This window comes from Cavia porcellus, unplaced genomic scaffold (genome assembly GCF_034190915.1).
Source record: "Cavia porcellus strain 051 isolate PalLab524CR breed Dunkin Hartley unplaced genomic scaffold, mCavPor4.1 scaffold_28, whole genome shotgun sequence".
In the NCBI taxonomy this organism is placed as follows: domain Eukaryota; kingdom Metazoa; phylum Chordata; class Mammalia; order Rodentia; family Caviidae; genus Cavia; species Cavia porcellus.
In genome coordinates this window covers 39,716,970-39,858,515 of record NW_026947511.1, presented here as the reverse complement: position 1 = coordinate 39,858,515, position 141,546 = coordinate 39,716,970, and the positions used below count along the sequence as shown (strand labels likewise).

At 54.0% G+C, this 141,546-nt stretch overlaps 1 protein-coding gene and 1 long non-coding RNA gene across 9 annotated transcripts; one reads left to right on the top strand and one right to left on the bottom strand.

Annotated features, from left to right (window-relative positions):
- Nucleotides 1-42,473: 42,473 nt before the first annotated feature.
- Nucleotides 42,474-124,148, bottom strand: LOC106028541 (uncharacterized). Of its 8 annotated transcripts, XR_010044054.1 has the most exons (7): nt 123,710-124,148; nt 123,266-123,392; nt 76,320-76,484; nt 71,649-71,733; nt 47,171-47,293; nt 44,485-44,625; nt 42,474-44,352 (listed from the first exon to the last, which is right to left on the bottom strand). XR_010044054.1 is itself a non-coding variant. In XM_063238803.1 (3 exons), exons 1-3 carry the CDS (start codon nt 123,767-123,769, stop codon nt 95,531-95,533), a joined length of 624 nt encoding a protein of 207 aa, XP_063094873.1. In that variant the 5' UTR covers nt 123,770-124,118; the 3' UTR covers nt 95,227-95,530. The 8 variants fall into 8 exon arrangements, 1 of the variants encoding a protein (XP_063094873.1); XR_001202172.3 differs by lacking the exon at nt 47,171-47,293 and having other exon boundaries at nt 123,710-124,139; XR_010044056.1 differs by lacking the exons at nt 47,171-47,293; nt 76,320-76,484 and having other exon boundaries at nt 123,710-124,130.
- Nucleotides 87,004-90,091, top strand: LOC134473828 (uncharacterized). The gene is made up of 2 exons (XR_010044290.1): nt 87,004-88,654; nt 89,793-90,091. It is a non-coding gene; the product is annotated as an uncharacterized LOC134473828 (long non-coding RNA).
- Nucleotides 124,149-141,546: the final 17,398 nt, after the last annotated feature.

Here is a 141,546-nt window from a genome sequence, read left to right as displayed (position 1 = left end):
GTCTCACTTTTCACATAGTGAATTTATTTGAAACAGAGCCTGCGTCTGAATTCCCGGGAGGCCTTCTCTAAAGGATGAGTGTTCCAGAGCCTAAGGGCAGGGGAACCCGCAGGGAGAGGTCCCTGAAACCTGCTCCACCATAAGAAGGCTACAGCAGCTGTCTTCAAGCCCAGGAAGGTGTCCTGGGAGCAGGGGTGGGCCATGTCCATCCACAGAGTTAGCACAACAGGGAACAACTAGGATATGGCAAAGCCGCAAGTTGCAAAGTTGTAGCAGGAGGTGGTTGCTCTGGGAAGGAAGTGAGCTCCCTGGCAGCGAATGAAAGAAATGCAGTAGGGACCGTGAGGCCACGATGCTGTCGAAAGGATTCAATGTCCCAAGTGGCTGCTGATAAACATGGTGAGTCAAAAACACACTGACTGTTGCCGTCCAGGCTATATGACAGGGAGGAAGGGGTCCTCAGTACGAGAAGTGAGGCGTGGAGCCTTGGTAACAGTGTATGAAGTTTCAACTCTTTCCGTGCAGCTGGTCTATTGTGAGTGACAGTCAGTAGTATGCATGTTTGAAAGTGCTTCAAAGTGTGCAGTAAATCACAAGGATGCACAACACCTCAGTGTGAGATTATGTCCGTGTCATTGGAGTTCCTGTCACTTCAGATCCCAGCTTCTTATCCAGTGTCATCTTAATAAATGACACTTGGGCCTATGGCTATGATCCTGAACAGGGTCAGAGCTCTCAGTGGAAATCATCCATTCCTTCCCCACCTCCAGGGCATGGTGGGACCTTTGCCCTGGGAATGATGGGAATTTTGCCCCAGGAATGATGGGAACTTTGCTCCAGGGCATGATGGGGATTTTGTCCTTGGACAAAATTTGTCCATAGGTCCAGGTATTTATTCTTGGGTATTGTGGGATGTTTGCCCTGCAGACTGGCCAGGATATTAGTATGCAGCTATGCATTCTTCCCTCTGTCTCCATGCCTCCCAGGATGTTTTCTGACTTCCTTTCTGATTCTTGGGCTCTTTGTTCTCCCTAAGTTGAGGAGAGGGTCCCAGGGATCAGCCCAGCTATCTGGCTCCTGTCACCACCTTCACCTCCAGGTCATCCTGCGGCCCTCATGTCTTGGAGTCCTTCCCTCTTCTAGTTGTCACCCTGGGTCCCCACCAGACCTGCTCCTCTAAGCCAGCCCAGCCACACCCCAGCATCAGGTCCAGGCAGTGCCGCCCTCCATGCCCTCCCTGTGCAGCTGCTTCTGCTGTGAGGTGCCCAGTGGGTGTTCTGCTTCTTACCCAGCCCAGTCCTCCTGTGGGCAGTGAGGAGCTGTCTACAGTGCACCCGCGGCTCCAGCACACTGAGGCCCCTCTCCGTCTCCCAGCTTCCCAGGCCTGTGCCCCCTCTTCACAGCCTACAACTTGGCACATTGCAGAAGTGTTCCCTCTGCCCGGAGCACCCTTTCTCTGCCCTGCTCCCCAAGAAGCACAGCCTGGGCCTCTGAATCCTCAGATTCTTTCTCATCTTAAAACTGCCCAGTGCTACTTAGGGATCAGGGCAAGATCTCACAGGTCAAGGCTCCTGCGGCCTCTGATGCTCTTAAGGGTGATGGAGGAGGGCTGAGAGCAGGGCTGTTTACAAGGGTGCAGGGGAGTTGAGGGGATCAGTATGGATGGAGGGGAGCAGACTCGAGCAATGGCAGCCTCCAGGGAGACAGCTGGCACTGTCACAACAAGACAGGGTCCCCTCCTCAGTGACTGCCCTGAGTCCACATGGCCGCAGCTAGGTTTTGTGGCGCTCTCCTGGGCAGGAAAAGCCTCTTCCCACCTCCTGTCCGGGGGGGACCCTCCATCGCCTGTCCTGAGTCTGTGTCCCCGAAGTCCCAGGCCACCTCCAACAGGCACTTAGACGATGCCCTCGCCCTGGTCTCTTCTCTCATCCTGAAGGTCCGCACATAGCAAGGGCTCATGGGAGAGATCTGGGATATGGTCCTCATGCCAGGCCCCTTGGAAGGGCCATTTACTGAGTCACTCTATCCCCAGTTTGGGCAGGAATCTTCAACACCCCCACCTGTGACATGTTGTAGCCCTCTAAGCCACGGTGACCCAGACAGGGAAACCACTAGTTGGCTGAGTAGGGTGGCCAGCCACAGCGCCAGCCTGGGTGACCGCCCTCTCCCTCCCTCTTAAGGGATGTCCCCGGTGGACTGGCTGGTGGCCCATGTCTCTGAGAGGAACATGCTTTATGCAGTCTGTGGCAGAGAAAGGATGGGCCAGCTGTCCTGCCAGCTCTGTGTGGGGAGAAGGGAAGTATCCCCAGTCAGCCAGCACCCTGGGGGCGCAAGCCTCAGGCAGACTGACCCAAGCCCTGCCCACAGCCCGTTCCACCACTGCTCATTTCCTCCTGGTCCATGGTTGGCAAGTCAGAGGTTCCCGGACTGCAATCCCCCAGCTCCCCTCCCGGGCTAAGAGGGCAAGGCGCCCAGGCTGGGTGCTCAGCCCCACTCCTGTGACGGTGACGCTGAGAGTGGCCTCCTCTGAGAGGTGCCAGGCATAGGATTAGTGGCTGGGTGCACCGGCCTGGGGGTACATGCTGCAAGCAGGCTGGAGTCCAGCAGAGGGTTTGAATGCACAAACAGCTCCTTGTCCCTCCTCAAGTGCCTTTGTGGGGGTCCCCTCTCTGTCACTGTCACTCCCAGCCAGGCTCGGTCCCTGCAAATTTCCTTGCTCTCTCTCCTCCTCCACCAGTGCCTATCTCATTTATTTCTTCTCTATTCATTCATTCAACAAACCTTCTAAACACTGATAGATGTTTGGCCTATCTGTGAGCTTTCGGGTAATTAAAGGTGGCAGATGAGGGTTCTTTACTTTTTGGGGGAGACAGAAACCTTCTTGATAAATGATGAATACTTTGTACCCCTATCCCAGGAAACTGGTTATGTCACCAACCTGTGTTAAAAATTCCAAGATGCAGTCAGGCTGGTGAGGGAGGCAGCCCTGAAACCCAGAGCCAGAGACACAGTGACAGATGCTAAGTGGGTTTGTCTTCTGCCTAGACTATTTCTTTACCGTTAGAAAGTGGCATAATTAGCCAGGCATAGTGGTGCACACCTGTAATCTTGTAATCTACTTGGGAGGCTGAGACAGGAGGATTGCTAGACTTAATCCAACTTTGGAAATTGAGCAAGACCTTGTCTTTAAGTTAAATAAATAAAATAAATAAATACAAAGGTCTAGGGAACAGCTTAATAATAGAGCACTTGCCTAACACGCTCACAGCTCTAGGTTCCATCCGCCGTACCTTAAATGGAAATGAATGAATGGGGCAGGGAGGGAGGGAGGGGATAATTGTATCACTTCCCAGTATTACAGCAGAAAATAAGAAAGATAAACACTAGAAAGCGCCTGGCAGGGGCACTTCGGTGTACATCATCTGTGTGAATTCTCTTTCCTTTCCCTACGGAACATACTTGAGGCATACGAACTCCTGTGAGAGTCACAGCATTACCTATGGGCTTGGAGGAGGAGGGCATGTCTGAATGGGTTCTGAAGGATGAGTAGGATTTTCCAGTAATCTCTGACTTCTAACTTAAATGTTTGGGGTCCATATCCCTAGGGGACAGATGTGGTGCTGGTTATTCTGCTTACTGATAATGTCCCCAGCTGTCCAGAGCCCTGTCCACGCCCCACGTCCCTCTAGGTATCTTGCTTTTATCAGCTCAAATGCTAGGGATGGGTATTATTATTACTCCACTTTGCAGAAGAGGAAACTGAGGCACAGAGGTAAGAAGATGGCACAAAGCTGGTGTTGGAAGCAAGGATCAAAGCCAGGTGGTGTCCTTGCCTTAACCTCTGTCCTGTGACATTGCTGTTTGAGAAGCTCCACTTTTCCCCTGGAGTCTGAACCCCTGGCTCCTGCTCAATTCTGTATGGGTCACTTCGGGGGGAATGAAAGCCCCAAGGAAGAACTGGAGTCCTGGAGAACAAGGCATCTCCTAGAACTTTGAGTTCAGACATAACACAGGGTGGGGAGGGACATCTGGGAGGTCCCAGCTCCAGGGTGCCAGGATGGCCAGGCTGGGGCTCTGTTCTGAGTCTAGAATCCATTTCTGGGCCTCAGTTTACCCATTTGCAGAATGGGTACATCCATTCCCAGGGCACAGCATGGCAGTAGGTCTGAAAAGCCCTGTATGACCCCATACCTTGACCTGGCCAGCATATCTTCCACCAAGGGTAGATATGTGGCCCAAGAGGGGCCGACAAAGAATGCTCTGAATGAAGCTCTTCTGCTGAGCCGTCAGTCCCGTCCCACACGTCCCCAGGGCCTGGCTGTCAGAGCAGGATGGTGTGGCTGGTGCTCATCAGAGTTTCCTTTCATGAACTGCATCCCACACCCCAAGCCAACACCACGGCTCTTTCAAGAGGTCTGTGACAAATCCTTTTGTGAAGCTGAGAGTCCCCAAGGGGAGCAGTTCCTGCAAATCCAGTGCTGTTGCAAGAGAAGGTAAACTTGCTCTGAGCGGAAACCAAGGTACTGAGGCCCCGAGCCTGGCACAGGCCACACTCAGAGGAGCTGGCAGTGCCCTCTGCCAGGACATGTGGCAAGGAAACAGCAGCCCTGGCCCTGGGGACAGCCGGCCATGCTGTAGTTCAGGTCGGACAGTGGCTCTCAGGTCTTGAACAGAGCAGTACAGCTCTGGGGATCCCCTCACCCCCAGAAGCCAGCCAGCGTCCCATGTAGAGCAAGCTCAGTGAGTTCAGCCAGTCACTGCAGCCATCTGGCTTCCCCTGCATGTGGCCATGACCTCTGGGTGGCACTGAGTGTGGCCTGCTTGATTGGCCACACACATGGCACAACACTTGGTATCACTAGGGAGGAGGTCAGGGCAGGTGGAGTAGGGGGTGCAGAGAGGATCAAAACTCACCCGGAGCCCTCTACCCATAGGAGACCAAGGCGGGCAGCCCAGTCGGACACCAGAAGCTTAGAGCTCAGCTTTGAAGCCACCCTCCCCTAAGTCATCTGTTCGATGACATTTATTAGAAGGAGAGTTGAGGATGGGCGGGCAATGGTGGCCATGGCCATCCTGGGAGCAAGTGCTGGTTCTGGGGGTATCTGGGGACATCTGCCTTGTATGGGGCCAAGCCTGAGTAACTGCTGAGCTGGGGTAGGGGAGGAGTGCCCCTCCCACAGCAGTGATGGTTGGATAACGCAAAGCCAGAGAGGAAGTAACTGAGACTCACAGTCACACTGAGAGAGGCTGTGAACCCCTGGGGTCTCTACTTCCTGTCCAGCACTCTGAGTACCTCGTGGGAGCTAAGGCCCTTGGTCAGGCATCTGTTGCCTGGTTACCTGGGAGGCGGGGTGATGGTGCCCAGCTCAGGGCCATGGGGCCAGGGAGGACCAGTCCCTCTGGCACCATCACCCCCTCAGGGTCACCCATGGGATCACTTTCACCACCTCTTAAACAGGATTGGGTTGCCCTGCCAACCTGGCAAGGTTACGGCAAGGACTGTGAACAGGGGACTCAGCCGGCTGAGGTCACTTGGGGACAGGGATATGAAGTGGGGTAGGCCCTGGGTCCCCAGGTCCGCAGGTTCTGTGTTGAGCTGCCTGGTGTGGGGGGAAGCAGAGTTCCTGCCCACGGAGTCCATCCCCGGTTCCCCCACTAAAGCTCCAGAGTTTCCACAGGCCCTGGGACCCAGCCTCCCACACACCCCAGAGCCTCCTCAGTTGACAGCCTCTGCCTGTGGTCCCCTCCCTATGGATGCTGTCCGGGAGCTAGTGGGGCCTGGCATGGCTGCCACCGGGGGGGGGGGGTGATGCCACAGCCCCAGACACGGCCACTGTTCACACACAGCTCTGTGCTATCCCACAGGCAGAGCTGTGGCCCGGCCCCAGGCCACCTAGAAGGCCAGGTGTCCTGCCTGGGAAGGCTGCCCCCTTGGCCCTCAGGGGTCTCCCAGGGATGTCCACAGGGTCTGGAGCTGGGCACCTATGCCCAGTGGGCCTGGCCTCTCACAGTGTCCTCTGGGTGAGCTGGCACTGAGGACGGTGGTGGCACCCAAGCTAAAGCCCAGGCCAGGGCCTGGGAACTCTGAGGCCCGTGGGGGTCAAGAGCCCCCGCTCTGTTTCTTGGCCCTGAGCTTGGTCCTCCGTGGCTGCTGTTTGCACCGCCCAGCTGGCCTAGGCTGCTTCCCCCCTTGTACCCCTCTTGTCCCTGGCCACCTCACATCAGCGCCACTCGGAGTGGGGCTCACATGTAAAAATAGCCCCGCTTTTTTGAGCAAGCTATCGACTATTTTTATCAGTTGGTCCAAGCTGAGCATGGCCGAAAGAAGGGAAAATCATACAGGTCCGCTGCCCAAGCGCCATGGAAATAGCCAGGGGTGGCTATTTTTAACAAGATGAATACCCCTGTCCTCTGAGGTCTCCCCTGGCCCTGGCCCAGCCTCTTTGTCCCTCTGCCTGGACAGCAGATTTTAAAACATGCCACGGTCGCCAAACCACTAACTGCGCTCAGGACAGCGATTGAGGCCACTGGAGCCAAGGGCCATGGATTTTTTTTTTTTTTTCTTTTTCCTCCTTTCCCTGAAGGAAATCACACTCTCTTGTTTGAAAAACCCTTCCAGGTCAGTTTTTGAGGCCTTTCCTGGCTGTCCCGCTCCCACGCGAACAGCAGAGTTTACTCTGGAACATGTGGCGGTTTGGGCAGAGTGACCCAGCAGCCTGGTGTGGCCTGTGGCATCTCTTGGACCAGGCGGAGTGGCGGGGAGCGGGGGCGAATGTACAGCGCAAGCAAATAGAAACCACGGAGCTGGGGGGCAGAGGCGTGAGCGGTCCCCTGCCACCTCTGCCCCAGTGGGTGGAGTTCAGACGAGTGAGGCCTCGCGGGGCTCTGCAGAGGACTCAAGGTCCACCTCTGTCCCCGTGTGTCATGCAGCTCAGGACGGGCAGGAAACCAAATCACTGCCCCCTTTCCAGGGTTTCCTGGAACCAGCAGGGGCTGGACTGCGCCAGGTGCCCCCAAGCTGTGTGGGGGTGAATCCTAGAGTAGAAAATTGATTTGTCGGCTGTTTTCTTTGTGGCCAGGGAGGGAAAGAAAATGGAAACAAAAGGAAACAGGAATCAACCACTTAGGAGGGCAGTGAAGAATGAAACTTGTCTATCACACAACCATGAAGAAAACATTGTCCGTCATGTGGGTCATGGATAAAGCCCAGTATAACAAGTGTACATTGTAAGCGAGACATTGTGTATCTCATGTGTGTCTTGAGCAAAACACTTTATATCTCATATATCTGGTCTCCTTTGCCCACAGTCCTGATTGAGTGGACTTTCCTGAGGTTGCCCTTCTTCCCTGGTGGCCACAAAGAAAGTTCCAAGAATATTTCCACCAGATGCCACTGGATGTGTGGAGGCACCAGTGTCACCCTGAAAGTGATGGTGCTGGGCACTGATCCCAGACACCCCTGCCCACTCCTGCTGGCCCAGACCTTGACTCAAGCCATTTTGTGATGGTCAGGGACAAGGAGGCAGGAGAGGCTGCGGGCCAGGGTGAGGTAAGGAAGACCTGGTGAACCTCTGCCCCACATTGCCCCACTGTAGCCAGAGCCTCCCCATCTGCCCCATTTGTCTCTGGGCCTTTGCACATGCTGTGGCCTCTATCTGTCCCCTCCCCAGGTAACACAAGGACCCTGTTAGACCTACTGCCCATGGTGACCGTCTGCCACCTATCTGCCTAGGACAGGCACCATGTCTACTGATTCTGAATACAAAAATATTTGTTGAATGACTAGAGAGACAAAGAAGCAGCAAAAATAAGACATGAGGAGGAAAATGACAGGGAAGGGAGTAGGGAGAGAGACGGAGGAAGGAAGAGCAATGCCAGGCCGTGGCCCTGGGTGAGGAGTCTCATGGTGGCTGAGGACAGGCGGAGGGAGAGAGCTGGGTCTCTACCTGGGGCCCAGGCCCACATGTGGGGTGTGGATGGCTGAAGGGGGGCGGCCACCTGGCCTGGCTGCTTAGCAGCCCCTATGGGTGTGAGCCGGTCGCCTGGCCCTGCACTGAACCCACAGCTGGCCTCCTAGACCTCTGCACCCCAAGGAAATGGGTTCCCCTTTCCTGGATAGTGACACCCGCCCAGCTCGCTGCCCATGGCCGTGACTGGCACCCTCCTCAGAGGACACTGCTAGGTGCCATGAGGCCCTTGATCCTCCTTACAGAGGAAGCTCCAGGGAGGAGTGGAGGGTCCCCGGGCCCGCTTGGCTGCAGCTCCTGGACCCCATGCAGGCTGGCTCCCTGTACACCAACCGCGCTGGGCAGGCCAGAGCCAGAGGAAGGAGTCGGCCTGTGGCTGCTGCCCAGCCTGGTAATGAATCGGCCCAGAGTTTGCCACCAGTCTGAATAGCTCTGCTTCTCAAAGGGGCTGTGACAAAGGCTGCATTGACACCATCCACCAGACAAGGAAGGCCCTGGGGAGGTGGCGGGAAGCAGCAGCCGATCTTGACTCTCAGTCTGCCTGGTGGGCTGATGGGGCCTGAAGCCATCCCGGCTCTGGGCTGCAGTGGGAGGTGACTGCAGATCTCAGAGGCATCTGTGGTACAGAGTGATCAGCTGAGTGGGGCTGGGGGCCTGACCGGCTAATGCAGGACGCTTGGCTGCAGGGCTGGGAATTGGTGATTCAGCTGTCCTTGGCCGGGCACTACCTTCTCCTGGGTTCTTGGCAGCCAGGCTGCTCCCTAGATGTTCCTGGGACCCCAGCCTAAGTAGACGGTGCATCTCTGGAGCCAGGGGTCCCCATCTTGTTGGTCTGGGAGTCTCTGTGCTGTATGGCAAAACCAGCAGCCCAGGGTGGGGACCCCTGAACCCCACACAGTCCTGGATTTGATTATGCTCTGTTTGCTCGGAGGTTATTAGGAACAGGGTTTTCCTGTGGCGTCAATTGGCTGTGCATGTGGATGTGCACATTTGACTTTCTCCGCCCAAAGCTGGGGCTGCGAGGCTGACGGGTTGGTGACCCCACCTTTGGGCCCGGAGTCGTTCATGTGTTTGTTCAGCAGACTTCATGAGCGGGGGAGGTGCTGAGCCACGGAGCCATGGCCACATCTGGAGTCCAAGAGCGGCCTTTGCTCAAGTGCCCACCCTGTACCCTGTCCCCTTCACTCAGAGAAGGGTTGGACAAGGGTGGTCTCCAGCTTTGACTTTCCTAAGTGAACGCTTGGAGACAAATCATGGCTCCGTGGGGGTGGCCTGTGCTTTGTCTGCAGCTCTGACTTCCCGGGTGCTCTCTGGCTGCCAACCTGGTATCTGCCGAGGTCTGGCCCTGAGTCCTGCTGGCAGTGCTGTGAAAATATGTGGGCACGGGTGCTTGCATGTGTGTGCATGTGTACGCATACATGTCTATGTGCACACATAGATGTTTGCGCTCGTGTACACACAAGTATGTCTGTCAGTGTGTGTGTGGATACGAGGGTGGATGCATTCTGTGTGCAGTGTGCCTCTGTGTGTGCGTGCATGTGCATGCAGTGCTAGGCTGTGTGTGCAGGCGTGTGCATGTGTATGTTCCTGCCTTGCCAGCAGGGGTACCAAGTGAGAATCCCTTCAACATGTGAGGATAACGACTGCATTTCTATGGCAACCGCCTTGCTGCCCCTTACTTTGTCCACACATCTGTGAAGTGACGAGGTTGACAGACACGGCACAGACACGGCAGGCGGAGCTCTGCACCCGGAAGACTCTCCCAGTGCTGTGGGGTCTGTCACATTGGCGATGCTAACTGCACTGTGCTGGGCAGCACTAACGGTGTCCTCCCAGAATGGGGTTTTAGACCAGGGCCCCAGGAGCTGATGCAGAGCGGAGAAGTCAGGCTGTGACCTGTGTGCTCCTGAGGTGCTGTAGGAGTTGGGGGAGCAGGAGGGAAGGAGGAGCTCTAAAGGTTCCCATCCCAGGAGGGGACCCTGGGGTGTAAACGATGCCCCGTGGATGTCCCACTGCAGACATGGCAGCAGGGGTCTCAGTCTCCTGCACCCTGGTCATCGGCTAAGGGCCATTTTGGGGGATGACAGTGTCCGAGGCCTTCTGGCTCTGCAGGTGAAGCAACTCCCATAGCTTGAGGGCAATCACCAAAGGAAGTGCAGGGGGACAGAGGTGGGAGGGTGTCCAGGGCTGAGGAAGAGGCCAGCTGCACAGAGCAGGCACTTGGTCAAGGGTTTCTACTGTCTTTTCCTTGTGGGCCATGGGACCTTCTGATACCAGGCAGGTTGCATGGGGGGGGGGGGCTGCCGGACCCAGAACCTCATGTATTTCTATAGGACAGGGCTGTGGTTGAGTGTGGTCCATGTCTGTGGGCAGCCAGGCAAGGAAGGAGACCAGTCCAGAGGGCTGAGGGATGTGAACGCCAGTGGCTTAGGGCCCTCGCCCCCACAGGTGCCAGTGCTCACTGGGATTGCAGCGCCCAGGCTGTGAGCCCACAGATGTCTGCTCCTTGCAGATTCCCGTGTCTCAAGAGCTTTGTCATCGCGGCACACACGGAGAAAAGGGACAGCCGCTCCATCCGTGAGTCTAAGGAGCCCTGGAAAGAGCCTGAGAGCGGGAGGAAGGAGTGGCCGGGCATCCACTGTGCCAGCCGAGTCCTCTTCCTCAAAGCCAGTTCTGAGAAAGCCTCTCCCTGCTGTCCCAGCTGCTGGCACCTGTGGCACTGTGCTCAGTGCCCCCCGAGACCTTTCTCTGGGGAGGCCCAGCGGCCATGACTGGGGGCTCCCAATGCCACCTGTGTCCTCCCCAGAGCCTGCTGGGCACACTTCACCTGGGCTCTCAGAATCCAGGCCACTCACTGTCCCCTGCCCTTCCCCCGCATACAACTTCCTGTTCCAGGAACTGTGAGGCACTGACACTGGGCAGCTTTTCCATGTCTTCCTCGGCCACTGGCCATGCATCCTGGCAGGAGGGGGACGTGGTGGCCTTGGCCCCGGGAGTGGATCAGCACAATTTCCACACGGCAGCTCTGCCCCACCTCCAGCAGGGAACCTCCAGCTGCCTTCTCTGAGGGTGTTGGGGCTCCTCCACCCCAGATGACTGTAGGACAGGACCCAGTGTGACTCATTAGTACCCCCAGTCCCGGGAGAGGGTGACCCACTCAACAATCAGGGTCTAAGTTCTGGTCTTACCTCCATTTCTAAGTTGTGTGACTTAGCTTCTCTGGGCATTGATGGTCTCCTCTGTAAAATGGGTAGAATGAGGGTCCTAGTTCATGGAGCTGCAGTGAACTCGACTGAGATAATCCGTGATGCTGGGCACCTACGAGGTTCTTGGTGCACACCATCTGCGGCATCCCAGCCACCTCCTCCTGTCCTCCGTGTGAGAAAGACTGTGGGATGGGAGCAGCAGGGCTCCCATCATGACCTGACCCTGTAGGAGATGCATGGGGAGAAGGGGCCGTGGCACTGCCCAGACCCAGAGTTGCTGCCTGGAAAGCCCCAACTCACCACACTGTTTGGTTTGGGTTTCTATTCCCAACACCGGTGAGAGGCCTGCTATTTATGGGGCCCCGTGCCACCCCCTAGACAGCCAGACAGTGCGTGGGCCAGCGACCGCATGGCTGGCAGCCCGCCACCCCACCCGGCACGGTGACAGGGCACGTCCTGCACATCGGGCGCCCTGCCGGCTCCACCTGGCTGCAGGCAGGAGCAGAGATAGAGGGGAGACCAGGGGACACTGCCTTCCTCCTGCCCTGCCCCACGCAAAGATGCCCCGCGACATCTTTGTAGAGAAGTGGCTTCTTGAGACACCAGGGATGCCACACCACACCACCCCTTTCCATGATGCCCATGTCACGTGGCGTCTGGTGTGGTTAAAACTCTGGAGCCAGAGTGCCTGGTTTCAAGTCCTGCCCTAGCTGCTTGTTACGTGTGACTCAGGGAAGTGCCCACCCTCCTTCTGCCTCAGTTTCTCCAACCATCAGGCAGAGCTGTCAGACAGAGCCCCAAGGTCATCATAAATGCTAAGAGCAGGCACGGGAATGGGCTCAACACCAGCTCAACCCTGAGAACACCCAGAATATGGCAGTCAGGTGTCCCCCTGCAGGTCGGATGAGGAAGGTAGTTCTGCATCCCCCTGGGGATGGAGGGGGGGTCCTCTGTTCCCTGTTCCTAAGGGAGCAGTGGAGCCTCGATGGGGGAAGCAACCTCTTCAACATGGTGCTGTCCTCTGATCCTTGACTGAGTCCTTTCCCTGCCTCCTCACCCACAGCATGGGCCCCGCTGGCTGGTCCCCAAGGTAGGCAAGGACCCTGCCAGGCACCCATCCAGCAGGAGCCCGGTGGAGCCCGCTCACTGCCTGTCACCCTGGGCCAGCACTTCCAGGCAGCGTGCTTCGGGCCTGGTTATTTTTAGTGTGTGGTGTTTGCCCGGTGGTGGAGATGTTTGCAAAGGGTCAGCCTGGTGGGTTCCCTGGTCTCCGACTGGAAGCTGCACTCAGACATGTGGCCGATTGGCTAAGAGCGATGGGTTTGGAGAGCCCTGGCCTTTCCCTGTAAAATGTGGCTGTGTCTCCTTCCCGGCTGCCCCTTGCCAAGCCCACAGCTTCTGTTCCTGGCTTCCTGCCACCAGGATGGTGACAGCCTCCCAGGTCCAGTGGGATGCGCACATCAGACAGAGTGGTTTCCTGGCCCCAGCTGGCATCTCCCCTCTGCTAATAAACTTGCGGCTGACCACCGTGGCCAACAGAGCCTGGATCACGCTGTCAACCAGGGGCCTGGGAGGGGCGTAACCGAGTGGACCCACCTGCTGGCTGCTGGGCAGGGACTGTGCCTCGCACCTCCCACAAAGCCACTGGAGACACAGAAGGGGCCAGGCAGGCAGGCAGGCACGCACGAGGCTGTGAGTCGGCCTTCTGACTCACTTGGAGAAACCCTGAGAGGCAGCTAGAGTTATAGTGAAGGGGGGAGGGAGCAGGTTCCAATCAGGACAGGACACTTGGCAGCACCGTGGTCACTACCTTGGGCCTCAGGCTTTGCACCGATAAAACAGAGTAGAGCACCAGCACCTTGTGAAGATGAGGTAAGTTAAGGCACAAGCACTGGGCACAGTGACAGCTCTGTGAGCATCAGTTCTTGGTATTGCTGGGTCCCTTGGGTCCCTTGGCCGGGCCTGATGCCAGCTACAAGCCCCTGGTGCCGATTCCTGCCCACCTCCCTGGAGACTCTCCTCCATGTGCTGCACCAAGCCAGTGCTGATCCCGAGGGTCCCAGGCACTGGAGCGGGCTCACAGGAATGGCCGCTCCTCACCTCAGGGAGGTCAGGTTGTGGGCCCCTGCCTGAGTCCCAAGAGCAGGAGGGTGGGGACAGGTGTTCTGTCCCATTCTTGTATCCCCTGCCCAGAAGGGCGCGGTGACCAAACCCGGGTCTATAAATAAGAGATCTGGAGAAATGGCTTTAATTTGCACTTTACCTATTGGTGTTTACTTTGCTATTTCCAATATGGTAATTTCATCCTGCAGGGGCCTGGACATGTGGTTACCTGACCGCGCGGGAGGGGACTCCCGCGTCCCCATGCCCTGCTAGGGATGCCAGGGACGGCTGGCGCCTATGGAGGCCACAGGTGTGGGTGCGGGGCCGGGGGCTGTGACAGAGAGACCCTACCGGGTGCAGACTCCCAGAGTTCCATCTTCCTGTGGCTCCTGCCCCAACGGCCAGGCCAGCAAGGGCTCCATCTCCCTGAGGTCCCTCTTTCCTCTACAACCTGGCATCTCTGCTGCCTCATGGCTGTGTCCCTCGAGGATGGGCCTGGGAATAGGGGTCCTGCTCAGATGCAGAGCTCAGACGGAGCTCCCTCCGTCCTTCTTCCCTAGCCTGGCTTCCCCAGGCAGGCTTGATCCCCTCTGCTCAGAGCTGGGACAATCAAGAGCCATAGGCATGTCTGCCATCGTGAGTTCCTTCCTCCATAAAAAAGAAATCCAAAATTACATTTCACAATGATGTTGGAATAAAGACAAATATATTCGTACTATATATGAAAACATTTTCTTTGACTCAAAAGATTGGTTTTTCATTCTGACTTTAAAATAAATCAAAATGTTTCATGGGCCCTAAAAGTATCCAGGGCTGGCACTGTGCCCACTGAGCCTCGTAGAGAAGCTGTCCAGCTGGCTGGGGCCTCTCAGCTGGGCCTGGGTGGAGGGGCAGGCACTGAGCTATCTCTCTGTCTCTGTCTCTCTGTCTATCCCTGTCTGTCGTCTGTCTTTCTACCTATCTCTCTCTTCGTCTCTGTCTCCCTCACTGGGGACTGAACCCAGGACCTTCGTGCTGAGTTACATCCCCAACCCCTTTTTTTATTCTGTCTTGCCAGGTTGCTAATTTGCCTTGGCTGGGCTACAACATAGCATCCTCCTGCCTTAGCCTCCCTGAATGCTGAGATTACAGGTGTGCAACTGACCCCTGTTCCACCCTTTCTCTTATAAGCCTCCCCAGGTTCCCCAAGTCACACGGGGCCAGAATTCTTAGCCCTGGCCAGCTACCGGCACCCTCTGCTACAGCAACTGGCCACAGCTGGACAAGGGTGGCTTCTCCACTGCTTGTCTGCTCTGTGCCCAATGCTGAGCTGGGTACATGGTCACCCCTCTCCCCGAGGTTCCCAGCAGTCTTCACAGACAGGGAAGATGAGCCAATCACCCTGCCACCGGGCACCAGTGGGGATGGAGTCTCACTCCTGCTCTAGGGATGGCTGAGCCAGGTAAGACAGGGGCTGTGACGCCTCTGGACATGGTAGGAAGGAGGTGGCTGGGCTGGAGAACTTGTCTTGGGCAAACCTGCTCTTGTCACCTCGCAACTGGCTCTTGGCACTGGGTTTGGGGTCACAGGTGTCACATCAAGGGACGTGCCCCAAACCCTCTTCTCCAGGTCTGCTGGCTCCAGCCTTGTCATTCCCCTCTGTCCCCTGTCCCAGTGGCTGCTGGCAGTGTTACCCACTGGGATCTAGGGCAGAGAAGGGGACAGGAGGGCAGAGAGGTATTGGGGGTAGGGTGAAGCTGAGAGGGATGGGATCCTCAGAATCTGACCTCTCAGGGCCATGCTGGCAGCCCCGTCCCAGGCCCTGACCATGGGCACCACGCTTGAGGAAGGCCTGATGTCCCTTGGGCCACCACATATCCTGCAGCCCTCTGTGCTCCTCTCCATTCCTAGCCCATCCTCCTGACGATCCACTGCCTATGCCTTTGTGTCCCCTTCCTCCCTTCGGTCTCTGAGCGCACTTCCGCTGAGTCTCTGCCATCCTCCCTCTGCCTCTCTTTGTCCTTCTCTCTCTCATTATCCTGAGCCGTGACTGTGCCTGTGCCAGCAGGGACAACACGATCCACACACAAATTACCCAACAAAAGCCAAAGGACTGCGCTTTGGGTGAACGTGAGATGCTGCCGCCTGCCCCGCTGTGCTTGGGGCGCTGGGGCCAGGAGGGGCCAGTGCAAGAGACGCGGGAAAGTGCTTTGTGAGTCTGGGCTGGAGCTTTCAGGCAGGCAAAGCCAGTCTTTGATCTCCAGAGACTAAAGCGGCCATCTGCATCTGTATTTTACAGGTAGAGCAGAGGGGACCGGAGAGGAAAGGGTGGGGACAGCTGGGGATGTGGAGAGGGGAACCCCGCATCCAAGCCACCCTGCACCTTGGGGCTAGGGCCACCCCATTGTGGGTGTTTGCAGTGACTGGCCAACCAGCGGGCATTTTCAAGATCAACAGACCTGGTGGGGGGATGTGTCTTGAAAACGCCTTGCAGTGGGGCTGGGGATTTGGTGTGGCACAGGTGCAGAGCCAAACCTCGTGGTCACTTACCCCTCCAGGATGCCGCCTGGGTCGCCTCAGTCAGAGGCCTGGACTCTTAGGTTGCTCCCTCTTTCTCCTGCCCTGGGCTGCGTGGCCCAGGGCCCGGGTGGGGCAATCTGATAACCCTGGTCTTAATCGCCTTCTCCTGGGGATGCTTTTCAACCCACTTGGGCAGGTACCCCAGTATTTAGTGAGCGCCTATCTATCTCTCCATTTGATTAACAAAGATCAAAGACTCCAGTGCTGCAGTGCCCAGGAAGTGCCAGCAAAGGGCACAGATTGGACAGCAGAGTCAGAGGCCACCAGAAAGCAGGGAACAGGTAGGATTTCCAGGGAAATGTCTGAAATATTGGAAACAGCTCAGGGCCATCTATGGTATCCTCATGGACACTGAAGACTTCAGGTTCCGTGCTAGGGATACTTGGAATAGCTTTGGAACCCTCCTAGGGCATGCACAGGCCCCAGACAGACAGATAGACACACATACACACACATGCAGACCACACACACATGCACCAGACACACTTCAAAACACAAAGCAGCAGTGGGCTGGAGCCAGGGTGGAGGTGTCACCAGCCACCTCAGTCCCGGCGCGGCTTCTTGGCTGGTGTGACCTCTCCTGTGTGCGCTGGGAGCTGGCAGTACTTGGAAGCTTACAGTAGGGTCAGGAGCTGAACTGGTGAACTGAGATAATCAGAGGTCAAGTGCGACCCAGGCCATGGGCAGGAGAAATGGAGAATTGGGGCCTCTTTGCTTTGAAAATCCCACTTTAAACAAAAGGCATGAATTCACTCATTAGTAGACTAATGGGTTGGTCAGTGATGGAGAACATGGCCTCTTAGAGAGTGGACCTGTTAATCAAACCAACTGGCATCTGTTCCCTGGAGGTGCCTCTTTCCCGACACGATGCTCTGTGTCACCCTGGGACACTGTAGAGTCCCCACAGCAAGAAGGCCTCCTGAGATGCTGCCCATCAGCCATGGACCTCCCAGCTTCCAAAATGGTAAGAGAGAGGTCTATAGGCTGCCCAGTCTCTGGTATGCAGGGACAGGAGCAGGAAACAGACTCAAACTACATGAAGGCTCGTGGCACTGGGCTCTGCAGGAGCGATGGGGTGAGGGTACCAGGTTTCTAGCAGAGAAGACTCTACAACCTCTCGACTACATTTGTGGGATTTCACTTTGTTAGCAGATTTACTTCTTTAATTGAATTTGGCTTCAGCTAGTGTTAAAATTAGCTCTCATTCCTAAGAAGGTGCCCCAGCAGATGGAGGGAGCTCAGACACATGCCTGGTGCTGCGGGAAGCTCGCTTGAGAGACAGTGGCAGCCACAGGGAGTCCTTGAGGTGAGCAGGCACCGGGTCACTGAATGCACAGCTCGGGTGGGTCCCAGAAGATGGTAAGGATGGAAGAGGCCAGTGGGTCCAGGCCCCAGTCTGCGATGGAGGATGGACTTCGCAGATTCAAGAGGTGTTCGGAAACAGTCTCGTCCGATTCCTGACTGTACAGAGTGGAAAGAGCTTTGCCGAGGCCAAGGCTGATGAAACACAGGTTGAGAGTGCAGCCTACGAGCCTGCCCCGTGCTGGGTCCCGGGTCCTCTTCCCTCCGTGGGTGACGGGCTGGGGGCGGGGCCAGCAGGGGATGGACTGGACAGGACTGCTTCAGCCACCTGCTTCCAGGCACGGCCCATCTCTCTCTGGTCTCAGTGTGCTTGTCCATCAAATGCAACCCATGGTCCCATGAGCTCCAAGGTTCTGGGATGCTCCAGGCCAGAGCATTCTTCTCTGGCCACGGAGACCTCAGAGATGGGCTAGAGCCAGGGAAAAGCTGTGGCTCCAAGACCAGGAGGCGCCTGGGGGAGGGGGAGAAAGTGGCCAAGTTAGTGCCGTGCCCTCCGCCCCTGCTATTTTTACCCTAGAACTCTGGGTTGCAAAAGGCCTGCTAAAAATACCAGCAGCCTGAACCCTGTACATCCTCTTCCTGGAGAGGCGGGGTGGGGGCCTGTAGGGGGGCTGTGGGGACAGAGTTTCCATATGGGGTGCCTAGGAAAGGGATCTCATCCCTCCAAAGAGCCTGCAAGAGAAGATGGCCCAAGAATAAACTTGTTTTGTCTGTTTTTTCTTTTGCAATCCCAACCCGCCCCGCCTGTGAATATACACTTTAAAAAGTACCCAGTGTAACAAGCCTGCTACAACTTTGCATTTTGTTCTTTTTCACTTATTACCGCATACACATTTCTATGTTGCTACACAGTCTTCGCGTTTGTCATTCTTAATGGCTGCATAATATTCCCTCCAAGATACTGTCTCTTCCCCTATGGCAAGAGTGGTTGATGCCTTCCAGTTGGCCATTATTATAAACAAGGCTGTGGCAGACATCTTCAGGCATGCGGCTTTTTCCTTCTTATTAATTATTTCTGTAAGATAAGTGGCCAGGTTGGCGGGTAAGGCTGTTTCTGGGTTGTTTGATGTGGATTGCCAAAATGCTTCAAAAGTAAATGGAGGAGGGTGTAATGCAAGGGCGCAGCCCACATTGGGAGCCAAGTACAGTCGGCTTCGGGGAAATTGGAGCTGGAAGCCGACAGGGGTTGAACAGCTGCCTCTGGCTCCCGGGCCCGATCTCTCATTCTCTCCGCCCTCCAGTCTAGCAAAGTCACTGGCTCTGAGCAGATAGCATTTTATAGCAGTGACTGATCATGGCCTAAGAGGTCTCCCTTGGTCTCAGGCCCCAGGCCAATGGCCGTATCGATTATCTTAATGTTCATGACCTCCTCTGGCATGGGAATGATAATTATCCACAGTTTACAGAGGAAGAAACCGAGGCGTGAAACCACCACAGAACGTGTTCAGAGACGCATGGGTGATAACTAGTGGGAACAGGTCCCACCCGAAGGGCCCACCTCACTTCAAACCTGGACTCCTGGCCCAGGCGGTCGCCCTGGGGACAGAGAGGTCCGAAACTCACTGCCAACAGGCCCACCTGTCCTTTCTGCACTCTGTGCTGGAACTGTGACTCAGCCAAGACCCCATCAGAGCTGGGTGAACAAGGCCGATCCGCCATAGCGGGACGGGGCCAGGCAGCGGCTCTAGAACAGGAAGCTGAGCCACAGCGCTGAGATTTGCTCCTTTGCCTTTCTTGGGTTATTGACCAGACTTGACCTTTGTCCAGCTGCTCTGTTCTGTGTGTGCGCACTGTCTATGTCTCTGGCCCACGCTGGCCAGGTTATATTGACATCACATGGATATTAATGCCACCCAGAGCCATGGTGCGCTGGGAGGGGTGCAGGGCAGGGAGGAGGCCGTCTTGCTAAACAGATTTTCCTTTGTCTGGAGTGCCCAGGAGGACGTGACCTGCAGCCTAATCAGCGTTTCCGGTAAAGCACCTTCTCCCGCCCAACTTGGCCTGGTACCAAGCTGCCACCATCTCCGACAGGCCCCGTCCCTCACAGAGCCCACTCCTTGGCTCCCCTGTCCAGCCCTTCCTCCAGCAGGAGCCAGCCCCGGGGCTGTCCAGGGGCCTCCTCCTGACTCAGTTTCACTCACGTCCCAGGATCCAGCACTGTGTCTCCACTTCCCAGGGACTGCACAAGGGGCTACCTTGTTTATAAATAACTAAGAATCCTCTCCTGCCCTCTGTTCTCCAGACCTATAGGGGACAAAGTGCCCCCTGCTTCAGTACTAAGCAAGAAGGGGAAGAGCTGGGTGACAGGCTACAAAGGGACTAAGCAGGGGCCAGGCAGGGGGAGCGCAGGCCCTGGGAGAGGCCGTTCCAGCTGTGCGGTGGTGGGAGGGGGCTGCCCAGCAGGGTTCAGCGTGTCCTGGACGAAGCCCCTTCCACCTTGCCCTCAGCTGCCTAGAGCTTCATTCCAGCCCCCAGGAACCCACATGTGCCCCAGGCCTGGGCCTTGGTCACTGGTCTACCGGCTCCTCTTTGGGCCTAGGGGTGGCTTCTCTTTCCCATGCCCTGAGCAGGCTCAAGGGCTGCCTTCAGGCAAACCAGGAGACATGGTGGCCCTGACCTCAAAGCCCAAGCTGACCGTCACCCTCCAGGCCCTGATTCCTCATCTCAGGAACCAGCATTCAGGCTGTCTTCAAAATCTGTGCTTCCCTAGGGGAGGAATGTGGTCCCTCTTAACTTTCAAGGTTGCCAGACAGATGTCCTGGGGCTGGTCATTTGTTTCCTGTGGCCAAGTGTAGCAGTGTTTCTTTGTATCTGCTCTCCTCTGCTATGGTCATGCGCGTTTTAACTGGGGAGAAAGCTTTTATGACCCTGTTGTGCTTGTAGTTCATTGTAACTGGGCATAGGATCTGGCCAATCAGAGGGTGAGAAGCAACCACTTTCATCTTTCCCTCTTTGTATTGGCTGGAATGCAAATGTGATGGTAGGAGCTGGAGCAGTCATTTTGGAACATATGATGAAAATTGAGCTTTAGGAATCTAGGGTGACAAGACTGAAGGAAATCTTGTCCTTGGCATTGCTATTACCCCCCCCCCCGACCTGTGTGTAAGAAATTGACTTCCATCCTGTTTAAGTTTTTAATATTTGGGGGATTTCATGGACCCAGGAACTAAATCTGTCTAAAATTGTATGTCTCAGTGGAATGATCGCATGTGGGCTTTCATGGGCATATCTGGTAACTGGTGGGACTGGAGGTCCCATGTTTTGGAGGACTTTGGTGTTTCCCATAAATCATCTCCCATGGTGTTTACACCCCTGCGTGGTCCCTCCCATGATGACTTTGTACTTATCTGTGTGACTTGCTTCCAGCAAGGGTTGTTAGAGAGTGTAGCAGAGACCAGGAGCCTCAATGGGTTGGCTGGTCCTTGGGGGATGCTTGCCCTTGACATGTCCCTTCCATGAAACCAGGTGTCATCCTAAGCAGCCCAGTCTCCTCCTAAAGACTGGGGGGCACAGAGACCTGGCCCCTGCACCAGTCAGCACACCAGGGAGACCACTCTGGACACACTGAGTTCTGTCTGAGGCCCCATGGAGCTCAAAGACAAGCTTTCTGTACCACACCTGTCCAAATTAGAGTTGTGATCAAATAAAACAGCTGTCATTTTAACCTACTAACTTCTGGGGCAGCTTGTTACACAGCATAATTGACTGAGACACTTGTATGCAGCCCAGGATCCTTCATATTGCCTGCGAAATATCACTGTGCCTTTTTCTATGCCAAAGTGGCAAATCTGCCTCCTTTGTGCTGACTACTAAGTCACAAGTCCAGCAAACCTGCTCCTTAGCTTTCCCTGCAAAGGTCAGGCTCCTCTGTGCCCTGTCAGGTGGTCCAGCTCGGCTGCAGCTCTGACTTCTGGAATGGCTGTGGGTTCCAGGGACCACAGTGTCCTCTGACTCTGCTAGGCTCTCAGTCCCTTAGGCAGGGATCTGAAGGCAGTAGTTGGAGGGCAAGGCCAACCGTGGAAAGGAGGAATGGACAGAGGAATGGGAACCAAGAGTGGCTCATCCAGACGAGAGCAGGCACCACGGGGGCAGGGTCTGCAGGCGGGATTGGTGGAGAATGTGGGGTGACGAAGCATCACTTGGGAAGATGTGGGATCCTTTAAAGTCTAATTAAAGCCAGCCTTTCTGAGCTCTTAGCATGTGCCAGGCACCCCGTGAAAGGCGTTAGGTAAATTACCGCATCAATCATCTCGGCAGCCCTGGGAAGCAGGTGTTCTAACTTTCATCCCCTTTTATAGATGTGCAAGGAGAGGCCCAGAGAGGTTAGGTAACTTGCCTGGGTGGGAACGGAGAGATGTGAGCTTGGACATCCTGGCGCCGGCGCCCAAGGGCAGAGCAGCCCCATTTTCCAGGCTTGGAGAGTGCCAGGGCCTGGCACGGGTTGCTGCAGTCCCGGAAGGGAAGCCGGAAGTCAGCCCGAGCAGAGGGGGAGGCCGCGGGGAGGGAGTCGGGGTCCCTGGGCTGGGCAGCAGGGCCAGAGACAGCACCGCCTGCTCCCTCGCCCCACCCGCTCCCCAGAAAACAGCCTGGCCCCTCACACGTGTCTCTAATGCCAGGTTCCAAGAAAGCCACCTAAATACCTGGTATTTGAGATGTAAAGAGACTGGCTCCCTGTACTTAGGGCTGCGTGAACTTTTCCAATTATAGCGCCCTATTTTCCAAAGTCTAAAATGAACATATGTTATAACTGTCCTGGGCCCCAAGGCTGCAGAAACACCCTTAAGGCTCCTGAAATACAATTGTATATTTTAGACTAATTCCTGAAGGGCCAAGTGGGGTGACGGCCGACATCTGCCAACACCGCACGGATCTGGGCTCTCTTTGAAATCGAGCCGGAGGGACATGAGACCAGGACAACTGGGGGGAGCCAGCTCTCCGGAGACAGAGGATGTAGCTTGGGGAATCATCGTGGGGGAGACATTCTGGGCTCAGGCGCCTGGACTCTGTGCCAGGCCCTGCCAGCCCCTGTCCCCTGAGGTTTCACGGCTCAGACCCAGCTTGCTGCCTGCAGGGTGACTGCATTGGGACCTTGTCCTGTCCAGGGATTGGAAGTGCCTGGCCTGACTTCGAAGCAGAGAGGACCGCACAGGGGGCCTTCTGGGTCTTGGGAAGTCCCTGTCCCAGAACAATTGTCCTTTGTTCCAAGGACAACTCGCTGCACTCCACGAGGACAGGGATTCTCGTGCGCCTTTCACGTAGCTGTCTCCCCAAAGCCCAATTCTAGGCCTGGCCTGTAGTAGTTGCTCCATAAAACATCATTCAAAGAACAAAAACAATTGCTCAATCATTTAGAGACTGTGTTCCTTTCCAACACCAACTCAGAACTCACCTCCTGTCAAAAACAAAACAAAACAAAACAAAAAACCTCGATAAAGCATTTCTGCTTTAATTATAACTACTCAAAAGCAGCAAAGAGAAAAGTCTCTGGCAAATATTTAATGAAACAAACCCTAGTAACTGGCAGTTTTGAAGGATAAAATGACAAATTTGTGTGAAGATTGTTGGTAGCAATACTTACGCTACTTTCTTAATAGACATCATGGGATTTAATTTTTTAAGAAAGGCCCTGCTTTGCCACAAGGAAACTGAGGCGTGGGAAAATTACACAGTGCCCCTGAGGCCACGCTGTAGAAACTGCAGGGCTGGAATTTGAACTCATGCCTGGCCCAGTCTTTCCCCACTCTTCTTCTGCAAGCTTTTATTTTTCTAATTACAGTGGTACCTTGGTCCCTGAATTTAATTCTTCATAATTCTGGTTGCAAACTAAATCGGACAAGAACCCAACCAGATTCAATAATTCGGTTCAATGTTGACCGTTATGGGGGAAATTCGATTCGGTGCCTTTCCAGTTTGGTTTGCAACCAAAATCATGGAAAGAATTAAATTTGTGAACCAAGGCAGCACTGTAGTTTTGTGCCTGAAAAACTCACCCCTCCAAGATGTGCTCAGCTGTGTGTGCCCACAGGAGCCCTCGTCCCCACCAGGCAGGTGTCACCCGGCCTGGACTGTTTTCCTGGATTAGCAACATCTGTGTGCAGAACGAACAGCAGCTCCTGCCCCAGGCAGGTGCCCACCAGACCCGACAGAAAGCTGCCTCTCTGCATTTGGAGTATGGCCACCTGTGACTTCCCAGAGCTGGGCAGTGCCCAGAAGGCAGCTTCCCAGGCCAGTGTCTGCTGGTGTCCCTTGCAGGCTGGGAACTTCCCGCCCACAGGGCCAGCCTTTCTGCCAGGTCCTCCCCGCTCTCCCTTCAGCTGAGCTAACGGGCTCTCTACCTGCAGCACGGCCCACCTTGGAAGCTTTGCAACTTCTAGAAGCTTCTTGTGACTCGTCTCATGCTTTCCCTGCATCACTCTCTCCTAGGACACGACAAAAGTGCCAGCCACAGTTGTTCCTCGTCTTCATTAGCATGCTACCACTCTACCCCCATGTCCTTGAGGAAATCAGAGGCTTGCAGCTTGGAGATGCACAGATCTTGCCTGAGATCATGTAAACTCTTGAAGCTCAGAGCCAAGCCTTGAGTCTAGAGCTGTTGGCTCCAACATGTTCTCCTGGCCGGCTGTTCCCATGAATGGACGCTCATCCAAACTTGCCAAGGGGGTGTTTGTGCACAGCGAGAAATGCACGGTTCTCCCAGGCTCCTCACCAGCCCTGTGGGCTCACGGAGCAGCATTCATTTTGACCCTGCCCACAATCCTCACGCTGTTCTGTCCCAGGGTTGAGTCACTTCACACTCTGTGTGGTTGCTTTTTCCCTTTGCACGATTTTTTTTCCTCCCCAGAAAGGATGGCAGAACTTTGGTTGTCTGTAATTGTTGACATGCTTGGTACTAACTCTTCGGATGACAGCACCCGTACTTCCTAGATCTGTCCCTCCTGTGAGGCACCCCAGTCTTTATACTGTTATGATCCCATTTTACAGTTGAAGAAACAGGCACAGAGAGGAGAAGCAGCTTGCTCACAATACCACAGCAAGTACCAGGCAGAGCTAAGTGTTTGAACCCAGGCTCTTCCCATGGCAGGCTGGGCCCGCCTGGCCTCTCCTGGCATCTTCGTGCCTTTCTCCCCCTCCCAGCCTCTCCTCAACCTCTTGGTGCTCTGAACTAAGTCTTATCTACATACCAAGGCTGTAAGCTCAGGCAGGCAGGGCTGGACAAGCCTGCTCCTCTCCCTCATCCTCACATGCAGAAGGTGGGTCGGGGCTCAGCGGACACTGGTGCAGCTGGGCCTATGGAAACTCCAAAAGGCCAAAATCAGTGCTGCAAGCTGCACAGGCAGGGGTCTGGAGTTTGAATCCCTCCCTCTTTCAGCTACAAGCCTACGGCTCTTCTAAAGCCCCAGGCTGCCAGCAGTTAACATAGACACACGTGTTGTCATGCAGATCACACTCAGAGATATATAAACGTATACTATATGCACATATATGCTAGTTATATGCATGTATTTCCACATGGCACATCATATGCACACATATGCATTCCATATACAGTGTACACATGTGTATAATACACAGGCGGGCACTTTCAAGCAGATATATTGTACCTACAAACATGAACAACACAGAAACACACTATACAAACACAAAAATTATTTAGAAAGACAAGCCCACGTGTATTCTATTCACAGACACACTCACTGTGTGCACATACTGTGCAGATAAAGATATACACATGTGAGTATGCAAATATACACCTACACATAGAATTATACAAGTTATATTTGCATAACACACATGCACGGGGCCACACACATATATTTTGCACATATGCAAATACACATATAATTGCACAAAAACATGAAAACAAATACACATGTACACAAAAATATACATGTGCAAGTATACACAACCACATGTGCACACCTCCAGAGGCACATTCTTACACAAACACCTCCCACCCCGTACGCTCTCACAGACCATCCTGGCCTGATTCAGGGGGGCCATGGGAGAAGGCCCACTTTCCAGGGCTTGTGGGAAGGGAGTATGGAAACTTGGGGTGACTGTGTTTCCTGGCCCACCTTGGGATTGCGTCTTCAAGTGCCTTGTGTGGATAGGGCTGGGACAGTGCTGGATCAGCACCTACCTCATTAGCAGATGAACCCAGGGGTACAGTTGCCAGCCCCTGGGGGTTCTAATGCCCCTGGCCTTGCCAGAGTGCACCCTGGCTTAGGACTGGCCACACCCCGCAGAAGCTTGAGAAATCCGTTTGCACTGTTCCACAGAGGAGAGAATGCCTCCACCAGCCAGGTGACGTTGCACTTGCCAATATAGAAAAGCGGGTTCCAACCAGGTCTGCAGGGCTCTGAAGCCACTATGCCATGTGGAATCTAGTAGCCTCTAGGAGGTTCTAGAAGCCTCTAGGAGCCTTTGAGCCCTATGGCAGTGTGAACGAAACTGCTAATCTGCAGATAGCAGCTTTCTAGGGGATGGGGTATGACAAGTGGTAGGGTGGGGGTTTCCGGGCTCAGACCCTCTCTGAGTCTGGGGACTCTGCTTTCATCACCCCCACACACTGCTCCTTGGCTTCACTGCTGGGGGCTGAGGGTTCCCCGCCCAGAAGTCTTACGGTCCCCAGCTTGTCCCTCCTCTCCCCTCGGCCTCCTCCCGGTGCCATGGCTGCATTCCTCTCCCTCTGACAAGCGCGCGCTTCAAGAGCCGCACGGTTCCTCAGCAGGGTTTGATCTGCACTCAGGCATTTCCTTGAGTGGCCTTCGTGTTTGCCCTGGTCCAGGTGGCATCCAGATGCAGACAGCCGTCCCCCAGCCGGGGACTTGGTGCTGACCTCTGCCTCACACCCGCCTCCCACGCCTGCCGAGGTCGAGGCACGGACCAACACCTCTGTCCGCAGCTTCCTCCAGAGCCGGGCACCCGCGGCCATCCTGTCATTTACCTCCCTCCTCGGCCTTTGTTCCTTTGATCAGGTCATTGCTACAAGGGCCAAGGCAAATATCAGCATGATAAGGAGGGTGACGTGCAGCAGTTCTATGCGTAAGGAGGGAGGACCGAGGAGTGGGACGGGCCAAGAGGAGGCTGACACGACTGATGAGGGCCATGCCAGGAATCACAGGCCAGCATCTATGAGTGACAGCACTAGAAAGGTCAACTCGTGGAGGCCCCTGAGCTGGGCACTGTCACTCCCATTCTACAAATGAGGACCTGAGGCCCAGAGAGAAGAAGGAACCAGAGAAAAACTAACCATCTGTGGGACATCTTGTGTTAGGCACACATGGCGAGCAGCTGACTTTATCTCTGGGACCTTGACAGTGGGACTCGATGATCCGTTTTGCAAGTGAGGCCTGGAGAGGTTTGGTCACTCACAGGAGACCACGTGGCTGCTCAGGCAGAACTCGGAGCCCCATCTCCACACGATGACCGCCATCCTGGGTAGCGGTTCCTGTGCTTGGAGCCTCCCTGCCTCTGAGGCCAGGCCATAGGATGCCTACTGGTGCCATGCTGGACTCTTGACCCAGCAGTCAGAGCAGCCCCTGGCAGCCTAGGAAAGGCGATGCAGCCCTTTGTGCTCTCCACACAGACCTCTGCTCCCCCAGGAAGTTGATATTTATCCTCTTCTCATGACCCTCAGCTAGCTGGAGGGACAAGCAGGTGACATGTGTACTTCATGGTGTACACTGAAGCTTCCTGGTCACAAACTGAGGCACTGAGTACTTCCTGGAATCGTGGGACACCAGACCCCAGGATGTGTGGGTGGCAGGTGGCAGACAGGACCAGGGACCTGCCCAACAGAACTGAAGGCCTGAGTATGTGGCAGAGCCAGCTGGGCCTGCAGAGGAGCACCTATCTTTTGGGCCTCCCTGCCCCCAGAGAGCGCAGAATTGGAACCACAGGCAAGTTAGGTGCAAGCTGGCACTGCCCTCCAGTCTGCCTCACCCCAAATCCTCCGCCATAGGGCCCTAGCCTACAGACAGCTGTGTGCCAGTCTGGCCTGGCACCCTTCTCCCCCTCCTGCCCTGTGTGTCTGCCTCGCTCCTTCCGGATTCTTGGTGAGCTCAGTCTTGCAGAAGCAGGGAGATGGAGGCCCCAAGGAGTTAGAGCCCAGCTCCTCTCCAAAAGAGCTGGGGCGACCTGGAGTCTGGAGAGCTTCAGGGAGACCCGCCTAGTAGGAGGCAAGTGTGTACCCCAGTTGCCAGTCTGGATGGGCTGGCTGGTCCTGAGCTGCCTCGGGCTGGGGCTCTTAGGTGAGCTTGTTTGCTTTCTAAAGAATTCCTGCTGTGGCCTGTGGGTAAGTGTCTGAGAATTCCAGTGATGGCTGCAGGGAGAAGACAGTGCTGGCAGCTGCATGCTGGTGACCAGATGGCCCAATTCAGGACCCTGTGGCCAGCGTGCTGGGCCTGGCAGGTTAATGTTTGACTAGGGCCACGTGTTTTTCTACTGGGTATTTTTATCCTCTGTACCTGGCAGTGGGTGGCTGGGCGCCCTCTTTTGTGGGCACAGAAGAGAGGGGGAGGGAGGTGCCCAACTGGGTTGGCGTTGGCCAAGACAGGGTTGTGGAGAAGCTGGAGGGACCAGGGGTGAGAGGCAGGGGACTGAAAAAACAAGCCAGCTCTCCACGCCCCCAGCCCAGCCCGGCCCAGGCCTACCTGGGCTACCACTGTCCTGGTCCTTCCTTGGGTGACAACTGGAAGAAAGAAGCAAGTGGGGAGGGGAGGGTTCCAGGGGCGCACAGCTCTTCAGGGAAGTAAAAAGTGTCCCCTGTGTTATCTGGGGATGAATTGCTCAGGCCCAGGACATAGCAAGGGTTTTCCTCTCTTCCTGGGGACAGTGTGATCTCCTTCGGATGGTGGCAGTGAGTCACAGTGACAAACACCCTGTACTCACCTTGGGCCAATGTGATCCAGGGAAAACAGGCTGCTCCCGGGAGCCCCAGGTAAGGTCTGGGGGCTATTCACAGCTTGTGGTGACAGCTTGGTCCCTTTGCACTTGAGAGTCCTGACATTGCATTAAAGCACCGGCTGGATCCCTAGACCTCTGACACCTGGGCCCTCACCACTTCTCCATTTGCCTTCTCCACAGTGGGCATCTGGTGTGAGTGCCTTTGCCAGCTGCTCACAGCCCAGTGCCCAAGGTCCTCATTTCTCCTACAGAAAGCCCTGCAAGACTGCTCAGCCCAGCCTGGGCGGATGCTGTGGTATCAACACCAGAGGGCTTTGGTTAACACTGAGCCAGGGGCTGGGGAGGATTGTACATGAGCAGCCGACCCATCTGCAGTCCTCCCAGGTCACTGCACTGGCTGTAGGTGACCTGCAGCCCGGGACCTCGGAGCTCTCTGGGGTCCTTCAGAAAGGAGCAAGCCTCTCTGGGGAACTTCTGAGCAGTCCAAAAGTTTCCAAGGATTAGCAAATGCAGGGTCCCAGGCCACCATAGCACAAGTGCTAGCACAAGAGCAGAAGTCCAGGAGCTCTGGGTCCCCCTGGGAGCCAGAGTAGGTGCAGGAGTGAGCAGGAGCACGTGTCTTCTGCTGGTATTCTGTCCTCCCCACCAGAGTACCCACCCCAGCCTGCAGTCCCATCTCCCTGCCGTACCCAACCTCCCAGCTCACTCAGCCTGACCATCTATCCATACCAGGCATGCACCAGGGCTGTCCACCCCCTGACGCAGCTTCCCTGCCCATCAGGATGCCCCTGTGGCAAGCTTCTCTTCCCACTGTAAGAATGAGGACAGTCAGCACGGGACAATTCATCCAGGGCACAAAGCCAGCCAGTGGCCTGGCTGACATCACCTGAATCAGTCTGATTCCAAATGCAGCAGAGTGATCACATCAGCCTTGTAGCTGGAGTCTTACATCCTGGATTTCTCTTTACCTGTTCTGCTGGAGCCCCTCACTAGCAGCCTGAGCCCCCAAGTCCACCGTCTCACATTTCTCACCACAAGGAAGCTCCTCCTGGATGTGACCGTGTGTGTCCTGCTGTCTTGCACCCTGATGGTCCTTACCTTTGTTCCCAGCTCTAGTTTTGAGCTTGTCCTGTGGAACTGTGACATTGCCCTGCGGCTCTGGAGGGCAGGTTGCTCCTGAGACAGGAGGGGACAGTGGCCTTGTGCTGGAAGATGAAGGCATTTTTTCCAGCCACCTCCCTGAGGTGGCAGGCCTTTTGGGCCCTGCCATTTCTTCCTGGGACAGGTGGGGCATGAACCAGGAGGAAGGTGAGGACTGCAGAGACCCTCAAAGGCCCCTGAGGGCTGATGTTGCTTGAATCTTTGGGGAACTTGAGGCCGTGCCTCTGGGGACACCAAGAAGTCCTACAGTCTGGGGATCCCCACGAACCCTGGTACCTTCCTGCCCTTTCAGGTCACCACTCAAGAAGGAGTTTGAGGGGAGAGGGTACAGATATGTATCCCTTCCCTAAAAGACAGGACTCTGGTTCCTCATGGGATAGAACAGCGAGGGGATTTCTAAACCCCCACTCCTGAGCCTGGTGCCGCACCCAGAGCATCCATTTCTTAGAAGTCTGCTGCTTCTGGGAGAGCCATCCCCACTCTGGCTTCCAGGCTGGGCTTGGCATGTGGATTGATCAAGTGCCTGTGTTTGGAGAGGAGGTTGAGAGAACAGAATTCAGCTCACCATCCCAGGAGAGGAATTGAAGCCTCCCCATCTTGAACCCTGCAGCAGTTCCTTCTCCTTTTCCTCTTCTAGACAAGATATCTCCTGTTCACTGCGCAGGGCCCAGATAGATGCAGGGAGGCCCCACAGACCTCCCTCCCAGAGATGCTGCGTTCCCAGAGCCCCAGGATGCCCAGGGCTTACAGCCAAGCGCAGTCTTGGCAGCTAATGCCACTTAGGCACTTCCAAAAATGTTCCAAAACGGGGTGCTGCTATAGGATGACACGAGACGCCTACAGTCTGCCTAGGCACCCATATGATCACGTATGAAGCGTACACCCTCGAGACCCAGAGAGCCTGAGTCACTGGCCCAGGCCTCACATCGAGGAAGCACCATGCAGGGGTGGAGCCCAGGTGTCCATAGGAGCTGAGCTGCTGCCCTGTGCTGTCAACCCGGAGCCGCCAAATGCATGTGGCATTTAATTTAGACTTCACTAAAACTGAATGCAATCCCAGCTAGGTTCCTCAGCTTTAGGGGGGTCTTGGAGACCAGTGGCAGACACACGGAGCAGCCCTGCCGATGCCTGAAGGAAGTTCTGACGAACAACCCCGGCTCACACTCTTCTGCCTTGCGAGTGTAGACATGGAGTACTGGAAATCATCCTCCCCTTGATAGACTAAAATAATAATTAACGATAATGATAACAATAGCTACAATTTACCGAGTGCTTTCTCCTTGCCAGGCGCTGTGCCAAACCCCTAATCCTTACCCAGTCTCCGGCTCCGGAAGGTTACCTGGGGTCACAGGAGCCGGAAAGTGGAGCCAGGTTTGCCTGACCGGAGTCCATGGCTCTCCTGCCCTCCTGCCTGCCCCCCTGCTGAGCCCCCTGGAGTTTACAGTCCCTGGGGGACAAGGTGGAAGGCAAGCTCAAGCATTTAACAAGACCAGGGATTAGATAAATCAGCACATAATTAACATCATCACATTTCTCTAAGGCCGCTGACAAGAACATTGTGCTAATGAGGTCAAGGGTTTGATTTTGAGCCCTTTGAGCCTGGATGCACAAGAGAAAGCTTCTTCACTCCCGTCCTGTGGGACTCTGGGGTTCCGGCACCAGGACAGTGCTGCTGTGGAGGCCCTAAGCAGGGAGGTGCCTGGCAGTCACCCCCAGGAAGGGGCTGGCCCAATGCTAGGAGGCTTGTCTTCGGGATGGTGGATCCATAAAGGGGTAGGGGGAGACCCAGGAGACTGGGGAGCAGCCGTGGAAGATAGAACAGCGCTTGTGAGACTCACTGGCTCTGAGTCCGCGATGGATTTTGCAGGGGAGAGCTGTGTTAGTTTCCTGTCAATGTTCCTCTGTTGTCAGGAATGTTGATGACATTTCCGTCACCTTTGACTTGGAATCTGGAGAGATAAACCGTTTGAGTAGTGACACAGACAGTCCATCTGTGAATGAGACAGTCAGGAGCCTGCAAGGTGATGGAGGGGCAGTGACCAGCATGGGGCCAAGTGTTGGGAGGTCGCAGTAGATGAAAGTCCATTTAAATGATCCTTTCCACTCATTGGTAGAATGCATGCTTAGCCTGCTTGAGGCCCTGGTTTAAGCCCAGCACCACGAGACAAATTCTGCCTTTCTTTTAAGTAGCTTTTCCCTGGGTCCCTGTGCCGCTTCTTACTCTGACAATGTAAGCATTTTGCCATAGCAGTGGCTGGCTGTATGAGACAAAATTGACCATGCATGGTTTTGTTTTTTAGTATTTGGATGGAGCCCTTTGTGAATGTTAAGCAAGTGTTCTACTGTGGAGCTACATCCCCATCTCATTTTATTTTGAAACAGGGTTTCACTGAGTTGCCCAGATTGGTCTGGAACTTATAATCCTCCTGCCTCGGCTTCATACATAGCTGGGATCATGGGTGTGCACCACCACACCCAGTCACATCATGCTGTAATGACCAGTTAACCTGAAATCTCAGTGGTCTAACACCGAGAAGTCTTTCTGGCTCATTCTTTGGGCTCATTCTTTGGGCCCTGGATAGTGGAGATGACCGTCTTCAGCACATGGCATTTCTGGTTGCTGCCACAGGGGCAGAAAAGACAAGGGGCCTGGGATTTTGGTGGGCTTTTTTCCCTTTCTTTCTTTTTTATTTATTTATTTTTTTTGGTACCAGGGATCAAACTCATGACCTCGTGCTTGCCAGGTAGGCACTTAAGCCATTGACCTAAATCCACAGCCCCTAGCACTGGGAATTTGGGGAGCACTCAATGTCTCTGCTGCTGTGTGATCAGAGCAATGGACACTCAGGAAACTGGTAACACCCATTGCTAGTGACGACCACAAGAATTCCTTCTCATTGCTAATGAGGGATAGGGTGGAGAGGCCCTCGGCAAGACTGCTGGCTGTTTCCTGCAGAAGTGAGTGTGGTCTCCCCAGGTGACCCAGCAATTGTGTTCCTAGGTATTTATTCAACTGGCCCTGAAATTCACATCCATACTAAGCAAGCATGTGAATATTTATAACACTGTGTTACAAAGAACTGTCAAAAATCTAATTGTCAGAAGCAACCAAGATGTAGTCTAATAGGTGAACACAGGGTGGGATCTCCACACAGTGCATCCCAGGTAACAGTAAAAGGTTCACTCTGTTAAGCCACACAAAGACATGGGTGCATCTATTAATTGATTGATTGATGATTGCAGTACTGAGGATTGGACCTAGAGCCTTCACACCGAGCTACATCCCTAGCCCCTCCCATTTTAAATTTTTATTTTGTGAAAGGGTCTAGCCAAGTTGATATGTCACTCAGGCTGAGTTCAAACCTTTGATCCTCTTGCCTCAGCCTCCCAAAGTCCTGGGAAAGAGTCCATCTTAAAGTCATACCACTAAAAGAGACAGAAGTGCAGCCACAGAGGCTGTGCATCACCCATTTCCCTGATGTTCTGGGAAAGGCAAAACCGAGGGACTGTAAGTAGATCAGTGCTCACCAGGTCGGGGTTGGATGATTTCGGCATGGCCACTGACCTTGACAAAGAATCGAGGTGCATTATGAGTATCAAGGACCCCACTGAAAGGCACTGGGTGGGCAGGGGAAGATGCTGGTCATGGGACGGCGGGAACGAGCAGGGTCTGGAAGGCTATAAGCCGGGAGGCACCATATATAAGCCCTGCTCTCTGGCTAAGAGTATCTTTGCTATGATCTATAAAAGACGTTATTTGAAATCAGGTTGAATGAATCATGTGATTATCAAATTGAGTTTTTAGAAGGTTATATTTTGACGTGATGAGTTTAATTGACTTAATAAGTGCCCATCAGTGAAACCCCAGAACAACTGGGTAACCACCTGTGGCAGAGGCAGGAGGATTCCAAGCAGGCTCCCCACCATGGAGGCTGCCGGAAGGGAGGGAAAGCTGGACTGGGGCAGAGCAAGTGAAGACGAGCTTTTTGATCTTTTATACTTTGTACTTGTTGATGTAATTAGTAAAACAGCAAACAAGAACAAAACTTCCTGGAACAAAGGAGCAGGGTTAGAGTCACTGTCTCCCGCAAGGGACTTCTTTGAACGATAACCTCATCCATGTGAATAAACTATGGGTGTTTTTATTTTAAAACAAAACAGAACAAAACAAAACTCCACCTTACCCCTTTCTGACCCAGCCTAACAGAGGACGTTCAATCCCTTGGTCCTCGGGGCATGTGGTTGCCCCAGCAGAGTGGTGAGGGGGGCGGAATGTGGATGTCAGAATCTGTGCCCCTCACCAGCACTGTGGCCCTGGGAACTGACCCAGGCTTAGCTCTTTCTTGGCCTCGGTTTCCTTATTCCTGACACAGGGCCACTGTTCCCACCTAGGGGGCTGCAGTGGGAGTTAGAGAGAATGTATTTAAGCTACAAGTCCAAACCTAAGGTGTGGCAAAGATCTTCAATTATCAGTGGTGGTCCTTAGCTAAGAGGCTGGGGTTGGTCACAGTGGCCTGGATGGGACTTTGCAGGTGGCCTGTGGGTTGAGCAGCTCGGGAGGGCCACCCATGGGTGCTCAGCACACAGATGGCAGCAGGGGTCACTCAGTCAGAGGTTGCAGAGCTAGCCTAGGAGGCTGGGTTGAGCCCTATGCAAGGCAGAGGAGAGGTAGCCTGAGGCCAGGAGCTGGACCTCAGTCTTCAAAGAAGATCCAGAGGCCAGAGGCAGTTCTTCCCCATAGACTTGGCTTCTTGGGGCAGGCTCTTCTGCCTCAGTTTCTCCCTCAGGATCCAAGATGGAGATGGGGCCCTTCTACACTTGGGGCAGGGGTGACAAAAGCACCTACGTCTTAAAAAGTCCTCTGCAACCTGCCAACAAACAAGGACCAACAGAAAACCAGGCCTTTGTCATTCTGCCTGCTTACCAGAATTTTGAATTTCTGGCCTGTGGGAAGAGGCTCTCCTGAGCTCGAGGGGCCCCTGGATGGGTGGCAGCAGAGAGGTGCCACGATCTGGCTCTTGCCAAAATAAACCTGTCTCCTCCCTATCCCCTGCACGCACGCACGCAGAGTCCCCGCCCCACATAGCCAGGGCTTCCTGGGGCCACTGGGCCGTGGCCGTTGTAAATAGTTTAACTGTGTTTATGCAGCAGTAACATGCGTGTTACTTTCGCAGCAGCCATATTCCAGAGGGCAATCTCGGGTGATTTACCTTGCCTTGCACAGCGGCCTGTCCCTACAGTGGGTGGGTGGCCTCTAGGGCCCAGCTCTGCAGTCCCGAGAGGCTGTTTTTAAAGAGTTTCCTGGCACAAGAGATGTCATGTCCCCATCTTGCCCTGCCCACCGTGCATATGTGCTCCTCGGATGGGCCTGGACTGCTGTTGTGGGCTGTGGGGCACCTCCCACCCCATGTATGAAATCAGTCCTTCATGTTCACGATGACAGATGGACGGATGGCTAGATGGATGGGTGGGTGTGGGATCACTGTGCTCTCTGCTAGCCCCGGAACCCACTCATTGGCTGCCAGGATAAAATAACAGCCAGTCTTGGTGAGGCTCTTCTGTGGCCCTGAGGTCACGTTCTGTATCTTAGCCCCTTTCACAGACAGCAAAACCAAGGTGAGGAGAGGTCCCCCATGGACATGTGGTGAGTGGAGCGTGTGCTGCATGTACTTCCACCTCCCCCTGCCCGCTGGCCCTGACCTCAACTCTGCAGCTCTGGCCTGGGTGGGGCTGGGACCAGCTGGGCCATGGACTCCAAGGAGCAGGGGATGGCTGGGGGGGTACAGTCCCCCCATTTGAGCTGCATGTGCACCAGGTCAGGGATCTGTCTCCCCAACATGTGTGACTCGCCTACAAGAACACTGTCTATATAACACGTATCTATGCACTCACGCATGCACGCATGCTTTTCCTCCCTGTCCAGAAGTGCATCTGCACAAGTGTCCCCTCAGGAACACACATAGGTGTGCACACCCAAGCTCACATAGGTGGACTGTGCTCTGCCACTTTGCTAGCCAAGAGCACCCTCCTTTACTTGGCCTCCAGGAGGCAGAAGTGTTTTCCTGGGTTCCTTTCTGCTGACTTAAATGGGGGGCCCATGCTGAAAAGGCCCAGAGCCAGGGACACAGACGTCTCTGAGACCCAAGTTAGCCCAGGGATACTGGCTCACAGGGACTCCAAGCTCCTCTCTGAGGATGCTGTCTCCACCTCTGTAGACTGTGCTGCCTACCTGGTCCCAGACCTTTCAGAACCTGAGCTCACCTGCAGCTCTGAGGCCTGGGAAGCTAGATAAGGACTCTGAATGTAGAGCCTAGGCCCCCTTTTCAACAGACAGCAGAGCTGGGGTGCAGTGTCCCGAGATAGCCAGGTGAGCCCAACCCTGAAAGTCCACTGGACTGTGACTACACAGCCTGCAAAGCATCTCCCTAATGCCCAGCCTGATGCTGGTTCTGTCGTGGGTCACATGGGGTTGCACAGGCCCCGCCTAAGCAGCAAGGTCCCAGATCTTGGGCCTAGTGTCCCTTGCCAAGAGCTGGGCAAGCGGCCTACTGGCCAGGACCAGCTTTGAAGATGTGAGGCTGAAGGGCCCACACTTGGTTGAACACTTGCTTTTGCCATCTTGAAATTCCTCCTCAGTTTTGAACAAGGGCCCTGAAAATTCTGTAGCCCCTGGGCCACAGGCAGAGGCCCCCTGTGGGTTGGCATGGTCTCCTGACGCTGACTTCCTGCATTCCTGCATGCCCCTGCTCTGGGCTGGCCCGGGCCACGAGATGTGGGCAGCTGTGGTTTCCCAGTGCCCACAGTGCAGCCACAGCGTTTGAAGATGCACTTTAGGGCTGTCCTCAGACTGTGTTCCTCCTGTCGCCCGGTCTGTGGTTGCCCTTGCTGACTCCCACCCCACAGTCGCCTGCCTGCTGCCACCAGGGCACAAGAAACCCGTGCCAGCCGTGGGCTCTGAGCCCATGTAGATGCTCAGCATGGCCCACTTCACCAGCAGCAGCTCTTAAGCCTCGGCTATGAAATCGAGGCTCGGAAGGCCTCGGTAGGAGATCACTAGTGGGTAGTTTGTGTCCCCCAGACGTTCATGCATTGGAGTTGTGGTCTCCAACGTGACCATGTGAGGAACAGTGGAACCACCAACAGGTGGTACCTGGTGGAAGATGATAAAGCCATTGGGGTGCCACCCCCAGAAGGGATTAATGCTGGTCTTTCTGAGTGAGCCGCTCTAAAGAGCGAACCTGACCCCTGAATCTCTCCAAAATCCTATCTCATCGGGTAACTTCCTTCATACATTCCTGTGACAAGGTGAAGCCACTGCCATGAGCCTTGAAATTCAGGAACTATGAGCTGAACACCTCTTTTCTTTGTAAAGTTCCCAGCCTTAGGTATTTGGTTACAGCAATGGGGACCAGGTCAGTGTACCTGGTAACCAGCACAGCACTCCGCTCTCCTAGCTTCAGGGGCTCCTGAATGCAGCATTTATTGAATGCCTACAAAAAGCTGCCAGCCAGGAGGGCACAACCTCAGTGAGGCCCAAGTAGCTGCAGGCAGAAGCAGTAGATACTTAACCGGAGAGAGACAGAATGTTGGGGTACAGCATCAAGTGGGGGAACCAAGGCCTGGGTGGAGTCCGACTCAGGAGCCTTGTTTCTGCGGCCAGCTCAGAGCGGGTGGGCAGCTTTGACGTGGCTTGGCCATCAGCCTCTGCCCTCCTGCCAGCCACGCCACCCGCAGGCCTGAGAGCGCCCATGTTCCCGCTCCCCATCCTCCTCCCCCCACCTGTGGTCCCAGGGCTCTGGATTATTCAGCCTGGGAACAGGCAGTGAGTCTCTTGTCTGCCCCAGGCCGTGAAAATAGATTATATTTTTTTATTAGCTGTCCCTTGTTAACTCATAATTGCAATCATGTAACATTTAATAGTGGCACAAAGCAATCCCCCTTGCTGCCTGGCAATCATTCATTAGCTAACAAGATGGAGTGGCTCATAAAAAAGGTGAGAAACGGAAAGCAGGAGGTGATGCAAGCTCTGGTTAACAAAGCCCGGGGACTAGGAGGAGGAGCAGTGGGAAAGGACTAACCCAGCCCTGATAAACCACGCGGAGCCCTCGCCCTCCTCCCGCTGCCCTCCTCCCGCTGCTGCCGCTGGGCCTGACTCAGAGCAGCCGGGATGTGTTCAAAATCGAGCAATGCAATTAGCAGGTTGCATCATGCGCTGATTATAAATTACAATGGGCACAGAGAGGGTAGATGGAGGAGCCTGGATTAGATGGGGTAACCTGATCCTAGTGGCACAAGGGTAGGGGGACCACTCAGCCACTCAGGGATCCCTGTGGCCTCTGCCTACCTAAAGAGTCACAGGACAGCAGCAATAAGCCTCTCTCAATGCCTGCTTTGTGTGGCCCAGGATAATGATTTACCAAATGCAGGAATCAGGAGGTGTGAAAGAAGATGGCTTTCTTAACCTCCATTGTCCCCTGGCTGGAATGTTCCTCTGGCCCGCCCCATTGCACCTGTGCACACCGTACAGGATGGCCCAGGTGAGAAGGGGCCAGGTGAGGAGCCGTCTCAGGGGGTCACACCACGAAGATCTAAGGGGGCTGAGCAGAGGGGTGAGGAGACCCAGTCAGGGGTGACTGAGACTCAGCAAACAAGATGGCCCCCCAGTTTTTTTTCCAGCAGTGGAGGTGGGGAAGGCAGGTGCTCAGAGCTGATGACAGACACTGTGGTCCTGGGGACTGGGCTTGTGTTTATGCACGGCTTTGCTCTTACAGGCTATGGGAGCCAGGCAAGTGATTTCTCTTGTCTGGCTCTTTATTTCAATAGAACAGAACAGAAGTGACCTGTACCACCTCTAAAGTCCAACTGGGAACCTGTCCGACTTGAGAGTGAACTGCGTTCTCTAAAACTGAATGCACTGGCCAGCTCACCTGGCATCTGGGAGATCTGTGTGTTGGGCCTGGCAGCCCTGGCAAACCTGCCACAGGGCCACAAGCAGGAGTCAGGCCCAGCCGGGCAGAGGGGAAGGTGGCCAAGGCAGGGGCTTCGGCAAATGGAGGAGAAGGTGGCGCCATGCCCGAGCCCACTGGACGCACCCTCTACTTCCTCCTGGTACAAGTCTTGGCTTTTCTAAACAGTCTTTACTCCACACTGTTTTCTTAGCAGGGCTGCGCTGTAGTGCAGGAAATAATCTCATTAACTGTATTATTGCTGCGGAGGCAGGACAAAGGGATAGATTTGCCCGTAAGTTCAATGAACTCGGCTCACTTAAAAGGCAAACCACAGAGTTGAGACAAGTGCTCTGTAGCAAATTTTCCTTGAGCTTGGCTGGCCCCAGCAGGGTGCAGGAGAGATCCCGAGTGTGGGAAGAGATCACAGCACCCTGCCTGTGGTTACTCGGGGGTCTCCTGTCTTCTCTGGGCCTCAGGTTTCTGGAGCAAACCAAGGGACCGAGACTGAGGCAGAGGTATCAGCAGCAAGCATGGAGTGTGTGGGGGTAGGGGGACCCTGCATGGCTCCCCTGGCTGCTGCACAGGGCGCCCGGGGCCCTTTACCTCTCAGCAGCTGCAGGACCTTTCTGAAGATTGTGCCTGATCCTGTTCTGCTCCAGCTGCCAGCCCATTGAAGGTGCCTGCCCCCAGCTGGAGGCCAGCAGGTTTGGCCCAGCCCTGCTTCCCCTCCAGTTACTTCCCTCTCACTGGCCAAGTCACCCTAACTTGCGGCTGCGGCTCTACAGGCAATTTCCCCCCTCCAGTTCTTTATGCAACCCTCTTCTTCAGTCTTCATCAGGTCCCCGACTAGTGTTGCCACCTCCCAGGAGCCTCCCAAGGCCCTTCTGTGCACCCCCTTCCCCAGCAGGCTCTGTCTTGGCAAGTCCTTGGGTGCCAGGGAGGAGCTGGCCCCAACCCAGAGCTTGCAGGTCACTTCCCTGTTCAACGGCTGCTTTTCTTGCACCAGGAAGAGACAGGTGTAGCCCGAGGCCAGTGGCTGGGAGGATGGCCTCAGGAAATCACGTTTACTCATCCACCCAGAGAGACTAGGTGTTCAGGGGAGGCTGGGAGAATGGTCAGCCTCCTAGGGAGGCTGGACACCTGGCAGAGGGAGTCACCCTATCTGCTAGACCCTCGGAATCAGCACCCCGAGGACCACAGGGCTAGGGGAGATGACGGTGCCAGGAGGGGCCCCTGTCAGGAGCTCTCAGCTCCTCCCCTCGCAGGCAAGGTGACCAACCTCATGTCCCCATCCCCACACAGGTGACCACTGTGCTCCTGTGTCAGGATGACATTAGATCGCTAAGTCGTGACCTTCCTGGGGCATTTGGCCTTGGGTCCCGTCTGCTTCCCACTGAGAGCCAAAATAACAGCAGAGGCACAGTTCAGGACAGGTGTGGGCAGTCCAGGGGGTGGGCAGGAAGCAGGGTCAGGCACAGGGACAGACCCGTCCAAGGCCACAACTTGTGGGGGCCAATTTAGGTCTGCACGGTACACTTGTCCTTCCTCCCCCAGGGACTAAGCCATCCACGTTTGGTCTCACAGGGTACAATGTAGATGGGGCATAAACAAAACACCTGCATACCTGTTGCAGGTTTCAGCACTTTATTTTTCTTTATTCAGAGGGCAGCATTTGAGTGCCCAGACCTGGGGACAACACCAGCCAAAAAGGCCAAGAGGCCAGTAAATAGAAAACAGAGCAGGCAATGGGAAGCAGGAGCAGCCAACTTCCAACTTCTGGAGGTTTGCAGAGTCCTGAGGGAGCACGGTGAGGGCACCCAGGACACTCCCAGGCCCCCTGACAACACACAGGTGAGCACCTCCCGGGCCCGGTCCCGGGTCTGTCACCAGCACTTGCGTTCCTCCCACTCGTCTTGCTGTGTTCCTGTGATTGACCCTGGATAGAGTGCAGTTCTTGTTTTGTTTTAATTCTAAGTCCCCCAGTGATTCAGGGCAAGACTGAAAAGAAAGCCAAGCATGGTGGTACATACTTATAATCCCAGCACTTGGGAGGCTGAAGCAGGAGGATTGACATGAGTTTGAGACCAGCCTGGGCTACAGATTGAGACTATGTCTCAAAACAAAAAATGAACCAAAAAAAAAAAAAAATAGACTGATGAAAAAAAGCCATGGATTCCTCCTTTACAGCTGCCAACAGCTGGTAGCACTGGGGGAAAGGGTTGGGTTTGTGTTCTGGGCCTGGGAATCCCCTCTCTGGCCAGCTGGAGATGAATTGGATTTCCCAGCATCTCCTATGTGTGTGTTTAGGGTGGGAGGTGCTGAAGCTCCCTGCACCCCAGCATAGATGCTCATGGCTCCCAAAGGCAGAAGAAGCAGCCCTGTGTTTGAGTCAAAAGGCCTTGTTCATCCTAAGCGTGTGGTGTCCGGCCACCCACACAGACCTCAGGCAGACAGAAGTCCAAGAGTCAAGAGCTGGGCTTGACCCGGGACAGCTGGCTCTTGTGGAGAGACTTCTCTCTCCCAGCCCCAAGGAAGCTGGCCCAGCACTGGCCAGGTGAGTGGCGAGTGGCCCAAGGACAGGCCTGAGCCTGGGTCCCCTGATGGTTGCAGCTGGTCCCAGGACCACCCCACGAGACACAGGCCTCCCGAGACCCATGGCCCAGGGAGAGGGATACTTTCTCAGCAGGATTTATGTATATATGCGTGTGAGAGAGTGTTTAACAAGGAGGAGGCCTGCTGACTTCTGAGCCTGGAATTTATACAGCCCCTTGTTGGCTGCTGCAGTTTATCTTGAGCAAAAGAATAATAAACTTGGTTGACAGGATGATGTATTCAAAGCATCCTCCATCACAGCTCGAGCCCTGCCTACTGTTAGGATGTCTGGTGTGGTGGGGACCATGTTATCCTTATCGAGTGTTTAGCTCCCGTGGATTGTCAACAACACATTGTTTGCAGGCTGGGGCCAGGCGGAGATCGCCCGACTGGGTGAGAATGGGGATCTGGCCACCGTCAGGCGGGGGGTCAAAGAGGCTGCTGCCTTTGATGGAAGTCCAGGCCACTTTAGCCCAACCCCCCTGGCTGCCTGAATGTGACCTACCTGGGGGACAGATTCCTGCCTGCTGCCCTTGATGGTGGGCTGGGATAACCTAGGCCGGTGTGAGGAAGCCATCTATCTCTACACTTTGATTTCTGTTTCTTTGTAATGAAACAGAGAAATGAGCATCCAACCACAGAGCCAAAAACAAGCATATAAACCTTGAGGGGTGGCTCAGTGGCAGGGTGCTTGCCTGGCAGGCTCAAGGCCCTGGGCTCAATCCCTAGCCCTAAACTGAATGAATGAATGAAACTTGTCAACTGTTAACCCTCAGATAGGATGAAGGGAGCCATTCTGGCCCAACTTCCCTGCAGCAACCTCTGGCCCATCGTATGTGATCTGGGGAGAGACCCCCATTGCCTGCTGTCCATTTTATAAGCTGTGCATCACAGCCATGCAGCTAGGAAAACACTGAACACCTGGAAGGAGGAGATGAATTCAAATCAGGCTTTTTTTTTTTTTTTAATTTTCCACCGAGCAGCCTCAGCCTCTTTTCCTGGAAGTCCCTTCTCTGACCTCACCCTGGGCTTCTTGTTTCAATTCCAGTTGTTCCAAGAGAATACCTCATGCCTGTGTCCAGTTCCAATTCCCTCCCCTTGTCTGGATCCCTCTCTGCTTCTGTTCGAGGGTTTCCTGTCCTCCAGCTCCAGGACCTCGGCTTCCTAAGGGAGTGCATATGCTTGTCCTGCTCCTAGAAATCGGGGTGACCCTCCTGGCCCCAGATGACCCAGGAAGAGTGGCAGGGACAGGGAGGGAAGGGAAGCCTTCTGCCAGGGAGTGACCACAAGCAGGCTGTGTTCCAAGTGTCAGTGTGGAGTGTCCTCTGGTCCCCTAAACAGTCAGAACCATCCTTATTTTACAGATGGGGAAGCTGAGGCTGGAGATTCATTTTCTTACCCTCCTGCTGGTAACAGACTTAGCAGCTTTGCTGGTACCACAGCTGACCTTGAACCCCTTGAAGCAGAAACAAACCCTCCCAGAGCTCTGGATTCAATAGCTGGATTGGTGAGGTGCAGTCACCCGGAAAACCCAGGGGAGGCAGGGGCCTGCAGGCCAGAGAAGCCCAGGGTTAAGTGGAAGAGGGGCTCAGATTCAAGCACGGGTGTTATGAGACTTCTTGGCTGGCCAGGGATGCCCACAGCAGTCTCCTCATGGTCTCCTCAGAGCCTGGCAGGACTCAGCATTTATTCTCTCACAGTTGTCAGTGCTCACCTCCTCATAGCATCCATCACTGGTCCAGGAGTCAAGACCAACAAAGTCTGGCAGCAGATGGTTTGGGCCCCTCCCATCCATCCACCATTAATCCATTCGTCTATCTGTCCATTTACCCATTCATCCATCCATCCATCCAGTCATCCATTCATCTGTCCCATTTGTCCACCCATCATTCATTCATCCACCCACCGCCCATCCACCCACCATTCGTCTGCCTACCCAGCTACCCATCTATCCATCCATTCATCCACTTCTTCATCCATCCATCAGTCCAACTGTCTGTTCATCTCAGTACTGAGTGTGTATGGTGTGCAAATCTGCACCTGTCCTCTGGATCCACAGAGGAGAGAAGCGAGCACCTCAGAACCACGTGATACTGTGTTCTCGAGCCTCCGTGGACCAAGGAGATGAAAGGGACCCACTCCTGCCTGCAGCTGGCGCAGGTTGCCTGAGGGCCTGGGGCAAAGGTCAGTTCTCCTACTGGTGTAGATCATGAACAGAGATCAGAAGACTGGTGCTGCTGGTCCTCAGAGGGAAGTGACCATGCCTTTGAATGTATGTTGATTCATTCATTTATTCCACCCTTTGTCTGGCCTTGAGCATCCTTTGTGAGCAGGAGGCAGCTTTCTGTCTCCTCAGTGGACTGCAGTCCTAGGGGATGAGCAGTGGTGGCAATGAGGGGTGCTAGCTGGAGTGGGTAGAGGAGCCCTTTGGGAAGTGACATATGGGGGTAGACCACAGAAGGGAGATCCATGGGGTGAGGATGGAGAGGCCTGAGATCCAATCTACATCCGGGGCCTTTGGATACTATGTTTACAACAAAAGGGCAGCACTGTTGGAACTCTGAAGCCCTGGCTTTCTGGAGTGCACCTCTCCTTGGGTGGATTTGCATGGGCATTTGCATACATTTGCATGAAGCCTGCTCATCCATACTCCTCTCAGGCATTTGGATGTCTGTCTTTTTTTTTTTTCATTTTTATCAGTACCAGGGATCGAACTCACGACAGCCTGCTTGCAAGGCAGGCGCTTATGCTGCTGAGCTAAATCCCCAGCCCCTGGATGTCTGTCTTTGTGTCCTCTCTCAGCTGGCTGTCCCCATGCTTTTTCTCTGCCTTGGGAAGGCAGAATGAAGTGGGGACCTTGCCCAGAGTTTCTTGGAGGCGTGGCCCCGCAAAGGCTGCCTGTGAGAGCCAGTCTGTAGGACCAGCCACCCTGCTCCAGTCCCCAAAGACTCATCAACTGCACTGTTTGGAGGCTTGGGATGGGAGCCACCTGGGGACTGTCACCGGGAAAGCAGCTAATGGAGTGATGAGAAAGCGTCGCCTACCAGTCTGACCAGAGGGCAGGACCTGGGTGGGACTGGAGACGCCTGCAGAGCCTGCCCCAGCTGCTCGGCCTGCAGTGCATTCCCCTGGGAGCCCACATGGGCACTTGGGGTACATGGAGAGGAGATCTGACTTGCAGATCAATGCAACCTGGAGTTGAAGAGAGAGTTGGGAGCACTCAGTGACTCTGGGCATGTTCTCTCTGCTCTTGGAGCCTCAGTTCCCCCTCCTGCACCACAAAGAATAGTGCTGGTGTTTGCAAATGCCTGTGGAAAGCCTAAGCTCACCACCTGGTCCTCAGAGAGGATCTTCATGTCATGGAAAGGCTGCTGTCCTCCCTGGAGCTGCCCACTCGCCCAAAAGTCACTGGGACAGCAGGAGTACACACAGAGGTGGCTGCTGACAGCACAGAGGGTATGATGTGTGGGGTGCAGCCAGGAAACTGCAGGACCCCCTCAGTCCATCCCTCTGTCTCGGTGCATGTCAGGAACAGCAGTGTTCCCCCTGCAAAAGGACAGACAGGAGTACTTAACGGCTGCCGTCAAAGCCTTTGTTCACCAGCCCTAATCTGGCCAGGGCCCCTGAGGCCCCCCACCACAGGCTCTCCTATCTCCTCCCCCAGGGCCTGGGCCTTACTGAGGCGTGATGCTGGAGGACCGATTCCCAAGATGGCTGTCTCCTGCTGGTTACTCTCCGTGGACACCACAGGCCTCCAGCTTCTGTTTCTCCAGGCCAGGCTCTCCACTGTCCCAGGGACTCTGGACCCTGTGACTCTTCCTGTGACAGAGAAGGATGGGGACAGACAACTGGGGTGAGAGTGGGGGTCCTGGAGCCCACTACCTTGTACTGATAGCTTCCCCCATATTCTCTCATCTCAGTGGGATAGGGTCTCTGGAGACCACTGCACCCTGCACCCCAAAAATGAAGCACTAGGCCAAGATCTGTGGTGTGTTTACCCACCTCCTCTCTCAGACTGGGGCACCCAGAGGACAGGACACCTGGAGGAAGGGGCTCTGACAGGATGACCTGAAGGATCATTAGGTGAATAAAATCTTCCGTAGGTCCTCAGTGGCCAGCCCAGGACAAGACCTCGATTGACTGTTTTCTTCTTTTGCTTTTTAAAATCTGGAGGATAGGCTGTTTATAAAAACAGATTTCTAAAGGGGGTGAAGAGTTAAAAGGATCAGTATTTGGACTGGAAATACTGGGGATTTAGCTCAGCTGCGTAAGTGCCTGCTTTGCAAGCTGTGCTCGTGAGTTTGATCCCTAGCACAAAAAAAAAAGAAAGTAAATTTTTTAAAAAGTTAAAAAAATTTAAAAAGAATGGAAGGGACAAAAGAAAGGAAGAGAGGTGACTATGGGAGAAAGAAAACAAGAAAAAAAAAGGGAAGAAAGATAAAGAAGAAAAGAGAAAGAGGAGGTTGGGTGTGGTGTCACATGCCTGTAATTCCAGCGCTTAGGGAGGCTGAGGTAGGGGGATTGCTGCAAGTTCAAGGCGAGCCTGGGCCACAAAAGTCAGCCTGAACTGGGTAGTGAAACCATGTCTCAAAAGAGACAAAAAAATTTTTTTAGAAAAGAGAAAAAAGAAAGGGAGAGAAAAGAAAGGGAGAGAACACCCCGCGGGGAGTTTAATTATTCCAACGCCTCTTATGGCAGCACTTTCCATGTTGTGCCTGCAGAGTCTTCAGGGGGTAACAAGCAGACCCCAGGCCCCAGGTGCGGCCCTCAGGTGCTGTGAGGGGGGGAGACACACTCCTCACTTTGATGGCTGCCTGGGGCCCACAGCAGACCTGGGGACCCAGAATGGGGGATGCAGCCGTCCGGCCTCTGCGGGGGCTCTGTCTCTCTCTCACCTTGACCCCAGCTTGGGGATGCTCTCTGGGCCACGGCTACTCAACCCTCCTGTCTGCAGCCTCCTTCTCCCAGGGCCCTTACTCAAGTGCAGTCTTTCTAGAATTTTCTGTCCATGCCCTGCTCTCCCTGGCTCCTTGTCTGTGAGTCTGTCCTTTCAACACGTGTGTGTGAGATGTACCAGGTGTGAGAGATAAAGATCCTGGAGCTGGACTCCAGGGAAGGAAACCAGATGTCAACAGCCAATTAAAGCCCTGTGGGGTGAGTTTTGCTGACCGCCCCTCCCCCATACCTGCACCCATCTTGTTTAATGTCATCCGGGACCCACTGTGTGCTTCTGGGCTGCTGTCCTCCATCCTACTACTGAGCTAAACGAGGGCTAGAGGCCTTAAATCACTCTCCCAAGGCCTCACCTCATGAGGGTCAGAACCAAATGCACACCCTGTCTGGCCTGAGGCCCAGCCCAAAGCTGCTTACTGGCCAGCCCAGCTCCCTAATGTCTCTCAGGCTGTCTCCTGTTCCTTCCTCTCCTGAAGGAGACAGCCCACCATCCACCAGTTGAGCCCAGAGCTTAACCCTCCCTTCCGTAGCCTCTGTCCCCCAGGACTCTTCCTCAAGTACAGCTTTTCCAGAAGCTTCTGTCTAGCTACTGGGGGAAGTGGCTGGCACCTGGACCCTTCTGTCCAGCATTTCCACTGCAGCCTGCTGCTGTGGCCTGTTCCCATGGACAATGGCACTGCCTGGCCTGATATTTCTCCCCACCAGGCACAAACAGGTCCAGAGTGGGGCTCTAGGAGTAAGGGTGGGCGCTGAGGCTGGCCTAAGGCCAGTGTCAGAGTGGCAAGGGCAGGGGCTCTGCCCATAAGGACAGGACCAGGGAGAGCATCCCTAGGCCCCTCTGGGAAGTCTGCCTCCTGCTGGCCAGCCTCAAGCCTCAGCTTCCTCTGTGAGACGGGATGGTTTGAGTTCAGTTCCGAAGGCCCTGGGAGCTCACGTTATGCCTCTGACTGGGGAGTTTAGCAGGGCTCAGCAGAGCTGGGAATGTCCCATGTCTGAGGGGGACAGAGGAGTAAACCAAATACATAGAAAGAAAGAAACTAGGAGCAGATGAGATGCCTTCATGTCCTGATTCGCCACAGCACGGGCCATGCTGTTGCAGCCCCCAAAGTGTACGTGCCCAGCATCTAAGTGGAGCAGGAGCTGCGGACAGATGAGCAGTCACAGCAGAGGCACAGCCAGAGGACCAGGTCTGTGCCAGGGTTGTAGGCCCCTAATGCCCCTCCATCCTGGCCACTAAACCCTGCCCCCTACTGAGCATGACTTGTGACCAGGCAGTGAGGCGCCTGGAGGGCATGCTGTACCCAGCTAGGACCAGCCTCCATGAGGCTGGTATGGTCCAGCTCCTGGTATGGCCACCAGCCCCTGTCCTTCTGGAATGGGGACTGTGATACAGGGTCATGGGAACACCTACCAGGATGAAGGCTGCTTGAACTTTTTGAGCCTCCTCCATCAGTCTGGTAGCCTCCTAGGGCTGGAAGGACAGGGACAGAGCTGATAGAAGTCCTGGACCAGCATTCAACAGTTGGAGAGGAAACTGAGACAGAGACAGGAGAAGCAGAGACCCACTGGGGAGGCCTTGTAGGATTAGAACCTTCCTGTTCCCCAGGCCACCCAGGCTTAGCAGGCCACTCTGAGCCCAGGATGCCCTGCCAGACCCGGAGCCCATACCCAGAGCAGGTACGCATGGTGTGCCCACATGCATGCATACCTGTAATCCATGTGTGTGCCTATTGATTTGTGTGTGTGTGCACCGTGTACACACGCCTGTGCAGGCCACGAATGCAGAGACCCCAGGAACTTGAGGACTTGGCCTCCTTTCCTTCCTAAACCGCAAGGCCGCTGGCCGGCCTCAGGTCTTGGTTTCCTCAAGGCCACACAGGCTAATGAGAAACAGATTCCCCTGTCTGCGGGGTGGGTGGCCTGGGCCGGGGGCTGAGGGCCTGAGAGCCCTGTATCCAGTTGGCCCTTGAGAAGCCATGAGCTTTCTTTTGTCATAGAGGGACACAGAGGACTCACAAGCCATGCAGGTGAACCTCAGCTGAGGGCTGCCCACCATTGCCATTGCTGTGATGGAGAAGTTGGAGGATAGCCACTGCGTGCTCCTCGGTGGATGAAGGAGCTGGTGGCCAAGAGGACCTGGCCTGTCCCCTAGACTGCTCCCCTCCATGGAGGACTCAGACCGTCCAAGCCTGGTGGCTCTGAGGGCGCCCTGGAGCCAGAAGATGAGCGGCATGGTACCTGCCCGTGCCCCTTTCCACCCCCGAGCCAGCCCGTGGGCCCCTGCATCCAGATCAGCTGCCTGGTGACAGCTGGGAGTGGTTAGGAAGGTTCCTAGGCTTGTCCCCCAGAGCTTCTGACCAAGCATGGCCGGGCAAGCTAGGAACTGTGCCAGAGCCACCCCAACAAAGGGCAGGGTAATGTTTGAAAGAAATTAGGTTCTGGGGATGTAGGTTTGAATTTCCACTCCAGTTTTCCCATCCCTGAACAGGGACTGATAACAGAGAAAGTGTCATACAGGCTCCCTACATAGTAGAAACAAAACAATAATAATAACAGCTGAAATCACCAGGCTGTGGCTTTGGGCCAGTCCCTCTCTACCATGACATAGAGAGGTTGGGTGAGGCAGTGGGTCCAGAGCCCCAGCCCTCTGTCACCCTCTGTAAATGGCACCCTTTAGGCTGCCTGGCCGCAGCTGCCCCCTGAAGATCCTGCTCTCCTGTGAGACACAGCCCAGAGCCCCAGAGCCAGACCCAGTCTCCTGGTCTAATTGACTAATTGTCTGCTGCTGATGGCTGGAGGTCTCCATGCGCCTGGCCTGGGGCCCTCAGCCCGCCAGCTCCCCGGCAATCCAAGCAGGAAGGATTAACAAGCAGGCTGGGTTTGCTCACCTAAGTCCTTATCAAGGCCCTGTCCTTCAGCAAGGGAGGACAAGCATTTTCCTTCTGTAGGCCAAGAAGCCCAGGAAGCTGTGGAGAGGCGGAGGAGGGGATAGCAGGCAGCGGAGGAGGGCAGGCATGCTGGGCACCTCCCTGTAGCCCGCCTGGTATTGCCCACCCCCTTACCCTGGAACACAGCCTGGGCTTGAACCTGTGGGCTCACCCTGACCCCCCAAGAGCCTGCATTACAGACGGGGGATAGCTGGAAAGGCTGGTACTACTGGTCTCTGGGGCCAAGGCAAAGAAAGAACTCTAGGGGGACCCAGGCCAGGGAGCCCAGGCTGCATTTGAGAAAGAATTGGGAGAAGGAGCCGGGCCCATCAGGAAGGGATGCTCAGGAGAAGGGCTGGGTGGAGCACGGGGCTGTCAGAGACCCCAGCATTGGACCAAGACAGCAAGAGTGAAGCCCCAGCCCAGAGAGGAAAAGGCGAATGTGCTGTGTGGAATAGATTGCAGAGACCAGTTCACTAGTCAGTCCCCACCACCTGCACAGCCCACAGGCTGCCGCCATCTTTTCCATGGCACAGATGAGAAGCCTTGGGTCCAGGCAGCCTCAGGATCTTGTCCCTTTCAGGTGACTGGCAACCCCAGAGCTGTGCCAGTGCCCTGCTGTGCCAGTGCCCAGCGCTGCCCCAACCTCCATTCCACCCAATGTAGGAGTCTGTAAAGGACCCAAAGTCCTAGCCCCTTATCCAGTGCCCCTCACCTGCCACATTGACCATCTGCATGGAGGAGCCACATATCTCCTCCTCCAGGAAGCCCCCAGCTACCCTGTCCCCCCTGGCCACTGCTGAAGTGGCCCCGTGTTGTCCAGTACACTGGGTATTGGGTCCCCGCTTCTGTGAGAGGTTGTGTGAGGCAGGGTTTATCATGGATTCCATTCTCAGCCCCAGCTTTGAAACCTAGCTCTCAGCTGTGCACTTTTGGACCCTCTGTGCCTCAGTTTCCCCATCTATAAAATGGGCCTATAATGGCACCTAATACCAAGGTCAGTTCAGATTTAATGAGAAGGTATAGACTTTCTCCAGTGTCACAGGGCATGCTGGCAGCAGTGCCCACTGGATCATGAAGAGTGAGGTTCGCATCAGAAGTCTCTTGGCCATGAAATCATAGTGTTCCCATGGCTGTGAATGCTCAGAGCCCAGCCCTGGAAGGCTGGAGAACGGTAGCTTCGAGACCAAGTGCTCTCCCACCTACCTTTCCAGCCCCACACTCCTCGGGGCATTGTTTCCACCTGACCCCAGTGGTCAGTCTCAGCCAAGCATGGGTTATGTACAACAAGCGTCTATTGTCCGTGCCGAGTGCACCTGTAGTGCCCGGTCCCGGCCGTTGAATCAGCTCCTGGCAGGCCAGGAGCGGCCACTCCAAAGCGTCCTCAGCCTGAAAGAGGACCTTTCTTTTCCCTCTCCTCCTCCTTTCTCTCTCTGCTCTCCGTGAAGTGGTCATCTCCGCTGGGCAGCGGGGAGCACCATTCTCTGCCAGCATTTCTTGAGTTTCCTTAGCCGGGAGATAGGGTGGGGCCTGGGGAACAAAGAGCCTGCACTGCTGGGCTGCCCAAAGGCTCCGGGCTACTGCAGGCCAACACTCGTGCCCTCCAGTGCCCTACTCCAGGAGAGCACCTGGGTCAGGCCAAGTGCGCCACCCTTTACTTACTCGGCTCTGCACGCTTGACCACCTTCCCCTGCTGACCTCAGACCATCCCACCCAGGTCCGAGGTCAGCAGGCTTCTGTCCAGCGATTTCCCCCTGCCCCAATCAGAGCCTGACTTCCATCATCTTAAACACGAGTTAGCAAGCTTGGCTCTCGAATTTGCATAGGTGCTAAAAGAATTCAGTCAGAATGGGATAAAACTACAAAAGATACTCTCATTGAGAACACGAGATACCAGAGAGCAAAAAGACACACAATAAAAAGTAGTCTCAAGAACTTAAAAACTAAATCAGTCTTGAGGTAACTCACAGCAGAGACTGCACCAACAGCCCAGGCCCACTGTCAGGGCCTCATTACATTTTAATTACAGTAGGGGATGTTCTTAATAGAAACATAGATTAGATAAATTTCTGGTTGAGACGCTTTGAAAGAGCACGGCACAATTTGAAACAAGGGCTTTCAAAGAATATGCTTTCATTTTTAAATAGCTTTGATACAGATGAGTTAATTGGAGACTGATTTAGAACACAACTCCCACAGAGCACAAGAAGAGCTGAATGGAATATTTTTAAGATCTGCCTGAAGGCATCAGGGACCTAACAAGGTAGTGAAGGATTTCCAAACCATGACTAAGACCTAGAGAGTAAGAGTGATATTGGGGGCCTCGCGGGGTGTTTTGACATTGGGGTCAGTCTCTTGACAGCCTCGTGAAACCTTAAGACATGGATTGGTGTTCCAGGCTTGCCAGGGTGTGAAAGTTAATGAATTCTCTCTCCTTGAGCAGGGATTCCAAAAAAGGCTCTAGCCTGGGATTTAAGGGCAAACTAGAAATAACCAGCCTAGTTTCCATCAATACTCAAAGTAGCAGCAAGTTATCGTGTCTTGGTCATTGGGTAGATACAAAACATGAATCCTCTCTCAAAGAAGATAATATCATCCTAAGCTCTAAATCCTACAAATATATAAACACAATGGCCAACACACAATCAAAAATAACCATACATATAAGGAATCGGTGGCATTGTGTTTAAATCACTGGAAATAATGGACAACAGAAAAATACCCATAAGGCACTCTGTGTTCTGGAGCTATCAACACAGATTTAAAGAACCATATTCAAGGAGATGTTGGTGGTATTGTTGCCACATAACAAATCACCCCAAACTTAGTAATAATAGCAATTGTGTCATTCCATGATTTCATAGTTCAGGAGTTCTAGATGCACCCAATGGAACAGTTGTCCCCTGAGGACACTCATGGGTCTCTTTGAGGTGCTAGGTTGGGGAGCTCCCTCTCTTGCCTGGTGGTTGGCGCTGGGGGAGTCAGAGGTCTTATGTGATGGATGGCTCCCCCAGAGTGAGTGTTCCAGCACAACCAGGTAGAAGACACACAGTCTATTCTGACCTGGCCTCAGAAGTCACACAGGGACACATCTGCTGAGTTCTGTAGGTCACAGTCCAGGTTTAAGGGAGGGAGTCACAGGTCCTCCTGTCCCTCCAGAAGGAGACCTGAAAAACACACTGCTGAATTTGAAATCTTCCCCAGCGATAAAAGTGAATCTTCTGTTGTCAAAAGCATTCCAGTAGGTCACATATGTGTTCTGGACAATGAGATGTCCCAGACTTTATCCAAATGCGGTATCTCCGTTGCTGCAGGTAGATCTCACCAGCCCAGATGGGCTAAATCCTTTAAACCAGGGGTCCCCAGCCCCTGGGTCACAGACTGGTACCCATCCATGTCCTGCTGGGAGCCAGGCCATGTAGCAGGAGGTAAACAGAGGCCAGCACGAAACCACCCCCCACCCCACATCTGTCCACAGAAACACTCTTCTCTGAAGCTTGTTCCTGGTACCAACACGGTTGGGTTGCACTGCTCTAAGCATCTTCATAGCATCGCTAGCAGGGACACCCAGCCTCCCCAGCTACATACAGTGAGCTCCTACCCTGGCCCCTCCTGAATCTCAGTTCTCCCCATAGGGGCTGCAAGGTAACTCTTTAGAAAGCCCAAGGATTTTGCGAGCACGAAGTGGTAGAATTAGACATAACTACAGGTTGCAGGTAGCTAATGCAGCCTCGGGCTTCCCAAAGCTGAGGATTCTTAGCACCCCTGCTGAATGTGAGCAGCTCTGGCCAGAGACAACAGTTGAAACTTTAAAACCTGGTGGGGGATTAATATCCAGAATAGTTAAGAAGCTCCTATTAATTAACAAAATAGGCAAACCAAGAGAATAAAGGGCGATGCCTGGATGAGCATGTCATAAAACAGGAATCACAACGGTGGTAAGAATATGGAAAGACCTTGTGTGGCGGCTCACGCCTTTCTACCACTCTGGGAGACTGAAGCAGGCGGATAGGAAGGCAAATATTAGTGATTCAGAGAAACCTGTCTCAAATAAAAAATAAAGTCTGGGATGCAGCTCAGTGTGAAGGCCCTGAGTTAAATCTCCTGTAGCACAAAGGGAAAAAAAATGAAGAGATACACAAATTCACTAGCTATCAGATCATCGGAGAGACACACATGTCTCAGACAGCCGCCTTCCTCATACCCTTCAAAGTGCATCCACTAGAAAGGGGGAGCTCCCTTGATGTGGGGGGTGTGATGTGTGTACCGCAGGCTGCAGGTGAACTGGTCTCTGGCTGTATTTAGTGCAATCAGAATGCTCGTGATCTGCCTCCAGAATTCTACAAAACTGACCGTAGCAGAATGAGAGAGGATTTGAGCACAGTGCCCATGGCATCAAAGTTTGAACAGGTGGGGAATTGAGGGCCTGAATGTCCATCCATAGAGGAGCAGATGATAGTGTTATCAAACACTGGAGAGCCAGGGGTTCAGGCTCTTGTCCTGTTCAAAGAATTAGACAAGAGACAACCAATAAAGGCAAGGGGTTTTTTTTGGTTGAAGTTTTTTTTAAAAAAGGAAAAAGCAGAAGTAAAAAAGAACAGAGAAAATCCACCCTGCACACAGAGCAGGTCACTAGGAAGAATAAGGAGACAGCCCAGAGCCCAACACCTGCAGTCTGTACACCCTGATCTCAGGTTCTGGGAATTTGGAAGCTCTGCTGCCCTGTGATTTGACAGCTCCCCATGACTGTCCAGCCTCCCTGCCAAGTTCTGCTACCCCGTAACATGGAGTGGTTGCTTCCACCCAGCTGTTAGCAGCAGACCGAATGCCACACGTAGATCGCAACAGCACCATTGAATGAAAAGATGAGAGGTGGGAGAGAGCAAACAGCGCTCACATGAATCACAAAATGCGCAGAAAACACCAAATAGCCCACCCACACCAAGGAAGAGACAGCTGTCATGAGCCCCGTCAAGCGTCAAGCGTGCAGAAGGACAATCTGGTTCTGAGCGTACGTTTAGGTAATAGAGAAAAACAAAAGGAAGACTGGCGTGGAAGGGCCTTTGAGTTGACCACGAGGATTGTGCATTGTGATCTGAGGTCAAGATAAATGACTGGAGCGGATTTCTGACCTCAGCCACAGAGATTCAGCTTCGATAGGCTTGGAGCGAGCCACAATGAGTCCCAGAGATACTGTTAACGCCTCTCTGGTACCTTAGATGCATGGTCATCAGCGGCTACTCCTGTTCTGATAGTTCCTGCTCATTAGGAAGGCCCTTCTCTGTCTACCTGATGGACTAGAGTTACCGAGTCTGATTAGCAAAGGCCTCCCAAGTACAGCTCCTGTAACTTCCCAGTCACTTCGGAGCAAGTAACATGGCCAGGTCCCTCCTGCTGCCCCATGCTAGCCCTTCAGTGAACTGGGGAGGGCGGCCTGGTCCTCTTCCTTGTCACTGGGCACAGGCCTTGCTTGCCCAGATTCTGGCTCCCCCATTTCTCTAGTGTCTCCTCGTTAGCCAGGGTCCTCGCCCCCACCCCACCTCCAAGCTGCCAAGCTGCCCCAAGGGCTGACCTAGCTACCTGTGTTTCTGTTCGACTGTTTCAAATGCAGCTCCCTCTGGTGGACCTCACACTCCTGGGTACAGCCTGGTCAGCCCAGGGCACAGCAGGATGCTTGTCTCCTTCATCAAGACCCCATGCCTCTGCTAACACAGCCTTGCAATGGTCTTTCATCTTTTTAAAATCAGCTCTCAGAGGAGAATCCATTCAATCTTTTCTACTAGAACTGTTCCAAGGCCAGAGCTTCGGATAAAAAGTCAAAGCTTGGAATGGTGGTGGTGGTGGTGGCTAATGTTGAGGTCCCTGAGGTCAGACTGGGGGAATTTCAGCTGTCTCTAGGGGCCAGAGGAGGCTGCCTGTCGTCACAGGAGTCAGCACTCTGGATAACCATCAGACCCTCATCACCTCTCAGCCCAGCCGAAAAGAACTAGCCTGGTGGCCTGGCCATGGGGGCTCCCGGAGACACAGCTGAAGGCCTGGTGAGGCCCTGCTGCCTGTGGAGGCAGAGCCTGGCACTGTGATGCCCCTTTTGTGCCTCATGTTTGGAGCTGGTTCTGCAGCACCAGGCCCAGATGTCAGCCCCAGGAAGTGGGCAGGTCCCTGGTGATGCCTGCTCTCGTCCTGTCTGAGACTGGTCCTTATGTGTCTGCTTTTGGGTGGAACTTGGACCTCTTTTTGCTGCGGCAGAACAGAGAGGAAGTCCAGATGTCTGTCCTGAGGTCTCGGCGCCTGCCACATCTTCTCTGCCAGTTGAGCCCTGGGCACAAGGGCTTCACTAAGTTGTTCCTGGATACTCAGCACTGACTTTCTTTTTTTTTTTTTTTTTTTTTTTGTCTTTTTCATTTTTATCGGTACCAGGGATCGAACTCACGACTGCCTGCTTACAAGGCAGGCGCTTATGCCGCTGAGCTAAATCCCCAGCCCCCAGCACTGACTTTCAAACTGGGGTTTGCTCCAGGTCTCCTGTGCCCTGATGGCGTCCCTCCTCCCGCCACCTAACCTGGCCATGATAGTTGGCAAAGGGCTCTACTCCCAGCTCCTGTCCCTCAGCCCATGGTGGCCTACTTTTCTTTCGAATGGGACTCTTCCCTGGAGCTGGGGTGCTGCCACCCTTAGGCCCCTATCTGAGCCCCCTACTGAGCATTCCCTAGGACGCACAGAGGTCAAGGACCTCACCCCACCCACCTGGGGTGTTCAGTGCTGAGCACCACAACCTGTTCTAGGCCAGGACCCAATCACTTCTCCACACTTCAGAGGGGATGCGAGGAAGGAGCACAGAGGGAGGCCAGGAGAGGCCCGGACTCCTCTTCCCTCTCCCCGCCTCCCCTGTGTCCTCTGCGGAGGACTCAAGCCTTGTGTCAGGCCCGCCTCTACCCTGGGGAGATGGACAGGGCACAAGTGACCTAGGGAGGGGGTGGGCACTGTGCCTTGTGAGTGATGAGTTCCCGGCATTCCTAGGTCAAATGTGGGGTGTGGTGAGGGGGAGGTGTCCTGGGGAGCAGAGGAAGCTGCAGGGGTGAGCAAGCACTGTTCAGCCTGCCTCACTCCTAGGAGTGGGGCCAGTGAGAGGTGGCTGGGCTGGGCCTGAGAGGGGAACTGAGGCCTGGGGCAGGGGCCTCACTGCAAGCAGGAAGCTTGGAAGGCTCTGAAGTCTCCATCTGCCTGCGCCATCCCCAGATCCACTCTCTGAAGGCTACGTGTAAGCTTGCGGGAGATGGGGGACACCAGCACGTGTCCCAGAGACTCGGCAGCCCAGGGGGGACAGTACGGGAGACAGGTGAGCAGGCCACCTACCTAGCAACAGCACATCCTCGGGCCACTGTCCCCACTGTGCCTGCAGTGCCCCCAGGGACAGGAGGGGCTGTCCAGTCTTCCGTCCTGCTATCTCTCCTGTGTCACTTGACCCCAGGACCTGTGTTTTTGCAGGGCTAAAGATCCTGGGAGCTGAGGTGCTCTGAAGTGCTCCAGGCTGGCTGGGCAGCAGCAGGGGTCACCCACCCAGGTGGTGATGAGACCATGCAAACAGCAGGTACCCAGACCTGGGTCACCCCGTCTGACAGCCTCTGAGGTTAGGGCCAGGGAACCAGATACACGTGGCTGCAGTACAAGGGCACAAGTGGGCCGGGGTGGCTCCACAAGGAAAAGAAGACCCCTTCTGTGTGGCTCCAGGGGGGCAGGCTCAGAGGGGACACTGGACAGGAATCCTAATGCCCAGTGGGCCCCAAGGATGTGGAATGTCCGAAGGCTGTGTGTCAAGGGGACACAGGATTGTTGCCCAGGAGAAGCAATGACTCCCAGAAGGGCAGCAGGCTGAGGTAAGGCTTTGTTGCCCTCAGCTTTCAAACACTCCAGCTCCCCTGTGGCACTCTGGGAGCTGAGGAACCATACTGTGTTCCCAATTCACTCATTTGTTAGTACCTGTAGGTCTAGGCACTGGGGTGCAGGACCAGACTGACACCCCAGGCTGGAAGTGCTCTCAATATCACTGAGCAGCCGTTGCCCCGCCCCCAGCACTGTGGGATGGCACCCCTCTCCGGTAAGACCCCCCTCTCAGGTACAGCCTCATAGGCCACATGGCACCTTCCCACCAGGAGAGTGCTTCCAGGGCCATCTTGGAGGTTCTAAGTTGTCTTTATTAAAGCAGGTGGTGGTGTCCCACTGAGCCCCAGCCCATCAAGCACAGGGGAGTTTCCTGCTCCCTCACACCACACTGGTCTTCTTGCCATTGATCAACGAACCAGCTGTGCCACCACAGGGTCTTTGCACATGACATCCACTCCTCAAGGTTTATTCTCCACTTGCACCTGGCTGTTCCCCAAATATGGCTTCCTCCATTCCCAACTGGAAACCATAACCCTCACTCTGGAATGTCGTCCTTTATTTTTTCTAGAACTGGTGGCTCTGCCTTGTGTCAGGCTGCACCTACTGTGCAGGAAGCCTCCCCTGAACCCAGCCTGCTAGGCTTGGTGCCGTGGGCTTGGGTGCCTTCTCTCTGGCCGTGCAGTCTCTGTCCAGGAGGGATGTCTACTTGCTGAACAGCCACTGCATGACAGGCGTACCCTTCCTACCCTGGTGACTATCTGCCCATCTTACAGACAATGCCACTGAGGTCCAGAGAAGCTACACAACTCTCAGGGTCCCAGAGCTAGGAGGAGGGAGCGGGGCTCACACCCAGGCCTCTGACCCCTATCATCACAACCTCCCTGAGGAGAGCTGTTCTCAACAAGTCAGGCTGGAAGAATCCAGCACTGTGTCTCTTTGGAGAATCTCTGCCAAGACTGCACTGAAGATGGAGTGAATTGGGGTGTCCTGGGCCTCTGTGTGCACTGCCAGCTCTCCAGCTGCAGCCAGAAGCGAATCCCCACCAGAGCACTGGCCACTCCTTAAGGCCATCGTAGGGGTCAGGGACAGCAGCCTCCGTTCCTGCTGGCTGGCAGCTCCCTCTGCTGGACCCAGCCTGAGGACGAGCACAGACACAGGGACGCTGCTGTCTGTCTGCACTGGGCTCTGGTAGCCCACACTGTGCGGGGGTCACATGCCAGGCACCCACCAGTCCCCTATGTGTCCTGAGTAGGGACTGACTCTGGGAGCCCCGGGGGCCTCGCACAGTGCAGAGGACAGGGAGGGGTTCTGGTGCTTCTCTGCTCAGCCCAGACTAGCACCGTGTCTCTGACAGGACTGGCTCTTGTTCCCTGGGTAGGAGCTGATGGACAGCAGTGCCCTCAGAGAGGACACTTCCAAGGACAAGGACTGCCTTTCCCATCAGGCTGCTCAAGAGCTCCCCAGCCCCCCAGTTGCAGCCCCCAGCTTTCCAGGCCTCTTTGGGGCAGCCTGACACACCAGCCCAACACCTGCCCCTGCCGCTCTCCACCCTCCCTGCCATTGGAGCCAGGCAGCCCTGGCATGCGCCATCCTGACCTCTGCAGCCCAGAGACAGGCCATGGGCAGTACGTGGGGCCATGCCAGTGATGGGACGTGATGGCCCCTCTTGAGCCAGCTGCAGCGTGGCCATGGGGCCAGCACCACCTCGGGAGGCAGAGTGCCTGGTGACATAAGCGTACGTGACTGTCGGCCCGGCTCTCCCCTGCCCTCCCCCACATGCGCTGACCTTCACCTACAAGCCCAGGCTGCTCTGTACCCCTTGAGAATGGGGCAGCCCTGTGAGAGGGCTGTTATCTACCTCCTGACATTTGAGGTGAGCACCTAGGGGTCTGGGCACCCTGCCCTCAGACCCCTCTAGCCTGGCTTCTGGGCTGGGAGACGCCGCTCATGGGTGACCCCTCCCTGAGGGAACTGGCCATCCTCTTGGCTCCCTCGCCCTTCCTCCTGAGTGCCTGGCAGGCCTCTGCGGCCCAGAGCCAGCCCAGAGGGCACCTGGCTCTCCATCCCGCCTGCTGACAGACAAGAGCTGCCAGCTAGCATCCCAGGAGACGCAGGTCCAGCAAGTTCACCCACCCTGGGTGACCGAGTTGCAGAGTCCTGCAGGGCTGCTGCTCTTCTCACTTCTCCCGGAGACCCCACCCAAGGGAGCCAGGACTCAGCATCCAGAAGCAGCTCCCAGCCCAGGGTGACCATCACAGACACCAAAAACTAGACTGGTCATTGCTAAACTGGTCCCCTGCGCAGTCTTATGCATAAGTGAGATATGAGCATGGGTCTCAGAGTAAGCATATTTCTTTAGTGGAAGATATATATATATGTGTGTATGTGTGTCAGCTGGATGTGGTGGTGCACACTTGCAATCCAAGCACTCTGGGAGACTGAGACAGGAGGATCACAAGTCTGAATCCAGACTGTGCAATTTTGAAACTTAGTGAGAACTTGTCCCAATAGAAAAAGTTTAAAAAAAAAAAAAAAAAAGGCAGGGACTACAGCTCAGAGCAAAGGCTCTGGGATCAATCCTCTATTAGAGAAAAAAAAAAGTGTTGCCTGTCTGTCCAGGCTGAACCTGCAGCTCATCTGAAGTAGCATATCCACTGGGCCAAATGAAATCACTAAAACAGCAAGACATTTAACAACAATATCCAAGAACAAGGAAGCTGTGCCGAGCCCTAAGCTCCCACACACTTCTGTGTGGATGGCCAGCCAACAGTGCTGCACTGGAAAGAGCCTCAGTTACATGTTCTTCTGCACTAAGCACACAGAGAGGGAAGATTGGGACATCCGCAGACAATATCAGAATTTGGGATGTGCTCTGCGCCCCACAAAGATCCATCACTGGAGGGTGGTATCCTCACTGGACTAAGGTATTGAAGCAAAATCTCTGACTAGCTCTATTGGCCCTAGGCAGTTCCTAGGAAGCCAAGTTGAAAAATAAAAGCAAGAATGAAAAATCAAACAAACTGGGCAGAAAGCAGCAGCCTCACACTCTGCGGGAGACAAATCCCATGGAATTAGCCCAGGCAAGTCACAAGCAGCCGGCTGGCCGATGGTCACAACAGGCGACAGCCACTGCCTGGCAGGCGGTGGGGATGGGGAGTCAGAAGCCAGGGTTGCTCGTCCAGTTTTCGATAAAGAAAATGATGAGACAGTCAAATAAACAGGAAAATGAGCTCCATTCAGAGGAGAAAGAACAGTCTCTGCCTCCAAAGGAACAACTATGAATTTGTTCGTAGAACTCTAAAATATCAAGGAAATACTCATCCAATGACACATCAAACAGAGAACATCAAGACAGATATTTAAATCATATTTCCAACAGGAAACCCTGGAGTTGAAAAATATACTGGAAAGTTCTCTGGAGGGATTCTATAGCACCTTTGAGATGGAAAAAGAAAATAATCAGAAAATCTGAAAGAAAAAGTCAACCGAGATTGTCCATTCTGAAAAACATAAAGGAAGAAAAATGGATTCATCCCAGAAGGAAGTGGCCATCTCCAACCACACAAATGACATGATGGAGTTCCAGAAGAGAAAAGAAAGGCACAGAAAGAATATTTGAGCAAATAATGGCCCAAAGACCCCCAAATTTGATGGAGGTATTAGTTTTACACATCCAAAGTCCAAATACGATAAACACAAAATGATCCACAGGCATCATCTTTGTTACTCTCTTTGTTGCTGAGAAATGATATCCAACAACCACAACTTAAAGAAGGACAGATCTGTTCTGGCTCATGGTCTGTAGAGGTCCATAGTTGGCTGGCTCCAAAGCAGAGCAGCATGGCAAAGGGCCTGGTGGAAGAGAAGCTGCTCATACTATAGGGTTGTAGGAAGAGAGAGGGATCAAGAGAGGAGGAGAGAAATAGACCCTTCCAGGCCACGCCCCATGACCCACCTCCTCCAATCAGGATTCACCTCCCAATATCATATTTAGCTATAAACTCACAGTGGATTAATTCATTGGTGAGTATTGTGCTCCCATGATCCAATCATCTCCCAAAGCCCTATCTATGAGTGCACGAGACTTTAAGGAACATCTAGATATAAACCATAACAGGTATCATAACAAAAGTATTAAAATACAAAGACAGAAGAAACATTGAAAGCAGCAAGACAACAACAGAGCCTTCCACACAAGGGAAGCCCAATATAATTACTACTGATTTCATATCAGAAATGACAAAGGCTGAGGGAAGGGTGCCACCACCCAAGGGGACACCCTTCAGGCACTGAAAATGACAAAAATCTGTCTGTACCCGGTAAAGATATCTTTCCAAAAGGAAGCTCACACACACTCCCAGATACACAGAGTGATAATCTACCTTATAACAAATAGGGCCAAGAGCCTGGGAATGGTGGTGCACACCTATAGCCATAGAACTCTGGGAGGCTGAGGCAGGAGATCAAAAGTCAGAGCCTGGCATGGATGTTTTAGTGACTTGGTCAGAACCTTGATCAAAATAAAAAAAATGTTTAAAAAGGGTTGAGGATTAGCTCAGTGCAAAGACCCTGGGTTCAATCTGAAATATTATACACACACACACACACACACACACACACACACAATTTAGACATTATCAGGCTAAATTAAAAGACAAAACTTAATTGTGTGATGTTTTTAGAGCCAATGACACAAATAGATTGAAAGCAAAATAGAAAGATGGACACTGTAGGAATCACAATAAGAAAGCTGGAGAAGCTACACAATTATTCGGGAAAATAGACTTTAAATCAAGAAAGAAAAGGATATTGGAGATGAAAAGAGAAGTTTGATAATGATAAAAAGGTTCCTCAGAAAGACAAAATAGTTAAACACATATGCTCCTAATAACAGAGCCTCAAAAGCCATACAGCAATACTGACGGAATCAAAGGAAGAAACAGCATTTAGCAATTGCTGGTGCTCTCAATACCCCACACTCAACAGCAGAGAACAAATAGAGCAAAACTTGACAAGGGCATTAAGGACCTAACAACACACTCCATTAATTTACCTGCTCCAGAATTTATCATGCAAAGGTAACAGGGGAACACACAGACTCTCCAGTATGCAAAACACGCTCACCAGAGCAACCCATATAGTAGGTCACAGCATAAGTCTCAGAAAACTGAAGAATGTCTCTCTCAAGAACAACAGAATTAAGTTAGAAACCAATGTAGAAGAAAAGGTCACAAAAAGAAATCATAAAGCAAATTTGAAATTATTTTGAGCTATGCAAACACAGAGATACCACATTTCAAGTGTGTAGAATTCAGTTAAAATGGTACTTAGAAAAAATTAGCTTTAAAAACATATATTAGAAGGAAAAGGTACTATATGAGTAACCTAAACTTCCACCATAAAAAGTTAGAAAAACAAAGACACTGAATGCAAACCAATCCAAAGTAAGGAAATACTGTAAAAAAGATCAGAGCAGAAATCAAAATAGAAGACAGACAAGCAATAGAAAAAATCAGCAAAAGTGAAATATAAAAGTTGACAAACCTTGAACTAGATTAACCAAGACAAAAAGATAAGGAACAAAAGAAGAATTATCAAAACCAAGGGAGGAGGGAACGTCACGCCAGCTTCACAGAAATCAAGAGGATGATTAGACAAATACCATGAACAACTCTCCACCTACAAGTTAAATAGCTTTAGGTGTTGAACAGTCACCTGTCAGAGAAATGCAAATTAAAACTACAACAGCCTGTACTTCACATCCACAAGGGTGACTAGGACCGCAGCCGCCAACAGTTCAGTGCTGATGAGGATACAGAGAAATAGGAATCACGCAGTGCAGCCACCTCGGGGGACATTATGGCAGCTTTGTAAAAAGTTAAATGGTGCCAAGTCTCCACGGCTAGGTGTATGCCCAAGAAGAATGAAATCAAATGTCCACACAAAGCCAATCTAACTCATAACAGCAAAAGACTGGGAATCACTCGAACCCCTTCAAGTCTTGAATGGATCAAGGAAATGTGCCTCTGGGAACCTGATCTCTGCCCTTTCTGGGGAGCAGTCCTGGGGCTGGAACCCAGGCCCTGCGCGCTGAACTCCATTCCAGCCATGCAGGATGGGGAGCATCAGCACCAACCGCATCGACTAGGAGGAGGCCTCGGTTGAGATTTGGAGATGGCTCTGGGGAGACGGGACCCTATTCAGTCTGCCTGGGCATGCACAGAGCCCAAGGCATCCTACTGCTCCATGGTACCATCAGCCTGCTTTCCAAAGGAGGAAACTGAGCCCATAGAGGCTCTGCAGAGTGGTGCCCATGGCCACACAACCCAGATGTGCCCAACAAGAACCCTACCGCTGGCAACAGCTTTTCATAGCCTCCCCTTGGGACATTACCAAGGGACCTGCCTAGGGCTCTGGGGTGGGTGGGTGCCAGCAGGAGGCCCGAGCCCTGGCTTCTCCCCGCTACCACTTGCTGGCAGAGGAGGAGACCGCATGTGCCTGCAGCAGAATCATATTATCGAGAATACTGGTAGCTGTGATCGCATGGGAGGCTGCTGGGTGCCAGAGTCTCATTAGCTATTTCATGCTCTCCCCAGCAGTGGCTGTGTTCCCTCTTTAGCCTCCAGACAGATGAAAACCGAAGCCCAGAGAAGTCAGCAAGACTCCCCCAGGCCTCTTCCATGTTCTAGGAAAGCAGCCATGTAGCTGAGCCCGGTGGATCATGGAGACCACAAGGGACTGGCTGGGAAGTCCTCCCTCACGTCCACCCCACATCCTCGGCAGGAACCCGGCATTCCAAAGTGTCTCTGGGGCTCTGGCAGCCCCCGTCCCCGACTCCCGCCACACAGCTGTGGCCCCTCCTCTGTGGGTCTGCAGGGGTGACTTTTCTTTGTTCCCCAAAGCAGCTGGGGTCATGGGTCTATGCCCCCTCCCCAGGCCATGCCGGCCATGCTGGTAGCCCCGTCAATCAGGTGCCTGTTGGCTCAGCAGCCAGTCTTTTATTTCCTAAATTAAAAGGGCTTGTGATTCCTGATTGAATTAAGGTGGGAAGGTCAGCACGGAGAGCAGCAGGGAGATTTCAATCACAAGGGACCAGAGGCAGCCAGGGTGGCCGGGAAGGAGGCAGGCAGAGCCAACATTGAGGGCCAGAGTGGGCACTAGGACTGCACCTAGCCTGAAAGCCACCTGTCCACGCTCTTTAAGGCTTGAATTAGAGAGATGTCTTCCTTCACCCTGCTCCTTGAACAGTGGACAAGTGCAAGCAGAGGACTAGGCGGTCTTGCTCACCTATTAGCTAAAATACTCTCAGAAAAGTGAATTTCACAATGCTTCCCACTTTCAAGTCCTTTCCAACTTCTCACAAAGTCCATGCTGGACCGTCCAGTGACACGAAGGATGAAGCTGCTTGCTTTGGAGACAGGACACCATTGCTCCTGGCTGTGGTGTTGGAGGAAGCCCCCTCCTGTCAGACTATTCCCATCTGTACAATGGGCACAGAGTTTGCCAGAGCCCTGGCCTTCCTGGATAGCCAGGGTTGGCAGGTGTCTTCCAGCCTGAGCTGGCAATGGCACTGAGCCCCCTGTGTAACAGTGGCCCCAACCCCAAGGGATGAAGTGGGTACTTCATTCCTGAGAGGAGGGGGTTGCCCAGAAGGCTGGGAGTAAATATTTCCAGCTTCCAAAGGAAGAAGACACAGCGTTGCCTGAGTTGATGGGGCAGAGGTTAGACAGCAGGCAGAACTGACTTCATGGGTGAGAGGCTTCCATAGCGATTTCCTGTACAGCTTTTCTTGTCCCAGTCATGAAGTGTCCCCATCAGGGCCACCTTGAGAGCAGGATTGGCACTGCAGCAGGTAACACTGAGACCAGACCAGGCAGGGTGTCCTGATGGGACAAAGGTGAGTTGGTGGCATACAGGCTCAAAGGAGGGGTATGTAGGGGCCACATTTACAGAAACAGGAAACAGAGGTCCCATCGAGGTCCCTGAGCTCTGGGTCCTCCTCGAATCTCATTGGTCCTTAGCAGGGTTGACAGTGCTTGTCTCCAAACAAGGCATCCAAGGGCTTCCAGGGACCAAGCTGTGCTGTCCAAGAGGTGGCCCTGCAAGGTGACTCTTTCTATTATACAGTTGCCCCCAAATTGCATGTGTACCGAATATGCGCAGTGTTACCTCCCCCCTCCCCGAAACAATGTGACAACCACTGATTTACTTAGTGTTGATGTTGTATCAGGCAGGGTTAGTAATCTAGAGGTGTAGGCAGGATGAATGGGGCACTTTCCAGGAGAAATTCGTGCCTTTCTCGCCACTGTGACCTCTCGCGCATGTACTGTGTTTAGCTCTGTGTGCTGCGCCTATTTCTTGCTGGAACCAGAATAACCTTTTTAAGGAGGCTGCAGTTCTCTAAGGCTGGGCACATCTCTTAGAGGTCTGACTATGCCGTTTGGTATTTTTAATTTGCTTTTTTTCTTGTGACATACAGTTCTATGACTGTTTTTGAGGTAGTCTCAATATGCAGTTCAAGCTGGCCTTGAACTCACTACATAGCACAGGCTGGCCTCAAGCTTGTAGGAGCCTGGGGATGCTGGGATCCCAGGTGTGCACCACTACGCCCTGCTGAGTACTGTGTGCAAATTCCTGTAGTCACCACCTCCACCACCAGGACACAGCACTGTCCCTTCGTCCCCAAGAGCTCCCTTGTGACGTCCCTTTACAATGACAGCCTCCTCCCACCATAATCCTGGCAACTACTAATTTGGTTTCTATTGCTGAAGTTTTGTGCTTTCAAGACAGTCAGATAAATGAAATTATACGGTGGGTAGCTTTCTTACTGGTGTCTCTTGTAGTACAAGTGTTTTGGGGACACGTCCAACTTGTCACATGTGGCTGTTGTTCCTAGGACAGGAACTGAGTGGTACTGCATTATTTGACTGACCTGGTCACCACTGAAGGACACTGGGTCATTTGCAGCTTTGGGCTGTGACAAACAAAGCTGCCACGGTGATTGGTATAGTCTTCAGATGATAGCAGCATGTATTTCTCCAGAGTGGGTACAGTTGTGCATTGCTCAATGACAGGGACCTGTGTGGAGACACGTGTGGCTCAGATGATGTCCCGCTGTGTGACTGGTGTAGAGGGCACCTTCACAGACCCAGAGGTCACAGGCACTGGGCACCTCAGCTGCAGGATGGTCGGCCCTGCTGCCCACCGGGTGTGTCACTGACTCAGTGCTGTGACAGCAGTCACGTAATGGCATCTGTGAATCTAAAACTATTGAAACACAGCAAAGGCACAGAAAAAATGCAGCACAATAGAGAAAGGGTAGTCCTGTGTCAAGCACACTTGGATGAGGGGACCTTCAGGACTGGGGACCTGCAGGACTGGAGACATAGGAAAGCAAAAGCCATTTCTCTCATCCCCCTGCAGGCCCTGTACACTGCTCCCTCCGGCCACACTAAACGCAAATCATTTCTTTCTTCAATAATTAACCTTCGTAGCCTGTGGCCTTTTTCCTTTATAAACCTCCAAATTTTTTTTAAAAAGTGTTTTTTCTCTTTTTTAATAACATTTAGCTCAAAATATACATTGCACAGCTGCACGAAAATATTTTCTTTATTCTATCAGCATTATTTTGTTTGCTTTCTTAAAACTATTTTTTGTTAAAAACTAAGATATAGACACAGACATTAGGCCAGCCCCACCAGGGTCACCAGCCTCAGTCTCTACCCCTTGTCTCCCTGAGAGTCCTCAGGGGTGAGGACACCCATGAGCCAGAATCTGTGAGACAAAGCCCAGTTCAGGAGTCTGTCCTAAAGAGCCAGCCTGGGGCAGTTTCATGCTTCACTTTTTTTTTGTATAAGGAGGAATATTCTCTAAGGCAACCATAAAAAGTGTCATCTAGGAAGTCCATAAGCCAATGACATGGATATTGATCTTCATTATTAAGCGTGACATTTTCTGTATGACGGTGTGTGTCATCCTGTATACAGCCACCCACGCTGTAGGGCTGTTTACACCACGTCACCACAAGCATGTGAGCCATTCACTTCTGCCCTGCAGTAGTTCCCAGAGTCACTGGGTGACAGGAATTCTCCACTGAGTCTTCCCACCCACCATTGCATACGCGGTCTGTAATCTACCTAAACATCATTACATGGAGTGTGACTGTGTGACTAACATTTTTCCAAGTGTCTTTCCTGTGCTGCATCTCCAGAAATATGTGAGTCCCAGTTCTGCATTCTCACCAGCATTGGGCTTGGCAGTATGCTATCCTATCCTATCCTATCCTATCCTATCCTATCCTATCCTATCCTATCCTATCTTAGAGGCAAGATCTCATTGTGTTGCCCAAACTGGCCTTCAACTCCAGAGCTTAGCAATCTTCCTGCCTCCCTAGTAGTTGACACTATAGGCATGTACCACCGTGTCCAGTTTTTTTCACTGTGATGAGTGAGGTCTTGCTGATTCCCAACTTGCCTTCAAGCCATCTTTCTAAGTATCCTGATGCGAAATACTTGGTCGGTATCTCACTCTGGTTTCTCTTTGGATCAAATAAATCTTTTGCCTTTTATAAAATACTTGGTGTGTTTTTAATCTTTTCAAAAACTGTGTTCTTTCAAAAAGCCCCAAATATATAGGTGTTTCCTTTCTGAGCACCAGGAATTTTTTTCAAATTATTCTGGTCTGCTTTTTCTTCCTGATTCTCACTGTAAATCTGGCTAAATGTCAGCAGTAGCTATGCCACAGCCTAAATGTTGGGCTGCCTTGAAATTTTTTTTCATTGGATTAATTAGTCCCATTACTCTTAATCTCAGTCTCGTATAAAATCTCAGGACATGGGCAAAATAAACACAACTTTCTGCCAGGGTGTGACACACATGGCCTCTGGTTCAACTGCCCATGGGGTCCTTGTTACTAGCCAAAACCACCTGAACCTGGCCTTTACTGTCTGCATTCCTATCAGCATTGGACTTTCTGAACTCCTACCAGATTCTCCCATCAAGCTTAGCTTAAAGTACTCTAGAGATTCTCTAGCTGGAAAACCTTTCCAAACTCCTCCCAAGAGCCAGTTCCAAAGGCTTCTAAACACATGCCAATCAGGAAGCAAAAAGAGAATGAAGGAGCCAGGGACAAGAATACACTCTTCCAAGTCACACCGTGTGACTTGCCCCTCTGATCAGGCCTACCTGTGAAGGTCAGCATTTCAGTAAACATTTTAGATCTAAACCGTAACAGATCCTGAGCATAGGGTAGAGTTATGCTGTGCGCAGACTTCTGGCCTACAGAAACCTCAAGATAACAAGGGAGTGTGGCATTAGGTTGCTATGTTTGTGGTGCAGTCAGCTCTCCTTATCTGCAGTTCCCATATCTACAGCTCCAACCAACTACAGATCAGAAATAGTTCAGAAACAAAATTACATCTGTACCGAACATAGACATTTCCTTGTTAATATCCTTTAACAATACAACTGTCTTCGCAGTATTTCCATTGTATTCAGTGCTGTAAGTAATATAAGGACTATTTAAAGTATAGGGGAGGGTGTGCAGGATATATGCAAATAACATAGCACTTTTCATTAGGAGCTGGCAGATCCATGGATTCGGAAGGGTCCTGGAACCAATTCCCTGCCGATACGGAGAGCTGCTTATAATTTGCCAGGCAGCAATAGAAAATGAACATAGGGCCTTTCCCAGGGCCTGGAGCTGGGACCCGCAGAGCCCTGGGCTGCTGAGCTAGCTCAGGCTCCTCACTGTGCATGCATTTCCCATTCGCTTCTTCTCAGGGACACCAGGGCCTCCCCAGGTCACGCTTTGCTCTGCTTTTCCACTGGGATCTCAGCTCTCTTGTTAATGGTCCGTGCACAGCCCACGCCATACATGTTTTTTAGTGAGTTGGTTTTACAAACGCAATGCACATCCATCAAACCACCCAGTACAATAGCTGATCCCAGGCAAGGACCCGCAGCCAGTCCATGCCCCATCTGTGGTGGCTGTCATCATCCTCTTGCTTAATGCTTTTATGTAGTTTAATTGCATCCATATGGGTTCCATAAAATTAAGGTTTCAATTGTAACGGCTTTTCACTATAAAAAGGGCATCAAGCAGCAGCACCTCCAGGGACCTTTCCACCTCTGTCTCCTGCTTGCTGCTGTTGGGTGAGGCCCTGTGCCCTGACCCCCGTGCCCCCGCTGCCTGACGTGTCCCCATATGACTACCACCATGGTCCATTCGCCCACTCTGCTGCTTGGTGGCACTGGGTGAAGTCCACGGTTTCCTCTGCACTGTGCTACCCTCAGATATCTCATGCATTTCTGAGTCAGATTCTGCCCCCATAAGGGAAGGGAAAGTCATGTGTCTTGGTCGAGGGAGAAGTAGGAAATGGTGGTGGCGTCTGCTCCCCCATTGCTCTTGACAGGTCTCTGCCGATGCCCTTGGCCCCCTCAGTCTGGGGCCACACACCCAACAACCCTCTTGGGAGCATCAGAACACACAACCTCCCCCAATTTCAACATCAGCCCAGTTCTGAGACCACTGCTGACCACAAGCCTGAAGATAGCCCTCTGACTTTGAAATGTGCTATCCCAGAAAGTCACCACCACCACCATCACAGCAGAGCAGGTGGTGACAGCCAGGATGGTGACAAACTGGCATAGAGGGAAATAAAATGTGGCCCTCATGGGTCCCTACCGAAATCCTGGGGGAACCTTGGTTGAGTCAACAACCCCTTTTGGGTCAGAGTGTCTTCATAAAGCCAGAGAGATAGAAGATTTGACCTTGGTCAGGAGAAAGGAAGGCTGAGGCGGGGGGATCACAAGTTCAAGCCCAGCCTGGGCAATTTAGTGACTTAATAAGAACCCCCCAGATGCTCTATCTAAAGTGAGGGGCAAGACAAGCACCCGATGGCTATGGCTCAGCCCCAGGCACTGTGGTGGGCACAGAGGAGGGCGCGCTGCCCGGGGGGAGACCAGGGAAGCTTCAGGGGAGGTAATGTTTGGGCCCCAGGCCTCTAGGGGAGCGGGGCTGCTGTGGGAAGGGCCCTCAGGGGAGGAACTGAGGCCTCAGCTAGAGAGGGAGGTGCAATGCTGGGGACAGGCAGGAGCTGGCAGTGGCAGAGACCACAGGATCCCAGCAAGGAGTCCACATGCCCCACAACCCTGCAGGGCAGGAAGGGACTGACTGGAGCTGTGATTTTCATTGTCATTTGGAGGGAGCTTGGAAAGGTTTTCTGTCACAGTCCAGGCTCCTGTCCCCACACTGACCCCAGGAATTAGGCTCCTTTAAAGCCAGTGCTTCTGTCCCCTGGCTCCCCCTAAAAGTAGCTCCTGTGTGGCTTTGGGCTGAAATTTTCCCAAACTATCACCACAGAGGACAAAGAGGGACACATGACTCTGTCCTCCTTGGGCAAAGGTGACCCAGAGCCTCACTGCTGGATGACATGCACCTGTCTACTTCCCCAGGTCAGCAGGAACATCTTAGACAGGAAGTGGGAGCTCTGGGCCTGGGCTAGCGCTGCCCAGCACACCCTCCCGGGGCACAGGAAGCTGCATGAAGCATGGCCCCCGACCTTGTGCCCTGGCTCCACCATCACAGTGCAGGGCCAACTTTTTGAACTCTGGGACACTCGGGACTCTGCCCCCAGCATGCAACGCTATGGCCTGAGCGCCCTGCTTAGCCCAGCTCTAGGACCAGCCTGGCCTCACGCCTCCATGCTGCACAGCCAGGGGCTCTACGGCCAGCAGGAAGCAGGATGGCAGCCAGACCCCTCCCGGGCGCTGCTGCTTTCCTTTCCTGCCCTGCTGGCTTCACTGATTTCCCCTGCAGCTTACTGGGCCTCTCCGCTTTCTCCTGCTCAGCGTCTGGCCTCTTCCCGGGCTGCCTGCAGTGCCCTCCTGCCTACTGCCCACTCTAGACACTGGCGTGGGCTCCCCAGGCCCCTGCAGTCAGCCCTTCTCCAAGCCCATTTGGGACCCAGCCCAGATCGGTGATTCCAAGTACCCACTCTGCTTGCACACACAAGATGGCCATTGTCCCTGGCACAGCAAGGACCCCAGGCCCTGACGCAGTGAGAGAAGGACACTTTCTCAGGGTCATCATTCTTAGCACTGCATCCAGCCACTCCACATCCCAGGCCAGTGGAGGGTGCTGTGCAGCTGTGCAGGACGGGGTGAGCACATAGGGTGGGCCGTGACAGACACTCGGACACCAGGTACCTGTCCCAGGACCTTCACGCATACTAAAACCATGGGTGCCCTGCTTCCTGGTGTAAATGACAAGGTGTTTCCATACAGCTTGTGCACATCCTCCGGGATGCTTCTGCCTTCTCTAGGTGACTTAGAATCCTCCTGCAAGCCAAACTCCGGGTAAATTAGTTGCTATTGTGTCATCTAGGGAGTAGTGACAAAGAAAGAGCAACCTCTAGAAACGCAATTTTTCGTGCATACTTTTGATCCTCGGTTGAACCTGTGCGTGTGGACGCCGCAGGTACAGAGCAGGACAGACTGTCCCTGCTCAGCAAGGGTCCCTGAGCTCTGGCCTTCACAGTTCTCCCACCGCACTTCCCCACCAGGGTGGACACTGTGATTTGCACTGGACAGACCAGGCCAGGGCAGCTCAGAGGGGTCCCTGAGAATCCCCCAGCACCCACCAAGAGCTGGTATGGCAGAGCAGAGCACCAGCCTGAGGCAAGGTCTAGGGTTCTTCATGGAGGACTTTTCAGGGTCCCAAGAGTCCCCCACTGAGCTGGAGCGAGGGACTCAAGCTGGGCCTGAGGGAGCAGGAAGGGAGGTTACCATCTGCAAACACCTGCCCTCTGCTTCCAGGCAGGGGGAACCTCACCAAGACACAGCTGCCCTGGAGAAGGGGGTACACAAACTCCCTTTCTGGGCAACCCCTAACTTAGGGCGCCGTGACTGACTCAAAGGGTCAGTCAAACATCCTGCTATACTGGGGACATGGGCCATTGGGGAAATTTTCTCCTTGCACCCCCAAACTGGCTCTCAGAATGGCAGGCATGTTAGGCAGCTCTCGGAGGCTGTGACAAAACACTTGAGCATCAATTTAAAGAAAATGTTTACTCTGGCTTACGGTTTCAGAGGCTTCAGTCCATGAAACCTGGCTCTGTTGTTCCTGGAGTCACAAGGCAAGGGTGAGGCTGCGCAGTTCCTGGCGGCTGGAAGCACAGAGAGAGGAGAGCCGTGAGCCTGAGCCTCTGGACTCCACTTCCTCTTGCTTTTGTCTACGGCTGCCCCACCTTCTTGTATTGCAGCCCCCACATTCAGGGCAGGCCTCCCCACCCATTCGCTGCCCCACCTGCCAATCATCCCTGGAACTGTGCTCACAGGCATGCCCATAAGCTTGTTTTACTTCCGAGCTTCTCCACCCACTGAGCTGAGAATTAAAATTAGCCATCACAGCAGAGTTAGACATGGCGTCCAGGAGGGGGAACATCATTCCTGGTAAGGGGAGGACAGATGGGCTGAGCACTGGACCATTCTGCACCCTGACACAGGCTCCCACTCCCCAGGCTGCCCTCAGTTGCTGCGGCTGCATGTGGAACAGGGGAGTCACCTGCAGCCTCTCCTGCCAGCCAACTGTGATGGGGGTACCACCTGCCCAGAATCTGCTGGCTGTGTATCTACCAGGCTGTACAGTCTGGGGGTCTGGGAGAGGAGCAGAGAAGGGTGAGCGTCACCCTCTCAATGGTCAGGATTCTGGACAGGCCACATCCTTCCCCTACAGGCCCTGTGACCACAGGGGCTGAGATCTGTGCACCCTTGGAAACCACTTCCGGCTGAGCTAGAGAGCGCTGCATGTTGTAGAATCACACCCAAGACGCAGACCTCCAAAACTAACCAGCCCTGGATGATAGTGCCTTCAGATGACGACATCTTAACTTGTCACAACCCTGGCTGCTCTGCAAGTCTCACCTGGGAACTGGAATCACCCCGAGGTCCCAAGTGTCTCTGCTGACGGGTCTGAGGCCCTGTCCTCCTCTGCCCAGTGGAGACCTTCAGGGCTTCTGGGCAGCAGAACAGCCTGGGCTTCCTAACTGCATGGCCGCAGCTTGAGGAGGATGAAGGGAAGAGAGAAGGAGGGAGGGAAGTCGGACCCTACAGGCTGAGCCTAGACCCTGAGTAGTGTCACCTCTACTGCATTCCTCTGGTCCACCAAAGTCACAAAGCCTCTCCAGACTGACACATCTGGATGCGACAACCACCGGTGTGAGTGGTGAGGACTCCCAGAATAACCGACTCCCCAGAGAAACCCACGTCTTCAGGAAAGTTGAGACAGAGCCGGGCTGCCTGGTACAGACCTAGCAGTGTAGAGGTGGACAGGGCCAGCGCCATCAGCTCCAGCCTGTGACCTCTGTCCCCCACTCACAGTGGCCTTGGGGCCTGGACTTGCAGGCAGGAGGCACAGGGGCCAGAGCTGCAAAAGAGCTGGGGGAATGGGCAGTCACTGCCCCAGTGGTGGAGACACCGAGATTGGTCTTGGGACGGTCGGTCCCTTGGCTGTGGGGTGTGGCAGAGATGCCACCCGTACTGTGAGGCCTGCTGCCCTCTGATTTAGCCCTTGGACAAAGGTGTAGGAGCAGCACCTGTGAGATCCCAGGCACTTGCCCGCCCCTCAGGATGCATCTGGAGAACAAAGTGAGACCCCAGGAAGTCCCTGTCTTGTGGGAGCCAGGGCCAGGCTGGGGATGCTTATGAGCTATCCCTGTGTCCCTTAGCTTGTGTTTGCATTGCTGAAATCTTTAGGTGGCCTTCGTCCTGGGTCTGCCTGTGTCCTCTTTTGCTTGTTAATCACTAGATTTATCAGCAGCCTTAAATTCAGGATGTGCTCATCTTGGGACTCTTAATTATGCCTGCAAAGACCCCCACCTCCAAAGAAGGTGACATTCCAAGGCTCTCAGTGGACGCAAATTCTGTGTGTATGGCAGGAGAGGACACATAGTCCAGCCCACTGAAGTTACAGGATCCAGGAGCTGGAACAGGGACCCATTCTGAGTATATGACTATATGAGACTGCAAGAGACTGGGGGAAACAAAGAGGGTATCACAGAATAGGCTGTCACTGACGTCACTGAGACACAAGGCCCAACACCAACAACTGAAAGGAGAGGTTTATTTTGGCCCACAGTTATAGCTCCTGGTCAGCATAGCAGGGCGGTCTGGCGGAGGAGGAAAGGAGATGGACATTCCAGGTCACACCCCTAGTGACCAACTCCAACAGCACACTCGTCAGTGGATTGGTCCACTAATGAGCACAGCGTCCTCCTGATCTCATTACCTCCCAAAAGCCCCATTTCTGAGCGTGTAAGTTTCATGTCACTCTTGACCTAAATTATAACAGTGCCAGGGTGCAGGGAGATCAGGTAAGTAGGGTGGTCAGGGAAAGTCTCACTGAGACAGTGATATCTAAACAAAGCCTTGAGATGGTACTGGACCTAGAGGGTTTCTGAGAGAACAGCAACCAACCAGAAGGCCGTGCAAAGGTCCTGCAGCAGGCACATGTCCAGCATGGTTGAGAAATGCAAAGGGAAGAGAGGAGTGTGTGAGGGGGGCAGGCGGATAGTGGGGTGAGATCACGAGAGACTTCACAGGTCACAACAGGAGCTTTGGTCTTGACACTGAGAGACATAAAAGCCAAGGAGAGAGGAAGTGATTTTTTTCCCAGCATAACTCTGGTTGCTGGGTTGGGCCCAGACAGCAGCACTCAACCACCAAGCTCTGGCCCACCCAGGCTGCCCACGAGCAGCAGGCCCCCTGCGTGGAGAGGCGCCTACCCGCAGGGCTCAGGTTTCCCCGAGTCAGCGCTCGGTGCCCACCAGGGCCTGAGAAAGCTTTCCGGGAAAATGTCGTCACTTTCCATTCGCTGCTGCCCATCCGTCCCGCCTCAGCAGCTGCACTGAGCAAAAAGCCCCGAGAACCAGAGCTCAGTGGGGTCCCCGGTCAACCGAGGACCCACAGTCACGGGTCTCTGCCTGGAGAGCTGGCCACTGTGGCCAGTGCGGACCCCAGGGCTCCTTCACAAAAGCCAACCGCCACCGTGGGAAGCAGGCTCCTGCCTTTGATGCTGAGGAAGGGGACAATTAATTTAGTGCCTGCACAATAACCACAGAGCCCAGCACCATGGACGTGAGTGTCTGCAGAGGCCGCCTGGCCCCAAGGCCCCGTGGTATTTTGCTGATTCTTCTGTTCCTCCAGGAAGCCTGAGCCCCTGCTCAACGGTCAGTCACTAGTAAAGACCCTCTCTCTGCCCACGTCTGTTTGGCCCCTTTCATGCTCCTTAGGGTCCTCAAGTATTCACGGGGTACTTTCCCCAGGCCCCGAGCACGGACCTCTGGAGACCTCACCACCCATCTCTGTGCTCTCCGGGGGACAGTCCCCCAGCAGCCCTTCACAAGCCGAGGTACAGAGGGCTCCGTCCCCGAGGACACACAGGGCCACATCTTCCTAGTTCTAGTCCTGGAGAGAAAGCCGGGCCTCTGTCACTCCTCAGTGGTGGGGTTTGGTCTCCAGTTTCTGAAGGTCAGTGTCCTCATCATGAGATATGGCAGTGGTGAAAATCACCTGTGAGATCCCAGGCACTGTGCCCGCCCCTCAGGATGCATCTGGAGAACAAAGCGAGACAGAAAGTCCCTGTCCTGTGGGAGCTTATGCGCTGTCCCTGTGTCCCTGTGTCTCAGGCGGGAGGATGTTCTGCAATGGCCACATGGCAGCCGGTGCCATGTATCTGAGCAGGCGTGGGAGACCTCGAGGACAGGGCCACATCCTCTTTAGTCTGAGGCTTCCTAGGGACAGGATGCAGTCCCAGGAGACTCAACCCAGGCCTCTTGCAGCCCCTGGGGGAGACCCAGGCCCTGTGCCTTCTGACTTTGAGCACGTTAGTCACCGTCAGGGACAGAGACCAGGAGGCCCCTGAGGCACTTCTTGCCACAGGAGTGGCCAGGCCATGGCTGGAAGAGGAGGGAGCTGAGGGGTCCCTGATCCAGCTGACTTTCAGCAAGCAGACCCCACCTGCCACTGCCATGCCAGCTGGCCCAAGGTTCCACGAAGGCGTCCTCCCTTGCCATGAGAGGGACCACACAGTGGCACCCTCACCTAGAGTGTGACCCTCCAGGGCTGGTGGACCTTCAAGGAGGGGTTCTCGGCTGCCCCCCTGTGCTGTTTTAGCAGCCTGCTCCAAGGCCCAGGGTGAGAAGGGCCAGGAGGTGAGGACCCCCAGACCCCAGGGACAGCTGTATGTGGGCAAGAGGTTCTCCTGGGATTCCCCCCCCCCACCCCATGGTTCCCACATCACCAGGCCCTGTGCTTTCCTACAACTTCTAGCCCCCCAACCCTGGTCCCCCATGTCCCCTTTACTCTCCTATCTAGAAACCATGTCACCCCAAGTCCCGTCTCCTCACCCTGCAATGCACAGGGGATGGTTTGGGGGACTGATCACAAGCCGCACCCAGAGGACAGTGGGAAATCATCCCATTCCGTGTGAGGATGGTGAGCTCCTGGTTAGGGAAGAAGATGGATTTGCTATCTTAGAGCTGCACTGGGAAGCATCCGGATGACGCCATAGCATCTAGAATTTCAAACGCTTGAGCACAAGGGCGGGCGATAAAGCAAATCTGACAAGGTGGCTGTGGTTCTGTCCTGGTAATGGGTATTTACGCCTTGGTCACATTGTTCTGTTGGTTTGAATGTTTACATTTTCGCACAGTAAAGTCTTTTTTTTCTTTTTTAAGGACAACATTGTTCTCACCTGGGTTTGAATAGTAGCTTTTCCACCTCCTTGCTGTGCTGTGCGGCCTTGGGCATCCTCTCTGGGCTCCCTGTGTCTCCCATTAAATGGCTCAGCCCTCTTCACAGTGGGCTTTGAGGCTTGATTGGCAGTGCTGTGCGCCTCAGACGGGCGAGTGCTGACCATCTGCAAAATGGGTAGAGGGGAGCTCCGTGTGTGCAGCTCTCCTGGAGCTCTGACCCCCAGCGTCTCTGCCTGCAGTAATTGGTAGCAAATGAGTATCATGTGGGCCCCAGCCTGAGGGTTGTGCTGCGGGATGCAGGGGGACAGAGGGCCGGGGGACACAGGGCCCCCTTAGAGGGACAGAAACACCCCTCTCTGCCTCTAGCCCTGGGCCACCTTCTGACACCCACTGAGGACAGTTGCCCTGAAGGTCAGTCCCCTCCGCTAGGGACAAGGGCAGTGGGGCGTGCGCCGTAATGGGAGAAGGCCAGCCCTTCCTATTTTGGGAGGTGGAGGCAGCAGGTGGCGGCTGGCGCTGGGACATGTGAACCCTCTGTCAGGGGCCATGTGGCCGGCGGCAGGGCAGCCGGGCACTGCCAGGCCCAGGCTGGGCCCCCAAGATCCCCCAGAAGACACAGAACCATGGGGAGGCAGATCTGGTTTCTCCACACCAGGGACACCTCTGTGTTACAACAGGAGGGGCCACCCACTCGATCCACAGGGGCAGCTCCAGTGGCTGAGTGGGGAGGTGCAGTGGAGCCTGTCCAGGAGCTGAGGGACACAGTGGGCTGGGGCGCCCCACTGGGCTGGTGGCCGCCTCCAATGGTGTGGGTCCCGGTAGCAGCCAGTTATTTTAGGGTGTGCAGGAAACTTCCCAGACCAAAATATCCCTCCCTGGGTGTCATTCCTGAGACGTGCTGGTTCCCAGTGGCATGCCTGTCACATGGCTATGTGCCCACCACCCCGCCAGGGCCAGGTGGGAAGCTCAAGGTTGGCAGTAGGAACAGGGCCCCGGGAGGCAGAGATGAGCCTTGCTTCCTAATCAGGACAGCGTAGAGGAAAGTACCTGCCTGACACCTGTCTGACTCCTCCTTCCCAAAGACTGTGAAGCCCTCGGGCTCCCCCTGCCTCCCCCAGGGTGGACGGTCAGGCTCCCCAGGACAGGACTGCGTCCCCCAGACCAGGACTCCCAGGAACAAGGCCAGCTCTCTCACCCTGTTTCTGGAGCAGCGGGAAATGTTGACAGAATATTGCTGACTCTGAAGCCTGACCCTCAGTATGGCGGCCCAGGGTGGGGGTGCTCTACCCTCAGATCCGGGTCCAGTCCCCGGCATGGGCACTGCTAGCCCCCTTTCCTCCACCATTTCCTTCCCTCGGGACCTTCCCTGCTCAGAGAGCGGGGGACATCACAGCCCCTGGAAGCCCAAGGCTTCCTGACCTAGGGGAGACCTGTAGCGGGGTGCAGTGCCTGGGCACTCGTGGGCTCTGTGACCCTGGAGGCCGGCGTAAGAGTGACTTGGGTCTCTAGGACTAGGACTCCAGCCTGCAGCTCTAGGAACAGAGCAGAGGAGCTCTTATGGGGGGGGGGTCCTGCCCCCCTCTCTTCCCACAGCCTTGACTCTTCAGACTCCAGCTTTGCTGTCTCTCTGGTCCCTGTCCCCGCCCCCACCATCACACAGCAGAACCCAGATGCCTTGCTTGTGTGACGTTCAACATGGTGTGACCCTTCCAAGCTGGCAGAGGACCCAGCCAGGGCCAGACAACATAAACACAGCCCAGCCGTTTACATTGTGAGGCACACGGCAGCTCCTGTTTATTCCTGGGGTTCATGGCTGGGGCGAAACAGAGAAGAAAGGAGGGGGTCCTGGGACAGCTGCAGCTGGATGGATGTCACTGGACATCAGTGCACTCGGGACCCTGGGAAAGGAAGCTTTCCAGGTTCCCCTGCAGTGTCCCTGCCCTTAGTCCCACCTCCTGGGCCTGCAGCCTGGCTCTACCCAGCTTGGGACCCAGTGTCCTTCTGAGCTCAGACCAAGGGTCAGTCATGGATAGGGCTGCCCTGGAACTCGTCCACTTCCTGCTGCTCAGCATCCTCCCCAGGGACTCTCCAAAGAGGCTGCGGTAGAGATGTCCTTCACGGGGAGGGTGGGACCCCCCTAGGTAGTGCTGGCTCTGAGCCACTTGTGGTCTAGGTTCACGAGCACACTCACAGAAACCAGCAGCGACGGTGGCCTCTCACACCGGCATGGTGACCCACTTGGCAGATGAGGAAAGTAAGACTGAGTCGCTCCAGCCATAGATAACATCAAGATTCAAACTGAGCTTGGTGTGGCTGACTTCCCTGTGTCCCTTCCCTGCAGCAGCCGCCCTGAAGCTGAAGCATGGAGTCACCTTCCTCCTCATGAGACGCTGGACACCCACGATGTTTCTGTTCACCGAAGGACAGTGCTGACCAGCCCGGGGCAGCAGGAGGGATAGTGCCATTGTTGGTGGTTCTGAGCACTCGTGGGGTGCTTCAAGGGCAGCAGGGGCACTGATGCGGTCTCAGGATCTCATCACAGCTCTCTAAGACCTCATATCCAACTGCAATCCAACTGATGGCATGGGAAACTGAGGCACGCACAGGGAAGGTGATGTGCCAAGGTGGGAGCTGGCATCAGAGCTGGGACCTGAACCAGAGCCCCTGGGCCATGGGGAGGAGAAAGGGGTGGGGCCAACTTTGCAGACCAGGGAGGATTAAAGAAAGGGGTGTGGACTAAAGGAAGCAAGGTGGGACAGGACGCATCCCCACAGGGCCACCCACATGACCTGGACCTTACCGAGTGTGGGTGGGGCAGTATTCTTAGGGTGACCAAGCATTGGGGGGGTAGACTGTGGCAGAGCTGGGACAGGAGGGTGCGTGTGACGATGACAGGGCTGTGCAGCGACGGGCAGGTTACCGTAGACACAGTAGTGACAGTAGAGATGTGAGTGATATTGTGGTAGCCACAAAGACAAGAAAGGAATTATCACTGGATGAGCAGGCACACACCTGTAATCCCAGCACTCAGGAGGCTGAGGCAGGAGGATCGCTGCAAGTTTGAGGCCAACCTGGGCCATAAAGTGAGCTCAAGGCCAGCTGAACCACAGAGCGAGACCCTATTCCAAATAATAATAATAACAAAAATAAAAATGAAAGAAAGAAATGCAGTATGGACAGAGGCCCAGCCCTAAACTCAGCCGTTGCGCTGTTTCTCACAGATCTTCACAGTTCGCACCACAGGTCCGTGTCCTCATGGCCACCATCATGGGCATTTTCATCCCCAACTTACAAAGGATGACATTGAACTACAAATAGGTCAAATCTGCCAGTCCATGGTCACGAGGCCAGAAACCGGCAGAAACCCGCCTGGCCAGGCTCTCTGCCCTCAGGGCCAAAGGTTCTCAGCTTCCTCCCCACGAGGATCAAGCGCCAGGCAGCGTCACCAAGCGTCACAGGCGTGGGGCAGGCAGTGGCCTGGCAGGGGTGGGGAGGAGCCACTGCCTGCGGGACAGGAAGCAGCGCCAACCCCGCCCCTGCCCGCGTGCTGTGGGATCTGCCCTGGGTGGCCGCCAATGTGACGTCAGCTGCCAGGTGACAGCGGCCTGCTGGGCAGGGCCTGGCGGGAGCTACACACACACGCCAAAGGGATGAAGTCAGGGTGGGAAATAACCCGGGGTCACAGGAAGGCTCCCTTTGGGTGGCATTCCTGGAAAGTGCCGCTGTGATTGGCCTGAGCTTTCCCAGTCAGGAACAAGTTTATTAATAACCTGTGCTGCCCAGTGGGGAGGATCGAGGCTGCTAGAGCTCCTGCCCCCCAGGGGTCTGGGGCCAGGGGGCTGAGCTTCGGAGCCAAATGGGGAGCAAATGCCCCACACTCACCCCAAAACATTGCCCAGTCCTGCAGCCCCAGAGAACACCTGATTCAGTCCCAGCTTAGGGACAGAGTGGCACATGTGCTTGCTTGCATGCCCACCTTGTGCGTGGCTGAGTGAGCTCTGAGCTGGGCTGGAAGGGGAATGGTGGACTCTGGGGACCCCTGCTGCCCGTACACACCCCGAGGTCAGGGTGGTGTGTGAGCAGCTTGGGGCTGTGGGTGTGACTGTGCTAAAGGTGCCTGGGGCACCACTGCCCACCCTGGCCCTGATCCTGGAGGGCTCAGACGAGGGACCCTTCTTAGCCTGCAGTTTCAGGTCCCTGGGGGAGCAGGAAAAGTCCTGGGTCAAGGAGAGGCTGGGGACACAGAATCTCATAACGTCCTGGGGCTGGTGAGGAGGACGTGGCTTCTGTTACACCTGTCACCGAACCCCCTGCTAGGGAGGCATGGGCAGGGCAGGAACACCTGGCCCAGGCCATCCTGTTCCCGCTGCTGTGCCCATCCTTAAGAGCAGCCCCTCCTGCAGATCCTCCCGGGAAGGGCCAGAGCCTGGACAGCTCCTGCTCAGGGTGGCCCTGCTGTGGCTCAGCTGGTTGACCCTCACATCCCAGTAGCTTGGCCAGGAGAGGCAGAAAAGAGTGGGGCTTTCCCCCAACTCCAGCATGGGCCCCCAGGGACAGCTTGCTTTGTCCTCACCCTCCCCGCTGTCCTCGCTGTCCCCAGAACCATAGTCTCAAACTGTGGCACACCTGGAGGGAACCCCGAGCTCTGCCCTGGGTGACAACCAGGGAGAGAAGGAGCCAGGGTGGCCAGGCCGGCGGAAAACACTGGGATGCTGGGAAAGCAGATATTAGATCCCATTCTCCTTCCGGCCCCCACAGATTCCCCACCCACATGTGGGGCATGAGCTGCCCCTATTCTGAGATCCTTGTGTGGCTTGCCTGTGAAACGGCAACATGCCACACACCCCAAAGCTGCTTGGGGTATCCACACCACTTCACAACGCAGCTTAAAAAGCAGCTTTTCCTTTGCCAGCAAGTTTTTGTTTTGAATAAGAAACTATTGCTATTGCTCTTGCAAGGGGGAGCAGACCGGTTCCAGCCAAGTCCCTTTCTACTGGAAGACTCATCTCGGCAAGGGTTCCCTGGGCAGCCCTGGGATGGACACTGGCCATCGACCAATGCCATAGGAAGTCAGCCACAGGAAAGGCCCTGTGGCCACCAGGGCTGTGGAGAGGGAGCGAAGAGGAAGGTCCCTGTCACTGGACATTTGCCACTATGCTAGTGCTGTCTGTGGGCCAGGGGAACCCGAAGCCTCAGGCCTGGCTTCGCAAGTTTTGGGGGCCATACATGAGGCTTTCCCCCGTGAACGAGGGTGTGTGTATGTGCGCGCACATGCACACGTGCGCGCGTGTGTGTGATCCCTGCTCTGGGGAGTCCACACCTGAGCTGCAGATGTCCTCAGAGAATTCTATTCGGTGGCTTCTGGCTATGAACTTCCTGGGCACCCAGTTTTTAGCAATTTTTTTAATTGTGTAGTCATACTGGCATATCAAATTGCACAAAGCTTAAAGACTTGGTGCAGTAGATTTTTCCTGTGTACGCTGCACCATAAGGCCTTGTTCGCATAGATCTGTTTTATCTGCTCTTAAATGAAGGGAGTCAGCCTGCATCCTTTTGCGTCTGCCTTACATAGTTCACACACGAGGGTCATCCTTGTTGCTCACCCCACACTCCCTTTTCACTGCTGAGTAGTTTTCCCTTAAGTGGTTTTGTCACAACTATGCATGGCTGTTTAGACTGCTTCCTGTTGTTGACTAATAGATCCAGAGAAGCTGGAATCTTCTGCTACATGTCGTCCTTGGAAGCAGATTTTGAGGGAGCAGTCTGATAAAGAACTCTGGGAAGGAAAGGAAAGATTGCACAATCCTGAGATTCTCTGGACCATCAGCTGTTTTGGAGCTAGTGGATTAATCACAAGAGAAGGAGAAGCAGAGGCAGAGGAGCCCCCTAAGGGAACCCACCCACATCATCCCTGAGCTGGGGCCAGCTTTGTGGCTACCATACCAACGGCCACACACTCAGGGGCTCCAAACACAAACGTATTCACTCCCAGGGCAGGAGCAGGAAGTCTGAACCCAAGCTGTCACTAAGGCTGGCTTCTTTGCCACCTTCATGTCTCTGGGTCTCCAGATTTCTCCACACCGTACCCTGGGACCAGGCATTGGCTCTGGGGCCTGCTCCACCCCAGGGAAGGCTCGTTTTAATCAGTCAGATTATTAAAGAACTCTTTTCCAAATGCAGTCCAATTCCCAGGTCCTGGGGATGCTGACACACCTTTCAGGGAGCGCAGCAGTGAGTACATCTGCTCCCCTGTGCGTGTGCGTGGGAACCCGAGTGGGCGTGAGCAGCGGGCCCAGCCTGAGGGTGCAGAGTGGCCGCTGCTGCAGTCTCACCGGAGCCTGCTTGGCCAAGGGCACATGCACATGTACGTGTGCGTCTGTATGCTCCACATCCAGGGCGTGGAGACCCTGCTAGACAGGCTGAGAAGGGTGGTAACGCTGAGCGGTGGCAGCAGGGTGCCCAGCCCAGAGGCTGCGCTGAGAAGCTCGATCTACAGCATCTGCAGAGCCAGATCCAGGCCCTGGTGGTGGCTCCCACAGCAGCCAGTGCCCAAGTCTCCTTCCAGGAACGTTCCTCGAAAGCCCCTGAGCCCAGGATCTTGTCCTTTGCACCCCACTTGCCTGGTCTAGGAGGTGCTAGCTGACTCACCCCCTCCTGGGGCCAGGAGCCAGTGCCCGGCTACCTGTCGTACCAGCCACGGAGGGTGGGGCAGTTGCCAGCCCAGCTCCCATGGGAGCGGCACCACACATCCCACGCTCACCACACCCTCAGCCTGTGCCCCACATTTTAGATCCCAGTAACTAAAGAAAAATGGGTGTGCAGAGGAGCCTAGGAGGAGATTGCACATCTCCCTGCAAACCCACCACCTGCAACAGCACTGCGGAGGGTCCCCAGGAGCGATGTAGGCTTGGGAGCAGCCTGGGCCAGCAGGGTTCTAATTTAAACCTCACTCCTAAGTTTAAATGGTACCCTCAGTCCCCACTGGGCTGGTGGGACCATTGAGGCCTTGGGGACCATACATCAGTTTATATGTGTTGGGTTATTTGTTGTTTGATTTTTGAGGTCTCATGATGGAGTTCAGGTTGACCTTGAATTCACTGTGAAGTCCGGCTGGCCTGGAACTCATAGCAATCCTCATACCTCAGATTCCCAAGTGCTGCGATTGCATGTGTGCACCGCTATGCCCAGCTTGGATTTTTTTTTTTTTTTTTCTCTTTGGAATCACCTCCCTCGCCCAGCTCCTAACTTGAACCACAGTGATTCCCCACAACCTGCTCACCCACTCAGCCCCTTGAAGAGTTCTGCCCGCCTTTGCCTCCCAAGAAGCCCCCAGGCCAGGGAAGTGGGAGTGGGACCTCTCCTTCCGCCCTCCTGCCCTCCTGCTTCCTCTGCAGGCTCCTGCTCAGCAGCTCCCTTGAGGCTGAACTTACTGCCTCTGGGTGGGGGGTGGGCAGGGGCAGGGGCTGGGGCTAGGGAGGGTGGGAGGCGTGGCCAGCATGGGAGGAGCTGCAGGGAGCATGCCCACGGGACTCTGACCTGTTCCCCAGGTGAGGGCCTGGGGGAAACTGCCTGCAACTGGGGACAGGGACACCTGAGTTTCCAGCCCTGACCAGGCCTGGCAGCCGGTGCCCTTGAGCCAGCATTGCGCCGCCCAGCATGGCATGGGGTGATGGGGGAGGAGGCAGCCGCAGCTCCCCGCTCCTAGATGGGCGCTCATTACTCAGCCCTCAGCGGCTTCGGGAGGGGGCATCATGCCAGGACTTGGCATTGACTACAAAGGGTAGGGGGCACCCCCAGCACTCCCGCCGCCCCTGGCTGGAGGAGGGGCTGTGACGTTTGGTGGCCTCATGTGGCCGGGAGGAAGTAGCTAATTGCCGACCTGATGACTGGCGGCCTGAGACGTGGGGTGATGGTGTCACACACGGCAGCGGCAGCGGCAGGCCCTAGGGCTGAGGAGGGGCCACTGGGTTGGGGTGGGCACACATCGCCAAGGGCAAGACCAGGATGCCAGGGCCAGGGGAGGAGGGCGTGGGGCTGCGACCGTGGGAAAGGGCTTTCCCAGGCTTCCCTCAGCTTTCAAGGAGAGAGGTCAGAGCCCTGAGGGGGAAGGCAACAGGGAGGGGGCTGAGGGTCCTTCCCTGCTCTGCCTACCTACCACCTCTACACCTCGGGTTCCCCTTCTCCCCTCCCCCCCTTTTTGTCCCCCAAGGCCAGCTCTATGAGGAAGGAGGAAATAGATAGGGTCCTTCTCACCAGGAGACCCGGGCACAAGCAGCACCCCCTGCTGAGGGCCAGAGCACTGGCCAGACCCGTGGGACACGTGGGCCAGGCTTCCGGGGGAAGAGGGACAGGGACCACAACTGTGGGGACCAGGGATGCTAGAGGAGGTGGCCCTGCAGGCTGTGCCTATCAAAGAGACATCCAGGGCCTTCTGCATCAAGGGCCACCTGTCCCCTCCTGGTAGAAACCAAGGCCACAGCTTCTGGACCAGGCAGACATGGCCTTCAACTGCCCAAGCAAGGCCAGGACTGGGTGGGAAACCTCAGAGGATGGGGTGCCCAACCCCAAACTTCCACAGCACAGGGTTCCAGCAACCAGACCCATCCACTTGCAGGTCAGTCCTCTGGGCCCTGGCGCCCCCTGTGGGCAGAGAGCCATGTGGCTGGGCCTGGGACTCGTGTTCAGGTGACCATCCACTGGGTCTGCAGGAAGTGGCTGTCTCAGGAAGGAGGCAGGGGTTCTTGTCTGAGGGGAGAGACCCAGCCCTACCCTCTCTGGTTCTCAAATGTGACACTCGGACTTTCAGGAGCACTGAGGTCTACTTGGGGCCACCAATTAGACATTTCAGCTGTCTCAAGGGCTGCCAGAAAAAAACAGTGCAAAGCCCTCAGTTAAGTTGGTTGGCAGATTAATAGCAAATCGTGTTTCACAGAAGTATAGCCCACTCCGAGGTATTTGAGGTGTGTTTACACTTTGAAAAAGTACTCAGTCCCACTGGAAGTCCTGGGTTTTTATTGGCAGATCTGGGCCCCCTCAGCAGCCCCCGTGGGAGCAAGGAAGGGGACCCCCATGGGAAAGCAGGCAGCGCTCACCCCTCCTCGTGGTGCTGGGAGGAGGGTCCCCAGCGGCTCAGCCCCAGCAGTTTAAAATTCCTTCCAGGCCAGAAACCTAATCCTCCCGCGCACAAAGGCCGCCTTCTCCTGCCCTCCCAAGGGCCGCAGTGGCAGTGCCACCAGGGCCTCGCTAAGCCCCTTTGAAGCCTCCGAGACCGCGCCGCAGGAGGCCCCGCCGCTATGCCAGCCACGCCAGCTATGTCGCCGGCCACTGCGCCCCCCACTAATGCTGGCTAATCTGGCTAATAATAAACCTCTGGGCGCACAGGCCCCACCAGCTTCTACCCAATCCCCCAGCTGATCTGGGGCACCCTAGAACCAGGACCCCCCATCCCACACCCTGTTGCTGCGTGCGTGCGCATGTGTGCGTGCATGGGGGAGGGGATGGTTTTGTCACATACCACAGCTGCATCGCTCCGACCCCGGTACCCCCGGGAGGGTTAGGACCTAGAACCGGTCCTCAGAACCCAAGGCGGGTCACTGGGACCCGCGGACGGCGCAGCGCCCCCTGGAGGAAGGACCAGGCAGAGCGCCCCAGAGCCGAGGGGGGCGACTCCCTCCTGCTGCAGGAGTCCCTTCGGAGTGGTCTTTGCTACCCCCTGCGTCCCCACCTGAGCTTCTAAGTCTGTGTCACAACCCAGATGGCCTCACTTCTCCTGACAAACTAATAACCATCCACCCTCCAGCACCAGGCTACTCGCGGGAACCAGGCCATCTCTTCTGGACTCAGCACACCTCCGGCCGTGTCCTAGGGGGCACCCTCTTTCTGTGGCCGCCACACTGCCTCAAACACACACTTCCTTGACTGGCACATTGAGGTTTGCAGGTAGGGTGGCTGCTGAGGGCCGGCGTGCAGGGCAGCAGGAGCCTACATCTCCCGGGGCGGCTCCCGTAAGGTGGTTTCTGGCCAGGGTGCCCGCATGGCAAGGGTCACCTTCCTGCAGAAAAAGGCAACCCCCACCCTAGACTGGCGGCCCTTCTGCTGACCAGCTGGGACCTACTGGCTCCAGGGACTCGGCCAGGGCCAGGAGAGGGCCTTGTGAAAACACAAACCAGGGCGTGGCCACGGTGTCCTCACCCAGTGGGGCCCTGGTCTCTCCTCCATCTCAGTTCTTTCCCTGGGTGGGCACAGGTGGGTCTCCAGGGATGCCGCGTGGAGGGTGGGCAGGAGCTTGAGTTTGTGCGGCCTGCATAGTCCTGCAACCAGGCCCCCTGAGGGCAGACCTGGATCCAAAGCCCAGGGCGTCTGACCCTCAGACTGGGATTTCTGCATGCCAGCCAGCACCATCTCTGCATTCTGCAGATGCCTGGCCGTGTCCTTGTCCCTGGGGACCCTTCTACCTTTCCTCTGCAATCATCCTGTGCCCTCAGGTGGTGACAGGGGCCGCACATATAGCCAGGAGCCACTCTGCACCTCTGTTTAGCAACCCAAAGAGCAACTGTGCCTGAGGTCTGAACAGTATTCGGGAGGGGTGAACAGCACCCCTCACCTCTTCCCGGTAATGGAGATTAAACCTAGGGCCTTTGTGCTAAGCTATGTCGCCAGCCTTTTTATTTATTTTTATTTTTTATTTTTGAGACCAGTTCTTACTAAATCACTAAATTGCCCAGGCTGGGCTTGAATTTTCAATCCTCCTGCCTCAGCCTCCCAGCATGCTAGGTTCACAGGCCTTCACCATGTCCTGCCTTTTCTTTTCTAACCTGAAGTTCTTGGGAAAGATCGGATCTCTGCTTAGCATGGCACCTCTCAGAGGCCCAGGGAAGCCATGGTGAATCCACTCTGTCACAGGGTGTTTCTGGGTTTTGCACTGTGCCACCCTCTTCAACAGGGCGTCCCCGAGGATGGGGCTATCTCCCCTTCAGAGTCCCTGAAGGCAATGGCTTCTGGCCTTAAACAAGACTTACTGCCCCCCTCCCCTGACTGGCTCCCCTGGCATCTGGGCATTCCATGCAGGACACCGTCTGTCACCCTCTGATGAATGAGCCTGCTAAGAATAACTTAGCTCTCATGGTCTCTGAAGGACACAGGGAGGAAGGCGAGGGCTGGGCCAGCGAGTACAGGCTCAACCTGTTCATTCAGCAGCACTTCCGGGGTGCCCTCTAGGCATTGGAGGAGATGTGGGGAGCCTCTCAGCGCACCCTGCTTTGGAGTGTCCCTGAGGCTCTTAGGACAGAAGTGTCAGCCCCTCCATTCCTTCAGAAGCTCCTCCCCCTCTGGAGCAGAGACTTGGAAATGAGGTGCTTGGGTGTAGGGCTACTTCTGTAGGTCCCAGCAGTTAACCTGTGGCACACATGTATACACACGTATGCACATGGTTTCATTCTAGGGTCTCAGACCCCTGATTCCTCTCCTGATCACACAATCTGATGCCCCAAGGGCCAGTAGCCCAGAACCTGGGTGCTGACTGCTCAAGGCCAGGCAGGGACTACAGGCTGCTAAAGCCACGGTAGGGGAGCAAAAGCTGAAACTGAGGCCCTTAAACCTCAGTGCAAGCAAGGTGTAGTGGCACATGCCTGTAAACCCAGCAATTGGAAGACGAGGCAGGAGGACCACTAAGAGTTGAAGGCCAGCCTGGCCGGGCTGCATAGCCAGACCCTGCCTCAAACAAATCAAAACAAAACAAAACTTGGACAAAAGACGCAGTTCACCCCTTCCCTGATGGAAGCCAGGGGGCTCATGGAGGGCAGCAGGCTGGGGATCTCTGGGGGCCTTCCCTGAGTCCCTTCCCATGCCCAAGACAAGGGCAGAGGGGAGGTGAACACCAGGACAGTACTCCCGAGGAGACCCAGGGACCCTCGCAGCCATCTGCCTACCTGAAGAGGGCTGGGTATATAGTTCAGTGCAAAAACCCTGAGTTCAATCCCCAGTGCTGAAAACAAACAAAAAATAGTAAAACATGGTCAGAATGTGGCCCAGGCAGCCTCTGAGGCTGAGTGTCTAGTTTAAGCAGGTCCAAGAGGAGCCAGACTTGGAAGTGCTGATGCTGGAAATGAATGAATGAGGCTGGATGGAGTGAGGGTGGGTGAATGCACACGTGGAACATGGCCCATGAGCACAACAGCGGATGTCACATGCTACACAGACCTTGGACCTTGTCTCGGAACTGACTGTGACCATGGCACCACACCAGAAGTCCTACAGACCACGAACCCGGGCCTGTCCCCAGGGCAGCACACGCCTGTGCAGGAAAGCACCTTTGAATCACGCCGTCAGCTGACAGGTGGGCATGTCACATTGGGTGTCTGAAAGACACTCACTCTGACCCCATCCCAAATTACCTTTGGGCCCTTGCCAGGAGACACCACACCTGACAGCCTCCTCCTGCGATGGCACTGACCTGTGCCTTCTTTGACACTGGCCCATCCTGCAGTGTCTGGCTCCAGGACCATGAGGCAGGTCCACGAGCCTATATATGCCTAGCCCATGCCCGGCAGTCTTGCCCTGCCTCATCTGCCTCAGTTTCCCTCCACTAGTTGTTTGGGAATTAGAGATGAGCAGTTGTATGTGGGGTCTACAGAGCCACCCTAGATAAGGTGCTACATGCAGAGAGATGGCAGAGAGCTGTAGCAGTGCCAGCAGTAAGGAGAGCACTAGAGTCCCTTGGAGTCCCCCAGCCTGGTTCCAGGTCAGATATGTCTCCCATCCGTGCTCAGGTCCTGCCCTGTCTCCAGCAGCCTGCTGTGGCCACTGACCCATCGGTGACTCACGGCCAGCTGTGGGCACGGAGAGGAGAAAGTGGCCCCGTTGAGCTCATGCAATTAGCCCAGATGCCCCCTCACCGCAGAGCGCCTCGCGGCTTCACGCACACATGTCCCAGGCTGCCCTTCCTGACCGCAGCGTGGCTCTCGCTGCTTATTTTAGACTGATGCTGCCTCCTGAAATGTCAGCACAGTGGCCTGCCAGGGATCACCCAGTTCACCCTGTTCATTCAGCCTAGGGCCCAGGGGACTCCAGAGGGCATTAGCGATGAGTCTCATGTCACACAATGCCACATCAGGGTGGCCGGAAAGTGACAGCTGGCTCCCTGAGCTGAAATCCAGCCATCCCAACTCCAGGACAGTTGGCTTCAGACAGCCCTTCCCAGGAGCCTCTGGAGCCCGGGTGGATCTGAACCCTGGTTTACAAGTTATTCAGCCTGTAGAGTTTCATGCCCCATCTCTAACGCCAAGCTGACCATGGTGTCCTCCCAGGCTGCTGTAAGCATTGCCTGGGTTAATGTGCGTGGGTGGCTGGGAGCAGAATGGGGACATGACCACGCTCAGACATGCCAGGTAACACGCAGGTGTTTGGTAGAGCCATCCAGATTGGACCCTTGGTGTGGAAAGTTCAGAAATTCACTTTATTGGTTTTTCTCGCAGCAGGGACCAGACACCTCCCCAGACTTCTGGAAAGCAGTGTGACCGCCTTGTGGTAACCACCACCTGAGGCCCATAGAGGGCAGAGAGGCAGTGAGGAGCTTTGCAGATGGGAGGAGCTCGGAGAATACCCTCCCACTCAAGAACTGCACCTCTGTTTGCTCTGCTTCAAAGGAAGGGTCTCAGCCTCCAGCTCACCAGGTGGCACTAGCTGGCATCTCTCTCCAGCCCCGTCCGTCCTCTGCTAGGAACCAGCCCTCTCGGGCACAGCAGCACCCAGGTGGATAAAACTTGATGATCCCCTTCCAGTTCCTCCTTTATCAGTCACGGGGCTCTGACCATCACACTTGATGAGCTGTGGCCCCATCGCACGTACAGGGCTGGGGTGGTCTCATTCCAGCCAGGATGCTGGGTGATGACTCAGGGAATTAACACGTGGACCGATTCCCAGAACTCTCACCATGGGGGCAGCCTTCCAGTGTCCTCAGGCTCCGCCTTACCTCAGAGGATGGCCACTGCGCTCCACAGTGTCCTATCCATCGCTGCCATCTTTGGTCACCCTTCCTGACACAGCCCTCCCACCCTGCCTCCATCATGCAGTTTAGACAGCCAGCTGCATTCACAGCCTCCCTGGCACGGACATTCTCACTATCATTCTGCTGTTGCAACCATGACTGGTACCTCTAGTGGTCTGGCTGGAGCCCTTTCTTACTCCTGTCCCCTACCTACCCACTCCGTGTCCTGGGATGAGTTGACCCTTCTTGCCCCTGGTTGTGGCCAACTCCCTAGCAGACCCACCAGTCCTGTGCTCATCTCTGCACCCCTGGGTTGTGCCCATCAGAAAAACTGGAGCACTTCTGATGGGACAGCCCCAGCACCACCTGGGCTCCCATTATCCCAAGTGTGGCTAGAAAGCTGGACATGAGTTTTGGCCACAGGTCCTAGGGCACAGCTTGACCATCGTATCTTCAGTTCTAGCTTCTCCCCATCAGATCCCCATGTGGTCCCCGCATGCCACCGAGAGGGTTCAAGAGTTTCTAAACTGGAAGCACCTCAGGAACCACTGGTCTGGAGGAGATGGTCCTTGGCATGTTCTGAAACATAGTGGTGTGTTTTCAATGAGAGAAGCGCTCCACTGGGTGGCAGGGGCCCAAGATGCTAACAGGCCCCTGGTAAGGGCAATTTTCCCAGGAAGAATTGTACCCCAACCTCCTGATTCCAGTCAAAGCACTTGTTGTACACTCACAGAAGCCAAGAGTCAGGGCAAGAAAGAGACTAGCCCAGCGACTCGGCATGTTTGTCTTCTGGCATTCAAATAAGGGGGCTCAGGAGTACCAGTTCTTTTTTTTTTTTTTTTTCTTTTTCGTTTTTTATCGGTGCTAGGGATCAAACTCACAACTGCCTGCTTGCAAGGCAGGCGCTTATGCCGCTGAGCTAAATCCCCAGCCCCTAGGAGTACCAGTTTTTGTGGATTTCAGTAGCATCTGTCCTCAGAGTCCTCCAGCAGCAACCAGTTCTGGAGCATCTGGGAGGGGGACAGGTGAGACCACAGGTGTCACAGAGGCATCACTTCAGCTGAGCGAGGAGAAGGACGTGGGCTCCTGGTGCAGCAGAAGGGGGGCATGGTGGGTGGTGGGGGAAGAAGGACATGGCCCAGGAACAGAGGTGGCTGAGAAGCTAGTGCAGGATTTGGGGTGCAGAGTGGAGGGTACCCGAGAAGGCCCAGAGTGGAGGGTACCCGAGAAGGTCAGCTCTGGGGCTGGGCACATCTGACTAGGCATCAGGGTTTCTGCTCTGGCCCCTGAAAATGGATTTTATCCTGCGTGCTCCTGCTGAACTCAGTCTTCCAGAAGTCTCAGGAGAGAGAGGGGTGCAGAGAGCACCTCCGAGTTCTTCACGGCGGGGGGGGGGGGGAGGGAAGCTGAGGTGGCTGAAATCATTGCGTAAGGATTGCTGGGGGTGGGGAAGCAGGAGCTCCCTGTGGGTCTAGTGTGCGCATGCGCAGGAGCGGGCTCTGCAGCCAGTAGGCATCTCAGAGCCACCTGGTAACTGTGCAGGGGTGCAGTGATTGCAGAAGGGGCAGGGCTCAAACAGTGCCTGCAACACATGCACAAGAGGAGGAGCTAGGTGAGGGGCTTAGGGAGATGGATACGATCAAAATATTATACACCTTGGAGTGCAATGTTCTGTAAAATTAATAATCACTAATTATAAAAGGGAAACTTTCTTTAAAAGAAAGGGAAAAAACAATAAACAGTTAAGCGCTGAATCTTCATGGTTTACCCTTCAAACCAAAAAGGTGACAAAACATGAAAAGGTCATAGTAAAAAAAATGATCAACCAGTTATAACCGGGGCCTGCAGTTGGTACCTGACATGGGGGTCAGCCTCTTAATCTGTGGGATCCACACTGACTTGGCTTAGCATCAGAACTGGGTTGGTACCCACGGGGGCCGATTGTTCGTGAAGGAAATGCCCCCACATCCGTCTGACACACCGAGTATCCTCTCCCGCACAGCCGCTAAAGGGTTCTATCTCCCCTGGCTTTCATCATTTCCCTGAAGAAGTCAGCTGTCTCGGAACTCGCTGCCCCGCTGAAGATAATCGGTGTTTTCCTCTGGTTACTTTAGAAGTCTGTTTGTCTTGGAGTTCACTCTGATGGTGGACACACATTCCTCAGCTCATCTAGCGGTGAAAGTTGTGTTCCTTTTCATCTGTGCTGCTGTAGGCGCTTGGGGTTCACGGCCATGCAGACTGACCCCCTCCTTTGATGTGTTGCTTTGGCCCCATCCCTTCCACCTCCCAAAGTCTCCCTTGATTCTCTTCTGTGCGCTCGGTCCTTTTACCTTTTCACCTGCATTCTGATGCTGCTTTCTGATCTAGCTTCCAACTCATTCACTTTTCTTCAGCTTTGTCTAATATGCTGTTAAACTATTATTTCATTGGGTCGTTTTTAGCTCTAGAACTTCCACATTTTCATTCTCTACCAAAATTCTCAGTGCCTCTCATCTCCATTGTGTGTAAGCATTTAAGAATTTAAAAACTATTCATCTGATGATTTTAACATCCAGAGTTCCTGTTTATTTGTTTTGTTTTGTGGTACTGAGGATTGAACCCAGAGCTTTCACACTGAACTATATTCACAGACCTCTTTTTTAAATTTTATTTTGAGAAAGAGTCTCACTGTCTCGCTAAGTTGCCCAGGCTGGGCTCAAACTTGAATCCTCCTGGCTCAGCCTCTCAAAGTACTGAGATTAGAAGTGTGCATCACAGCCCACTTGTATTTGTTTTTGTTTCATGTTTTATTTGTGTTGTCTTCATCATATGTCTACTTATTTTTTGGTTTCCTATTTTGCTTGTGTATGTGTATTTTTATTCTCTTATGAGTTGAATTTGTTGTTTTATTTTTTGTGCCCTGGACATTGCAGTTGCAAAATTGTTTGTGGAAATCACCTGACAGGGGGTAGTGTCTCCTTGCAGAGAGGATTTATGAGGGCTGGAGGGTACCAACAACCTGGATCTGATAATTTGGGGCAGGAACTGAGATGTGCCAAGGCTGCAGAATTCACAAACTTGCCTTCTTCCAGTCCATCCTCTGTCCCTGCAGGCCTTTGCATGCAGCCTTCACCTAAACCAGGGCCTCATCAAACCCACCTCCTGTGACTACATGAGACTCAGTCCTCCCTACAAGAAGACACCATCCCTCATTCAGCCTCAACCACTTCCTCCATTCCTTTTTTTTTTTTTTTAATTTTATTTAAGGAGAAAAAAAAAAGCAGAGAAAGGGTACAAGTTATACAGATTTACAGAAAAAAATAAACAGTAGGAAATCACTAGTTAATGGATTACATATTGTCATCTTAGAAATAATTGTTCAAGTCACAAAGTTAAAGCTTGTAAAGTGGACATTCCAACAGTGAGACTGCAAACAGTTCTGTTCAATGATCCAATAAAACTCAGTGACATCATTTTCTATCTTATACACTTAAACATACATGTAGTTATATCATTTAGAGCACTTTGTTTTCCTCTCTTTTGTACAATGACAATTACACATTTTGGGTTTTGTTACTCCCACAGTTCTTATTACTTTTTTGGAAGGGAGTAGAACCAAATGTGACATAACAGAACAGAGTCAATCAAATCAAAAGGGTGGACATAATAGATAATGTAAAAGCATAATACAAGGTGATCAACAATGGTTACCATAATGCCTCCCGCTATCTCTAATAGAATTGCCTATATCATCAGTTATAATAAAATTGAACAAAACAGTAAAGAACAAAACCGACAAAACCAAAACATTGGAGACATTATAGGTCTTTAAAAGTAGATAATAGTCAACCAGAATGGGCGTCATAATGAATCTCACTATCTTCACAGCTGTTGCCTAAACTTTCGAACCTGGTACTATCAAGCAAAGCAGAATAGGGGGACATCAGTCAAAAACAAGATGGTGAGAGTAATACAGGGCTTTAAATCAAGATAATGGAAAGTTAAAGTGGGTTGCTATAATATATCCTGCTATTTTTATTTATTTTTCCCTTAATTAAAAGGATAAAAATAAAAAAGTAAATAATGGAGTGGAGATTGAGATAAAAGAGGGCATAACAGCAAATCAGCGCAGATCAAAACGTAACCATTTAAGCAGAATAGTGTTTCACCACAAGATAATCTTGACATAAAAGTAGTTACCATATTGTCTCTTTCCTTGAAATCCTTGAGTACAACTTTGTATACTGTAGCATTAAATATATCAAAACAATGTAAAACCATTTAAGAGAATGACAGCATTACAGGGTATTTAGAATCAACTAACAGAAAATGAACAATGGTTTCTGTATAATCTCCTTATCTTTAAAAGTTTTTGCTTATACTATCGTACACAATAAAATCCAATAAGATACAACCTGTTTAGACCAATGGCACTTCCTCCATTCCTGATGGAAAAGTATCTCCTAGCCCAGGCTCACCTCCCTGCCTCAGTTTCCTCCACATCCCAGCCCAAGAAGTTCCTGAGCATAGGTTTATCTTATTAGTGCTACAAACAGTCTGCTATTTCATTTTATTTTATTTTATTTTTAGGGCTGGGAATTGAACCCAGGACCTTGACACTGAGCTATATTCTCAGCCTTTATATATATATATATATTTTAATTTTGATCAGGGTCTCACTAAATTGTATAGGCTAGGCTGGAACTTGCGATCCTCCTGCCTCAGCCTCCCAGAGTGCTGCCATTGCAAATGTACACCACCACGCCCAGCTTCCCTGTCCGCTCTTCTCATTGCTCTCAGCAGGAAGTGAATCCCCATCCCCAAGCTGCTGCTACTGGAAGAGAACAAGCAGCTGCCGGGAGGGTCCAGGATACTTGCACCAGTGTCTAAAAGGCATTTTGGTTTTTTAAAACTAAACAGTTTATACAACACAGATTAATATATGATGGATCATCATAGCAGAGTTTATTTTTCTGAGTTAAAAAAAGATTCAAGATTTATATAACTTATTGGCATTAATACCAAAGTGGACTAATCAGGATAATAGGTTTTCAAAAGAGCAAAGTTAAATGATGAGTTGGTTTCCTGATTTGAAAATAAAATTAGATTCTGTGTCCTCTTCGGAGAATCGCGGCAGGGGGATTGGAGGACCAGAGGGCGGAAGGAGAGAAGGTGTGTAGGGTGCTGGGCCCAGGACACAGGTGGATCTGGGGAGAACATGGGGTGCTCAGGGCCATGTGCCTCCATCTAAGGCACTGGAGAGGGCCAGCGGGGTGCTGGCTCTGAGCTGACTGAGCTGCTGGCTGCTGTGGCCGGGCTGGACTTAGAACCCCGAGCTGAGCCACAGCGGTCACAGGGTTCTGTGACAGCATCGATCTCCAAGGCCAGAGGTCCTAAGCAAGGGGCCCCGGGGGGGGGGGGGCAGAAAGAGTTCTGGTGCTGGGTCCTGGAGGCCTTGGGGAAAAGCTGTGGTGGCCCTAGATCCAGTTCCTCCCCACGCACCCCCAGGAAATTGAGTCTGAGCCATGGCTTGGGAGTGCGGCTTCCGGCTTCCTTCCGTGGTGCTGGGAACCCAGGGAGCAAGGGAGTGGGTGCAGGAAGCAGGGGCCATGGGCACAGAATCCTCGATTTTAGACCGTGTGGGGCTCCGAAGGCAGGATGGAGACGGTGATTCAGGGAAGAGCCTGCGGGAACGGCAGGAGGAAGTCTGTGGGCAGAGGGAAAGACTCAGAGCAGACAGAGGACTGAAGCAGCCCGGAACTGGAAAGAACCGAGCGGCTCAGTGCCTGGCCCAGAGCGCTGGTTTCGGAGCCCTGAATGCCACCACTTGCTCATATGAGTCCATGTTTCCGGTAGGGAAAGTGAGGGTTGAGAGGCAGCTTGCCCAGGAGACTGCAGGAGAGCCCCAAGCCCGTCCTCTGGCCAGCCCTCGTCAGTGCTTATCTCGGTTTCTGCGTTTGCATCACCTCTGACTGCCCTGACATACCACATTCTCACTACGTCATTCCCCCAACGGCTACCACTGTGACCACCTCCGCCACTGCCCACCACACCACAATAATTACACTTGCTAACATGAGATTTCCTGCTGGACACGGCGGCCTCTGGCTTTTGGGGTCGCTGACTGTGAGGACAGGAGAACAGGGACACCGACGAGCACTGGGGGTCGGCCCTGGGGCTGTGGTCCCCATCTGCCTGGCTCTATGGTTTCCTCCACCCTATCCCCGCCCCCCTCCGCCATTCACCATCTCCCAGCTGGAAACACAAAGCAGATTTTTTTCCAGGGAAAATCCATAAGGAAGGCGTGTGAGCAGGGATCAGGGGCTGGCTGGGGCCCAGTCACTCCTGGTCATCTTGGTTCCCCACAGGGACATGATCTCCACCAGTACCCCTGCTGGGTACGAGAAGAATGGGCAACCTGGGGTGCACCCTCGTCCTGATGTCCCTGACCCATAGCCCCCACCCAGCCTGGACTGTTGGAGGCCTAGGGTATAGAGGGAGGCAGGCAGACTGGCCCGGGAGCCGGGAGAAAGTTTCCATGCTGAACAGCTGCTGTGATCACTGCCAAATTTCCCTCCCACCAAGCCCAGGATTAGAGAAACAGAGTCTGGGAATTCAGGAGCCCGACTCCAGGTGGTGGTGCAGGGAGCAGCCAAGGGCAGTGAGGTGCTGGCCCAGGGTCCTCGGTTAATGTGGACACAGCACCCAGGACGCCGGGCAGGAAATGAAGAAGTCCCTCCTTACTCCCTGCCAACACCCCTGGTGTCTTGAGTCCCAGGCAGGCCATGAGGGTCCGTGGAGAATTTGGGGCCCTCGCGCTTGTGAGCAGCCATCACCACAGCGTCCCCGGTAGGTACACTGAGCTGCCTCGTGGGCCATGCCAACACTGCAGGAGGGTGAACACAGGTGAAGCCAGCAGAGATCTGGTGTGTCCACCCCACATCCCGTGCCTCTATCCAAGCCTGTGAACCCAAGACCTGGGGTCTTTCTGTTCTCTTTGGGGGAGATGGGGTCCTGCCTCTCCTGCTTTTGGCCACATCTCTTGGTCCTCTCCTCATAAACTACTTTCCCCTGCACTGTCTTTGCTCAGATGCCCCTTCCACTGGGGACTCGGCCCTGGCTGACCCTGCTCCCCACATGTCCCTATGGCTTCCGCCTCCTCCCTAGACTTCCCAGCGGCCGGCCCATCCATCTCCCTCTCCAGCGGATACAACAAGTCACAAACAAACCCGATCTCCAGCTGTGGGCCGAGAGGAGACCAATCAATAATGGCCCTAACATGGTTATGGCGGATTGGCTTAGAAGAGGAAGCAGGTAATCGAATCTGCCCCTCTGGACACCATCTGTCTCCACTGCCCGACTGCACCAATCTGTGCCACCTGCTTCCGGGCGGCCAGGCAGCCCCAGGCACGGATGCACTCACAGGGTCCTTCCAGTACAGGGAGTGTGAGGTCTCTAGGTACAAGACCAAGGTCAAGAGACAGCAAGGACCAGAGCAACACCCACCCCCAAGTGCACATGGATAAGAGTGGGGGCTCCAAGGCAGCCGCCAGGTCTCCCATCCCCTTGCTGAGCACCTTTGGGTGGGGGTCCTCGGCTCCATTTTGCCCCATGGGTTACAGTCCCAATGGGGGGAGCTGTGGCAGCTGCAGCAGGACACAGGCTGAGAGAGCAGGGGTCCAGGAAAAAGGTCCAACGTGGCCATTTCTGACAGTTCTGGCGCCCCGCAGAGCACACACTTAGAGCGTCTCTGTCAGCAGTGGCTGCCCACCATGATTAACCCCACCTGCAGTTCTCAAGACTGCACCGTGTTACAGAGTGTGAATGCCATCAGTCCTTCCTCTACTGCTCAGAGGCTCACCTGAGAAGTACTAGTTTTCCATAGAGAAAAGAGAGAGCCAAGGCCGGTATTTATGTCGATGCTGTCCACTGTGGCCCAGGTTCCCTCCAGCGTCTCATCCTCCCAATCCAAGTTTATGACTTTTGTTTTTCCCCCTCATGTTCATAAGATGGTTGCTGGGCTCCAGTCATTACAACCACATTCTAAAAGAAAAAGGGTAGAGCATGCTGCACACTGGAAAGGTCCCCCTCTAAAAACACCACTCCGTGGGTGTTCACTGACATTTGGTTGCCAGACTCATGTGCCAAGGGTCACCCTAGCTGCCAAGGAGAGCCAGGCTTTTGCTGAGCTTGATGTTCTCCTAAAGGCTGGGGTTGCAGTGAGCCCGATATTGTCTGCCACCTTGGTCCTATGGTGTGATGAACAGCACAGGGCAGGGGTACCTCAGTCTGGACCATACCCTGGAAGGCAGCGAGGCGCCAGCCCTGAGATACTCACAGAGGTGAATGGAAACTTGGCCAGAGTCCTGGGAGGATTTAAACTAGAGTCACCAGGAGGCGGTAAAGGGCTCTGCAGCCTTAGAGACCTGGGCCGAAGCTGCAGCCCTATCAGGATTATTATTCAAGTCTGATTTAATGGAAAAAGCCATAGGAATCAGAGCCTTGGGCTCACACTTCACTCCGCCTCTTGTGTGTAACCAGGAACAGATTCCTAAATTTTCTGAGCCTCAGATTCCTCTACTACAAAATGAGAAGAAACTAAACTGGGTGTGGTGATGCTTGCCTATAACCCCAGCATTCTGGAAGGCTGAAGCAGGAGGATTGAAAGTTTCAGTCCAGGCCGGGCAACTTAGTTTATCGAGATCCTGTCTCAAAGTAAAAAATAAATTGAGCTCTGGGCTCAATCTCCAGTACCAGATGTTAATTAATCAGATGGGCAGAACTAGCTTGCAATCATTCATTGATGAATAGGAGTCTGGACTTCATTGAATTCAAACCTCCAAGGGTGCTGGAGCCCACACACCTCACACCTGCCCGTGTCTGCTAGGTGGACGTGCTGGCAGGGGCTTCTGTTCCACCTGCCGAGCCTGTGGCCATGCCTCTCCTGGCTGGCTTCCAGAGAGCCGGGCTTCCAGTTCTCTGGCTTCTAGTCCCCGCTAGGCAGGGCAGCACAGACCAAGGGAGGGAAATGACATGGGTTTGCCAATAAACAGCACTGCACACATTTACAAATATTTCCTTACACAGATAATGAGCCCGGGGAGCAGACCGAATGCAGAAACGCAGTGGTAGCCAAATAACGCCCCTTCCTCCCACAAAGATGTCCACACCCCAGTGCTGGAACGCACGAATGCCTTCTGTTACCAGACCAAGCGGGCTTTGCAGAGATGGCTAAAGTTGTGGGGTTGAACATCCACCTAGGGGTCTTTCCTAGGTCACCCAGGTAGACCCGACCTCATCTCCAGAGCCCGTAAAGTCTCTGTTCTCTCCTGTCTCCTGTCTTCCTCTCCTGAAGGCTCTGCCTGTGCTTCAAGGCAGGCTTTGGAAAGGGTACCTCCACCCTGAGGGTCTCCTGCTCCAGGCAGGGGAGAGCAGAGGCCAACACTGGGGTGTCTGCCCACAGCAGGAGGCATTTCTGGGGAAATCACATTGTTTTCTCACCAACCAGTCATCTGGCCCTCTTGGCCTGGTCTCCTGTAGCACATCTGGGGCGCATTTACTAAAGCTTCCCCTGAGGGCTGGGCCTGGTGCAGAAATTGAGGAGCCTGGAAATGAGTAAGACTCCTGCCAGGGCACTGCACTGGGCCCACCAATGGCACCTACTGTTCCACAGGAAGCCACATCAGTCAGAAATCCACCCAGTGTCGCAAGCCCCTTCCAGGGAAAGCTCTCCCGGCAGCAGCTGAGGCTGTGGTGGGGGAGGTGGCACGGATGCCCAAGGCTCCGGAGCTGCTGCCCACCCCCATGGTTCCCGGGACCCAGCCCTGCTCATCAGGGCCTGCCTTATCTTTTCTGTGCAAGTGCCTGTCCTGGAACCCCAGGCTGCCTCACTCCCTCCCCAGCCCTGGTTCTTGCCTTTCTGCCCGAGCCCCAGTTCCATGGCAGGAGCCCCTTTTCTGCTGGCCCGGCATCTCCTGCAGCTGAAAAAGGGGGTCAGCTCTAGATAGTCCCCCTTGGGTGCGCCAAAAGCAGCAGGAAACACCTCAAGACTCCTTTAGTGGTGGCGCACGCCTGTAATCCCAGTGCCCTACGAGGCTGAGACAGGAGGATTGCAAGTTCAACCCAGCAACGTAACAAGGTCCTCTCAAAGGCTGCAGATGTAGCTATGTGCAGAGCCCCTGGGCTCAATCCCCAGTACTGCAAAAAAAGAATCCTTTACTGCTCAAAGCATAGCTTGCATCCAACGTCAGGGACCAGGAGCCGGTCTCTTTCTTCTGCTGGCTGCCTGTCTGTGACTCACCACACTCACCCCCACTCTGTGTGGGACTCAGTTTACCCTAAGAGCTGTGCTCTCCACTGGTAAGAAAGGAAGAAGGATGGGTCACTTCCTCAGGTAACAGAAACACAGCTATGAAGTGGCTTCCCCTCCCCCACAGGACCAGGGACTTCAGCATCACAGGGTCCAAGCCGAGGGCTGGCTCCCCCATGCTCCTGCAGCTGATCACTATGGGTAGGATAGACACTCAGAGAAGACACTGTCTGGCCACCTGCTCTCATCCCAGCCCTCACATTGTGCCCTCTCCCACCACCAGCCCCTGCACCTGCCAAGCCCATCCTGGAAAATCCCCTCCTTCTCACTCCAGCAAGCCCTGGGCCTGGCAAAGGTTGCCCAGGGTGTTAATGATGTCTGCAGGACCCAAGACCAGGGTTGCAGCCAGAGGACAGGGCTTTAGGACCTGTAGGAAGGTGGTGCGGGCATCATTTGGAACCTAGAACACCCTAGGGACCCTGGAGGGGGCTCATGTGTGGGCAGAGAGTGAGCACTGCTCCTGGAAGCCACCTGCATAACCACGTTAGGCCGTCATCTCCTGGGTGTCTCTCAGCCACAGAGCCCTGCTGTTCCACCTCCCTCCTCACCCTGGGACCAGCCACCCGCACCAAGGGAGACCCAAGGCGCCAGTCTTCTTCCCCCAAGCCTGGGCTCGAGGTCCCCCTGAGGTCTGCGCATCAGTGGACATGGAAAAGAGGCCCAGATTTGTTCTGAGGACCCTGGCCTGGCTCCTCAGCCCCGGCCTCCCTTCCTGGCCTAGTCACCTCCTCCTCTGTGTCCCCGTCTCTTGGGGACAGAGGCTGATGGCCCACATCCTGACCTGCTTGGCTGTGGCTGTGGCCCTGTCTCAGATTTGCACCCCCATCCTGGTGCCCCACTTCTAGGGACGGGGTCACCGAGGAGAGCCCTATGCTAAGAGCTCACTCTGGTCTGGCCAGGTGTCCCCTAAAAGCCTATGTGTCCAAGGCTTGGCCCCAGCCCGTGGTACCACTGAGGTGTGGCCTAAAAGGGGACATGGGGACCCTGGCTCCTTCCTCTCCCCTCTTTCCAGCTCCCCAGAGGTGAGCCAGCACCTCCCTCCACCACGCATTCCCATCCTCTGAGGTGGCCATGGCCCAAAGGCACAGGGCCCGATGGCAGCAGGCACCGGAGTCTCTGAAGCCATAGCCAAAGTAAACCTTCCCTCCTTCCAGGCTGATTATCTCGGGGCTTTTGTCACGGTGACGGGACGCTGCCTACACAGGAAGGGAGGCTGGATCAGGGTTGCATTAGCTCAAGGCTCTGTCAGGGTAAGAAAGCTGAACAGTGGGAAACCGAACTCAGCCCACTGATTCATATGGAAAATAGAGGCAAGGATCCTCCCTCCCCAAGCGTTTAGTGGGGGAAATTCTGGAGTAATCCTATTAAAGTCAATGTTTTCTGTCACCATGAACCACCACCATCATATTTAACCTTGCTGTGGAATTTTTTGAAAATCTAATCAGATAAAAGGATAAAGCAAGAAGTATGCATATTATAAAAATGGAGTTATTATCGTGGGATGACATTATTCTCTTTCTTGTTTTTAAGGGTGTTCTGTTCTGTGTTTTGAGACAAGGTCTCATTAGTTCAGGCTGGCCTTGAACCCACTACGTGACCCAGGCTAGCCTCAAATACACAGTGAGATCCTCCTGCCTCAGCCTCCTGAGTGCTGGAGTCACAGGCGTACATCATTGTGTCTGGTAAAATGACCTTCTTCTATACTTGAATATTCCAAGGGAACCAGCTAAAGAACTTTTAATATTAATCCCTGAATTTAGCAAAGCAGCTAGTTTAAAAACAAGACTTCCTAAATACAAAATACTAATAACTAAAGAATATACTAAAAACTTATTCATGAGAACAAAAACAAAACTCATTTTTTAAATGTGTAAGCAGAAGTGGAAATAGCTGTAAAATCTAAGTGGAGAGCTCACACATAGCCTTAGATAAACATAGAGATTCCGTTCCCAAATAAAAAGTTAATATTGTGAACATACTTGTACCACCATAATTAAACTATAAACTCAAGAGCTTCTGTATAAAATCTCAGTGGATGTTTTGGGATAACTCGACTTAGTCACTTCAAATTCATCTGTGAAAAATAGTATAAAAGAATATCCAGAAAACTCCTAGATGAAAAAAAAAAGTAAACTAACCAAGCAGGAATAACCTATGTGTATATATCATTCTTCACAATATTACACAGCCTCAGTCACTGAAGGAGCCTGGGACCACTGCCCCCAGACAGATCCACTCTAAAGAATAAATAAATTGATTTTAAAGACACCCAAATCAACATGAGATTTCAATTCAATAAATTGAGTCACTGGCCAGATATTTGGATCAAAAGTAAATAAATCTGGATTCCCTACCTCACTCCGGCACTGAAATAAATTCCATCAGGATCAAAGATTTAAAGTAAGAAAAACATTTGGACAAAGAAAACCATAAAAGCGCCGGGGGAAAAAAAACGATGTGCAAGTGTTCTTAGGATCCTGGTGTAACAACTTCCTTAGTCATAGAACAAAACCCAAGAACAATAGTGCAACTAGAAAGACATTAAAGGGCAAAGACCAGAATAATAGGAAAACACAAGGTGGATGATAATGAACTGATTTTCCCAATTTAGAAAAGACATATTTTTTAAACGATAAGCAAAAGACCAATGATTACATGGAAAAATATAGAAGAAGAATATAAACAGGCAGTCACAAAAAGTATAACTAGCTAATAAAAACACACCCCATGTGCAGTCTCTCTAACACCTTTAGACACAAGTTAAAACAGGATGGCACTGTTTGCTTATCGGCTTGGCACGGGGGAGTGGGCCGCCTCCCACTAAGCTAATGGGAGGGAAATTAGTGCACCCCGGGAAGCAATTAGTCCTTATCGTCTGCATTTCCAGTGCCTATACCCTGAGACTTAGCAGTTTAACATCTAGGATTTTATCTTACAGAAGCATTTGTACAAATGCCCAAGGGTAGACGCATGTACAAGGATGTTCACAGCAGCATAATCTGTGATTTTTTTAGTAGACAAGGAAAATAAAACAGTTTTATTCATAAGGAATTAAATTATAGACCACCCATCCGAGTAAATTGCTATGCTGCTATAAAAAGAAGGAAGCCAGGCGTGGTGGTGCACACCTGTGATCCCAGCGTGTGGGAGGCTGAGGCAGGAGGATCGCTCCTGCTATGTCATGAGTTCAAGCCTGTCCTGAACTACATAGTAAGACTCTGTGTCAAAACAAAACAAACAAAAGACCGGAGGGGAGGGGAGCGCTAGGAAGCTTCTGTCTACACTATTACGGACAGAGGCGAAGGGTAAATGCATAAACAAGTCTCGAATTTATACATCTTGTGACTTACATTTGTAAAATAAAATTTCAGAGTGTGATTTAATCATGTCTCTTCCCAGCTACTACTCAGAAATCTCAGAAAAAGCTTAAGATACAAAACAGCAGGAAAGACAGCAGCTATCGCCTCCCTGCTAGCTGGACCCCAGAGGACAGGACAGAGGCCCAGGGCTCCGACCTCCACCTTCCGCCTGTCACCCACCTGGGCCACATCCTCTCCAGCCCACCGGGGGATTGCAACAGCTGGCGAGTGGGTTTGTGGGCGAGTGGGTAGCAGCCTGCGGTGGACAGGAGGGGAGGTTTGTGGGAAGCACGGTTGGCAGAAATAGCCAGGGCTGCGGCTCCAGCAGCCCGAGGGAGGGGACCCTTGCCCCCGGCCAACTCCCCCACGTCATTCCAGGCACTGCTGCCTCCTCCTGGCTTTCGCTCACTTCCTGTGGTTTTGTCTTCCCCCAGGTAACTCCTGACTCAGAGGCTCCTCTCCTTCCTGTCCCCCCATGACTCGCAGGCATAGTCAAGGCCCATCTGAGGCTAGGGAGAGTCCAGGATCCTCCTGTCTCAGCCTCCTCAGCCCTGACACAGTAGCCCAGCTCCAGGGCAACTGGGTCCAGAGTTTACCTCAGTGAATCCTACTGAGTCTCCCTGACTCCTTAATGAGGGAGGCTGTGGTGCCCGGACCCCCAACTCCAGTCCAGCCCCATCCCATAGCCTAATCCTGCTCACCCTTCTACACCCCAACAAACCCCTCAAAGATTAAACAGGGTCTCCCCACTCAGCAAGGGTCTTGGGATTGAATCAGAGATGATCCCTCTCTCCAGAGGAGCTACAGGGTCTAAAGGTTAAACGTAGTGGCGGGGTCCCTACCTGAGGAGGCCTCCTCCACCAGCCCAAGCTTTAATCACAGTCCTTGACTTCCCAACCAGTCAAGGAAGCCTCACTGGCCCTACCAAGAGCTGAGAAAGAAATGAATGTGTAACTTAACTTTGACTAATATGACCTGAGGGCAAGTTTTCGGAGTTCACTTCAGGGAAAAGTTCCATTAATCTGAAAAATAGCCCAAAGAAAAAAATGGCACCTTTTCCACCTCTAAGCATATCATGTCTAGATGTGATGTCCGGAACCTCAGCAGCAGTCTTGCAACCATAAGGGCAGCTATTGCACTTGAAGAAAAAGTAATGCCCTAAAGATAGCAGAGCTGAAAGATGGGACCTGCATCTCAAAATGTAGTAAATCCTTCCAGTTCCCTTCCCTGCAGCCATCATACATCAAGCTTTCTTTGCTTATGAAATAAAAACTTCCTGTATTGTCTGAACCATTTGAATTTGGGTTTCTGTTACTCACAACCCAAGGCTGCTGATGATACATTTGGGAAATTGGATGAGTAGTTAAGGACAAGCAGGAGGTTAGTCAGGTCATCTTTCCCTCCACCCCTCCATTCTCATCCCTGACCGGTTCCTTCTCTCTGATCCCCAGGAAGATCCCCCAGGAATAACACTCGGCCCTCACCTAGATGCTCGTGGCAACATCTGCCGTCCCTGCTGCCTTGGCCAGGGGCTCCCCTACTGGGACCCTGGCTTTGCGGGCTCTGTTTCTCTGCCTGAACCCCCTTCTCAGGTCTCGGGACCTCTCATGTGGAGGAAGCAGCCGTTTCCCAGGGCCGGCAGGAGACTGGCAAGACGTGGGCTGTGAAGAGACCGCTCTGCCTGGGGACTGCAGCAGCCTCTCTGATGCTGTCACAGGGGAGCTGGGCCAGGTCACTCACTACCACAGGGGCTCAGCAGGCAAGAGGGAGGCTTTTCCTTGAGGTGTGCACTCCAGTCGTGGGCTAGGTGACCAGGACCAGCTGGGCCTTTTCCATCTCTATCCCCAGTGCCAGGCCCAGGAGAACACAGGGTGGGTCGCGGTGACATGTTTAGGACATGTTGATCAGGGGAATTCTGTGGCTGAGAAGGCAGGCTGTGGACAGGAGGGACCAAGGACAGGGGAGAAGGACTGCTGGAGGCTGGGGGGGCGGGGGCCAGGGGCCCTTCTGGGGCCTGCGGTGGCCGAGTCCCAGTGTGGCCAGGCCTGCAGTCTTGGTGGGAGTGGCAGAGATAACCCCTCCACCCGTCCCCCCAAGGCAGAGCGAAGCCTCAGCCCTCGCCCAGCCCAGCGTGCTCGGCTAGCAGCGCAGGATCCGGAAGCTGGGTGTTTCCATGAGCGAATCTTTCCATCCTCAAACCAAAGCCTGTGTCCCCAGCCCAGCAAGCACAGTGACCACTTCCTCTCTGGAGCAGCCCAGCCTGGGGAGGCGCTGGGAAGAGCCTGGGGTGTTCACCTCTGCCCCTGCTGCGGCGAGAGGAGGGGGATGCAGGCAGGGCTGGAGGCCCCTTCACAGCCAGGCTCTAAGTTCCCAGGCCACATGACGAAAGGCTGGGGTCAGCCTGAGTGGTGGGGTGGGATTTGGAGGCCGAGGAAAGGGGCGCATACAGAGTAGGAGCAAGAGCCAGGGAGGGAGTGGGGTTGAGGCTGGACCCCAGGGGAGAACGGATTCTCAGATGACCAGCATTGTGGAGAGTGTGTAACCCGAAGTCCAATCCACATTCAACCCCAGTGACCTTACAGCTTAAACTCATGGAATCCTCAGAATAAAACTATGATAGAAGCACACCTGTCAGTCCCCGGCACGGATAGAGAAACTGAGGCCCAGAGAGGTTGCCTGACCTGCCCAATGTCACCCAGCTGGAAAGTGGCTGAACCAGGATTTGAACCTGGCATAAATGTGGCTCAAGCTGAGGCCTGGAAGGCCTGACAGGGTCGGAGTCAAGGTCAGGAGGGCGGGTCACAGATGACATTCCGGCTAGGAGGCCTTGTCCCTTCAGAAAGTAGGCCTCTGCCAGCCAGGAGGTGCAGCTGCTGCAATGGCTCCCTCTCCCTGGCCTGGGGTTGGCCGGGGCCCAGGGGGTGTGCCTGCAATGACAGGGGCCTGAGCCAATGGCAGAGCCACAGGGAACCCCTCCCCCAAGTTTCTATTATCTTAGGAGAAAGCAAGGAGGGAACAGAAGTTGGCTGGAGTGCAGACTGAGCCTCTGTCCTGGAGGAAACCGGGCCAGGCCAGGGCTGAGAACAGCAGAGCCTGGGCCCGCTGCCCCTACTCCCAGCTCCCTGCTGGGGTCCTCATGTTCCCTCCCCTGGCACACAGAGCCCCCAGGTCCTCCCCAGTTCTGCCAGAAGGAAGAGGTCCTCAGAGATGGCACTGCCTCTTCCACCCTGGCCCTGGGGCTGATGGGAGGGGGTGGACCTGTGCACACATACCCTCACACATGCCCACACACGTCACACTGTGTGTATGTTGTCACATTCCGCACACTTGCATGCTCATTTGCACCATCAGACCCAAACACTCAGATCCTCACAGGCAGACACACTCCTATGCACACCCCGAGGCCCCCAGACTCTCTCTCTCTCTCTCTTTCTCAATCTCTGTCTTTTCCAGGGCCCCAGGGAGGCTAGCTGGCAGCTGCCAAAAGCTGGGTAGAAGCCTGGGCCAGGCGGGGAGCCCAGAAGGCAGAGCTGGGGCACCACTGTCCCCTGCCACCTCCAACCAGGCAGCCTCCAGCCTGCATTGTCTGGGCACCTTGGGCAGGGCTCCCAGGCTGGCCAAACTTAGGAGGGCCCCTTCCCTCCCCACAGGCCAGGCTTCAGCGAGGACAAGCTGTGTCCCTCTGGGCCCAGAGAGCCTCCTCATCTCTTGCTGCCACTGCCATCATCACAGTGGCCAGGCCCCAGCCAGGGCAACGGGCCTGCCTTTCCCAGGACTTGGGCTTCCTTTAAAGGGAGCTGGACTGCACCCTCTGCACCAAAAGGTTGCTGTGCTGCATCTGCGCTGGCTCCTCCCAGTCCTACACCTGAGTGGAAGGGGATTCTCCAGGCCACACACTGGGCCCCATGCAGTGCTTGCTGGAAACCTTGGGAGTTCCTGGAGCTTGGTACGATTTCCTTGGGCACCCAGGGATCTGCTCTCTACCTTGTCTTCTATGCCCTCTCATGATGTTCTTCACCCACAGACAGGGTCCCTGAACCCTGGCCACCCCAGAGTTTCTTCTGCACACTCCTATCCTGCAAGCCTCAGTCCCTCCCAGAAGCCAGCAGTGTGGGGGTAACCAGGCAGCATCAGCCTTCCTGCCCCCAAGAAGCCCAGGGACCTTTCTGTCTTCCTGTCCTAAGCTCAAACTCACACAGCCTGACACAAGGAGGTGCTGGACAAACGGGAATAAATCAACCAACCAACCAGCACCTGGCCTAAAGGTCTGCATGCAGGCATCTGCCGCTCCCTACCCCCCACCTCCGCCAGCTCTCACATGTTCCCTTATTATATTTTGTGTCTAGATGATCCCCAAAGCTTTGGGCAGTCATAGATGGGGCTTTTTCTGAGTGGCTGGATCTAGGGTATGTGACTATTAAATTAGTCCACTGATTGGTTTGGCACTGTCCTAATCCTAGTAGCATAGATAGAGTATAAAAGGTGTGGGGAAAAGCTGCTAATGTCCCCTTCTTGCTTCTTCCCATGATGTACTCTTTCTCCTCTATGATGCCTGTCTGCTATGTCATCCTGCAGGCAGCTGACTGTGGACTGAAACCTCTACAAACTGTAAGCCAAATAAACCTCTCCCCCTTAGTCTGGGTGCTGAGCATTCTCAGCAATGAGAAAAAAGTTAACTAATATACCCCTCCATCTGCTGCTGCTGAACATTGACCTCTAATGGGGTCCCTGCCCCCACCCATCATCTCACTCAGTCTAAACTCTCCCCCAACCCCGCAAGCCACCAGCATTCCAGTCCTCATTCACAGGGGTCAGAGGACACCATTTGCATGCTGGGTGTGTCCAGAACCTGGCGTGGTGGAGTCTTTGTATACTGCACATACCAAACACAGCCTTAGTTATTTCTCTCATTGCTGAGAATAAATACTTGACACCCAAGGTTAAAGGATGAAAGGTTTATTTAGCTCACAGTTTATAGAGGTTTCAGTCCATAATCAGCTGACTATAAAGGCAGGGTGGCACATGGAAAAGGGGCAACAGTTCATGGCAGCAGAAGACAGAAAAAAGCAGAAAGAGAGAAAGAGAGGTCTCTTTCTGCCCTTTTTATTTTAGCCAGACTTCTGGGATTAGGGTGATGCCAATCCAATCAGTGGAATGATCCCAGCAATCACCCACCCTTAATCCTAGCACCCTTAACATTAACATTGACCCATGAATCAATCACAAACTCTAGATTCAGCTATCACTAAAAATGCCCCATCTAAAAGTGCATGAAGCTTTGGGGGACATTTAAACACAAACCATAACATCCCACCCTTACCCCCATCAAAGACTCATGTACATTCCTTTATGCAAAAGGCATTTAGTCCATCTCCAAGTGTCTCCAAAGTCTTTTTTTTTTTTTTTTTTTTTTTTTTTTTTTTTTTTTTTTACCGGTACCAGGGATCGAACTCACGACCGCCTGCTTGCAAGGCAGGTGCTTATGCCGCTGAGCTAAATCTCCAGCCCCTGTCTCCAAAGTCTTAACAGTTTCAGCTTTGCTGAAAAGTCCAAGTCCCAAGTCTCCTCTGAGATTTAAGGCAGACTCTTAGCTGTGAACCTCTATACAAACACTTCCAACATTCAGTGTCACAAGATAAACTTCTCCACTCCAAAAGTTACAAACAGGGAGATACAAAGAAATGGGACCAAAGCAAATCCAAAATCCAGCAACACAAACATTAAGTCATGTAGTTCCATGTGCAGCGTCCGAAGCAATCTATCACAAGATGTGAACTCCAGAGTTTGGGTAGCTCTGTCCCTATGGCACGTCCAGTAGTTGTAGCTCTTGTGGCTTCTCTTTTGGGCCCACTTTGCTCCCTCTTTGCAGTTTCCCTCAGATGATCCTGTTTCCTGGCTTCACCCTTCTGAGGTCTCCATAACACCTTTGGCTTCACACTCACAGCTTCACAAAATGCCCTCTCAGGGGCACACTGCCTGGCCTCCGGCCTTCTTCTGAAATCTGGATGGAAATCTTTCTGAACCTATAACCTTCATTCTTCCCTTCCATTTAGATGCACCTAAAACCAGCACCACATGGATGATGCCAAGGTCTGCCACCAGCTGGACCAGTAGCTTGGCTTTCCCTCTCTCTTGGCTGAAGGAGTCCAGTGCCTGGATTGCTGGAAACTCTGAATTCAATTCTGAGGAACAAATTCTCTAACCTACCACCATTCTGGAACATGGTGTGGCTGACAATATTCAGGAACAGGATATACTGAGGCTTTCTTTTCGAAGAAAATCTTTCACTTTTGTAATTTTGAGACTACAAAGGGTAGAGTCCTGCTGCTTCTTGTAATGTCCTCAGGCCATCTTTTATATTCTTTTTTTAAAATAGACTTTATTTTGCTATTTTTTTTTGTCTTTTTCATTTTTATCGATACCAGGGATTGAACTCACGACCACTTGCTTGCAAGGCAGGTACTTATGCCACTGAGCTAAATCCTCAGCCCCCATCTTTTATATTCTACTGTTCCTTCTCAGCAATCAAAATCTCCTTTGCTCTATCTTCATAATACACAGCTTTACTGGAGTTTGCTTTCTGCCCAAACTCAGTGTTTTAAATCATTCTGCTGGCCTCTTTGTTCTTGATTCTCTACATAAATTTGGATCCATGCCACTGCCTCAACATTAGACCACCCTGAAATTTATTCTGCAAGATTAATTCATCTGCTGCACTTAATCTCAGTTTCAGGCATCTATTATCACAAGCAAAATGCAGACATGCTTTCTGCTAGGCCATAACACATCATCTAGAGTCCAACAACCAATGAAGTCCTTATTCCCAGCAGAAACCTCCCAAACCTGGTCTTTACCAGTAGGATTTCTATCTACCTTCTGGGAACCTCTGACCAGAATCGCCCATAAAGAACAACCTAAGGTATTCCAGCTCTACTGTTTTAGCCAGCATCTCTTAATCTTTCCAAACTCTTCCCACAAGCCTTTCCCAAAGGCTCCTGGTCTGGTAGAGTCACAGCATAGCAACAACCCCACTCCTGGTACCAAATTCAGTTATAGTTACTTTTTTTAAGTTTCTGAGGCAAAATAACTGACACTCAGAGTTAAAGGAGGAAAGATTTATTTAGCTCACAGTTTGTAGATGTTTCAGTCCATAATCAGCTGACTCCAAGGCAGGATGACATATGGAAAAGGAACAACAGTTCATGGTGGCAGAAGACAGCAAAAGCAACTAGAGAGAAGGAGACAAATCTCTTTCTGCCTCTTTATATTATGCAGACTGCTGGGATTAGGGTAATGGACTGATACCTGCAATCACCCACCCTTAATTCCAGTACCCTGAATCCTATCACTGAATCATGAATCAATCACAAACTCTAGATTTGGCCACCTCTGAAAAATCCTCGTCTAAAAGTGTATGAAGCTTTTGGGGAACATCTAGACATAAACCATAACACACATGTACACACACACAAGATCTCAGACTCTGAGATGAAGCAGGAGTCCCTGACAGGGTGTGGACATTAGGGAAGCATCTAATAAAATGATTCAGTTCCTTGGTGCATTCAGAGCCTTCAAATGGAAAGTTTCTGGAGGTCATCACTGTTGTGGCTGTTGTCACCAGAGATGAAGATTGCCATCTCCTCTCTCTGCAGGATTCCTGCTCAAAAACTTCTGTGGCCCCCTTTGCCTATGAAAAAAAGGCCACATGATGGCCTCAAAATCCATTTCCCAATTTGATCTCCCTGATACTCTGTGCTCTGATCCCTCTGACCACCCCATCCCTACCCCATCTTCAGCCTTCTTGCTTCTGTGGCTTTCGCCTGGAATGCCCCTCAGCACTACCTATTGCATTTACCCCATCCTCTGAGACAAAACTAGGCACACACCCCCACACACAGCCTTGTCCTCACCAAGTGGAACTGCCCTTCCACTCCCTGGGAGGATTCTGTTTACAATAATATGCCACCATGGTTGCTGGCACAGAATTGTTCCTCAAGAAATGAAAGTTATAGCAACCACACCCTTACTGACTCATCCAATCTTCATCGCTGAGGTTGTGAGGCTGTCAGCGTACTCACTGCACGGGGGAAAGCAAAACACATAGAGGGCTGACACTGTGTCCAGGTGAACATTAGCCCAGAGTCTGAGCCTTACCACAGAGCCCACTCGTGCAGCAGGGCAAGGACAACATTCACCTCCATCACCCATTGCCCAGTGCACGCCTGGCTCACAGAGGGCTGGTTACAGTGGTCACAGCTGTGCCAGAATCCCCTAGGGCCAAATGACGCCACTCATCTGCATGTCCACTTCCTGTGCACAGAGTGCAAGACTAGGGCTAAGGAAATGGGGCAACACACAGCTGCCCACTAGGACACTCGCCGGTCAGTCAGAGATGACCTGCCAGTGGTGGCCATGACAGGGTGTTGAGGACCTCTGAAAACTGAGGCCTCAGGGGTGGAATGACTGTGGTACAAAGCTTGGGGACACCAGCACCCACATTCCCCTTAGAGAACTGGAGATCCCCCCAGCCCCATGCAGACCAGTAACTAGAGGTCCCAGCTCTTTGGTGACCCCAGCTCCAGGTGAAGGGCCCCCTCTGACAGCTTTCAAGTCCCCTGGTCACCCGGGAGCTGGCTGGCAAGAGTCCAGGAAGGAAGCTGGGAAAGGGCCAGCCACGTGGGATATAAATCAGGGCCATCCACACTAGGATCTGTGAGACACATGTTGTCTTTTGTTTCCCACTTTATGAGCTTAATCACTCCCTGAAATCCATGAGTTTTATAAGTCACATGATGTTACAGCCTGTGTCTAGATGTCCCCCCAAAGCCTCATGCAGTGGGGATTTTTTCGAGGTGGCTGGATCTGGAATATGTGATTCTGGAACTGATTCATGATTAATGCCAGGCTCAAGGACACTAGGATTAAGGGTGTGAATGCTACCTGCCCTAAGTAGCCTAGATAAATATAAGGAACAGAAGGAGCTGTGGCCATCCCCTGTTGCTTTGCTTCCTTCTGCCCACCATAACCGTTTTCTTCTCTGTGTTGCCACCCTGCCAATCATAGATTTAAACCTCTACAAACTGTGAGTTAAATAAACCTGTCTTCCTTTAAACTGGAGTGTCAGGCATTTTGTCTTAGCAACAAGAAAAGTAACCAAGAAACATGGTCACCAAGATGGGCTGAGCACCGCTGCTGAGTGGCTTACTGAGTAGTTTGGAGGTGGCAAAGGGTCCCAGAGAGGCAACCGGCTGAGGAGGGTGCTGGCTCCAGGAAGGCCCAGGACAAAACTGTCTTCTAGTGACAACTTCCTGTGTCTTAGACACTGGGAGCCTGGGGTCTCGACAGAGGATACCTGTGCAAAACTATGGATTCTCCCCAAATCACAGGCAGCTTCAAAAGGGTGCCATAATAGGGATCTAATAATTTTTTTTACTTTGTGTGACACCAGGTAATGGAAGCCATATTCATAGGTACCTAACCGCACAATGTAGATGGCTCAGAAATAGCAGCACTGGTGATTCAATTACTGATCTTTACATAAAGCAAAATGGCTTTAAGTGATTTACAGGTTTTGTTTTGCTTTTGGTACCAGGGATCCAACTCATGACCTCGCGCCTGCCAGACAGGTACTTATGCCACTGTGCCTGTGGTTTACAGCTTTAAAATACAAGTTTATACTCATTAGACATTTTTCATTTTGTTATAAAAGAACTACTCTATTGAACCAAAAGTCATGTGACTTTTAAAAACATTTAAACTGTTATTAAAATATTACATCACTTCTCTCATTTATAATAAATTTGTATATATAATTAGTCATATTGACATATACACAGGAACTATGGCTAAGCCAAATTAAAGATTTAAAAAAACAAACTACTTTCTATAAACAACCTGAAAAGTCAACAGAGCTCAATAAATAGTACGCTCTCAAATAGTACGCCTTCAACATTACACACTCAGTAAATCCTATAATATTCTAATAATGAGGAAACAAACAGGACACAGGGATGAGATGTTCACAGAAGCAAAGTAATTTTGTGATTTTCTTCATTTTGATACTACTGTTTTCTTGTGTTCAGGAGAAAAGATCTTGACTTCAAAAGTAACAAAATACTTGCAAAGAGAATTTATGCCTTCCAGTTTTAAATGGCATTCTTGTGCTATTTTCTCAGCAGTCTATGTTTCTGGATAAAGTTCATGATTATTGAGTAGTGTCGTGGCCTCAACAATGGAAATTTTGCCCTTGGGAATGTTCTTAATGTCCATACCAAAGTGATGGCCTTTGGGCAATCTGAATTCCTTTGTCTCTTGCTGGGTTACAGCATCATTTACCATCTGGGATGAAACAGGATCTTGGAAATCAACATATATATCTTTTAGTAAAGACAGCAGCTTTTCTTTTTTCCTAGCAATTTCTCTCTTCATTTCTGGATAGTCACTCGCCTGCTCTGCAGGACACTGCATGGACGGGTGCCTCGGGGCTGTGGATGCTTCATCTTGCTGATTTCCTGCTCTACTGGGTTCTCTAAATTGAAACACCTCACTGCCTAGGTCACCAAAGCCCCATCTCTCAAACGTGATGCCTGGATCTGATAATTTAACCAGATGGTTTTACTATGGGACAAGACCACCCTCATCTCTGACCCAGAGCCTCCTGTGGTCCGGGGTGTGTTGGCTCCCCAAGGATGGGACCATGTCCCCAAGACCAGGGAGCTGCATTTTCTCATAAGATTAGCTCAGCCTTGCAACAGGGCCAGGGGACCCCCATGGCCTGTGGCAGCCGGCTCTCCCCTCTCACACTAGGGGCTCCTTGACCCCCGGTCTCTCCACAAAGTCAGCCCCACCTGACACCTGACCTGGATGGTAAGACCTGGGAGCCTGTGGGACCTGCCTGCGTCAGGCTGGGGAGGGTTAAGAAACGGCCCGAAAATCACAGTTCCCAGGGCACCACCTTGTGAGCCGCCCTCCTACTCTGCCCAGTGCCAATGTCTGGCTGGCCTCTGATGGGTTCCAGCTGACAGCTGGGCCTCCTCTGTTCTTGCCCTGGAGCTGCAGTGTCCTGTAATAACCCCACCAGTTCCCCTCAGCCACTCAAGACGAGGACGGTTGGCAGGAGGGGGTGGGGGCACAGTGGCTGCCCTGGCCACGTGGACACCCAAGACAGGGAGATGGGGCTGCCCCATACATGGGCCTTGCAGCAGGAGCTCCCCAGCCTGGATGGCAGCCCCGCCCTGTGTCATCCCACAACTTGTGCAGCAGAGAGCAAGGGAAAGCTGGACACCAGCCTGGTATGCAGGACGGTGTGGACTCTGGTTCCCAAACACCAGCCCCTGCCCCAGCTCCAGCACTACCCAGGAAGCTCCCAATTCTTCTCCGCACACTGGGCCCTGTGGGCACCCTTATCTCCTGTCTGCCTCACTTCCTAGTTAAACAAGGAGCCAATATGGGCACTAAGATTCAGTTTATTCTTCCTCCTGCTGCCAGCCCCTCCTGCAGGAAGCCCATGGCAGTCTCCAAAGGCGGACACAACAGAGCCAAGTTTGAACCTCAGACTCTGATAAGAGCACACACTGGTCCTGATTGTTTCCTTGGCCTTGGCAAAGACTCCTGCACAGCATGACTGCCCAGGGCCATCTTCCAAGGATCCTCACACATATACCCAGGATGTGCCTGTCATAGTGGCCACAGGACAGTGACAGAGGACAGGAGGCTTCCATGCCCCCTTGCCCCGCCCAGTCTCCTGGAAGCTTAGAGCAGCATGGGGATTGAAGCCTGGCTGGCCAGATCTGTTCCACCTCTGCTGGGCCCCTCCCCAGACTGCACAGATGAGAAAGCTGCCGACACATGGCCAGGGTCCTCTGCTGCCCAGAGGGTTCCTGGTGACTTGGGTTCTGCCAACAGGTGCACTTGCCTGCAGCCATGAGACAGACAGAGGGACACCGGACACATAGATGCATCAACAAAGCCTGGGACCCCGTAGCTCCTGTGCTCGCTGGGCCAGGCACACACATGCTGCTGTTGGCCCTGTCCTGCTGAGTCCCACGGAGGGGTGATGGTGAAGGAGACGACTGTCCCTCCCCCAGCGTGAGAGGCAGTGGATGCCAAGAGTGTGGCAGCTTCCAGTGGCCCTGCAGGAAACTTCTAGACCTGGTGACCTCCAGCAGTCAGCTCTGATCAGTGAGCAGTGACAGCAGGGACCCTGCACATGAGACAGTGGAGGGGAAGCGCTGGGAGGGCCGGTGCTGCCCGAGGTGGTACAGCACTATGGAGGCTCACCTGTCTGCAAGAGAAAGGAACTGAGGTGCTTCCTGAGTGCTTGGAGCCTGGGACTCCCCCAGCATGGACTCCAGAGTCAGCCTCAGAGCCCTAATGCCTAGTTCCCGGCTCTACCCATCAATCACCCTGATCCTTCCCATTCCCTGAGCTGAATCGAGTCCCCAGCCCTGCCAGGGAGTTTCCTTTCACGTAGCTCCTGCCCCCAACAGTTGTGGGTGTGGAGCGAGCGCCAGATAAGCCAGCAATCGGTGGAGAAAACCGAGATTGCTCAGAGTTACTTCATCGGCCACTGCTTCCCTGTCCCATCCTCGCCTCCTGCCCATTCCCCTACAGACACCTCTGCTGACACCAACTTTTGCTTCCCAAAGCTCGAGGAAGCTGCACGCAATGGGACACCCTGCATCCCTCTGAGTCACCACCCCACCCAACCCAGCCTGCCACACTGCTTGCTGCTCTCTGGGGGTTTCCCAGGCTCCCCGAGAGGGCGCCATCCTTCCCAAACCTCAGCAGTGAGAGTGGGTGGTGAGTCCTTTTCCAGCAAAGAAAAACAGTCTCCTGGAACCCCTGCTCTGGGCTCTTCCTCTGCCAGCACTGTCTCTGCTAAGGGGAAACAATGGTGAGATGGTGTGGTTAATCGGGGTGCTGTGGCAGGTTCTACCCTCAGTAAGGCTGAGTGCAGGGGCAGTGAGTGATTTACTGGGTCATCAACAGCAGCCCTGGGGGCAGGCGTCCCTTTGCCTACAGCTCAGGGCATGAGGCTGCGAGCTTGGGCCTTGGGGTCAGGCAGCAGACCGAGGCTTCCCACCTCTGCCTGACATGGGGCAGGACCCAGCGATGGCACCTGGAGGCATGAAGACACTCACAGCTGGAGAAAGAGGACTTGAGCAGGGAAGTTTGGAAAAAGGGCAGGAAGTGACAGCCACAGAAGAGGCAAAGATGCTCAAGACAGGTGTCCAGGGTTGGGGAAGTCCCCAGAGGCCCAGCCCAGCTCCAAATCCTCCACAGAGGGGTGTCACCCCTCTCCCCAGGAACCTTGTGCCATGGAGAGGTAAGGTTTAGGATCTAGGCTGCCAGGGTACCCTGCCAGTCACTAGCTATGTGAGCCTGGGAAACTGCTTCAGACACTCTGTGCCTCAGTTTCCCCATCTGTAAAACAGAACAGCATTTCCTCATGAGGACTTCATTCAGAAGCAGCCTCAGGCCAGCATCAGGCACACAGAGTCATGCAGGCAGGTTAGGGGATCACTGTTTCTAAGACGAGGGGCCCATGCTGGGGCTCTGGGGGACTCCCACCCTGTCTCCAGTCTCCTTGGCGCTACACACCTCACCTCACAGAGTCCCTAAGCAATGGGATAGGTGAGGCCCCATCCCCACCCGGAGGTGGATGACCCAGCAGGTTAAGGACAGCCATTACTACACCCTCTGCCCCACTCTGCTGAGTCTCCAAGTTGAATATCACTCTCCCATTGTACAGAGGAGAAGGCTGAGGGCAGCATCACCCCAAGAGCAAGCAGACGGCTGAGTCCGAGCTCAGGACTTCCTGCCTCTAGACTCTGAACTCTGACCTCAACACAGAGTGTGATCCTTGGCCATCAATGTTACCTACACAGAGGGGCCTGTTTAAATGAAGATCCTCCCCAGACCTAGAGAAGCAGTTTCTTGCATGAGACCTGAGAATCCCTTGGAATAATACAGCACTGGCCCTGGCCTTCCTCTCAAAGCACAGCCCCTGTTACACACCACACGTCCCCTCAGAAGAGAGGCCCCTCGAACCCGAGCCCTCAGTAGGAAGTGAGGCAAAGAGGACAAAAATCTCTCCAGTGAGTGGGCTGGCCAGAGGGCAGGAGGAGCCAATGGGGTCCACTGCCTGCATCCACTGGGGGTGCAAAGGAAATGCAGGGAGCTCATGCCCTGAATGGTGCCCAGTGGCCCTGTCAACTGGAAGTGAAAGGCAAGCGTGGGAACAGGGACGATTTTAGACTGCTCCCTCCACCTTCAACACAAGGGAACCCTCTGTCCACTGGGACATCTTCCCCAGAGACTCTGACATGACAGAGCCACCTACACTCCCGTGCTACGGAGCACATGTGCGGGTCCCTGGTGGGGTATGGAGGAAAATCAGCCTCAATTGGTGGGCAGTGCCACCATCAGCAAGCTGTCTCCCTCCAGAGCCTACATGGGCGGGGAGGGGTTACCAGGAGGACCCAGACCCAGAGGACCCCTGAGCAACCCACCTGCCCCAGGTCCGACTTGTCCTGGCCCAGGCAGAGCTGGCTGCATAGAGAGAGGAAGAAAAGGACACTAAAGCCTGGATGGATGCAGGCTGGGCCAACAGAATCAGAGAATTGGATCCAGGAGATCTGCAGGCCTGAGGCTACAGCCCCTGCTCCTTCCGGATGTGGAGCCGAGTTGGTGGTGCAGGAGAAGGAGAGAGACAAACAGTCACTGTGCCCATCCCAAACCCGATGGTGCCCAGCCTTCTGAAGCCAGGTCCCGTAGTGTAGAGGGAGCTTGGGGACACTCCTTGCTGCCTGGGACCTCACAGCCTCAGGGCAGACATGGCCACTGCCTCAGAACTCCAGCCTTCCAGTTGCCTCCTTGTCACCCCCACAGACTGACTGCTGTACCCCACCCTGTCCTAGTCCCAGTCCTCCAGATGCCAATCACTGTCCCAGGGCCTCCCCAGACCACTGCACAGGCCAAGTCTCCATCCCAGCCCTCCTAGAACAATGAATTTGGTGGTGGACAGACAGGACCTGCAGACAAGTTCCATTTCCCAGGTGCCCCTTGTACCAGAGGCCTGGGCTAGGGGCTTGCCCATGCAAGCAGGAAATACAGGCAGGCAGGTAGCTCCTAGTTCACAGGCACTAGGCTGGCCCAAAAGGGTGCTGTTGCAAACTGCCATTGAAATGGCATCTTCTGAACACTGTGTGCGCATGTGCATACACGCACGTGCGTGCCTGTGTGTCCAGCTGGGCAGGAGCTCCCCTGAGACACCAGACCCCATCTAAGTTAAATCCCCAGAATATTCCTCCAGATCCCACTCGATCCCCCTCCCAGCACATATTATAGGCTTTAATTTCTTTTTATTTGCCACTGTTTGCTCGATCTCCGCTCCTCCCACCAACTGAATGAATGAATGATGGGATGGAAACCTGCATCCCTGTTACGCTTTTGACTCCAGCACAGCCTGTAAGTGCTCCGAGCTTGGGACTCAGGACCAACCCAGAGTGATCCCAAGGCACAAACCAAGGGGACCTTCCTGGAGGAGGAGGGCAGGGAGCGAGGGGGCTTCTATCCTGCCTTCCACTCTTGATGCTCACGCTCTGTCTCTGACCGGAACTCTGGAGGGCAGAGGTTATGTCTGGGCCATCGCCAGTACACCCCTCTGCCGACTACGAGCTGTGACTCAGGATGCATGAGCCTGTGCTCTTGGCCAGGAACCAGCAGATGCTACACAACGTCGCAAAACCACAGGAGGAAGCAGTCAGTGACCGCACTTACGCGCGGAGTCCCTCCTCCACCCAGCCAGTGGGGCAATGACCTTATCCTGGGGTCAGTGGCAGCAAGGAAAGTCCTGCTCAGAGGAAGGGGGCATGACCTCGATGGCCTTGCGCCTCCTTGGGACCTGGTTGCACATCATCCTCTTCCCCACCAAGCAGCCCGAGCCCTGCCCCTGTAACCTCCACTGCTCTGTGAGCTGGAGGGAGACAAGGGAAGTGCCAGGCAGCCCTGCGTCTGCCCTTTCCCTCTGTTTCAGCTCAGATGCTGGGGAAAGTGGCGCTCAGGGATGTGGCTGCTGTGGCCGGTGGCTGGCGCCAGCAGAAATCCCCAAACCCGTCAGCAGACCCTGTCCAGACGCGTCTGCTGCCCTTGGCACTGAGTCAGTGCCAGCAGACACCTGTGACCCGCCCCACCCCAGCCTGCCCCTCTCCCGGAGCAGCCCCTCCTTGGCCCGGCCCAGTGCTGTGCCTCCTATCCAACCATGGCAAAGGCCTGGGGAAAGGAGCCCAGGCACCAGGCCCAGAGCCCAATTGGGTACTCTTCATCAAATGACCTTTGGGCCTTAATTTCCCCAACTGTAAAATGGGACTAAGACCAGCAACCTACTGGTTCATTGTGAGAATAAGGAGGTACACAAACCAGCTCTGCAGAGAACAGCAGCCAAAGGCAGTCAGGCTTGGCACTGTGCTGCCACCATTAACAGCCGCAGGGAGCAAAGGCCAGTATTGGGAAACTGACGCCTCAGAGAGGGGAGAGTATCAGGGCTGCAGGAGGCAGGGAGCCCGCAAAGCTCCATGTACGGTCTCCCACTGCATCTAACAGGAGCCAAGGGGCCTTGTGACAAGCACTGCCACCAGCATGTATTCTTTCTTCCTTCTCCGAAGTTTAACTGAAGGCCCATAGAATAAAACTGCATGACCCAACTCCCCGTGCAGCTTGGTGCGTGCATGCATGCATGTGGCTAGGTGAGTCAGTAGCTAAGTTCTGGCCAATGGGATATGAGAGGTGTGTGTAGCTTCCAAGAAGTTCCTTCAAGGGAAGGGGTGTGCTCTTGAGGTTCTCTTCCTCCTTCCCACGGCCTGGAGCTCCAGCAGCTCTGCTGGGTGTAGTGAGATGACCTCAGAGATGGAGATCATACCCTTCCGATCAATAAAACAGGTGACATGTAATGACCATATTATCTAGAAGGTTTATTGCCGGAGGTCAAATACATGAGCAGAAAATGCACAGCTACCTTATATAACAGGTAGTGGCTTCTACTCTGGTGGACACCTCAAGACACATGTGGCAGTGTGGGGAGGGATGGATTTGGTGCTTGGAAGTGAAGGTGACAATTCTATCAGGAAAACTTCCTTCTACATGCTCAGGGTGACCAGGAGGAGCATGCTAGGAGGACTTAGTCCTAAAAGGAGCAGGGGATGGATGGAGAGAAGAGGGGGGAGAAAAGCAAAGACAAAAGGAAAGAAAGAAGGAAGGAAGGATAGATGGATGGGTGGATAGATGGATGGGTAGAAGGATGGCTGCATAGACTGAAAAAGGGAAGGAAGGAAGGAAGGGAAACCTGGACTCCTCACCTGGATTGACATCCTTGGGAACCCAAAAGACCAAATCATGCCGAGGAAGCACCATGTCTTAAAGCCTGAGGGCATAGGATGGAGTGGGGGTAGGCAGCTGGCAGGGTTCAGGGGCTGAGGGAGCTGTGACCTGCCATACCCCTCTAGGACTCTCCTGGAGGGACAGCTGTCATGTCAGATCCTAAACCCTGAGCCCCTCTGCTCAGCCAAGCCAGGCCAACGCTGGGTCACATAGAGCTGGCACGAGGCCTGGGAGGACAGGAAAAGGACAGTCCGCTGACATCTATGTCATCTTCGGTAGTTTAGACAACGCACAGGGATCCTCTTGCAAAAAACCTTTGGAAAAAACAACTGTATGCTCAGATCTAAAATGCCCCCCAAAAGCTGAGGGTGTGGGTGCACACCTGTAATCTCAGCACTCAGGAGCCTGAGGCAGAAGGATTGCCACAAATTTGAGGCCACCATCAACTACATAGCAAGTTCAAGGCCAGACTGGACTAAATAGTGAGACCTTGTCTCAAAAAATAAATAAATAACATAAGGCGTCCTCAAAAGTCTCATGTGTTCACAGGTGGGGCGTTGGGAAGGGAATCAGGGATGTCGTGGTCATCAGGGGATAATCTACTGCTCAGTGAATAGGCCAATGTGTTGTTGGGAGGTAGGGGCCAGGTAGGCACAGACAGGTCCCTGGGCGTGTGCCCCAGAAGGTGGATTCTTACCCCCAGCTCCTCTCTGCCCTTACTGATTCCTGGCCACCATGAGGTGAGCAGCTCTCTCTGCCAGCCCTCTCCACCATGCCATCAGAGCCAGCCAACTGTGCACTGGGGCCTCCAGAACCATGACCAACAACAATTAAATGTGTTTCTTGTATGCAGCATATTGTTGGATCTTGCTTTTTGATCCATTCTGCCAGTCTGTGTTCTTAGTTTTGGGAGTTTTTTTGTTTTGATTTTTTGGTTTTTGTGGTGGGTTTGTACCAGGGATTGAACTCATGACCTCACACTTGCCAGGAAGGTGCTTATGCCACTGAGCTAAGTCCCCAGCCCATGAATCACAACAACAAAATGCCATCTCCTTTCAGTTGCAAATGTGCAGTGTTTTGTCCCAACAAAGAAAACTGATAGGTATAATGACAAGTGGGGACTTTAAGGGGAGACCTAAGTGGCTGTCCATAGCTCCCTGGTACAGCGAGGGAGAAGAAATGGTCTTGTGTTAAAGTCAGTGAGACTCGGGGCATGGGAGGGAGAACTTGGACACAGCTCTTGGGGTGGAGGGAGATGCAGGGAAAGGGACAGGGGCTCAGTGACCAGATCCTGAGCTCCCCAGAACCAGCCACAGCCTCTAGTTCCTGGCTCTGCCAAGCTGGATTCTGGGATAATCACACAAGTGGGGTTTGGAACAAATAGAAGTGAATTTGAAGCTGCTCTGAGCCAGTTACCTAACTTCTCTGTGTCTTCCTTTCTCTTTCTGTTAAAAAAAAAATACCAGAACTGGGCTCAGAAGACTGCAGGAAGATTAATTCAGTGGATGCCAGCTTAGTGCCTGGCACCCAAGGCAAGCTTTATAAATACTCCCTAATGGGGCTGCTATTTTTCTCCTGCCTGGGCAAAGATTCGACTGAGAAGTCTCTGCGTTCTTTTCAAGTCTGGATTCCTTGATTCCACAATCCTGTGATTCACCAATTGGGATTGTGAGACCCAAGGAAGGGGGACCTGCCTGCCCAGCTCTGCGCCTTGGAGCCCTTGCCCAGCACCTAGGCACAGCCCAGCCTGCAGCTGCCTCATTTTATTTCCACAAGTGGACTTCTCATGCCTGTCATGTGTCCCCAGCCCCGTGGGCTGTTCAGGGCTGCAGGTGGCCCCACCAGCTGTTGCTGACCTCTGCCTTGTGTCCTTACCTGGAGGTGAGGTGGCACGAGCCCTCCAGCTGAGTCCTTCCTCACACCTACAGTCCCCTGACGGTGTCACATGCTGTGGAAGTTGGCAGGGCCACCGTGACCACAAATGCCAACACAAACACCATTCCTGTGGAGGGGGAAGAGACCGTGGGAGTTATTTTTAACCTGTGGATCAAAGCCCACAGCTCTGGCCCCAGGGCCTGGGGCGAGGGGCTCTGCAGGAACGGAGGTGGCGACAGCACCTCAAGGACTCCCAAGGTCATGGGCTGCAGGGACCACAGCCTTCCCTCACTTGGCTGGAGAGGGAGCAAGGGAGACCCAACTGGGGATGTGCCTCATCTTGACCCCTCGATTCCCACAGGGACTGAGCCAGCCGTTCCGAAAGAGCGCAGCGGCCGTGAGCCCAGGGACTCTGCCTGGCGATGGGTTCTCCATGGTCCTTACCTTGTGCAGCCAAGGAATCTGAGCCCTGAGACAGGGCCCAAGGTCACATTGCTGGTCCATACCAGCCGCCTCCCTCTTGTCCACCTGTCCTCCCAGTGGACAAGGCGCATGTGGACATTTTCAGTGACTTTCCAAGGCTGTCCTCACTCTGCCCTCCCTCAGGCTGCCCCCTCCAAGGGCTGAGCCCCTGACAGCACACAGTGAGACAACCCCCACCCAGGCCTGGCTCACCCTGCAAGGCCTTTCTGGGTGCCCAAGCAGTGCCCCCTAGAGGCCAGCAGCAGCCATGGACAGCGCTGCAGTGGCTGGAGGCCCAGGCGAGGACGTGCCGGCCAAGGCGTGCCTGCGTGGGGGGAATGGGACCAGCTTCTGCCAAGGGCTTGCAGCCCACAACTGCTGAGCCTGTAGGCACAGGGTTGGGGGGGGGCAGATAATGGATCCTACGGCCCCGTCCTGGCCTTGGCCCTGTGAGCTGTGCCGGCAGCACCTCATGGGCCCTCACGTAGCCCACGTCCTGCCAACTGAGTGGCCCTTATCACTGATACGTGCCATGAGCCTACACTAAAGCAAGGAGGGAGCTGGGGGCCCCAACAGGCAGGACCGGAGGAGAATGAGGTTACCTGCCACCCCAGCTCCCAGGGAGAGATCTGGATGGCCTGCACACCCCTTGACGAGCCCCCATCCTCAGAGATACCCCAGCCCCGTCTGGCCAGGCCTGGACTGATACCAGCCAGACCAATAGGCTGAGGTGCAGGAAAAGGAAAGCAGAGGCCACACCTCCCTAGGGAGACTCAGAGTCATCAGGCCATGAACACCAGGTTCTGTAACCATATATCTTATGCCATAGTAGCGAAACAGGAACGGAGCCTGAGACAGTTACTCAGGATCACACAGCTGATAGGAATGGAGTCAGGCTTCAAACCCAGGTGGGCCTCTGCAGAGTTCAGCTGCCCCAAAGAGGGTCCCGGGAATGCAACAGAGGAGACCTGCCTGGGAGATGGGGGAGATTCATTCCTGTCCTCAGACACAGGCCCCTTCTCAGGGAGCTGACAGGTGTGCCCCAGGGGAACGCACAGCCCTGTTCTAGCTTTGGGGTTGTGTCTGCACCCCACTTGCCAGTGTCTAACCTCCCTCCAGTGGAAGGGACCCCTCAGTGAGGCCCTGGGCAAGGTCTTCCCCAGAAATGTTCTGGGGACCCGGGAGACAGGACTGGGGACACAAGTACTACCACGTCTGGCCCAGGGCACCTGGGTTCATGGGCCTGAGCAGCTGGGTCACATCTGGCCTCCAGACTGTGATTCACCCAGCCTTGCTTGTCTGCCGGAGCAGGCTCAGCCACACACACTCTCCCACACTCGCAAAGAGTGGCTGGGGTCAGGGGAGAGGAGGACCTTCCTCCCTCGCAGCCCGCCTGTCACCTCAGCCTCTGAGGAGGGTCCCGTCCAGCCCTGAATCACCATGACTCGGTCTCCCCTGGACCTCACACTGAGGTTTCACAGGCTCCAAGCGGGTCCAGTGATCTGGCTGGATGGGAGCTTTGGAGAACAGAGGATGGTGCCCAGGGAATGAGGCCGGAAGCAGGGCCCACAGGGCATTTCCTGTTGAGCGGGAGTTCCTTGAGCACAGGGCTGTGACTGTATGGGGCTGAGTCTCCTCCCTCAAATGGGGGCTCCCCAGGACAGGTCCCTCTCCTCCCTCAGACTGAATTCCACGACAAGGGCTGTGTCTACACATCAAACTGGGTCAGAACTGGACCTCCTCTAGCATCTCACACAGATGAGTCATCCACATCCTAGCATCGTTTTGGGGCTTTTAGCTGGCTGTGGGTGGGGATCCCAATGAGGGACAACGTGCTCCCAGCCTGCTCCTCGGCACAGCCTGCTCCTGTCCACCCACCGCCCCTCTGGGTGGTCCCTGCCCCGGCCGGTCCAGACACTCATGCTAAGTCACCCTGGGTGGCTGGGTAGTGTCCTAGACCGGCCCGGGGCTGGTGGCAGGGGTCCAGCAGAGAGTAGAGACATCTTCTAACTCCCTTGGGGCGGGCTTTCCTCAGCGGCGGTGCCTGCAGCCATCTGGGCCTGGGTATCCGTGGCAGCAACTTGGGGAAGCCAAGTAGATTGGGGGCCTGCGACCCTGAGCCCAGATCCATACAGGAAATATTTCAGACCCCCATTGGCTTTTCCTTATCCTATGCAACAGCCCCCGAAGAGAAGAGGAAGAGCCCTCCTACTCCGGTGACTCAAGACACCTCTTCCCTCTCTCTTGATCACCTTCCAGGACCAGGCTGTCCCCTCCTCTACCTCCACTGCACCGTTTTCGGGGTAATAAAATGAACCAGGGCAGCACTGAGCCAGTGAGCTCACCCCAGAAAGAAAGGACTTTGTGTGCCTGTGATGCTAGGACTGGGGCTTGGACCTTGCTTGGCCCAGCAAGCACCCGCCATCGAGCCACACCTCCAGCCCCAGAAGGAAAAACGCTGGGCCCCCTAGTTTCAGGAACAGCCCCATCCCCGGGCTGGTGGGATTGGCTGGGTGCCCCATAGCTGAGGGTACCCCTAGATATCCATCCCGCTGCACAGACAGAGAGATGAGGCCTGGAGAGTCAGGCAGATACTGCCACATGGTGACCCATCGAGTGCATGATGGACACCCATGCTGCCTGAGTCAGGGTGGCCCTGCGCCTGCATCCTTGAGGTCATGGGCCAGCTTCCAGCTTCATCTCAGGAGTTTGCAGGTTGGGGGACTGAATGGAGCAGGCTGAGCTGGCCTGGAAGATCCCATAGCCAGCAGGCTCAGTACCTCCTCCCCTCTGGGCTCTTCCTTGGCCACAAGGCCCCCCACCATGACCCCGCTTGGCCCCTGACAGCCCCAGACTCCTGGTACCCAGGCAGGGAGGCCACCCAGGAGCATGGGCAGCTGTGCACAAGGCCAGAATGGGTCACCTGGGGAAGTCCCCAAGACCTTGGGCAAGTACTCCCTCCTCTAGCTTGCAAAGAAGCAGCAGAAGCCCATGTGCTGGCCCCTGTCCCAGAACCCCAATTTGGCCAGCCTCTCCCCCTACCACATTGGCATCATCTCTCTTTCAAGTACAATCCTTGCTCCAGCCAGATGTATAAGCACAGGCTTACGCCCAAGACACTCATGTCCTCCTCACAGATCTCTGCTCAGCCTTCTCCTCATTCCCCGTGACCACCCAGAAGAACCCTGGCACTCCCAGGAGAGCCAGAAAGTATAGTCAGAGGCCACAGAGGGGAACAGCGATACAGCATCCCCACTAAGCTAGCATGGCTGTCTTCCAGGAAGGCACCCAAGCCATCCTCCTAACTGCACAACGGCAGCCTATGCTGCTCTTCCGGGCAGCAAATTCAATGGTCTGCTATCCATCATGCTACCCACCAGGACATTCTGCAGCCCAGCTCTGCAGGAAGCACTGTCCTGGAGCCCAGCCCCGGCCTGCAGCTGCAGTCACAGGAAGGTGCTCACAAAACTTAGCTTTGTCCCTAGCCCCACTCCACATGCAGTTTGGTCCGGCCTCTGTGTTTTAAATCGTGGTAAGATAGCCAAAACATAAAGTTTACAGTCTTAATCATCCCTAAGCGTACGACTCAGTGGAATCTAGCACTTTCCCGTTGTTGCTCAACCCTCACCACTGTGCATCTCCTGCTCTCTCTTGCAAAACTGCAACTCTACCGGCTAAATACTTCTTCCCAGCAACTGCCTCACAAAGGTGGACTCACCAAATATTCATCCTTCTGTGATTGGCTAATACCGTCCTAAAGTCACCCATGTTGAAGCCTGTGTTAGAATTCCCTTTCTTTTTTATGTTTTGTTTGTTTGTTTTGATTGATTTGTTCTGGTTTTTGTTAGCGCTGGGGATTGAAACCAGGGTCTTCTCCCTGTGCCATAACCCAAGTGCTTTTTAAATTTTGAAACAGGGTCTTGATCAGTTGCTAAAGTGGCCAAGTTGGGCTCAAAGTTTTGATCCTCCTGCCTCAGTCTCCCAGAGTACTAGGATTACAGACATGCATCACCACGCCCCACCATGGTTTAGTATTGTGCCACCAGACCCAACTTCCCTTCTGTTTAAAACTGACTAGTATTCCATAGTGTGCATGTGCCGTGTTCCCTACCCCCATGCTGGGGACTGAACCCAAGGTTTTGCCCATGCTAAGCAAGTGCTCTATCCTGAATGAGGTCCTCAGCCCTGTGCAGCTTTTTATTAACTGCTGTTTTAGAAAAGCAAAGTGATATATCTTAATGTCTGGTAAATCCCTGGAATTTTTGAGTCAGAAGGGCCAACAGGTTTATGTCCCTTTTTGACACAGTGACACATTCCTCTCCAGCACTTCTGAAGAGTGAGTATGCAGTAGAATCACACACAGAGAGTCGGGCATGGTGGCTCACGCCTGTAATCCCAGCATTCAGGAGGCTGAGGAAGGAGGATCCTTGCGAGTTCGAGACCAGCCTGGGCTACAAAGTGAGCTCAAGGCCAGCCTGAACTGCATAGCGAGACTCCGTCTCAAAAAAGACAAAAAAAAAAAAAAAATTAGGATCACACACAGAACGTGCAACAACAGACTGCCTGGCCCCAGGCCTCGCTTCTGACCCAGTAGTTCAGGGGATACAAAAAAGGAGTTCCTAAGAAGCTCTATGGGCCCCAGATGTTGCCAGTGAGCAAACCCTCGTGTCTCGAAATCTCACCTGGGCTTTTCCACCTTGTCAACCGCAAAGCCCAAGCTCATTGCTCTGAGCCACCATGCACTCTGCAGATGAGACATCTGTGACACAGCTAATCAGGCCCCATCGATACACTTGACACTGCTTTCAGGTTTTAAAAGTGGAAAATAAAACTGCCACGTGCACCCCTGAGATGCCTATGAGGCAGATCTGATGATCCCCTGGACACCAGTCCTTGAGCTACCGGGAGTCATGTCTTCTCCTGTGCATTGCCAACCCTGTCCTAAGCACAGCTATCTCTCCACCAGCTAAGGACAGCTGTGCCCACCCCATGGGAGGGGGGAGTCACCCTTTTAGTTGTTGGCAAAGCTGGTGAGAAGAGAATCTTTCCATTTCTTTATTTAGAGCACTCAGACTCTGAGGGGAGGGGCGAGGATTTCCACCTGCTCACTAACCATTTGTCAGCCCCTCCCGTCCATACGCCTTGCTCTGTTTTCTATTGGTTGTCCTTTATTGTAAGAGTTCATCTGTCAAATTATTGAGAATATTTTTTAGATATCATACTTTAATGTAGCCAATTTTCAAAATCTTTGCCTTTGTGGTTCCTAGGTTTCATCATACATTCCCCAAACCAAGAATACATACTTTTAGATTTCTTTCTTTCTTTCTTTCTTCTTTTTTTTTCTAATGTTTTTGCTGGTAATTTTATAGTTTCCTTTTTACATTTATATCTTTGCTCCATCTGGGCTTTATTTCAGAAGTGGAGAACTAGCTTTTATTATTTTTTTTTCCTAAACAGCTAGCCAGTTATCCAATTTGATGGCATCATTCATCTTTTCTTTCTGATCTAAAATGTCACTTTAGCGTATATTCAATTTCCATTTGTTCGCAGTGTGTGTCTGGACTCAACTCTGTCCCTTTGATGTGTCTGCCTTTTCTTATGCCAGGGCCCAACGATTTTACGACTAGAGCTTAATACAACATTTTCACAGCACCCGTCACCCATTATGATACCTTGCTTTTAGAATTTTCCAAGCTCTTTCTGCATGTTTATTTCTCCAGATGAACTTTAATATAATTTGTCAAGTTCAAAAGATCTTGTTTTCTGTATCTTCCAACAGATGTGATTTTCTGGCCTCTCAGCTCACAGTCTAATGGTAACAGGCTGACGAGGACAGGGTAGGCTCCTGGCCAGCCTGGAGCAGGCAAAAATGATGTCAGCGAAAGTGACAGTTAACAGAAGGGGAGTTAATGAAGTGATAGACTATAAAAAGTAGACACGAGAACTCTGAAAAATGTAGTCATGATGGAACGGGCCTTGGATTTTCACTGCTAGGACCAGAATGGTGGGGGACACTCGTAACCACAGTACTGACTCATAAAGACTTACATGTTCTGGAACCCCTGATTAACAAGGCCGGGAAGTGTATAGTATCCACTGGTGAGTCCTACCCCAAATATCTCTTTTTAAGCTTTCTGATATTAATGTCTGGAAAATGAGTATGAAACAGCTCATTCTTGGATGATGACATAAAGATGACATGTTACCAGTTTCTCTCCAGTTTTCTCAAAATCCACCTCCGGGCTCCAAGGAGTGGCCAGCACTGAGATTTGAATTCGCTCCGGTGGGACAGAGCTGCGGGTGGATGGTGCTCCCAGTTTAAATAGTAAAAAGGAAGCTTGACCTCTCGCTGAGCGTCTGCCCTGACACATGAGCAAGCTGTCCGCAGATTCTGCTTGAATTCCCAGTTCCCTGTGGTGGTGAACACCAAGCTTCCATTACACAGGAAACTGAGGCTTGAGAGGTCACACAACTTGGGCATGTCCAGGTTAGTGTGACACAAAGAGCCTTTGGCCACCTTCACCCATCTGTGTCACTCCCCAGTTCCCTTCCACCACCAGGAATCCAGAAGGCAACCAATGCTGCTCCCAAAACACTGCAAGGCCCTGCCACCTGCACTGTGCAATGCACACAGCCAGGGGAGGTCTCAGCCCATTCCTGTAAATGGCTTTTGCAGCAGGGAGGATGGGGTGAGGTACCAACTTGAGCCACCTGGTGAAGGAAGGGATAGCTTCTAGGCCACCCACTGGTCAGCCCTAGATCAGGATTCAGGAAGTGGAGAGGGTGGGGGCTCAGGAGATGTCCCTAGGATGAGGGGACTGCCTGCCACAGCTTCTGCAGTTATCCTAGAACACAGACTCGTGTTCGACAGATCAGCTTTTTGCCAGCAGTGCCAAGCTAGGTCCTGGACACCTTAAGGATCAGGAGTAGTGCAGGTGACACACAGGAGGTGACACGGAAAGGCACTCCCTTGGGAGTTCCCCAGCCCAGAGGAAACAAGAGGTCAAAGCTCTCTTTTGTTATCCCTTCCAGGCCCTTATAAGGGGCTTTGTGGGTACAGGGGAGGGAGCCTTCAGCTGACAGCTGGACAAAGGTGAGGCTCCAGGTCGTGATCTCCGCGAGTCCTCTGTGTGCCCCAGCCCGAAGCTGACGGACCCCGGGCAGCGCCCCAAGATGAAAAAGAGCGGGCGCGTCCATTCCAGTCCCGTCACGCAGCATCTGCCACTCGCGAACTACCGCGCTCAGGCTTGGACGAAGTGGGCTGGCAGCTTGGGACAGCCGAAACAGCGCGGGTAGAGGGCTTCCAGGGCCCGCGCGGGGAGCCGCGCGCCTTGCAGCTCTGCACGCGCCCCGGCGGCGCCGCACGCGCGCGCGCGCCCTCTCCCCTCCTTCGCCTGACCAGCGCGCGCACGCGCGCACTCGCAGACCCGGCGCGCGGCTCCTCCATTCGCTACGTGCAGAACGGTCCGTCGGCAGCAGCTGCCGCGCCGGGAGGGGGAGGAGCAGGGGAGGGGGCGGTGCCGGGGGAGGGGCTTTTGTGCGAGCCCTGCCTGCTCCCCTTTCACGCGGTGGGGTCCACAGGGGGTGTTGCAGTCCCCCATTCAGCCCATGCCGCTGAGAAGAGAGGGACTAGATTCTCGGGGGGGGGGGGGCTGGCAAGGCCACCGAGGGTTCCCAGGGCCCAATAGGGCCACCGACGGTCCACGGAGCCCTGGGGAGGCTACTGAGGGTCCCCAGGGTCCCTTGCAAGGGCTGCGGTGTTAGTGGTCTGGGCTGACACGATCGGCTGGTTGCACACCGTGCACCATACACCTGTCTGAAGGACATGGGAATAGGATGACAGGAACCACTGCAGCTCTGAGACCCCAAGCAGACCAGCCTTGTCCTGCCTGGAATCCAGATGTGGCCCAGATGTCGCAGCAGCCCCTCCCACAGGGTGGGACCGAGCTGTCCTCTGCTGCCCTCCCAGCCCTTTCTCCAGGGTCAAGGGAGGAAAGCAAGCAGCCTCCGGCACCCCTTCCCCATCTAGCCTGCTGCTGAAGGCAGCACCCTCCTCCCCTCCTCCTCTTCCTCTTCTTCCTCCTCCTTGTCCTCCTCCTTCTCCTCTTCCTGCCAGAAGAGCCTGGGGTCACCTCCCAGGCGACCACCAAGTCCAGCCTGTGGGCTCACTGCTAGCCCTCTGCAGACAGGTCAAGTCCTGACTGCCAGGAAGGACTGTGTCCTGGTCAGTCTCATTACACACACACACACACACACACACCCTCTGGTCAGTCTCATTCACACACCACACACACACACACACACACACACACACACACACACACACACACGAGTCTGGGCTCTACATTGTATGCAGCTGGATACAGGGAAACATTCTCCAATTCTGTCCCTGATGGCCTCAGCCTTTGGGCAGCGCCCTCTGCTGGCTACCTAGGGTTGTAGGAAGGAATTAGAGTCCGGCAGAATCGCTGAGGTCTGGGAAGGGGACAAGAGAAACCAGTGCAAACCTAGAGCTCAGAAAACCAACCTGCCATCCGCACACACAGCAGGCATCACAAAGCTTTCCTAGAGGGGGTAGTATGGGGCCAGCTTTCCATGGGCTTAAAGGCAAGACAGGGCTTAGGACACCCCAGAATGATTCTCCTGTGTGCCCAGCCATGCCCCTTTCCTGGATGATTCACATGCCCCTGAAGTCCCTGTGCCCTGCCGGGTGGGGGTTAGGGGGCTTTCCCTGTCACCTTCTGCTGTGACTAGGAGGAGCAGCTCTGGCCAGGAGCCTGAACCAGCAAGAGAAGGTGACCCCAGACTGACAAGCGGTTGCCCCGCCCCACTTCACAGATGCCCAGGTTCCTGGCATGGAGGTGGGGTTGGAGCCTGAGTCAGCTGGCAGGAGCCTGCCCAGTCCCAGGACAGGCCAGCTCGTCCAGAGGTGAGGCCTTGGTCAGCACCATCACCTGCCTCCTGATGCCAGGTACCTCCCCATCACATCCTGTCCCCAGCACGTCCCACACGTGGGGCCAGGGTGGGGTGGGGCGGGGCCAGTGCCAGGCTTGGGCCTCAGGGCCCTAGGGGTGTGGCAGAGGCAGAGAACTTTAGGGGTTCTCACGGCTGCGGCTGTGTGTGAAGTGTGTTAGAAGAGGGGCCAGTGCACCCCAGGTGTTTGGAATGTGTCCCTTGGGGCTAAGGGAGGGTGGTTACAGGTGTCATCAAGCTCTGGCAGGTTCTAGGACCTACTCTCAGGCTGCTTCTCCTAGTGAGGGGCTCCTGGTTCAGTCCTGGAGCCTTGCCCTGTGCAGAGCACCTTTGCCTGGGTCTGACCTCCAAGGCAGCCTCTGTTCCCCAACTTCACAGCCACTGACCCCCATCTCAGGCCCAACCTCACATCTGCAGCCACACAACCCAGGCCTGGCTGCCTGTACAGCTTACCAGAAGTAATGGCTGTGGGTCCCCACACCTCTCTGCCCCATTCACCAATCCTCCACCTTCTACCTCCAGGCCAGCCCCTAGCGCCCAGTGGTGGGGGTGGGGGGGACTTCCCAAGGGCAAAGATGAGGCCCAGGAGGGCATCCAGGGCCAGGAGCTTTAATTGGAGATAATTAGTTAATTTACTCTGGGAGCAGCAGGGAGGCCGAGGGAGAGCCTGGGCCAGCAGCACTCTGCGCTCCTGCCCTGGTTGGTCTGTTTCTAGACCAGTGCTGGCCCGAGTGCCCACCCACCTCGGAGCCCCTCTTCCATCCCAGTTCTGGGAAGCCTGCTGGGTGGCTCTAGGGAGAAGCGGTACTGTGGGCTGTGGGGAATGGAGCTGCTAAGGTTAGCAGGTGTGGCCTGATGGGGCCCCGGGAATTGAACTGGTCCCTGTCGTTCTTATCTCCCGCACCAACAGCCTTCCCAAGGTCACCAATTTCCAGGGCTGCCCACCGTAAACCAAAGCAGGCCCTGAAAACCAAGAGCTTCTCTCTACCACGGTGCAGAAAGACACTCCAATGGAAGGGCCCCCCAGGGGGTGTGTCACTAGCCCCAACACGTTGCCGAGGCAAGGAGCGTGGCGGGGACTCTGGCCGACAGCCTCCCTCCCGCGCCATCCGTCCGGAGCAGCTGACCCGCTGGCGGCCAGCCAGGTCGCGGCGGCCCGGGAGGCAGCAACGTGCCGCGCGGCATGTCGCGGGCAGGCTGGCAGGCGCGGAGGCAGGGAAGTGTGGGGGCGGGCCAGCACCTCCCCTCTCCACGAGGGCCCATTCATAAAACCCGCAGGCACTGCCTGGCCTGGCAGCCCAGGACTCCTAATTGCAAACTCATTAGGGAGTTTGCATCTCATTTGCATGGAAATCATTTCCGGACCCTAAACAGAGAAACTCATCCCCCCACATCGTCACCCATTCTTCAGCCCCAACTGGAGAGGAGGGGGCCTGTCTCTGGCTGCCCCTCCCCCAACCCATCCCCTGCCCCATTGGGAGTGAGGAGGGCTGGCAGAGCACCCACCAGTCAGGGCCCTACCTATGCCCCAGGTGTGCTGGCCCTGCCCCAGTGGGCCCAAAGAAGGAGGCGCAGCCAAGTCATTTGCCCCCCGGCCTGGCTGTGCCCAGGGAAGGGAGGGGGCGGTCTGCAGTCTGCCCCAGCAGCTGGTCGTACCTGCCAGGCTTGGGGCTGGTGGGTGAGGCTGTGCATGCCCGGCCTCACGTAGGTTCTCTGTTACAGGCTGTGCCCCCACCCCCACACCCTTGGCCCCAAAGAACAAGCCCTCTGTGACTAGGGAACAGACACCCAGTCACAGTCATGGCGCATAAAGGCACCCGCATGCAGGCGTCATGGTGGACTGGGCCAGGGCAGACAGCTGCCTTCACAAGCCCTCGGTCCTCTTTGGCGCCACGGTGGGGGCCAGTCTTGTCCCAGAATGACTCTGAACAAGAGAGCCCACTGGGGGTTCCTGCAGGCAGCCCAGACATGGCCTTTGCTTACCTCCCCAACGTCCTGCAGTCCTCACCGGCAGATGTCCCCAAGAGCTGGGCCCAGGAGGGAGACCCCCGAGTGCTATCCTTCCTGTCTTAAGTGAATGTGGTGGCAGGAAGGCTCCCCAGCTTCCCTGGGTGAAATGGAACAGAACTGGCCTAAAGTACATAAAATCTGGCATGGCCTGGGCCGGCGTCATGTTCCCTCTATCTTGCAACAGTGTAAAAGCAAACAGAAAATTCTCAACATCGGAGTCTAAAATGGGTGTGGTGGTGCACACCTGTAATCCTAGCCCTTGTAGACTGAGGCAGGAGAATCACCGTCATGGGCTACACAGTGAGTTCAAGACCAGCCTAAACTGCTTAGAGAGATACTGTCTCAAAAAACATAAAAATTAAAAACCAAAAATCAGGCTCTGGGCTCGATCACCTGGACCCTCTGAAGACATGGCCTGCTTATCACTCTGTGCATCCACACACCCACCTGCTGGCCTGATGGAGGAAGGTAGGCACATGAGTTCTGGGGTTGTGAGATGAGCTGCCTTTGTCCCCCCAACTCTTGGAGCCACTGTGGTCCGGGCACTGGGGTGCACATGGCCTGGGACACTGGAATAAAGTGCTGGGACACCTCTGCATTTTTTTCTTCTCTCTTTTGTGTGTCTTTAACAGGATAAACAATATAAAAATAGATTCGTATTATGGTTCCATGGGCAACCATTCTTTATTGCTGGGCACTGATGGAAACTACTGCAGAGGGCTGGGGATTTAGCTCAGCAGCATAAGTGCCTGCCTTGCAAGCAGGCAGTCGTGAGTTCGATCCCCAGTACCAATAAAAAGGAAAAAGACAAAAAAAAAAAAAGAAAAAAAAAAGAAACTACTGCAGAGGTCACAGGTCCAGATCTCAGGGGAGGGGGCGGATTTGGGCAGCAGAAGGCTCATCTTTTTCGGCTGAAATCTGGCCTGAAACTTGATTAGTTCAGAGCTTTGGAGGGAGCAGGGGTCAGGGCCACCATGCTGAGGGACAAAGTCTGCTCTTCAGTTGACAGTGAAGAAACTGGACTATCTCTAGAGCGAGGAGATCGCCCAGAGCAAGAGGACCTGGGGAGGTAGAGTCTTTCGTAAGTGTTCTTTCTGTAGCCAGCCCATGGCTAGCACCCAGCACCCCCAAATCCCGCTCCTACCCGGGCCAGTGAGCACAGCTCCCTTTCCTACCTGCTGGGCTCCTGACTGGAGCTGGAGGAGCCAAGCCACCCACCCATCTCTCCAGACTTGGCAGGGAGCCTCCTGCAGGCTTGGCATCCTGGCACTTTGCAGAAGGCCTCCCGGTGTGCCAGAGCACAGAAGACTCCAGACCGGAAGCGTCTGCTCAAGGGTGACTTGGGCCCAAAGCGCTGCCTGTGTGAGCCTCAGGTTGTTCCATGGACTGACAGTCGGACCTGCTGTGCAAGGCCGTGGCCAATACTGAGAGCCTGTGGGTGTGCAGAGCTTTGCCTGGAGTGGAAAGTGAGTTTGGTAAGATGCTCACAGCTCACAGATTGCTCAGATCTCTGGTGTACTCAGGTGCCCACTGCAAACCTGTTGAATGTGACCCAGTGGCAGCAGTGGGGATGCCTCACAGGCAGGCAGATGAGTGAGTCTTTTCAAGCACCTTCGGACCCCAGTAGCTGTCCCTCTGCTGCTCCCCACTCCCCGGTGGGTGTCTTGGGTTTTCACCCCATCCTTCCCCTTACTACACAGCCTTACTTCAAGCATGAGCTGAGGGTGACACCTGGTGGCCATTTCTGTAGCTGCAGGACTCTGACCAATGACATCCTGTGGTCCCAACCCAGACTCCCAGCAGGACAGGGCTGCCTTCCCTGAAGTGTCCCTGGACACCCTGTAGGCCTCACCTTCTTTGGCCCTCATCAAAAGGGTTTATTATCACTGCAGCAGAAAGCCAAGGACAGGAAGACATACGACTCCTCAAGGGTCCCACAGACCCTCAGGATCCAACCCTGAGGAATCAAATGCAGATGACACTCAACAGAGCATCAGACCATCACCCAGGGGACAGAGGAAACAAGCACAAGACGTCTGCCACAGGGACAGAAGCCTCAAATTCCGACCCTGCCTCAAGCCAGTGAGTAAGTGACCTCCCCCTTGCCCTCCACTCCCCAGCCTCAGTCTCCCCAACTGCACATGGGGTGAGGCTGGACCAGAGAGATTCATGAAAGTCACCAGGGGGAGTTTATGATATGTGCTCATGAAGCCAGAGAGCAAATCAAAAGCCATCAAGGTGCTAGTTTGCATTCTCCCCAGGTGACTGTGGCCAGGGAAGGGAGGGGGCTTTGGGGTCCTCACCTTCAGGCTCCCCTGCCCTCCAGGGCCACCTCCCCAGGGCTCCTGTCCCAAGGGCTCCCTGGAGAAACCTTGTTCCTCTGTCCACTTAGACCCTGAACAGGCCACCTGCTCACCCCAGGGCCCCCAGAGACCCAGCTCATCATCCCAGCTTGGGCCTCCTGGGCCTCTGACCCTGGGCCTGGCCTCTGGGGCAGGGAAGGGGGCCATGGGGAGCTTAACCCCACAGGACACAGGCACCATAATCAGGGTCAGGTGCTTGGCTCAGCTTCGGAAATCCCAGCTTAGCAGAAGTGGGGGGGCTGTGACCTGGGAGAAGGGTCAGAGCAAGCCAGGCAAGTGGAGACCCTAGGGCTCAGGTCCCAGCCACCTCTGGGAAGGTGTCCTGGGGATTCCACATGGTCCCCATCCTCTGGGGTTACTGACCCCCACAAGGAGGAAAGGTCCTGCTGCTCCCTGGGGCTGGGGTATACCAGGTTTGCCCCCGCCCAGGCTCTGATGGATGGGAAAGGGCAGCAGGAGCCTTCCCAGGGCACCCTGGCCGTAATCCGTAGGCCTCAGAGGGAGACAGCTTTCCTCTGTGGAATGTAACACTCATGGTTAGCAAGGATAGTGGGGCCTGCTGGGGAGGCCCTCCAGGAGGTGGCAGCACAGAAAGACCCCTTCACTCCCTATTCTTGTCCCCAGGCTCAGGCCAGTTTTCCCCAGAAGACCTACACTTAGAATCCAGTGTGGGCAAGGGCCTTATGTGGTCATGTATAACACTCACATTGCAGGGGAGGGGGCAGATTGAGAGCCAAGAGCCAGTGTGGTCACACAGCAGCACAACTGCATCTAGAAGCACTGAGCCCCTTGCTCACAGGACAGGTCCTGCCTTGCAGCAGGGTACTCGCACCTCTTGCAGGGTAGGGCAGAGGAGGCAGAGGGTGGACACATGCTGAATGGCTAGGACCAGAGCCAGCCCAAGCACAGAGGAGGCATCTGTCTCCCTCAAGAAGACCTCCAGACTGCCCACAAAGGGCTTCTCCTCCTGGCCTCCCCTTGCCCAGTATAGAGGTCCAGCCTGGGCCTCAGGGTTGCTGGCCCAGTTGTCCCCATGCCTTCATCCAGGACTCCCCTAAGGACAGGACCATGCAGAGCACACAGGCCCCACTGTAGGACGGCACAGGAATGTGGTGGGGCCTTGAACAGGTAGCAGAGCCTGCTCTAGTCACAGAACCTGGAAGGTCACCTAAAGGTCGTCCAGTGCAACACCCTATAAACTTCCAGAAGGGGGACAGTAACTTGCACCTCATGGAAATGGGAGTTTTCTACACCCAGTGAACCTTGTTCTATGTTGGAGTTTATTCCCATGGGTAAGGACTAAATCCTCACCGAGTAGATTGAAGGCTGGGGTCACCTCTCCCAGCTGGGGCAGTGCTAAGCAAAAGTCAAGTATGCTGTTCACACTCACATTTATGTGGCACAAGCATTCACACATGATTTCCATATTCCAGCTAACTCCAGACTCACAGCCACCATCCCAAGGGTGCTGACGCCACCAGCAGGCTGGAGGGTGACATTGGACAGCCCCACAGTGAGGACAGCCAGGGTCTCGGCCCAGCATCTACGTTCTGTGCCCACATCCAGCAGCACAGGCTTGGGTTTCAGGATTTACCCAGGGGAAGGATAGCATGCCACAGCCCAAATTATAGAATTATAAAATAATCACAGCGATGACGCGTCAGAAGCCTGTTGGCCCCCAGTGTGGGGCGTAAAGCTGCCCCTCCCCAGCCAGAGCCACCACAGTGCCACATGCAGACACTCATGTCCCTGTATGTCCCCGCCTCTTTGCTCCCCTCTGATAACCAGATTGGCAGGACTAGCACGTAGCCTTCAGCTGGCCAGAGGCACGTGCAGGGAAGCTGCCAGGGTCCAGAGGGCAGCCTGCCCGGGGTGCTTCCAGGGGAAAGAAGGTTTCCTGTAGGCCTTGTATGTACGGAACAGGGCACTGTGACCCAAAGAACTAAGACCCCAAAGTGTAGGGACAAATCCTGGGGCACTGCCATCCTGCCCTGGCCTGTCCTCCCTCCCCCATGCCAAGGCCCCACCTAAAACAAGTTCCTGGTCACGCTGTACCTTGTGCCCAGAGCTGGCATTTACCAAAAGGGCAGAGACAGTGAGAAGGGCCTTCCTGTGCCATCGAGGGAGGGAGAGGAATCGGGTTTCAAAGTGCCTGAGGGTGACCGTGACAGCGGGTGTTCCCAGGAAGGAGGGCTGTGGAACAGCTAGAGGGCAAGCAGCTTGAGGGACAAGAGAGAGGAACCAGGGATTCCAGCACAAAACCCTCAAAGCTGATGAGCTCAAGGAGAAATGCTGGGAGCCATCGGGAGATGACAGAGCCACAGATGCCAGCTGAAGGCCATGCTGCAGGGAGGGGACATGGGAGCCACTTGCGCAGCAGGTGGCAGCACTCAGCACACTATGCCTTGTGACCTGGCTCCTCTACTTGGGACAATTCCTGGGCATCTGGGGCTGGGAAACGGATCACAGGATGCTGCTGATGCTGGGGACAGGCAGGGACGCACGCAGTGCACGTTATCATTCTGGGGACCACGAAGTAGGGAGCAGCAACAGTGCTGGGAGGGGCACAACACAACAGCACAGTGACACTCACTGAAGCGAAGACACAGTGGTGACATGCATTCCCAAAGTGCCAGCCCGCTGCGAGGAGCCACTCAGGGCCACCCTGAGAGCTGGGGTGGGGGGCACCGAGGCTGGGGAAGGAATGGGAGGGACAGGAGCAGAGTGAGAGTCGCCAGGACACTGCAGAGTGCACGGGAAGGACCCTGCCAGCTCGAAATGTCAGTGAGCAGTGTGGTCAGCCTCCCTGGGGAAGTACTGGCTGGCCCTTCTCTTTTTATGTTAAAATGCCTTTTTCTTTTCCATTCTGGGGCTTGAACTCAGGGCCTTTTGCTCATGATGAGCATGTGCTCTAAGAAATAGTCATTTTGAAGGATATAATAGGAGGAAATTAATTTTTAAATTATTCTTATGTTACCTAAATGATTTTTTTTTTTTAAGGCAGGCTCTTGCTTTGTAGTTCAAGTTGGCCTTGAATTCACTATGTAGTCCAGGCTGGCCTCAAACTTACAGCAATTCTCCTGCCTCAGCCTCCCAGGTACTGGAGTTACAGGTGTGTACCACCATGCCCAGCCCAAATGATCTTTTGAAATGTTGATAAATCATTGGCCAGGAGCTAAAGGAGGGTGGGGTCCTGTCCCTGTCCCTGAGCCACCCTCCAGATCATTCCCACAGGAACAGACTGCCTACCCCAGGCTGTCCCTCTTGTCCCTGAGGACGTAGGGACCACAGCTCTGGTCTGCCCTGTGAAGGAATGGTCCCTGTGCAGAGAGCAAGTTCCCCATTACCAGATGAGGTTCCCTCAGGCTGACCACTGCTAACCCCTCCAAGCCCTCTCTTCACCTCTCAGGTTTGATCAGAACATTCTAGGTCACCGTCCTAGTACCCAGAGTGATACTGAGGGCTGACCAGAGCCTCTGTTACTGCAGCAGGCAGTACCCAGCATCTTCGCTGAAATCTTGACTTGGATTTAGGAGCAAAGCTAGTTGGGCAGAATCCAGGTGTGGTGGCACATACTGTAATCCCAGCTGCTTGGGAGGCTGAAGCAGGAGGATCACATGTGCAAGGCCAGCCTGGACAATTTAGCAAGATCCTGTTTCAAAATGAAAAAAAAACTTTTTAAATGTGAAATGGGGTTGGGATGTAGCTAGTGATAACACATCCCAGGACCTGCACCTGGCTCTATGCTGGGCTCAGCCAATGGGCACTGGGGCTACCAGGGGACCAAGGGGCTATGAAGGGAAAGCAAGAGACAGGTGAGGATGCAGGTGAACAGTGGAGTCAGAGCAGCAGCCATGGTGGGCCAAGCCTGGGGCTCAGTGCTGAGGACACAGATAAGGACAAGGCCCAGCCGGCCCTGGGGGGACATGCAGAGGGCCAGGTGAGAGCATTCCCCATGTTCTAAGAACAAAGCTCTCTCTCTCCTCCCCCGCTCACTAGCTGAGACTTTGCTGTGCCAGTGTCATAACTGGCAAGTGATAGGTGCTAACTGGTTTCACTACAGGAGCCTGCGGTGGCCAGTTTGCCAGGGAAGCCTTGCCATGGGAGCCAGCTCCAGAACCCGATGTCTCAGGACAAGGCGGGCACAGGGGTGTGGGTCCAAGGCATCTGGGAGTGGGGACTGTGGGTGCCAGAGGAGGTGTCGGGCTGATGGGCAGGAAGGAGCCCTGACCAGGACACAGGGCCTGAGTGCCCACCTGGCTCACATCGGCTCTGGGGGCAACACCTAGCCAACCTGTCTTGGCTCTAGGGATGAAGAAATGGGGGATAGATGGGGGACAGCCATGTGAGGGGAGGAGGGAAGTGCAGGGGCTGCAGAGGGAGGGGCATGGGACCTGCCCCCTCTTCTGCCCAGTTGGGGTGCAGTTCAGGCTGAGAGGGAGGCATCGTGTATCGCAAGAAACAATATCCCCA

Excerpts from the sequence above, each read along its gene's own strand:
- LOC106028541 (XM_063238803.1), bottom strand. The coding sequence starts at position 123,769 with ATGGACCAGCAATGTGACCTTGGGCCCTGTCTCAGGGCTCAGATTCCT. Across the intron at positions 123,393-123,709 it reads AGATTCCTTGGCTGCACAAG|GAATGGTGTTTGTGTTGGCA; the intron begins GTAAGGACCATG and ends CCCCCTCCACAG. Across the intron at positions 95,968-123,265 it reads TCGTGCCACCTCACCTCCAG|GCTCTTCCCTGAATCACCGT; the intron begins GTAAGGACACAA and ends CCGTTCCCGCAG.